Below are 123,961 nucleotides of genomic sequence, written 5' to 3' on the forward strand. Positions count from 1 at the left end.
TTACTTGTGTACATTTGTGCATTAATAGTACAGACAGGGGGAACAAAAATTGCATACATTTAATAATTCATATATAAAGTTAAGAAATTGAAGTGTCATGTGTTAGTGACAGAAGAGGCTAGGTTCTTGCTTATTATACATGTTAAATTACACTGATAAAAGACTCTCAACTTTTACACAACCCGCCCAGTAGCTGTCTGGTTAGCCTCACCCGATAGCTCCCGCCGGACCTGATAGTATGATATGCAGTCATAAGTTATTGATTGTCAAAACTATGATTTTAATGGTTACAAAGAACAGAATCTGGTTCTTAAGAAGCTCAATGAGACTGAAGACACAGGTGAGTTATAGTTTAATTTATTGTTTTACACTAACAGAAAAAAAACTTTACAGCAGCAAAACACATTCATAGATCCACTTTACTAACTTCCAAGTAGGTTGTTGCCAATTTTGTTGTTTTCACTTGCCTGAAAAGATAAAGATAAGCAAAACAGGTTTTTATTTATAATAATACAACACTTGTTTGACCCATATTAGGGTCTTCTTCAAAGAAGATACAAAAGTGCTGCAAAAGTGCTAGAAGTACAGTTTCATGCAAAGACTTGAGTAATTGCACTCAGGGCTCTTATCAGACTTCAGATTACGTATACAAGTGCCACATGCAAACAGCCTGCAGTGTGTATGAGCCCTTACAAATCCATGGCACATAATTAATCCCAATGGAATGACAGTGCTAGGTTTAACATAGGGGGTTTAACTTTTAACCTAGGGAGAGTTTCATCAATTGGTGGTTGGATTTCTTATTTGTATTTATTTATTATCTTTAAATATTGGTCATTTAAAGTCCAATATTTCAAATATGAAAATATGTAAGAACTAGCAACTGTGTTGAATTAACACAAGGGTATGTTCTCCACTTACTTGTGCAAATTTTCTGCTTCTTCAATTGTCTCTGGAAGTGCTCTTCCCTTGGTTTCTGGGAGAAAGTACACCAGGATGCCAGAAACAGTCGCAAGTACAGCTATGCAGACAAAGCAATTAAAAACCCACAAAGAGGCGGTTTTATTGGAAGAAAATATATAACAAATATAGAATATTATATAGACATTGTTAAACCTTTTACCTACAATAAGCATGTATTTTATATTGTTCTATGCACAAGGCAAACCTAATATAATATGCATTTTTAGCACAAAATTATTCCTGATAATAAAGATAATTATTGCCCACATAATTTGCAGACTTTACTACCTACTACTTTACAGTCTCAGTAAGACCAATAACCTTCTGCAGAGACCCGTTTTATAAAAACATATGGGTATATGGAGTAATTTACCCCCTTTTAATACTGAAGAGTTTAATGACCAGGTCTTTGAACTCCAAGGTGACTTCTAATATCCTCATATTTTGCAGCCAAAAATTAAGCACTAAGTACTGATTATAACTGCTAACAGCAATAAGCACCTCTATAAGAATATAATTTACATGGTATGCATGGCTCTTGTGCATTACATAGAGAATAATGTACCCCCAATTGTAAGATATAAGGATATTGGAGGTCGCAGAGGAGTCCCATGACCATAAATTGAAAAAAAGCATGATTATGAAGGCTAAGTAATGATTTCTAATATTCTTATATTGTACAGCAGGGGCTACATTATTTATTATAATACACATTTCATTGAATCACGTGACACAAATGACATCACTAAGCACAGATTAGAACTGGTGATGAGTGAAATGTTTTGGCAGGCATGGATTTGCGATGAATCTCTGTGTTTTGCCATTGGCAGATTTTTTTGCGAAACGGACACAAAAATTTGCTCGTATTTATTGACTTACCAAATACAATAAGTGGTAGTTCTTGCCAAATAGCAGCTAATCGGTAAACAATAAAGGGCGTAATGACACCACCAAGATCACACATTGATGAGCAAACCATTATACCGAGATTCCTGTAGGGGGAAGAAATTAAATATGATGGTATGGAAATAAACTACTGACCATTACCAGGCTAATTTTATAGCATCTAAATGCGTATAAATGCAGACGGGGAATCAGCTGATCAGCTGCCCTTGCTCCCTCCTGTGGCTAAACTGAGAGGCACTGTGTCAGGCTGGGTGCAGAGACGCGGGGCGAATGTCAACTAATTTTGCTACTTGTACAGGTATGGGATCTGTTATCCAGAATGCTCGAGACCTGGGGTCTTCCGGATAAGGGATGTTTCTATAGTTTTGATCTCCATGCTTTACGTTTACTAAGAAAAAATTTAAACATGAAATAAACACAACAGGATTGTTTTGCATCCAATAAGGATTAATTATATCCCAGTTGGGATCAAGTACAAGGTTCTGTTGTATTATTAAAGAGAAAAAGGAAATCATTTCTAGAAATTAGAATCATTTGTTTAAAATGGAGTCTATGGGAGATTACCTTTTCGTAATTTGGAACTTTATGGATAACAGATTTCCAGATAACAGATCCTATACCTGCATATGTATGTATATATGTATATCTTTATTTATAAAGTGCTACTTATGTACGCAGCGCTGTACAGTATAATAGATTAATACAAACGGGGTTATTAAAATAATAATAGATAAATACAAAGTATAAAAATAAATACAAGTTAGAGTAGCAATAAGTTAAGAGTCAAAGAGGATGGAGGTCCCTGCCCCGTAGAGCTTACAATCTAGATAGGAGGGTAACTTACATACACAATTAGGCAAATATAAATGCTGTAGGTTACTGTGGATGACACTGCAATATAAGTGCTGGTTTATGTTGGGCTGGGTTAAGTGATACCGTTATTAAAAACATTTAAATGTTCCCTGGAGTTATTTGTTATGTATTTAGATCACAGATATTACAATAATTTTTCTGAAAAGACTTCACCAAATCAGAGACAGTGGTCCATTTGCTTGTTACTATTATGTTTTGTCCCTTCCCCATCCCCTTTGTGTGCACAGGACCCACTTTTGGATGAGGAGGTGGTAATGCCCATGGCCGTCTCTTCCATACTCTGTCCAGCGGGTTAGAGAGATACAGGTATGGGATCCCTTATCCAGACACCCGTTATTGCAAAGTTCCAAATGATAGGAAGGCCATCTCCCATTTAAGCAAATAATTCTGTTGTACTATCTCTGTAGTAATAAAACAGTACCTTGTACTTTGATGGTAACTAAGTTGCATGAATCCATTGGTGGCAAACAATGCCATTGGGTTTATTTAGGGGCCAATTTACTAAGGTTTTCTGAAAAATATAAAAAAAAAAACTTTTTTTCAAGGTTTACATATGTGTTTATTGCCAGTATATGATGGTTTTGTTTTTTTCTTAAAATATTTGACATAATTCGAAGTATTTTTAGACTGACAAAAAGTACGCCAGGTTTAAGCTGCCAAGAACTATTGAGTCCTATGGAGGCTTAGAATAGTAGAGAAATAGAATAGACAGGGACAGCCTGTCCTTGAAACATTTTAAAGGGGAAGCTAAACACAAAATTGTTTTCTATTTCACAAACTTTCAATGAGAAGTTAATCCCATCATTGTTTTCTATGTCACACAATTTTAAGGGCAAGTTAATCATACATTTTCAAGGGGAAGTAAATCACATGTTTTCAAGGGGAAGTTAATCCCATCATTGTTTTCTTATAACACACACTGTCAAGGGCAGTGATCCCCAACCCGTGGCTCATGCTCACCAACCCCTTGGATGTTGCTCTCAGTGCCCCGAAACCAGGTAGTTATTTTTGAATTCCTGACTTGGGGGCAAGTTTTGGTTGAATAAAAACAAGATTTCCTGCCAAATAAAGCCTCCTGTGAGCTGATAGTGTGCATAGAGGCTGCCTAATAGCCAATCTTAACCCTTATTTGGCTCCTCCATGAACTTTTATGATGCTTGTGTTGCTTTTTTTACATTTGACTGTGGCTCACGAGTAAGAAAGGTTGGGGATCCCTGGTCAAGGGGAAGTTAATCACACACTTTCAAGGGAAAATTAATCCTATCATTGTTGTCTATTTCACACACTTTCAAGGGGAAGTTAATCCCATCGTTGTTTTCTATTTCACACAGTTTAGTAAAACGCAAACACATTATTGTTTTCCAAGAATGAGCGCCAATACCAGAATGGCCACTGGAGCACTTCCTGTTTGTGAAAAATAAAGAGAATTCATGGGAATGAACGACCGTTTAAATCTCATTATTTTTTCTACTATATTTGAAAATATTCTCGAAAATATCGGAAAACTTTCACCAAAGTTCTCAAATTTTTCAAGAAACTTTCATGAGATCAACGTACAAATTATTGGGACTATTAATAAATATGTCACTGATCGAATTTCTTTCATCAAAAACTCTGTTTGTGTAAGTTTCCAAAAACAAAAAAAAATCTAATTTTTAGTAAATCTGCTGCTAATTTTTTTTTTTTTTTTTTTAGCTTAGTTAAGGTATGGAGATTCCAATTACAGAAAGAACCCTAATCCAGAAAACTCCAGGTCCTGAGTATTCCAATTAACATATTCCATATCTGCACTGATATTCATTCTTATAGATTATGTGCCATTTATCATTGTGCAAAACACATAAAAAGTGTTTTTGTAGTACTAAGTACTTACCTTATGAAGGTTGGGTAGAGCTCAGCATTGACCAAACAAACCATTTCATATGAAACAGTGATCCCCATTCTGCTCACACAGGACAATGTAATTATCAACCAGGAATATCCTGGAAAGATATAAACAGGGTCAATAAAATGAAAAATCCCTCTCTTTGTTATTTCTTAAGAAGCCATCCACAACAATAACTGAAATATACAGGGCCAGATCAAACAGGATTCTGATCAGTGCAGTCATGTTTGTAAGTAGTAAAGGAGAACTAAAGCCTAGAAAAGACTTGTCTAGAAAAGCTATATTTTAGACAATGAACTTGCTATACCACTGAACCATGACTTCAAAATGGTCCTCGGCAGGTAACTGACAGCAGCCCACAGTGCGTTGTAAATCATTTGAAAGAAAATTTAATGCTACTGTATGCACAGATCTTCATTGCTGAAACGACAAGGTGGCCTTGGGCTGATACAGAAGCTGAAAACTTAAAGTCTAGGATTAGGGTTGTCACCTTTGCTTCCCCACAGGTCCAATAATGTGTTTTTGACAATTACATTTTTGAGTGGGTGGTGGCATCATAGGGTTGGGCTAAGCAATGGCAGCTGATAGAATGGGTGACAAGTCCTATCCAGATTTTAAATCCGGAATAAAACTGGATAGGGGGCAACTCTACATAGCATTTGTTAAGCTCTAGTTAACCTTTAAGTAAGCTGATAAAATTGAACTAAAATGAACAACGGATTGTTCAGTAACAGATCATTGAGCAGCTAAGGACTACACCCAGGTCTTTTTGCGAGTCCTGGAGTTCCAAGCAGAATCATGGAGGTCACATTTCCCTTCTTCACCTGCACTTACTTTCTATTTTTAACTATTCATTAAAAATGCCAGCACCCGCCCTATGCAGACTTTTCTTATTCTTTCCAATGAGTAGTGAATTTATGTAGCAAAAAGGATCAAACCTTTAGTAGAACTTGAGGATACATCTGTCATAGAAGCTGAAGCTAAAGGTCTGATTATTAATCAGTCCTGATGCCGATTGCACTGGGATTTATGCTCCCATGTAATGTGATTTTAAATTGATTACTAGTCTTGTATCTTGAATTTTATGTTGTATTTATACTATATACTAGGAATATGCTGTAAATCATGTGAATATGCTAGTAAAGTAAAATTCAGATTTTTGCTTTTCATGGCTTGTTGTTCCCCCCTGGTAACCTTTACTTACTAGTTCACCTTACCATGTGGAATAAATGCAGTAATTAGACAAGTAATTCCTGTTATAATGCAGCACACTAGCCACGGGTAACGCCGGCCAACACGATCCACCGTGACAATTATTAATATTGCAGAAGGAAATTCAACAAGGGCAGAGATGAAGAAGTCAAAGTAAATGTTTTCCGCAGTAGATCCCATGTGCATAATTGAACCTTGATAAACTACAGCACATGTGAACCTGTAAAGAAAAACAGTTGCTTGCCACTTATGTACAATGCCACAACTCTCTTACAGGCTGTTATAGAAAATGTATTAGTGATGTGTTGATGTAACAGGCTCATTCATTGGAGCAATTGAATTTATAAACCTACTTTACATTAAAGGAGAAGGAAAGGCTAATAAAGAATTTATCTCCTGCTGCAGGCATACCTTCAGTTCTCTCAATAGTGCCCTTAAGTCTCCCCATATTTCTCCTGTTCAGATGATCAGAAGCATCATAGGAAAAAAAAATGCTGAGCTCCGTAAACAAAATTCCCATAATGCCTCACTCCTGCACCAAGACCAAGACCCCTGTACATGCAGTTTTTAAGATTATGAGGAAGCTTCCTGCTGATTGGCTTAGATCCACATTCCAAAGGGGGGGGGAGTTCTTAGCATTCTTGAGAGCTGCACAGATTCTGGCACAGGAATTAAGGAGACAAAGAGGCAGACAAGAGATCCTGTGTTTCTTTTGATAAAGGACTCAGTGCAGCATTACTGTAAGTGTTATGGCTGTATTTACATAGACCTTTCTGATAAATTTTCCTTAGTTCTTACCTTTCCTTCTCCTTTAACCTATCTAATACACCCCCCTTTGACTTCACCTATCCTTTTAAGGAGCCACTGGCCTGGTGTTTTTCTTACTGAAATAAAAGAGAGGTGTTCCATATACATTGCATGCCCTACAGTAGGCCAAAAATACGTTTAGCTCCATCTGTATGTTTGATGGTTTTGGTTATTGGTGTTAATTTCTTCAATAACACTTATCTTTAAATCAGTTAGACAGCCCCATTTCTAAACAACTGTCTTGATTCCCCCATGAACCCATATCAACAGATCATATATTGTACCTTTAATCTGACTTGTTTATAGCACCTTAGTAGTAGGTAACATAACTACAAAAGTGCCATCCTTTCATGTGTATATATTAGCAATATACTTCAGTAAATCTAGCCTTGGCTCTGTATAAAGACGGTGAGAATAGACTGAAATGAACTGTACTATAAAATATAATTACTGTTACGCAGTACTATGTAGCCTATGACTAAGTGCTCTTGGGTTAATAAAGGTTTTTGTTTTTTTATAAAGGACATGTAAACCCCAAATTTTCCTACCATGTATATAAGTTAGACACATCTGCCCCACCCAAACCACACCATTTGTATTGCATATTTCCCTACGTTCACAAGCACCATCAAATTTTTTTAAAACAAATAGCAACTTTCACCAGGCTACCATTTTTCCTCTTGCACACCTTCAGTGGCATTTCCATCTGCAAACAGCATGCGTGCACTGTAAAGTTCATGCAATGAAGAATGCAGCCTTACACAGGCAAAACTCTGATAACTCTGTAACGGTTAAGATGAGCTCAGGAGATGAGGTTAGGAGAAAAAACATGTTTCTCCAGCAGAGTGCACAGCAGAGTTTCTATGGAGACTAGCAGTGCTGTCTCTTCATTGGCTGCTAGACTGGAAGGTGTGTTTGGTAACCTGAGCCAAAGTCAATTCCTAAGGAAGGGGACCGAGGGGACCGAAAATCTTCATAGTCATTTTTTTGATGACCTATTTAGTGTTTTAAATGCAGGTATTTATACAGAGTCCCACTCCCTTCGCTGAGGGTCTGGGGCTGATGCACCTGGACCTCACTTCACATTTGGTGACTTTTTGCTTTTAACTCTCATTAAACTGTGATATACGTATGATTTATATGGATTTAATAAGGATATTAGCCTGTTTCGAAGAATGATAATAAAGCATGCTAACAGGAAGGTAAATTAAGCAGCACACTAAAGAAAGGTTATACAAACGGAATTGTACCCGCAAAAAATGATACCTTACAATGACCTTTTATTATTATTATTAAGAAGTATTTACCAAATATTATTACTAACAAGTATGTACAGGTATGAAATCTATTATGCAATGCTCAGTACCTGGGGTTTTCTGGATAATGGGTCTTTCTAATATGAATATAAGGTGTTGTCAGGCTTTGGTATTTTTTACCAAGGGAGGTTATAATTCATTTACTGAATTTATTATTGAATTAAATACAAAACATGCTTCTAATACTTCTAATAATTATTAGAATTAATTAGGAAATCATTTATTCCTGTCTAATAACAGTGGGGGATTGTATAAGAATAGGGTGAAGTTTTCAGACTGTTGATCAGAACCCACAAGTCATTGTATCATTGTATAACTGCATGAATTAAATGCCATATCAAAGATTACTGAACTTCAAGACCCAAAACCACTAGTGTCATGAATGCATTGAAGTAGCTTCCCGCAGAACTTCCAGTAACGATGAGATTCGCTTTTATGTGGAATCTAATACTGTTTATCTCTTGGGCTGGTATCTGTATTTTGTCTCTGATTTGCTAAGGCTAAACATGCAGGGTCAATATATTATCCCTTGTATAACTGGTAAATATTTCCCCCATGGTCTCATGTTTATGAAAATTTACTTGACTACACATGGGCATGTCCATGTCCCTTTGTATTCTTTTTGTTGGTTTTATATTAGTATTAGGCAAAAAATGCTTCATTGGTACTTTATATCTAAACGTGAGATCATCTTTCTGTATATTTGTAAAATTGTGCTCTATTTGAATGTGCTTTGTGCATACAGTCTGCCAGCTGCCAATTTACTGACTTTTGTTTCTTGCTGGCCTTGGATCCAGACCAAATACTATATGAAGATACCAGGTATGCACCGGTGCTACAGAGAATTCAACACAGGCCTTTTTGTGTTTTTAATGGTTCTTAGCATGCCCCAACTTGTGCAAATATACTTATCAATATACATGAATAAAATGTATCTTTATTATATGTGTTATGGTACTATTTTGGTAGGGCTTCATGCATCCCTAATTCTTTTCTACTAAAGATGGATGGACTGTTAATTCCCTTTAAAGTATGTGCATAAAATAGGTGAGTTTTAGAACAGATAATTTCTGAATGATTCAAAATAAGTTGTACTAATATAGAGATGCCACTAGATGTCAGAGCAGCAGAAGAAAAAATCTTTTTAATAGCCAAGATCTAGTAACTGCAGTTTTATATGTGTTTATGGTGAAGAACCATAGGATAAGATCATGGTCGGCCTTTGGGAAGTTCAACACCCCCACCTGCCCCATTTTCCCTGTACAGGGTGTGCAGGCCTTAGCAAATCTTCCTCACGCCCCCATCACTCTTAGAAGCACGGATTTTGCATTTTTATCCTATACAAGTCATGGAACTTGTCTTAAGATCCATGTATTTTATTATTTAATGGGGGTCTGTCTCCCATTTGACATTTTCCATGCTGTAAGCAAAACTAAAGAGCGGATATATAAAAACTCACCCACGTTTTTTTCATTCCTATAGAATTTTCAGAAGTGTCATTAATCAAATGGTGAATGCTAACTTTCACCCATTGATACATACGCTTCTAAAAATCCCAGTAAATGGAACGTGGGTGAGTTTTTAATGTATTATGTTCTAAATTTGCATTTTGATAAGTGCCAGCTAAGGCATTCTTGGAAACAGTTTTAAAATTATATTTCTAATAACCTATAATTTGTTCTGATACAGCATGTATTGCCATTGTCGTCAAAAGCCTTTTAGACCATCAGCTACAACGCCATGCAAAGGTATTCAGACCCGTGGTTAGTCCTCTCATTTTACTGAACAAATCTTACACTCAAATTGGGCCCTTTGTGTGATATTTTTATTTGAAAGAGATGAAATACAAAATGTACTTATTTGGTGTGACATGGTTCCTGTTAGAAAAATCTGATCTTAATCCAGTTGAGATGTGATGCCTGCGCATTCTGGTTTTGTGAGGCAAACTCATTTGAAATCAGGTATCTTTTTCTCTTTAGGAATAACTATTATGCAATTTAACATGCCAGTGATATGTCTTACCATATGTACATCAGAATCAAAGTGTGCTTCCTGATCTGAGGGGTCCTGACTAAGTCCAAGAAAGATGGAACTTGCTTTTCACCAGCTTCTTCATCAGCCGTTAGACTCTGTGAATAAATATATTTGTTTGTGGAGATGTTTATATTATCAAAACAATCTCACAGATTTTGATACCCGCCACCATCAGTGCATGGGTTCTGAATATCCACAGATCTGTACAGGCTGATCAGTATGTGGTTGACCAATTCTTATGGTACAAGAATATACACTGCTCACAAAAAATAAAGGGAACACAAAAATAAGACATCCTAGATCTGAATTTAATGAAAAATTTTAATTAAATACTTTGTCCTTTACATAGTTGAATGTGCTGACAACAAAATCACACAACAATTATCAATGGAAATCAAATTTATCAACCCATGGACGTATGGATTTGGAGTCACACTCAAACTTAAAGTGGAAAAAAACACTACAGGCCGAACCAACTTTGATGTAATGTCCTTAAAACAAGTCAAAATGAGGCTCAGTAGTGTGCGTGGCCACATGCCTGTATGACCTCCCTACAAAGCCTGGGATGCTCCCACACAAATGGCTCAGGTAGTGCAGCTAATCCAGGACGGCACATCAATGCGAGCTGTGGCATGAAGGTTTGCTGTGTCTGTCAGCGTAGTGTCCAGAACATGGAGGCGCTACCAGGAGACAGGCCAGTACATCAGGAGACATGGAGGAGGCCGTAAGAGGGCAACAACCCAGCAGCAGGACCGCTACCTCCGCCTTTGTGCAAGAAGGAACAGGAGGAGCACTGCCAGAGCCCTGCAAAATGATCTCCAGCGGCCCACAAATGTGCATGTGTCTGTTCAAACGGTCAGAAACAGACTCCATGAGGGTGGTATGAGGGCCAGATGTCCAAAGGTGGGGGTTGTGCTTACAGCCCAACACTGTGCAGGACATTTGGCATTTTCCAGAGAAGACCAAGATTGGCAAATTCACCACTGGTGCCCTGTGCTCTTCACAGATGAAAGCAGGTTCATACTGAGCACATGTGACAGACGTGACTGAGTCTGGAGACACCGTGGAGAACGTTCTGCTGCCTGTAACATCCTCCAGCACGACCGGTTTGGCAGTGGGTCAGTAATGGTGTGGGGTGGCATTTCTTAGGGGGGCCGCACAGTCCTCCATGTGCTCACCAGAGATAGCCTGACTGCCATTAGGTACCGAGATGAGATCCTCAGACCCTTGTGAGACCATATGCTGGTGCGGTTGGCCCTGGGTTCCTCCTAATGCAAGACAATGCTAGACCTCATGTGGCTGGAGTGTGTCAGCAGTTCCTGCAAGACAAAGGCATTGATGCTATGGACTGGCCCGTCTGTTTCCCAGACCTGAATCCAACTGAGTACATCTGGGACATCATGTCTCGTTCCATCCACCAACGCCACGTTGCACCACAGACTGTCCAGGAGTTAGTGGATGCTTTAGTCCAGGTCTGGGAGGAGATCCCTCAGGAGACCATCCGCCACCTCATCAGGAGCATGCCCAGGCGTTGCAGGGAGGCCATACAGGCACGTGGAGACCACACACACTACTGAGCCTCATTTTAAATTGTTTTCAAAGTTGGATCAGCCTGTAGTGACTATGTAAATTTTCATTCATCCAGGTCATGGTATATCTAGTATAAATAAATCTAAAGCAACTGGACTTGTTAAGTAATCATTGAAGACATTTCACTACTCATCAACTTGAACTGAATTTATTTATACTAGATATCAGCCTGTAGTGTTTTTTCCACTTTAATTTTGAGTGTGAATCTAAATCCAGACCTCCATGGGTTGATAAATTTGATTTCCATTGATAATTTTTGTGTGATTTTGTTGTCAGCACATTCAACTATGTAAAGAACGAAGTATTTAATAAGAATATTTCATTCGTTCAGATCTAGGATGTCTTATTTTTGTGTTCCCTTCCCTTGAGCAGTGTATATATCCACAGCACAAATTTGACTCAATATGGACTACAGTGCAGGTTTTAAGACTATTTGCAATGGTACAGTTGCCTTGAGAGAAACTTCCGCGATTTTGGGGAAATCGCGGCGCCGCCTATGCCATCCCACCGGCAATTTACATTCTCGCTGGTGGGATGGCATTTCGGGAAGATTAGTCGCCTGCGACAAGGGAGATTTGTTGCGGGCGACTAGTCTCCCCGTGTGCCAGAGCCATAGGAGTTCTGTCTATCATCCTGCTGTACATTAGGCTGCCCCTTCATCAGTTGCTTTGCCTCCCCCTCCCCCCAGTCCCCCATGGACATTCACATCACAGTATAGAAACCAGTGCATTAGGGGGTACTATAATAATATACTAGATTCATGTATTTAATGTCCAATCCTGAAAATAATTTGAAGAGTATTTTTTACCTCTAAAAAATCTGGAACCATTTTCCCATTTTTTTTGGCAATTGTGTGGATGATGGCTTTGGCTTCTGCCTTTCGATTCTGTGAGATGAGCCACCGGGGTGATTCTGGCACACACCTGGGAAAGTCAATATTGATCATTAATCCATTGCACAAAGCACATAATCTAATAAACTCTGTGTATCCGCCAACAAATCCAGAGACAGAACTGTTATAGTTATTATTTATTCATGTTATTTATTTGTTTTTATGTTAAAAAAACAGATGTATGTCACTAGTTTTTCTTTTTAGCTGGTTTATATTGTGTAAATGTATATAAAAGCACCACTATATTCTTAGAGCTTACAGGTGAATTGTCTCATTTACATACAAAGGGCGGTGTGCAATTTTCAGACAGAAATTACCATGTTGTTTCCCACAATGCAATCCTTTTTGCGAAGAATTCCAGCATTCATTGCCAGCGTGCGCCAAGTTGCCTCCAACGCTATTCTGTGTGTCACATGTGCACATTTTCAGATGCAACTTGCAGAAAAACATTTTTTAGAGTGTAATTTGCAGGTATTTGCTGCATCAAAAATGGCATTACTGCGTGATTCACTCAGGAAAACTTTGTAGCAGCTATTGACACAACTTGCTGTGAGACCCCTGGAATGGATTCCAAGAATCAGTACGCACTCTTGTGCCCTATTCATCAGAGCAGACTGACTGAGTACGTTGGCATTCAGGGCAACTATATGGAAGTTTAAGGTACATGTTTGATCAAATGTACCTATAATTAATAGTGTAAAAATGCAAACTAATTTGTGTCCATTTTAGTGTGCTGCCCTCGCGCTTACAGTATCTCTCTGTACAAGCTATGAGAGAAACAGCAAAGCCCCATGAAGAGCAAAAGTGCAGGACAACATTCACATAGGGGTGCTGGCTGGGATTTATTTGTAATAAAAGGAGATAAGCACAAAAGAAAAGATAACAGAGGAACGAGAAGAGTCAGATAGGAAAGAGATAATGAGAATACTGGGAGAAAGAGAAAGAGTAGCAAATGAGAAAGAATGGAAGTGTGCAAAAGAGAAAGGAGACCGCAAAAGGTGATGCTGGGCAAAAATTGTACAAAATAAGGGTAAGAATGAAACAGGAAAAGTAGAATAAATAGGAATGAAATAGAAAAAATGGGGGAGACTAAAGGGGAAAGCAAAACAGGAAGGGGAGTGAGAGAAGTGGGAGCAAAGGGAAAGGGAGAGCAAAGGGAACATATAGAAAGAATTTGTGCAGAGCTTTACAAGAAAAAGAGAAAAGTAAAGTAGAATGTGAAGGTGGATGGAAAAGAGAGAGAAAAATGGAATGAGAGAAAAACTGCAAGAGGAGAGAAGGAGGAAGGGAAAAAGAGGGGAAAGTGCTACAAGCAAATATAATGAACGAAAAGGAGAAAGGAAAATAGAGAGAGGAAATGGGGAGAGGCAACTGCAAATATTATTGCAATGCTGGCTTTAATCTGCTGTGTGTGCTGAGAAATGGTAAATATTGGGGTCAATGTCAATGTACCTGTATACTTGACACTGCAAATATTCAGGTCAGTGGCAAGTCTGCTCCTATGTGTATGTGCCTGGAAAGTTAAAATTCATAAGTCTGAATGTCATATATATATATATGTTAATAACAAATTGTGGCCATTGCCTCTTGTAACTTAAAATGTATGTGAGGAAGTATTCCCTGCTTTGTATTACATTACATTCATTACAACTCCATCATGATTGTTCCTTAAGAATCACTGGATTGTTTGGGGTATTTTTTTCATACCAGTAATATGCCAAGAAAAAGAAATATGGTATTGTGACTGTCATCTGCAACCATCTCCAGTGTGGGAGGACATAGGCCACTCCTGAGAGCAGCAGAAGGCCAACAGTAAATGCAGCCTGGTAGACGATTCCAACTGTCCGTCTGTGTTCCAAACCAACAAACTCTGCAACTGAAACAACATAGGTATCACTATCTTTGTGCATTAAGGTAATGTGTATATCCAGCCAGCATAATCATGGCATCACTACAGTATATATGGAATTATGAAGAATGGTTCGGTAACTTTTAACCCTCTTTTTCAACCCCACCTCTGTTGAAAGACATGAGCAGGACACCCCTTACTAGGTCATATTAGATTAAAATAGACTAAGCAACCAGTAGGCATTTTATGGGTTAAGAATCTTTCTGGCATTTGAAGGCAATTAAGACGATGTGAACCACAGAATGTTTATCCTGCAGTAAAACAACCCTAGCACCTCATGCACAATACATATCTATGAAATGTAAACACAGTAAATAACTGAACGACCTTGTGCAGATAAAGGGAATAATAAAGGAACATCTTTGCCGTTCTTTATGTAGAAGAGAAATTTAGGTTGCGCAAGATTAAATGTTTTCTTTCGTGCATATAATTTCTCACAATTCACTCCAGTCTATTGGTGTATGGTACAGATGAAGGTACATGTATCATGAAGGTACATGTATGATGTAAGATTCTCCAAAAAAAAGAAAATGTAATTAAAGACAAAAAATAATTTATTGGGATATAGAAAATGACTTAATGTGTGTTGTGCCTGTTGGGGTTTTGGAGAATCTCACATTATACCTTCATGCAGACCCTTCACTTGAACTTTCTAAATTCTTTCTCTGCCTTTCCCTCTTTTTTGCTTAATAATCAGCCAAATCAAAATAGAATATTCTATTATACCTGTTATCTATTTAGTGGACTTGGTGTACCCATTGTGCTTGTAAACTTAGTGGCATTTTATTGGCTTAAAAAGTGACACCAACCTTTTGTAACAGTGTTGCTCCACTCGAAAACATTAAAACATGTTAGGAGTTTTAGGTTAGCAACGTCAGGGTTGGCTTCTTAAAGCAGCACCGTTCCATAAACATTTTCATCTACTGTCCAGTTATAGTGGTTCAGCTGATGCAAGGGTATCCTCTCTAGCCATCCCCTGCCTCTGGCTGCACCCAGCTACCTATTCAATGTTCCTGCGATCACCACTATTAGCCAGGCCAGAAGGTAATGGTGCTGGAAAAGGCAGCAGAGGCATATGTTAAGTGCCTGGTACCCACCCCACCCAGACACATTGCTCTATTGCCTGCCCCTGGTAAGGCCCAGCACTATATCAGCATGCACACATTGTATTGGAATGTCAACTGTATTAGATAATAACGAGATTTTCACTGATAGGAAAAGTCTTCTTTATTATTTCCCAGTAGTCGTACTTTGATATATAATAACAGTGCAGATCTGAAAGTGTAGATCTGATTATAGTTACAAAGTCTAACAAGTAGTTTGAATTTATACAATTTAGATATGTTCACAAGTTACTTTTTCTGTTTTCTGTTTCTCAAAAAATTCTTACCTAGTATATAGCCTGACAGCCAACACCCTTTGCTGACAAACCCCTGAATAAAACGGAAAGTGACAACTAAGGGGTAGTTGGGAGCAAACGCCATCAAAATTCCAAAAATACCAGTAATTAAGATAGAAGATATCAGAAATGGTTTGCGGCCAAATCTAAAGAGGCAGAAACACAGACAGTTACTCTTTCATATCAACCAACACATACATGACCTGCATAATCTTAACAGTGATCACAAAATGAGTTAAAAACCTGTGATGGCCATGTTTTATAGTTAGTAATGTAAGCCAACATACAACTGTTTCTCTCCCTCAGTTCTGTACGACCCAAAGCAAAGATACTGTCATATCAGTTTATCAATGCACAGGTTTGTACTGCTGGAACTTTCTCTCTGGTACCCTGTCTGCCCAAAAAGATCAAATGTCAAACACCAGCACCCTTACACAGGAAGGCATGCCACCTACAACTGCTGGGAGCTTGTTGAGAGCATGTTGCTCAATTTTTTCTGTTCTTTTTAAATCTGAGAGTTTTTCCATTCACTGCCCCTGGGGTTTCTCTGCAAGCTGAACTAAGGCAATTATTAGTTGCTAATAGCCTGAATGACTAGTAAAGGCTTGAAATTAAAATGTTCAAAGGGGGCTTTTGTTCTACACCTTTCAATTCCCAAATACACTGTCCATCTTTTGCGTTTTTGTTTGGGGTTGGTGCTCCCCACATGCTGTTCCAGGACCTCTGACATGCTCAGATCAGCAACAAAGCTGGTGCTAATGCCCTGAGATGGGGTTTAAATGTTGTGTCTTTTACACATGTTCTTCCAGGAGGAGCACACCTGCAGTTACCTAAGGGCAGATCAATGAACTATAAACCAAACCTATTCTAACCAGTTTATCATATGACCAAAAAAGAATTCTCATTCAGACTATGTCACCTGGTTTCTGTGCTCAGGGCTTTACTTATGGTTAGATAAAATTACTCTGTGGGAGGATCACTGTCAGCTGATCTGAGCATGCTCATGGTCCAGGACTGCAATGCCAAATCTAATTTATTGTGCTGTGTAAAAAAACGGCAACAAAATTTGCCACACATTGCAAGGCTTCACCACGTAAAAAAAAAATGGCATAATTAAATAATAAATAAATAATCCTCTGGAATAAAATAATAGTGTCAAATCTGGCGTTTGGATGGCAAAATTTGCCATTTATTTTACACAGCTTTTTACACTTTTTTTTTGCAAATTTGATTTCAGCCCATACAGACACGCTGGACAAGATGGCGGCGCCGTTCACTGAAACAAGTGTGTAGGTTCTAGTATGTGTATTTCTGTAAATCTTTCATTAGGCAAGCCAGGAATATAGCATTTTTACACAGCTATAGTAGTACTATTGAATAGTGTGCTTAATAGATTTTGACTTTCCTTCTCCTTTAATGTAAATGTGACAGATTGGCTGTGTTTATGAGTGTGAAAGCTGAACAAAACCCTTAAATGAACATGAGTGTCCCTGGAGACCCCCCTCTCAAACCACATATGCTTTCCTTCCCTAATATAGTTAATATCTTCTGCTGTAAGCAATCACAAAAACTTAAACAATGGTCTGGCTTTAACTATACATGCTGTGCAGTCTTGTCAGAGACGATTTAGCAGCACAAGATGGCACCTTTGAACTCCACTGTACAACTCTGCCTTTTCTTAACATGTCAAATGAACATTATTGGGGGGGGCAAGGTAGTGCAGTTTGGGGTGGGTGACTCTCCAGGAACACTAGGGGGCCGATTCATTAAAACACGAGTTTGAATCCCGAATGGGAAAAATTTGGATTGGATACGATAATTTCTGAAAATCGCAAATATCACGAAAATGCTTACGAAGAAATCGTATTAGTCACGATAATATCGTATTGGCGATCCGAAAGTCACTAAATTTTCGTACCAAACGATTGTAAACAGCGGCAGAACCTTCCCGAATTTTTTTCGCTAGCGTACGAAAAAGTTGCGCGGGTGTACGGAAAAGTCGAGCATTCGTGTCTTGATAAATCTCCCCCTAAATGTCATGTAAGGATTTTATGTTTTATGATTCAGCACACAGTATTAATGCTGGGGTGCCCCATTAGTCTAACCATGAGTTACCGGGAAAACACTTCAAGCTAAGTTTAAACATTTCAAAAAACATGTAACCCCCCCAAGATTGGATAAAATTGGTTCACATACCGGTCTGCAATATATCCACTGATCAAGCCGCCAATAAAGAATCCGATGTTGACACATGATTGAAAAAAGTCCAACTTCCAGGAGTCACCACAAACAAGATTAAACTGCAGAGGTGTTGCATAAATGAAGTTTAACACTCAGGGCAGTAGGTTAATGTGTATAATGAAAAGACATACCAAGCAAAGGACCACACATGAGAGCCATGCAGTGACATGAGTTTTAGAAAGAGGCAGGTCCTTTTAACCAAAGTAGTGTAAACACTGGAATTTCAGTTATTCATCTAATCAAATTAATATGGTATGTGAGACCTTAGATGAAACATATCCCATATCCTTTACATGCCCAGATATACCTCTTATGTTGAAGGCCACAAGCAGTTCAGATCAGATGCCAGTGATCCGCTTGCAGAGGCACATTAATAGTGTTTTGGCCAAGGACCAGTTGGCAAATTGCTAAGGAGGATGCCTAGCATAGCTGTGGATGTGAGTCTAAACCCGGATAGCTGATGCCAACTTTTTTTTAATAGGTAGATTGTTTGTAAATTGTGTTTTATTCATACACTGGTTATAATTGATTTAAATTGCAGTAAATTATTGTGCGACAGGGTAACTGCAGTTGACTCCTCAGTATATAAGAAAAATATCAAATATATAGAAAAGTAGACTCCCCCGTAGATCAACTAAGCTCTAGATAAAAGTGCCATGAATCAACACAATTACCTAGGCCCCACTGATCTTTTCTATTACTTGAACCTACAATTTTCTAACCAAAACAAGGCCCCTATAATTTAGTAACTGAAAGGGAGTTTAATAAGTCACATGTTTGGTCATTAGCTAAACGTTTTTCTACGCGAACAAAGTACAGTACAATGAAGCCTGCTAAGACATTTTTACTGAATATCAGAACATTTGTGTTTTTTTCTTGTGCAAAACTGATACACAGGAATGTACACATGGTGAACATACTATATAGTTGATGTGTAAAAGAACATGGCTTTGTTTCTATGTCTATGTAGAAATTCTGCTTCTGAAGGCTGGAATTGTCTCTTCATTGTATGTTCCATTAGCTTGGGTCAAGCAGTGCAAGAAGTGCAAAGCCTTCATAACTGTGACTATATTTCTATATACACCAAAATAACTGTACTTGTGCTGCACTCAAGGGATGTGGTAGTACTGCAAATAAGTAAGAAAATAATTTCATTATAAAAACAACAAGAAAACTGTAAACAAACTAATCACCCTGTTTATGGTAACAGTAAGACGCCTGACACATACAGTAGCTGGAAAGGGCATCCTCTCTTGCTGCCTAGCAATGACCAGTGCTGTGATTTTGCCACTGGCATGGAAGGGGTAAAACAAAAAACATCACTATGAAGAAAGAATAATAAGAAACTAAAATAATTAGGCTAATATGATGTGCTGCTGTTCAAGTATTCCATCTTACCTCTGTTACAAGGGATGATCCGGTGGTGTTATAATCCCATCCATCTTTACAGTTTGTTATTGGCAGCTTGCTGGTGATATTTAATGATGAATTTGTGCAGTTCAGAGATGTGCTATTCCAGTCTACATCATACTGATAACACTGACTCATATATAAAGAATCAGTAGAGCCATTTGGTCCTGTATAGTTAAGTGTCCATTCACACTCGTTGCTTGGTTCCGGAATCCCAGCACTAACACACCTGTAATCAGGTACAAAGCCTAGGAAAACTATGCCCACGTAAATGGGGGAAAACACAACTGATATGAAACACAAAAGTATAAATATCTGCTTTTGAAAGGCATCAAACTCCCCGATGTGTTCCAAAAGTTCATCAAAAGTTGCCATGTTGGTTTAGAGAAAAATAAATCTATTTAGAAATTAAAAAAAACAAAAACCTATTCAAATCCAGAAATATTTTCTAAAGAAAGGGTTTGGAAGTCCTCCCCATTGTATTATATACTGGCAGCTGCTGTGAAGTCCAGAGTAGAGATTAAATGTTTTACCAAGTTAAACATTTCTGTTTGCTCTTACAAATCAGTAACACGAGAGAGTCATAAAATCAAAGCTGTAACTCACTCTAATCATGAAATGACCCTTAATATAATTTATTATTATTAAAATTTGATATAAAATGATCTAAAGCAATCTAAGGCATCAATTGGGCATGGATTACATTGAATTACTTAATTAATTTTTTAAACCCTAATGATAAACATCACCCAAGGGTTCAAGGGCACAGAATGTCATCGTTTTGCATTACTTTGTTTTGGCTTTGTAATTACAGGAGAAGAGGTTGCTGGAATAATAATGGTCTGCTTTTAGTCTGAATAGTATTATTGTCCTTTTATCATTAAAATTCCACGAGTATCAGAACTTTTACAGATGATCAGGAGAGGTATGCATTAGTTATGCGTGGGATATATATAATATGAAAATAATAGCACAATGCAAGACAAATTTGATAGCTGGTCATGTACAGGCCAATAAAGTTCCCTTTGTCAGGACAACATAAAAATGAAAAGGTGGTGCTTAAAGAAATAATGTAGACCCGCCCCTAATTAATTGTACCCTCCTAATTAGGGGTGTGTCTATACTATTGTTTTAAGCACCACCATTTCACTGTTATGTTATCCTGACAAAGCAAGGGAGTGCCCCCCCCCCCCCACCCAGATACGTTGATGTTTGTGGTTTCACTGGCAGAATAAATGGGGTAAGCTCCTCAGCCAAAATGTTCTGTGTGTTTGGTCTCTACTGCTTACATTGCTTCTGACCACTCTATCAGCTCATGTCCAGGGGGTGGTTGGGGAACCTCTTTGATGAGTGCAAGACGGGTGTAAGGAAACCCAAAGCCTGTTGGTGATCAACCAAATTCCTAAGGGGGTTCTGAGAATAAGGTCTAGAAAATTCACCACTTCTTGGTGAAATGTGCCTTTGCCAGTCATAAGATCTTCACCAGTGATGTCCAAACAGTGGCTCAGGGGGCAACATGGTGATCACCAACCCCTTGGATGTTGCTCTCAGTGCCCCCAAACCAGGGAGTTATCTTTGAATTCCTGACTTGGGGGCAAGTTTTGGTTGAATAAAAACAAGATTTACTACCAAATAAAGCCCCCTGTAAGCTGATAGTGTGCATAGAGGCTGCCTAATATCCAATCTTAGCCCTTATTTGGCTCCTCCATGAACTTTTATGGTGCTTGTGTTGCTCTCCAAGTATTTTCACATTGGACTGTGGTTCACGAGTAAAGGCCCCCATACACAGGCCGATAGAAGCTGCCAATATCGGTCCCTTGGACCGACTCGACAGCTTATCTGCCTGTGTAGAGGCAGAAACGAGCGGGCTGGCCGACCGATATCTGGCCTGAAATTGGCCAGATATCGATCGGCCAGGTCAAAAGATTCAGTCAGATTGGGGGCCGCATCGGCTCATTGATGCGGTCCCCGAACCAACTGCCCCATTGCCGCCTACATAATCCGGTCGTTTGGCCCCAGGGCCAAACGATCGGATTATTTTTTTTTTAACTTCAAGCTCCCCGATATCGCCCACCCGAAGGGGACAAGATTTGGTTGAATAAAAACAAGATTTGCTACCAAATAAAGCCCCCTGTAAGCTGATAGTGTGCATAGAGGCTGCCTAATAGCCAATCTTAGCCCTTATTTGGCACCTCCATGAACTTTTATGATGCTTGTGTTGCTCTCCGAGTCTTTTTACATTTGACTGTGGCTCCCGAGTAAGAAAGGTTGGGGATCCCTGCTGTATACAGACAAACATTTCACTAGAGTAGTTGCACAGTTCCATTTGTATATTGTTAGGAGACAGCTCATACAAGCTTCCAGTGGAAGAGGAAGTGAAACATACGGTGAAGGGAACCAGTGTGGTTGTAGAGTTCCTGTTGGTTACAATAGTAATGTTAAGTGCGTAGTGAAAGATGGAAAACCAGAAGTTAGTGTGTGTATGAGCAATGAGTAAGGGGCTTAAGTTGTCAAGTTGCTAAAGGATTAGGTTATAGGCTTGAATGAAAAGGTGGGTTTAAAAAGGATAAATAGTTCACCATAAAAACTTTTAGTATGATGTAGGCAATGATATTCTTAGACAATCTGCAACTGGTTTTCATTTTTTGTGTCTTTTGTTTATTTAGCTTTTTGTTCTGCAGCACTCCAAATTGAAATTTCTATAGCTATCTGGTTGCTAGAGCCTTGTTTACCCTAGCAACCAGCCAGTGGTTTGAATGAGAGACTGGAATATGAATAGGACGAGGCCCAAATAGAAAAATAATAAAAAGTAACAATAATAATAAAATTGTAAGATCACAGGGCAACAGTTTTTAGGTGCCAGGGTCAGTGACCCCCAGGGGAAAGCTAGAAAGAATCAGAAGAGGAAGGCAAATCATTGAAAAAACGTATCCGTTTATCCCACATTCCATATCCACTGTTCTTCTATGCAAATCCCTTTACTGGCTCCCAGTTTCTTATCAAATTAAACTATTAACACCCCATTCAAATCCCATTTAAAAAAACCAACCCTACCTCAACCGTGAGCCTCATATTTTCTTCTTCTCACCTTCCCTTCTCTTTTGGTCTCATCTCATTTCCTACGGCAATATTTCTAACTTTTGTCTTCCTTTGACATTCTTAAGCCAATCCCACACAATTCAGTTTAAATCCATAAAAACAGACTTTATCTATAAGCATTTCTGCTGTGCTCATTGTTATATTGCATATTGCTTACATTTCCATATTTGTCTCCAATGCACAGTGAGGAGTCAAAGATTACAAAGAGTTTAAAGGTGACTTTAGAGATACTTATCTGCTTCTAGATCACTCTACAAGAAGGACACTACCTAGGCTTAAGCTTCTCCCTACAGATACCTGTCATGTAACATTCTGATTAATGTTAAACAGTGTGGGACTGGGACCCCAGGGGCCAGCAGAAAACCTTACACCACAAGCCCACTATACCAACTATTTGTCCTCCTTTCCTCACCCAACCTCTTTATTCTCCTAGTCTCGTTTATTTACATGCTAGCATCTATTCTTCCATCTATTTCTCCTCTTTGTACCCATTCAGAAATAGGGAATAACCATGAAGCAGGCCAAATAGTGAGGAGCAGGGGCCCACTGACACCTGGGCCTACCGGGAGTTTTCCTGGTATCCTGATGGGCCAGTCCCACACTGCTTTGACACTGTCTCTAACATCCTGATAAAGAATATGAGAGTCCTTAATGGTTACAAGGAACCTGGGCAGATTTGTCTCAGTTTTGTTCATATGAATGTAATGCAGATGTTGGAACCTTTGCTATGGAATGCTGCATACCTCCCAACTGTAGTGATTTTAACAGCCTTGAAGTCCCAGATTCTTACTGTAAAGTCCCTCGTTTCCCTTTGATCTCCTGCACTGACTGCTTACAAAGATACAATGTTTCTCAAACTTAATTAGATAAGTAGCTTTAGGCAAAGAGAGCACAGAAAACTTATTAAGCTACACCTGCACTGAGATACAATTGTAGCTAATAAGCTAAACAGGTCTCTTAGGGGAACTGAGACTTGCAGCTTAAAGGGCAATTTCACCTTTTTTGTAGCAAATCTGTAATAACATATAAAACAAGACCCCAAAAACCGACAGAAATGTGTTCAAACTTTAAGTAACCTGCCAAATTTTGTAAAATGGGAGTGGTATTTAGGGGGCATGGTCAATAATGTCACCGCACTATGCACAACATTTCTTTTTATCCCTGTTTACTTTCTTCAAACGTTGGGAGGCGTGAATGCAGATAGGCGCACTTTGCACCCATCATGTAATAAGTGGCATTTGGTTGGGACTCCCCTTGCCAGGTTGACATTCTGTGGCAAAAAATATACCTGCAAGAGCCTCATTCATCAGGAGCATCAAGGTGTTTTGTCTCCCAAACAAATCCCAATCCCTGTGGGCTACAAAATGGGTTCAGATCAGCTGTTGGTAATGAAGTGAATATCTTACTTACATGTAAATACTATTGTGCGAGACCCATGTGAAATAATCCCGGCAGCTGAGTTGTCTTGTCTTCTTTTCTCTTTTGTTTAATGTGCTTTGTATGCTGAATGGATATAAAGGAAAACAGCTATGATTAGTATTCATTGCCCTTGTTCCCAGTGCTGCATTGCTCAATATTGTATTTAAATCCAAAGATTATTGCATGAGGGTGAAAGGACACAAAAAGTTAAAACCTACTTATTAATGGTTCTCTTTTTTACTTACTATACACAAATTATGCCAGAAATAAGGAATGGACTGTTAGTTTAACTACTGTAATGCCAGTGCTGTCTCTTCCTTGCAGGCCAATGGGTTCTGTAGGCTTCTCAAGGGTGTGAAATGTGTTTCTGTTACATAAATGGCACATATGCAGGCACGCAAAGGGGTGGGACCCCCTCCCCAATATCCTGCATTAAATTAAAAGACCCAAAAGAAATGTACTGCTGCCTGCACCTGTAACAGATATGGCACACATTAGTAGCTGCAATAAAACCAGAGAAACCAGTGGCCACAGGCCACTTCCCGAACCATTCATGTGCATTACACACTGCTGTGTAGCCATGGGGGCAGCCATTTAGAAGAAACAACACAGCTTACATAGCAATAACAGATAAACTCTGTGGAATACAAGGGTATTTTATCTGTTATTTGCTATGTAACCTTTTTCCAGCTTGAATGGCTGCCCCAATGGCTACACAGCAGCTTTGTTTATATAAACTATAGAAGTGTTCCTAATGCAAACACATCAGTTTCACTAGTGCAGGGCAACAGTACATTATATTTTAACTTAAACACTTTAAAGGGGAACTTCAGCTTCCAATCCAAAATTTGTTAAAAAGCCCCACACAACACAGAAACCCCTAATATATCCATCACTGTAATCTGTTCCTTCCAAAAGTATGAATAAATACCCCCTTTACAGTATATGCTGAAATCCAGCTGAAAAACAGTTATTTTCTTTCTGCATCATTGGAAATCTTAGCAGGGTGGAGGGAATAAAACATTGATGTTACAAATTGTAACAACTTCTCCACCACTTACAGACAGCATGCAGCAACTACATAACCCACAATGCATTGCACTGTGATGTTACTTTCCTTATTGACATCACAAGTGCAGGGCCCCTGTTCAACACAACAGGGGCCCAGGCTTAGGTAACTGTTCAAACCATATTATTATATTAATGAAAAATATTAAATTCATCCAAAAGATTAAGTTGTGTTTGGGTGGTGTTTCCCTTTAAAAAACCCAGCAGGGCTTGTTAGCCATCAGTGTAGATGTATGGTCTTATTACTCAGTTATATTAAAAAATAATGATGTTTTGCTGCATTTGGAACTTTCTGGTTAACTGGTTTCTGGATTAGAGATCAAATGCCTTTTATTTTTTGTGTGGTTTTTTTTTTTTAGCTCTGTATTTCTGAATGGAGGCCACATATCACAGCCTCAGCAACAGGGGGCAAAAAGTTTTATAATAAAGATAGAGAAAACCAAGTTAATATGTAAGTGGTTGAACTCTTAAGCCTAGTGGAGCAAGTCACCTGCCTGTGTATGATTATTGCAATGTAGTCATTCAGTACAGGATGTTGTAATAATGATCTTTTTCTTATAATACAGTATGTCAGTGACGTTAGTTATCATGGACAAGGCACATTATTTGCTAAAACCGTGCCAATTTGGCTCCGAGTACAGCGTTTTCCCAACTGACCTGCACAGTTTAATAAGGGAAAGTTATATCAAGCGTGCAAATGATTTGGGATTTTAAAGAAAGAAACAACCATCAATATATTCATAGTGGATCAGGGCTTCCAGCATGTCCAAGTCAGGCTTACCTGGCAAAAGCACTGAGTGCTGGAGGGGTGCCACATCCCTGTGCCCTGCTCACATACTGGAACATAAGGAAGGACACTCTGCCTCTCTCTGAACAATAAGGTTTTGCTTGCAGCTCTTAGCTTTTCTATACAGGTGCAGGCACTAGGAATCAAAATGTAGTTACATTGTGGAGACTGTGTGATCTACTGTATATGTGTGATAGCAGGCTAGGAAAGTTCTGCCAGGGTGTATTGCCATAGTATAGATGCAACCCTGAATGTGGGATGCCATTCTTACCAATTCATTAAGCTGAATCTGAATGAGACCTAGGACCAAATCCAGCCTGGTCCATAGCGAATGCAACTACCTACGGTGGGTGGAAAATAGTATTGCCTAATGGTAATCTATGTGTGTCTTCACTTACAATCATTTCAGGCACAAGATCTGCATCTTAGCAGAAACTTATGAGGGATAGCCCAGGTCTGGAATATATACAGTATGTATTTATCTCCCTTGCTTACTCAAGGTGCCACCCAGAGATCAGAGACACCCCACGATTAAAAAGCTATTTATCTTGCTGTGTAACTCTATTTATGCTGTAAAAACAGCATTGTAACATAACTGGTGGATGTATGCAGTAATGTGTCACTGTTGTCTATGCATCATTCTATTTCATTTCACCCATTCTAACCATGGCTGTGCCCTATGTGCCAGGTGGCTGCTATATAAAACTCACCAAGGATTCCTCTCTGGGTTCAGCCTACAGACTAAAGCAGAGGCAATGTATCAAGGTGCCAGCAGGAGATATGAGTGTGGTTGGCACAGAGTGTGAAATAAACAAACAAATGAGTTATAACTTATATTTTTTATTTGTTCAATACTTTTATATTACAAGAGGATCACAAATTAAAAAAAAAAGCTTCTTTTACCAATAAACCAAAAGAATCAGCAAAAATATACAAATCATATGGGAAGTACCTGAGCTGAGGCTCACTCAGCATCACCTTTAAATTAACTTCACAGGGAAAAACATACCACAAATAACCTTTACCAGGCCACCCCTTTAAGAGGCCACATACTAAAAATGCAGAGAGAAGGGATGTTTGGCTACCATGGAACCCTGCAGAATGAATGTTTTGTTTTTTTAATGGGGCCAAGCATTAAAGGGAAGATCTGGTCACTGTACCTCCACATGAACTGTACCAAATGTCTTATAGACAGGGCAATGTATAAAGCAGTGTGAATGCAAAGTAACAAGGGAGATTATGCTAGTGCAAATGTTGCTTACATTTCCCCCCATCTGCACCTGTTTCTGCTCCTTAAAAGGGATTCAAATGGCTAACAGGGATGGCATGAGTACCCTCAGTGTGCTACTCTATTCACTCTGCTCTCAACATTGGCACAGAAGTAAAAAGGAAAACAATTTGGTTCAAAAACGAAGCCTCATTTGGCAGGATTGTCTGTGGCATGTGAATTGGGATTTCCCAAGTAGAGGAGCAAATGTATATTGGGATAGGTCATACAGGAAATGTATTGTGGGTTATACTTCCAAATGTTTGTTATACAAGGTGTACCCCCATCTTGGATCCTGGTGTCTTAGAACAGCACCCAGCACTGTTACTAGCTGTATGGTTCTACCTGTCCCAGGCTCTACTGATTGGCATTGGTGAGACTGTATTATTTGTGGGTTGGGAAGGCAGAAAAAATAATTGAGTGACGCTATGGCTACATCTGAGGACACAAAGGGCTGATATACCCTCTCTATGTACTACACCAAAACTGTAGCCACCACATACTACTGTTCAGTTTTTAGCTGGCCATAGACTGGGCAATCTAAGCGGCTTACCCTGCCTATCCAGACTGGGGTGGCAACCTAAGGACTCCCAAAAGATAGCAATAAATCCATTGGGCAGATTAAAAACTTGACTGGTCGAGGAACAAATTGGTGTGTGGAGGTCATCAACTAGGATCAGACCACACTGGCCCAGCGTGTGGGTGGCTGGACTGGGGAGAGATCCACTCATTTGGAGACCTCACCAAAAGAGTCCACGTCAAAGTGTATGGCCACCTTTTGACTATGGAGATTACCCCCCACTGACAAAAGCAGTATGGAAGCTTCAGTGCATATGCAAACAAATATGCAGTAAAGGATGCCTAGAACAGAGACATTCCCCCCCCCACCGGGGGTTAGTTGGGCATATTGCCTGCATGTTTTCTTTTAAAAAAAGTTAATAAAACTGTAAAAATCACTGTATTTCAGCTGCAGATTTTAAAAATATCAATAGTGGGAGAAGACTTATAATTTGATAGTCCTGTATATACTGCATTAATAACAGAACAGTCAAAGCCACCGCTACTCAGCCGCTGTGAACTACAACAACCATCTAGGTAAGCATAAATGCAAACTGGCTGAGGATGCTGGGAATGCTGCTCGCAACCAAAGATAATATAGGAGTGTTATATCTGGCTGGGGTTCATAAACAAACACATTTTTGTTTTATTGAAATGGGGTAAAATACAAATAGTCCTAGGGTAAAGGGACACTACACACATAAGCGCTGGCTTTTCCCCAATATAACCAACATGTTATATACTGCCCCCTTTTGGCTGGGGAGGCTTTTACTAACAACCTAGCAAGCTACGGAAAACGTCTGTTGCCAAAAGTGCAAAAGAAAATGGATTCCTTCATCTTGTGGAAATGCAATGTAAAGTTTTATACAAAATGCACTCAGTCTTTAAAGGGCAAGTAAACCCCTAAAGGACAGAGATACAGAAGCTATTAAATGTGGCACATCAACCACATTTCCTACACCAATCTGCAAAGCTTACTGTACTTCAGGCTTTACTTGCCCATCACTAGGTAATATCTAAACTTATAAAGGGAATATTTCATGTGCCAATACTGTATTTTGACCACTTCACACCCAGAATACAGTGTCACACGGTGTTAGCTTGGTTACATTACTGTTCAGCAAGAAGGAAATGGAAGCACCCAAATTGGCCTGTGCCAGTTTTGTGGATAGTTGGCACACAATGGCAAGTAATGAACGGAATGATTTCCCGCTGACCTTGCACACTGCCTAGGAATACTGCTGGATGCACACTGTAAGGCCTCTTTATAGGACTTGGATTTAATATTATGGCATTTACCAGAGCTGCACTCAGCAGAGCATAACTGAGATTTAGGATGAAATCACATGAGGACTTCAATCGGTTTCTTTAGATTTAAGCTGGGTTCTGATGTACTAATTAAATGTAGATCAAGTGATCTCTACACCCCAAACACATACAGAGCAATACAAGTTTATGTCGTGCACAGACAGCAGCAGGTACCATACCTATGATATATTACTACAGAAAACATGACATTCATGACAGTCCTTCATATAATGCTCTGGGATTTAAAGAAAAGGAATTAATAAAGGAAGCGAAGAGGCCAGGTTCCTAATAGTTCTGACCAAAGGGGAGTGCGTTTCTCTGCTCCATCAGTATTTCGATTATTATTGTTTTACCCTGCCGGCAGGAAGAACTTGGTGCTGTTTATTCAGCCAACCTGAGATGTAGTTCAAGCGAATAAATAGTGAAGATGCCAGTAGTCTCTTTTCTCTCACCGCTGCCAGAGGATCAAGTCATTGAAGTTTCTTTGAATTTCATTGATTACAAAGTGCAACGTACAAAGCAAGAAGATGATCAGCTCCCATAGATGGCACAGGAATCCCAGGAGGCTACGATTCCAAATGCACTGAACTTCCCCGCAAACCCACTGCGCACTAAATCTGTACATTATCATCACTGTAAACTGCAAAAAGGCCACTTCCCTTCTTCTCTTTCCTTGCACTTTTTATTTTAGTTTGTTTTCCTAAATTTCCCCCCAAGGAGAAAAATGTGAGGGAACAGCGCATTAGGTCAAGTTATTCATATTTGGTTGCAGTAGCTTTGTCTGTCCCAACAATATTTTCTTAGGCACAAAGAGTAAATGGGAGTGAGCGTACACACCGGTGCTACACATTCAGCATGTCTTCATCACTGTCATCATGGAATGAAAGGACATTCAGCTTATCTTCTTTTTTATGGTGACCAGGCTTGGCCTTGCCCTGATTTCCTCGTGCTCCATTCTGTGCTCCCATCAACTTCTCGTCAATGGCAGAACTGTAGCCTCTTTGTGCCTGACTTGCATTCATCTCTTTGTTCCTGGCAGACTGAATTCTGACTTCTGGTATGGTTAAGACTTCATCCTCACTGTCCAGGTCGTCCACAGGAAGTGAGGTGAAGGTCCCGGGCTTTACAGACTTAATGTGACCATTCTCTTGACGTTGTTTTGCATTATTGCCTGTGGACACCTCTTCCATTAGCCATTCAGTCTCATTGTCATCTGCTTCTTCTTCAGTGCTGATCTATATGATTGTAAAAATGGGGAAGGCAGATTTAGAACAATGGTTTTCAAAGTATTCTATCTAACGAAGGTCTCATACAATTAACTTATTTAGATAGTTTACTAGATTTAGTAATGTGGCTGGGCAGGAAACTCAGTTCACTATAGGCGCACAGCATTAAGCTGGCCATACACGTCAGGGCCACACACAGTCAGGGCTGAAACAGCAGATAAGGAGGTAGAAACAATAGGATTTCTACCTCCTTCTGCCGATTCAGCCCTGACGGCAGATTTTGGTCAGGCGCCTTCTATGGCGCCCGATCAAAATTTTCTAACCTGGCCGATCGGCGAGTCATCCGATATCATCAGCTTCCTGCGATATCGGTCGACTCGCCAACATGCAATACACGCACCGAATATCGTACGAAACGAGGTTTCGTACGATAGTATCGGTGCGTGTATGGCCAGCTTTACACAGATCCTTGTGGTATCATTTACAACAGTGTGACTCCTATTGTTCTACTGGGTGTTATTTTGTCATCTGCCACTAGGGGCACTTATTCAGCAATGCTACATTTTAAGCAGAGATGCAAGTAATTCTAAGGGCTCAATCTCACAAACATTTTTTCATGCACTCCCCTGCAGAGGATTCCATCGCAGGGGAGGGCAGGAAGAACATGTTGCACTCCACCTGCACACATGTGTTAGTACAGCCCCGTTAGGAAGAATGGAATGCATTTGTACTTACGCCCCATAATTCCTAATATTGTTATACATTTGAATTCCAGCTATGTGCCAAGATAACATGCAAAAATGCCATCAAGAATTAATTGTTTCTGAACAACAATTTAGAATATCATAAAACACTAAGCTCCTGAGTGGCAAATTGGAAAAAGCTTTGCCACTGACTACACACAGTTCTAGTCCCTACGAGGATTTTCTTTGAGGGCAAAGAGACTGCAGGTTACCAAACAACAACTGAGGAGGCTGAGGGGAACATGGAAACAGTATCAGCTTGAGGTACATGGGGCTCACTAGAGAACCCAACCCTATGGGCCTATCACACAGTTTATGTATAAGCATTTAATTATACTAGGGGCACTGCCTTACTAGACCTTTGCCAGTAACAATACATGGAAAGACATGGTTGGAAGTAAGGAAGCAATGCATTCTGGCCTAATATAGTATTTGTGGTTAGACCATCTAAAATCATAAACATGTTCCATAGTTGCGGTGTCTCTAGCACCACCACATATTATTTCTACAGGTTACTGTTCTCTGACCCATAGAGAGAGATCAGCTGGCTGCTTAATGATTTTTACCTGAAGCAAATGTGAAATTGATTCATATTGAATGAGTTGAGAAACTCTGCTTATTGATCATTTGTATTTGCTTGCCATTTATTTCCTCCTTTGTGCCAAAAATGTAAAGTGAATGCCCATACAAAGTGCTTGACTAAACCAACTTATGTCATTTGTTTTCATGTGCATAGGGTAGAACATGTTGCTTCTGTGGCTATTACCTTGGTATATTTGTAGGACACGGGAGAATTTCTTCTACAGCAATTGGTTATCTTGAACATCACACTTTCTCTGTGGAAAAGGGTAAACAAGCTGAACAAAAAACTTATGTCACACAAACGGGGTTTGGAACTGGCCCTGCTATACAAAAACATCTAGCAAAGCTGGTTTAAAACCTAGTATTGCATTTGTGCATAGACATTAGGGGTCATTCACTTTACCCTGGGGCGCAAGCGATAGAGTTGGTAAATGTCACTAGAGTACGCCTCTTAGTGCTTCATCATCACTTGCGGCCAGGGTAAGCTGTACTCAGCTCCTCATGCCAGATTCCTAATCCGTCGCAAAAAGCAGAGAGCAGCACCAGGAAGTGCATCTGTACCCTGTCCTTATTGCCTGACTTAGGGCAGGAGGTAAAAACAGGGTCCTGCTGCAGGCGGTGCCTACTTCCTCTCCCTAACATCTGAATGACATGCAAGTTAGGGGTTGGGTGGGAGGACATCTACATAAGGTAAAGCAGAACAGAGTGTACAAAAAAAAAAAAAAAAATAATAATAATAATAAATGATCCACTGTAGACGGTTATTTCTAATATTGCATGCTGCATTCCCCCACTGACTCCATTTTAGCAATAAAAATATTTCCCTGGCTAAATCTGCAACTTTAAAACACGTAGTACCTGTAGCTTTGTGTACTTTGCATATACCCTAATGCTAAAGACCACACAGGGCAGAGGAAGCAGTCTATAACACATTGCTCACATAGCAAGAATCCTTTGCCTCTCTTATCTATAGGTGTGACCCCCTGTTCTTCATTCAAGCTTTACCACTATAAATGAGAGCATTTCAGGTTTCTAGTTTCCTGGATAAGATCCCTTTTTGCATAATGCCAACTTACCTTTCTTAGCACTGTGTTAAAAATCAAATACACCTGAAATTAAATGTTCAAGATATTACTGAGCTCGCCTCCTCATCCTGTCGTCCTTCCCTTCTGTTTACTGTCAAACAATCTAATTTATTTTCAAATGTTTCCTGTTAGTCACCAGCGCTATATCAGAAATTGGTTCCTTTTTTGCTATGAACAGGAAGGAAGCTGTTGTTCTTTCCCCACAAAGCAATGCACAATTCTCAGAGCACCTAATTTTATAGCTCTCAAAAATGCTGTATAATTACAATAAACTCTAGCAATTTTAAATCAAGGTGTAACAGAAAAAAACAGAAGAATGTGAACTTTTGTGTGTAGATATTTTACCTTCTTTCTTTCTTGTACAGCAAGAGCACCAGCAGGCATATAACAAGAACAACCAGTAGTATGCTGAGAATGGCACCCACAGCTTGGCTCCGGCCAGACAGGCCCTGGTAGTTCGGCTCACTGCCTGGATTGCCATTAGGCCTGCAATACATGAAATGTTAGACAATTTCTCTTTGGACTCTGTTATTTAGATACTGAGACCTGTCTCTGCTAAAACATACATAGAGACTTCAGTTTTGTCTAATCTGTGACAAATAACTGACTGTAAATAGCTCCGTGTGCATTGCCCTTAGACTCCATTTTAATCGACCTATTCTAATTTTTAAAAGTAAAACTTCTATTTCTCTGTAATAATAAAACAGTAGCTTGTACTTGATCCCAACTAAGATATAATTAATTCTTATTTAAGGCAAAATTATCCAGCTGGGTTTATTTATATGTTTATATCATTTTATTGACTTTAGGTACAGAGATCCAAATTACAGAAAGATCCCTAATCTGGAAAACCCCAGGTCCAGAGCCTTCTGGATAATGGTTCCCATACCTGTATATCAGCATTGCTATGTACCACTGCAGTAAGCAAAACGTATCAGAACTTACACCAAGGGGCAGACGGCGGAAGTATACCAAGTAAACAAGTATTGACAATCGGTCGTTTCGTGGAAGAATTCTGGCCTTCCCTCCCCGACAATCTGACTGCAGTAGAACAAGATGGTGGCTGTAGCATTTTTTGACTTATCTTTGCCACACTGAGAGTCAGAAGTGAACACAGCATCCAAATCATCATCTGAAACACACAGAAAAGTATTGACTTTGGAATCAAAATGGAGCGACTAATTATGTGATTATGTAGTTTAAATACTCCAATTCAGAAAGATCAGGGTTGCTTTCTTGTATATAAGTCAGAAAAAATAAATCTTACCATTAATGTAATACTTGACATTCCTAACAGAACCAACTGGTCTTTTGAAATCCCCATTTAGTTTTATTTGACATACGCTGGCATCTTTACATTCCTGGTAGCGGGAATCTGCTTTTCCAGATAACTGTATCTCATAGACATAGCTGTCCTTGCCATTCGATCGGATGTCACCAGTAGCATTATATGATCTGAATAAAAGGGGGGATATTCAGAACGTTTGCAATGTACACTGATGCTCGACTCTGGTTTGGGCTGTATTTAGTGACTAGAAGCTGCAGCCTATCCAAAAGAATGACACTGGGATAGGGTAAAGCCACAGCGCCACCACTGGGTGTACAGCTGTGCTGCACTTACTTGATTAGCAGGGCCCCACTGCTGTCAGTGAACTGCAGACTTCAGAATAAGGGGATAGGAGCTCGGGTGCCTGCAACGTCTTTCCTCTAACAGCTTTCCATAGTGCTCATTTCTCAATTAAGTGTTAGTCCTGGGAAAGCTGTATGGATTGGGTGGGCTGCAGTGGAAGTTCAAACACCAATCCAATCCCTGTGCAGCTCTATTGGGACTTCAATAACAAATGAGCAATGCCGGAAGCTGTGTAGGGGAAAGAACATGCAGCACCAGAGCTCCATCCCTTCCCAAATCTGCAGATCACTAACAGCAGGGTGGCCCAGATAATCCAAGTGCAGCACTGCAGGGCCCCCTTAACTATATAAGGATCTCTATGAATAAATGCATTCCAGCAGTCAGTTGCCAGTGACAGTATATAATAATGTAAGGCAAAACTGGACTCGCCTTTAAAGGTGTAATGTGCAGCAATGTATTTTTTGTTTTGTACATATATGTTCTTCATTTTGTGGTATCACCCACTGCATTTGCCTGATACCAAGTGATCATACAGATTATATACTGGGCGCTGATAATTACACCAGTTGATGCTTGAAGGATGAACTTTGGCTCAAGGTGTATTTCCACACTGCTAAAATCAAACCTATTTCAGAATGAGATTCCTTTCCATCTGTGTGTTAAGACGTACAAGCAAGGTTTGTAGGTCTCTATCCTATACCCTGTCTGCACCTGAATCACAGGGAAGGGATTGTCTTTTTTTATAAAAATGGTGCGGATTATTTAAGAAATGTATATTAGAAATAGGTGGGGATGGATAATTTTGTCATGACTGCATTGCAGGATTCATTTTTCATAATATTTGCCATTGATGCACAATACAGAATAACACATATCTAGACAATAGCAGCATTGCTGCAACTATCTAACAAGCTCTTCAGGTGCATTCACTAATCCTCAGGCAGTGAGCAAAGTCCACTGTTTTCCCCCAGAATTCATATGTTATTGTGTGCATAATTGGTTGTTAAATTGGACACAATTGTGCTGCTTCTGACTCTTGTGGCTGCATCCAGTGCAACTGCACCACATAGTTTTGCAGCCTGCCTGGGGTCAGTTCCGGTGTTTGCTCGTATCAGTTTTAGTATTCTGTGTGCAAATGGCATCTGCACCCAAGTGTGCTACTATCTACTGATGCTCGGCTTTGAGGGAACCCTGGAACTAGCGCCTTGTAAGAGCCGGAGCTCCAAGGTTCACACAGCACCATGCTTCAATAGATGCAAGAGTGCTCAATTCAGAACAGACTGCAACTAAGCGGAAGTATTTAGTGCACTAAGGACAGATTAGGGCACAAGTACCTTTAATAAAAGTGGTTTTAGTGTGGGGAAAAGAAAATGAACCCTATAGTCTCAAAATGATCAATTAGTTCTGATAAAAGTGGCCCTAGTGTTTATGAACGTGATGGTGACCTTAGACTGTAAGCTCCACTGGGGCAGGGACTGATGTGAGCAATGTATTTTCTCTGTAAAGCGCAACGGTAATGTTAGCCCTGTATAAATGGCATAATAATAGGTAAAGAGAATAAACACAAAGCACACCCGAAAAGAAGAAATGATTAAACAATAAAAGGATTACAAACAACTGGATAGAATGTACTTACTTGAAATAAATATCAGTTAAATTGACATTAACACCATCATCAAGGCTTAATATGCCATTTTTCATTTCCGCAGGTTTTGGAATACTTCCACAAGCCGCTCGAGTGTTCCATATAAAATGATATTCACAGAGTTTTGCATCGTATCTGTAATACATTAGCACAAAGCTTATTATGCCAAGCATATGCACAGGTGGAGCCAGACTTGCCTTAAACCAAACTCTCGCTATTATATCAATGATGCGAATTCCTAGGCTGAAGTATTTCAATAATGGCGTATGTGGAACAGTGGCATAACTATACTCCCCCCATGAAAAAATCTTTGGAGGGGCCCAGTGTGCATATCCACCCCTATCCAGGATGCACAGAAGCTTTTATTTATAGTGGAGGCCTTGACAGAAGGGACGCTTTGTGACCCCCACAAAATCTCCTCTTCCACAGATGACACAGCTCCCGAATCTTCCTGCTCCTCTGGATTTATTGGAATCTGTCTCACAAACATGAGGTGTATAGGATTTTTAATACAGGGAATAATGTATCCCCTATTATAACATTTTTTCTTCCTGTTTGGCTTCTGATCATCTGAACAGGTGAAATAAGAGACTTAAGGGCATTATTGAGAGAACTGAAGGTATGCCTGCAGCTTGAGATTAACTCTTTATTAGCCTTTCCTTCTCCTTTAAGAATAGTAGAAGTCACAGAGGAGTTCCATGACCATAATAAGGTAAAAGGGCAAAGGCCATGTGCTTTTATTCACGTCATGGAACTCCAAGGTGACTAAAATACTCATATTTTACAACAGGGGGTATGTTATTTATAATAATACACATGCTTCAATGAGTCATGTGACAAGTTACATCACTGAGCACCGTTTATAACTGATGACATCACTAGGGTCTGCTTAAGCTGTAATTACTGGATATTCATGGCTCATATGTATTATGCTGTACATAAAAAATATACAAATATATTTATATTATATATTTATATATATATTAAACCATCCATGCTCTTTTTTTTAATGTCTCACTTACCTATTGAGTGTTGGAGTACCAACTGTAGTAAAACATCTCAGCTCTATGGTGGTAGAGAACTTTTTGTTGTTTCCACAGGTATCCCCGTTAGAATACTTCACATAAACAGCATTCTCTAAAGCACACAAGCAAAGTGCAGTTTAGGGTATATCATTTACTTGAATGGAATCATTAATAATGAAATTTGTGTTTGGGGGAGGCTACCAAAAGATAGCTTTCCACAGTAGAGCTCTACATGTATATATGACAGTTTGTCACATTTTTGGAAGGCTAAGCCTCTTTATTATTCTCCATGGATGGATAAAAGCAGCCTAAGAATATAAAAACAGTCATTTTTTATAAACATTTAGCAGCAAAAACGCCTAGGATGTGTTTGATCAATACCTGGATACAGTGCTGCCCCACCTGCATACATACCTTTCACAGTAACAGTCTGTGTATGAACTTGACCCAAGTTCTGAACATTTCCACTGGAGCTTTTAATGCAAACACTAGTGCTGTCTGAGCATCCTGGGGGCCCCTGGTGCACACTCTGGCAAAGGTTTATGTAGTAACTATAAAAAAAAAAGTATAAAAAGCAGATCAGAATTGCTTTCCCCTTACATTACAACCTTAATTAAGCTGGCATGAGCAGCCAAGTGCAGCCATGCAATGGTTACTTACGAGCTGCCTTCATGAACAAAATTCCAGGATCCTGTCATTGAGGAGAGCATTCTAAGGTCATAGGTCTTATGATGATAAACTAATTTGCAATCCAACTTTCTTGGCAGACACACGAGTTTTGTTTTCCATTCAAAGGTAGCAGAACAGCCTCTAGTTTCACTAAATAACACCGGATTCCCTATTCCCGCTTGCTCATCACATTTGAATAAAATGGTGGATTCTCCTTGTGATTTATCTGAAGCAAATGAAAAGGAAACATTAACTTACTTGTAAAGCCTAAAAAGCTAAAAAGATATTCACGTAAAATTGCTCACATCACTCTACATCAGGGATCCCCAACTTTTGTTATTCATAGCTACAGCCTCTATGCACACTATCAGCTTATAGGAGGTTTTATTTGGCAGTAAATCTTGTTTTTATTCAACCAAAACTTGCCCCCAAGTCAGAAATTCATAAACAAGCCATTACACAGCTGCATTATGGCGTTATGGCCATGGTGGAAGATGGTGTTATGTACTAATACATCTAAGTTTTAGCTAGCCAACACCCCTCTTCTTATAAGGGGATTAAAGGAGGACCAGCCAAAATGAGGATAAAAAAAAAGCATGGATGATCAGCCGTGCAATGTGTGTGCACCTGCTGTGGGCCGGGTGCAGCCTTATGGAGCAGATTTTAGTGTCAAAACGTGTGAGTTATTCGGCACTAAAATCTGCTCCGTCTGCCTGCATCCAGGCTGACACAGTGGCTCTGGGTGCAGGCACATGAAAAGTGGAGTGTGAGTCTGGGCCTGCGTTTATACACAGGCTGTAGCCTTAGGGGCACATTTACTAATCCACGAATCCGAATCACGAATGGGAAAAAATCGTATTGGAAACGAAAATTTCGGAAGATCGCAAATATCATGAAAATGCTTACGAAAAAATCGTATTAGTCACGATAATATCGTATTGGCGATCCGAAAATCACGAAATTTTCGTACCGAACCATAGTAAACAGCGGTAAAACCTTTACGAAAAAGTCGTGCGGACGCCCGAAAAAATCGGCAAAAATACACTCAGAGCATTCGCATGAACGCTCGAGCATTCGTGCTTTTGTAAATGTGCCCCTTAGTGTAGACAAATACAAAATAGAAATAATCTTTTAAGTGCAATGTTACATTTACTGACTCACTGGGAGTAATTTGCTTCTACAATGGAAAAAAACATGTTAGAATTTTCATAATGGAAAACTGTTGCCCCAGTTTAATGTGCAATAGAATCTGCCAAATGTTTTCTCTTAAAGTGGTAGTTCACCTTAAAAAACTTTTATTAATATGTAGACAAATGTTATTTGGAACTGCATCTGTTAGGGTTACATTTATCCTAACAACCAGGAGGCAATTTGAAAGAGAGAATACAAAAATAAACAGAAGAGAGTCTGGACAGTAAGACAAGCAATACATGTAACAATAAAACTCTAGCCTCACAGTGCAGAAGTTTTTAGGATGGAGGGTCAGTGACCCGTCAGCCATATAGCATTTTAAATTGCAGCCTGGAAAGGGTTAAAACTTGCAAAATAGCAGTGAAAAAAATGTAGTGCAGCTAATAAAAATCATATCAAGCGCTGTAAGAGAACATGTACCTGGGCATAAATCTCCACCACCATACTGGACTACCAGCGTCTCCTCTTGATGGAGATAATTCATTTTCATTTCCTTGGCACTGCCAAAAGAAACTACACTGCTTCCAGACACAAGGCACACAGCTCCATTGCATTTACCACTTGGTACATTTGCTGCTGCACACACTCCTACATAATAGGTCTTAGGATCAGGGGTCTGTAGAGCAAGCAAAGTTCAACATTAAATGTACTGTATGTATTTCATCAAAGTTGACCATCCATACATTACATAACAGTTGTACCATTTCATAACAATGACAAGCAATATGCACTATACAATTTGGACATACTCATTTCACTGGTTCATTTTGCAGTAAGTATTGTCGCTGGTTTTTCCACCCTGAAATCCAGTTCTGTTATGGGAACATGAGCAAATCAAAGCTGCTGCTATTAAACTAAATAAATATGATTTCTACTGAATATGTAGTTTTTTGTATTACTGAAATCTCTGCAAGATCACAGGACAGTCTGCAGCAAGTTACTACCACATAACGACTGTTAAGCAGTAGACCAGTAGTGACAGAACTCCCCCATCCATATGACTCTTTGAGGATAATTGCATAAGGGGAATTTGATGGACCCTTAAGAACTGTCAGACAAAATGGCCTTCCCCTACCTGCCAACATGCAGCCAATGCAGGTACTGCCACTGACAGGTGGGGATCAGTTGGCAATGTTAGGGCTTTTATTTTAGTAAGGGGACAAATAACATGAGCATTCCTGAAAGAATATATAACATCTTTTTAATATAGGGGTTTTAAACACAATAAAGAATCTGTTTCTCTTGGAATAGCAGGATAAAAAATGGCTACCATAACCACGCATTGTTTTCCAAAACCTTTTACCCTTATTATTCCTGCTACATTAAACTGTAAACCATGGCATATGAACATGTAAAAGGTGAAAGAATACAGTAATGGAATCTAGTCAAAACATATATTCAAAAGTACAAAAGATACATGTTATTTAAGGACAACTGCAATTATATATTAATTGCTACATTGCTATATTTCATGCTTACCTTGAATGAGCCCCTGGAGAGACTAGACAAATTAAATGTATATTGAAGCTGTGTATCAGTCAAGGTGCAATCAGCAATTTCCTCTTCATCTGGACAGACTACTGATGTGCCCCATTCAAATATATATTTGCACTGTGTCACCTCCACCAGCTGTGGTGTTCCCTTTTGAATACAGAAAAGAAAGGTTAAGAGAAAAATAACAAAAACACACTGGCCCAGGGCAGATATGCATAGCAGGTTTGCCACATAAGCTTACAGTACTGCATTTGACTGCTCAACCTGCTGTTCTCTTCCCACCTACAAGTTGACCAACACTGCTCTACAATGACCATAAACGGAAAGGGCTACACATGCACAGTGAATAAGGGCACATATCTCTTAAATGGAAAAGGACAAAAAAAATATGCATTTTTATCATAAAGTCAGAATCCCTACACATTGGATAAAGACTTTTCTTCCCCTTTAATAGAATATTGCTCATTGTCCTCACTTGTTCCCCTTATTGCAGGTGGGGTCATTTTAGGGAACTGGGAAACAGTTTAGGGCAAGAACCCACCGTTGCCACTCCCATGGTAAAGCCCTGCTATCACTGGCGACAAACGGCTCTGAAAACGCTTTCCACCGGCAACAAAAGAAGTCGCCAGTGGAAAGCCCTTCACAGCGCTTCTTCTTCTGAAGTCGTGCGAAGTTGCCTGCAGGAGGAAAATTCAGGTGACTCTGGATTACCGAAGCTATGTGAACGGCTTTCCACCGGCAACTCTTATTGCTGCCAATGGAATACTTTTCCAGAGCGGTTAGTCGCATGCAATAGTAGAGATCTTTCGCGGGTGACTCAATAGCTCCACAGGACATCAGCCTTATAGATTTTGGTGAACATTTATAAGCAGCTGTGAAAGCAATCAGTGTAACAATAAACAACTTTGTAAAGAGTGTGAAATGTCTAGACCTCTCAACAATTTCAATGTAATCCTTTTTGTAAACCTAGCATCCTGGCCAGAGGCCGCATTCATAAAAATAAATATGTGCTGCTAATATGACCAAATTGTAACAAACTAAAAAAAATAAAGAAATTTATTTTCTTTAATAGGGTCGGTAGCCTTAAATCCCTACTTTTTCCAAACCACAGGACTAGGTTAAACTTTAGTAATCGAACATAAATTCTACCTTCTGCATTTTCACATGATTCAAGCATTTTAACATCTGCAATTCCATAATTTACATTTAAAGAAGATTTTTCTTTGACACTTTGTTGCCCTTGCAGGAAGCAATTTTGCATGTGACAAAGCAGGCAATGTGACATCTTCCTTAACTCTCCATATAGACTATTGTTCAGAAAAAAGTGGTAAATACTTGAGTTTCTTAAATACAGCTATGCCTTTGTTCTTGTCTCCCATAGTTTGTTTCTATTTGTATTTGTATTAAAGGAGAAGGAAAGGTAAAACCTAAGTAATCTTTATCAGAAAGGTCTATGTGGTCTGTGTGTGACAGATTTGTTGAGCTTCAAATTATTTTTCTAATGAAAACACTGTATTGTATAATAGCATGAGAGAAGCTGCTCAACTCAATTACCATTTGTCTGACTGCTCCTCACTTATTGGGTGTAGTTAGGCTTTAAACACAGAAACTGAATCACCCCTAAAATTCATACATGTTTCGTCCTCTTTACTTACCAGATCAGTCCCCCTGGCACAATGAAAGATGATAACTGAGGAGTAGTTTTGCTGTTTGTCAGTTGCGCACTGAGTAGGACTCTCCATCATGAGCATAACCTTGTCAATTGCTGGGTTTATCTGGGGAGGACTACGGGCACGCCCAATATCCTATTAGAAATAGAGATAATAGTGTCAGACAGATACACAAACACTAAGAGATTTTCCTGTTATATAACAGACATGCAGTAAGCAGGTGTGGGTTGCCAGAAGCAGAATACTACTGCACATTCCTTGAAATTTCTGCTCCAAATATGATCAGCCTTTCCTTGTCTTTTAATGTTACATTTGGCTGAAATACAACAATCTCTTTCCACTGTAGAACCCTTATACAGCACCATGAATATCACCATACTGGGTACCCAGCCTCATTTCTCTTCCTATATTTGTGGACACAGACAAAACCCTCTGATGTCATTATGCCAGAGCACATATAAAATCATCAGATTGTTACTCACTACTGAAGATGATAAATTATATATATATAGTTTCCTTGAGGTTCTGTGACCTGAATAAACATTGTGCACTCTATATTTTACTAAAGGCAAACACACACAAACTCCCATCTATTCACCTGAGAAACGCAATACTTAAGGAAACGAAACACTTACAAATGGGCTTCCGTGTAAAGGGTCCAGACACACTGCTGCTCCTGGAGGGCACTTTACATCCACCTCTGGGTTTAATGGCTCGCAGATGTTGATGTAAAAATCAACTATGTTACCGGAAGTGGTGCCATCCACCGCTTTATAATTGCCAGTGTTCTTGATCAAAGGAGTCAGATCAATAAGGGATGTGCCATTGTTCACAAAGCATTTTGGCTGGTTTTAAAAGATAAAAATACATTTACATAACAAAACAAAAATACCATAGAAATTTTTCATAGAAAAATACCATAGAAAAATTTTTATGAAAAGGGTTTATTTAGATAAAGCAGGGGTTTTACATATGAGTTTGTTTATACAATATATTTTTAGAGAGACCTACATTGATTGGGGTATCGTTTTCCTTTAAATCCAATTTCAGCTTATGGGACTTTTCACATACATCACCATTTGGGTGCAAACTTCTTTTTGAACGGTGTGCATTATTATTAAAGATACTATCTTCCCCTATCTACTACTATCTTTTTTATGTTATGCACTTCTAGTTGCTAACAGGTACTTTCATTTTTTGTTTGCTTTGTCTAGCTAAGCTTTCTCATCCAAATCACTTCTAATTAACCCTATTACTTTAGTTACACATACTAAGACAATTTTTGAAGATTTTGTATTCTTTCACTTTAGGAGCATATTCAGGAGTGGGGGAAGACTATCACAAGGCTTTTTTTTTTTTTAAGCATTTTACCCACCTTCTCTTCACAGATGACTGGGGTGTGCCAAGCAAAGTCCCATGTGCATGTTGGTCCATCATATGACACTAGAGTCGGATTGCTAGCTGTGTCAGAGCCCATCCCACATACAAAGCTAAAAACACTTCTGTGCTTACGACCGTTTATAGTGCATGGATCACCGTCCTCATAAACAAGACGCACAACCTGATCCATATAAGTGAGCTGAGTCTGTGCCCTGCCAGCACTAAAAATCTTGCCACCTTCTGAGATGCACACCCCTAACAACAACACAAAAAAAACAAGATTTAGCAATGAGAAAATAAAAGGAGGCGTTCTTTTCTTTTTAGTCATTTTACAAGAACAGATGAAGTTAATAAAGCAGAGTTTAGAGTAACAGGACATTAAACCCCTGTGACTAATTGCTATCCTCTTACCCCAAGTCAGCATACTGGCACGTGATTCTTTTGTGAAGAATGGGCTACTTCCATTTGTTCATTTTCAGTAATTATGTTTTTATTTTAAAATAAATATTTTGCATCCTTTTCTGCCTGCCAATTACTCATTGTGGTTTGTCGTTTTCCCAAACTGCTTCCTATAAGGCCTCTGTCACAGACAAATATTTAACTAGTGTGTTTTTTTCTGCAGACAAACTGCAACTGCAGAAATAGGTATTTACCAACAGCTATGAAAAAAATGAATTAAGAAACAGTTACCTATTTTTTTTTTTATTTTTGTCTTTTCCCTCCCCAAGAATCATTTTCCCTTGGGAAACAGTCCTCCATACAATACGCACATGTATTCTCATACATATGGTTATAAAAATCAAGTCACATATTTTTGACTTACCAGATCCTGAAGCACATCCACTCTTTACTTCACTGCAGATATTTAACTTAACTGACCTCCTGCCATCTTCAACACTGTAACCATCAGCCTTGGTTAACAAGGACAAATTAAAAAGGTGACCTGCAGCAAAGAATACAGAGGAACAGAATTAATCAAAGAAAATATGTAATGTAAATTAGCTGGTTTTTCTTTCCTCAGCAAATTTTATTTGTTTTCTATTATTTAAAGTACTACTATTTACTAGTAGAAACTGCCACATACAAGTGTTGCATAATTATTGGTACAAACTAAAGTAAACTTGCTCAGTGAAGGCAAGGGTGCTGCCCAGGGTTAAAAATCCAGCTCTCAATCTCAATGTACACCCCCACCATAGGTGTAAAACATGCAACCAAAAATTCTTATACAAAGACACTGAGAGAGAGCCAAACTTGCAATCAGGTGTGATATATGTCCTGGAACCATTGTCCTTTAATATTTAGTGCAACTTTGAATAGTCCTGCTGAGAACTTGAAGTGACATACTTTAAAAGAGAAAAAATGGTATAACAAATGGGTGCCAGTGCACCCCTTCTTAAAAATGTGTTTTTTCTTGCAGAGTGCTCCACTTCCATCTTCTTTAGTGCTGCCAGGCATACCATACAATGGATAAAGTTGGGCAAATCTACTGTATTATTCAGATTCGTCTGAATCCATGCTCCTGGCTGAACCAAATCCAAATCCTTAAAATTGCGTGACTTTTTGTCACATAACACAGAAGTTGAAAATTTTTCACAGCGCATACAGCACCCTTCCTTATTAGGATTCAGATTCGGTTTGGTATTCAGCCAAATATTTCACAAAGGATTTGAGGTTCAGCCAAATCCCAAAATAGTAGATTCAGTGCATCCCTACAAAGCACTCAGGTCTCAGATGTACAAATATTAGTGGTGTCTTCACTAATGTGGAGGCCTCTATGCTACAGCACATGCTGATGACTTCCTTACCTGTTGCAGGATCTGTAACCATGCAATGGTCTTGCACAGAGATATCAAGGGGGCAGGCTGTGGCAGTCCTCCAAATAAACTGATAATCACAGTCCTGCAAGGCTGAAATAAACTGAGGTCTGCTGTGCTGTGAAGAAAGCAACAAATACATGTTTAAAATCCAGGATACAGGACTATTATGATATTGGTCAAACGTATCTATGGATCCATTGGTTCTGATGGATCTCTAACCGGAAAAGCATGGTTTAATGGCAAATAGTTATAAACCATAAAGATAGTGCTGGAGAATTTGTATAATCCACTTACTATTTACCCAAAAGTTCATATGCTTTTTTTTTTAACAGGTGTCCAAATTAGACAGTAGTATCAGTTTAACAAATGTTAATGTCAGACATAGAATAATACATCTATAGCAACAGATTATAAATCAGTCGTAAGAAAAAAAAGGAACCAAAGGATCAAACTGTCTGTACACGGTCTACTGTCTGCAGTCAATTGCTATAGTTTGGTAAGGAGTTGGAGGATTTTCTGGGGGAAAATTCCAGGCAAGATATGTTTCCATATATAGCCTATTCTGTTTGTTCTATCTGGAGTGAGTTCATATGCTTTTCATCATTTATACAATACAAATGCATGTAGACCCAAGATGTTAACCCCCTTTCTGTTCCACATATTCTGGTAAAACAGAATGGCAGATAACAAATGCTAATGGTGGTTTTTGGCCTTCTTTTTCATATGAAGTAAATTTTTGCTGGAAGATATAGGCTTACAGAAGTTTACGGAGATATTGTTTTTATTATTGTTGTACAGGGGAGATTTTCTAGTCCATTGCAGCACTGATCATTAAAAAGATGGGCGTGCCATCCAAATACTTTTGTCCAACACCTTGAATAAAAAAAAAATCTCCTTCAATCTTTGTTCTGCAATGAACAAAGCATTATATGGGGAATTCTCATCATTATGCTTATTACAAATATGCACTTAGATTTTATTTATCAGATAAGAACACAGGTAGTAATACCACTTACTATTTGGGTTTTATCACACTTGAATCGTATTGTTGTTGTTTTATTCCTAATACCATCTGGGCATGTATCACCATTTTTATACTCAAGGATAGAGATTCCATTTTCCCATCTTGGGCTACTAGCAAGTTGACCAAGATTAATGGCCTTGGTTCCTTCCCTTAAGCAAGCAGCGACACCCTCCTGACAGGAAGCAGGTCCTAAATGTAAAGAATTATTTTGCAGACATGTATAGCAGTTTCGCTAAAGGAACAATAAAATCTTAAATAAAGGTCCCTCCAACATATATTCAGAAAAAAAGAAACATTTCCACAAGAAAGTTTGTATGATATAGATAAACATATAAATTGCTTGGCATAGTTATAAAGCCTTATTATTTACTTACAAGCAACATACTGCCCTATCTGCTGTATTGGACCATTGCAGTTCATTGCATTATCACCCAAATAAGTATAAAAAAAAAAAAGAAAGATTTGTCATAAGACCACAGTTATTTTTTTTTCATTTTTAAAGCCATACACAAAATAAGAAATAACCCCTATTAGAACTACTTCATCCTAAAACTCTTTCAGGAGTTATTCAAAAAGATGAATTAAATTAAAATAAATGGAAAATTGAAAAAGCATGTTGACAAAGGCCTATTTTTGCACAATAAAAAAGTAATTACTACTCCAGTATTTTGTTCCCAGACCTACTTTCTTACCTTTCTCGTGTACTAAAGATTTGCACACATTCAGCTGGTACTTTTGTGTAGTCCCAGGAACAGTGGCCTCCCAGTTTTCACTGTGGAGTGACAGTGGTGACAGATCATAGGAATTTCCATTTGTGTCTCTGAAAACAGAAATAATGTAATGATCAGCTTTTCCATGTGACAGTAACTGGCATTTATATACATTTCTTTTTGCTGGAACACATATAAAATGAACCATTATACTTCCCTTAATATAGAGGATGCAGTTATTTTTAAAAGAGAATGTTACTAATGGCCAGGGTTGGACTGGGGGGGGTCCAGGGCCCACTGGGGCTACCACCCCAGGGCCCCTGACACGCTCCCCTCAACCCAACATCCTTAAGTGAAACGGATCAAGGGAGGACACCGGCGGCCAGGTAACATGCATCAGGTCTGGCCTGCCAGGGCCCACTGGGTGTTTTCCCAGTGTCCCGGCAGCCCAGTCCAACCCTGGGTGGAGACCAATGAGGAATGTGCTCCCTCCCATTATACAGTATAAACTATGAACAGAAACCGGGCACAAATCTCCAGGGACAACGGAGGAAACCGGAGTCGGTATATTTCCTCCTTTCCATACCCAACATTTTTATTTTACCAGTCTCTTTTATTTCCATGCTAGTATCTATCCTTCCATCTATTTCTCCTCTTTGTTCCCATTCAAAAATAGGGAATGACCATGAAGTAGACCAAATAGTCAGGAGCAGGAGGCCCCACCGGGAGTTTTCCTGGTATCCTGGTGGGCCAGTCCGACACTGCTAATGGCTATTCCTGTAATAGCGCTGCAATTATTACAGAATGTGTATTTATTATCTTTTATACACAATCTTGGGCCAAGAGGGTTGACAAAACCATAAGAAGTGCATTTGCCAAAAAAAGCTTCACTCTAGGACACATGTATTCCTAGAAATATGGCACACTATTAAACAGATATGTAAAAGTAATCCTGAGCAGAAAATATATTGTTTTCAGTACTGCATTCATCTTTAGGATTTTCCATGTCCCTGTAAGTTGTCTGCATTTTGGAAATTATTTTTCACAGGAAATAATCAATTAAAATAATACTAGAGAAAACATCTTACTTGTATGAGCAGTCAATAAGTTTGAAAGGTGGGCACGCAAGTGGTGTAGGCCATCGAAACATATATGAGCACTCAGCGGTTTCCCTCAGAAAGTACGGCTGATAATATTAAAGAAGAGACATAAGTTACAAACAGATTCTTTTGACTTTGTTTGAAATCATAGTTTTTTTAAACTGACACCAGCTCACTTTTTAGCATCACTTGCAGGGCCAGTAAGGCAAAGTAAACTCCCTGGGCCTTGTGCATCTTCATAGAACTTAAAGGGCAATTCCATTTTTTTTTTTTGTAATTCTAACATAAAGAACTACATTATGTGTATGTGTTCCCTATTATGCAGATATCTAAAATAAAAATAGTTAATCTGCATAATAAAAACCTACATACTGCAAAAAGGGAGGAGCATACCAACCTGTTGTTCGCTGCGGTCACATACAAAAAGAATGACAGTAGACCGTTCGTATATATTATGACAACGTTCCCCATCTGTGTAGTTTATCATAATCAATCCATTTTCAAAAATGAGCTTTTGGTTGGCCAAACCTTATTTAAAAAGACAAGACAAGATGCTGTCATAATGATACCTGGTAGCAATCAGCTCAGCTGCTGCGCTAAGTACACAGACTATCTATTGTAGAAGTTCTTCCCCTTTGCACTGCACCCATTTATATGGTGGGGCACACAAGACTAGGAGACATGGCTTTCTGAGGTGGACCAGTGTCTTCAAGGGTCACAGATGATCAGTAGTAATAGCAGCTGCATTTTATTTACAAATACAGACCCTTTCAAAAGAGCTTCCAAGCAGCAATTTCACTTATACTGTCACCTAACACATCAATGAAAATCTGTCTATGACCACTTGTTCATGCCTATAATATATATTATATATATTATATATATAGAAGCTCCTACTTAAAGTGCATACATGTGCACCTGTATAAAACGAGTGTTCAGTGTGCACACTTTTATTTAAAATGCAAATTACGTGTTCTTGATATTATTTTAATTTTAAAAATAATACATAGTTTATTTATATTAACAAATGGCTGATGATTCATGGTTATGCTGCGGGTGAGCAAAGAATTGTAAGGAAAAATCATCTCTTTATGAGTCAATGCTTTGTTCTAGCTTCTAGAAAAGAATTGTTTTTCAAAAATCTGACTGAATACTTCTACATGAAATGATTACTAGTGCTCAGCATTAAATTGATGCTTGCATACGATTCATTGGCTAAAGTCTGTTTCGCCTATTAATGCAGCACACAGCAGCGGGCTCCCCTTTATTAGCAGCATGCTCAGGGTGTAAGAGATCCAGAGTTCCATGGCATTAATCAGTACACTTGTGAGATTTATCAGAAGAGGCGGGTGGGCCGCAAGCACTTGGGCACAACTACACAGAACTAAAAGGTGCATGTTTGGGGGCAAGTAACAATGCCTGAAATGCTTGTGCCCAATTTAGTACAAACACACTTGCAGCTGCAACAGTAAATAAGCCATAGTGTGTTGGTAGTCAGTTCTCTTCCAACTACGAATCCCAAAATGGTTGCATTCCGTAGTTAAAAGACCTGCAATCAAGGAGAATCACAGAAGTGTGCAAGGCACTATGGGAATTAGAGTAGTGGCTGGAGTATAGCTATGACAAACACAGCAACAATCCTTGAGCTCATTTTTTATGCATAAGGCTTCCTTGGGTAGAATCCTGCGCATAGTGTTCTGTTCTTCTGGATTTCCTTACTGCACTGGGCTCTGGAACATCACCTCCTAGCTTAATAAAATACATATAGATTCGGAAACACTTGTATTGAAAAGTAAAGATATTATCCTAGTTTTTGTGCCATTACCGCCCACTGGCATCAGTGTATATCCCTGCATTTCAATGCAACCTGTGTTGGCTGTACATGTACTATAAGTTAAGTCTGGTAAAGAAAATGATAAAGCAATAGTACCATATTTCCTACATACCAGCAACCTTGGAAGTTGTGCCCTTAACTTGACATGAAGAAACATTTTGTGCACTGGAACACACAGGTGAAGAGATTTTGTCACAGACCCTGAAGGTGTACACATAGTCATTATCTTTTATTACAGTGTCCTTCTCTCCTAGTGGCTTAAGGTTGTACAGATAACCATACTTCGGATCCCTTACTTGACAGTTGTCGCCTAAAATGATAAATGCATTGTAAGTCATTTAATATGTAATTAATTTAAATAATGAAGACTATCAAGTTTTTTGTATATTCAATGCAATACTCTTTATAAAGGGTAACTAGGATCTGACTAATGGCTCTTTGTATTGTACACAGGGTAACAATGCACTCCATCCCTGCAGAAAAAATATATAGCAGTTTGTATTATATAAAGACTAGGGAAGAACACTATTCATACAGTAATATATATAGCTTTTATTTTTCCCCAATAGCTGCTGCAAAGAATTATTAAATAATGGAAATCTCTTTTTATCAGTCATAGTCAAATACAGTACGGGTATAGAATCTATCATGAACCTGGGCTATTTCAGATAGTTTTCTGTAATTTTGATCTCTATATCAAATAAAAATACTTAAAAAATGTCAACATCGCTACATTGAGCAAAATTTTAGACAACCCCCCCTCTTAGCTTAAAACTCCGCTGGCAAGAGGTATAAAAATAGGAGTGCCCCATCATCGTTTTCCTTCCTCTCCGTTAATCTGGGCAAACATACAGTTGCAGTAAAAATGCACAAAACTCCAGCTCTTCACTTTGGGTTTTTTACTCTGCACAGTAGACATCAGCCACAAGGGAACCCCTGGAGATAGTGGAGTGGAACTCCTACAGTTATTACGCTGGGCCAGTGCAGTTTCCAATGAAGAGGAGCCCCATCATCTAGTTTCAAGTTAGCTTTATAATGAAGAGGGAAGGGGTGCCTAAAATATTTGCACTTAACTTACTGTGTAGTTAGTTTATCTAACAAGCCTAAATATAACCTCTTTGTATAAAAACATGCTATAACTAATTCCTTGGTTAATTTAGAAGACATTTATCATCCTTGGTCTGACAAATTCAGAATCACAAATGAACATTTTCTTCTTACCTTGCGCTCTTACTACAGGACAGGCTTCAGGTGTCCTCCACAAAAATACAAATTCACATCCATCTTGCTGCTGGAACACAGGTGATCCCTGTTTAATAAGATGTGCACAATTCCATTAGTATCTAGGGATGCCAGGCTCACTGGCTTTAACTGCTGTGAACTACAACTCCTAGAACCCTAAGCTTGCCAATGGGCAGCAAACCTGGGGCAACCAAAGGCTAGCATTTCTGTTCTATTCTAGATAATTTACACTATGAAAGGGTCATTATAGTAACCATTCACCGATTAAAAAAACAAGACAAGTCTTGAGGGTTTTTCTTTTTCTTGCTGAGTAAATCATGTCCATATATTATATATATATATATATATATATATATATATATATATATATATATATATATATATATATATATATATATATATATATATATATACACACACATCGGTACACATCTAAGGCAGACGTTCGCAGCAAGACTTAAGCCAAATATGTGTAATAATACAAGGTAATCATACAAGGTGTTTAAGAGAAAAGCAAAATCTGATTAAATACCTTCCTCTCATCCAATATTATGTTAAAGAACCACTGAAGTGGGATCAAGCAGCAAATTGGACTTTTCTGAGCACTTTATTACAAGAAAATCTAAATGCTATAAAGAGGCTATTGGGATACTGAATGCAGAATGAACCCTATAAAGTATGGTGATTGTATTAGAGAAATTATATATTTTTGCCCTCAGATTCCTTATGTCCTGTATTATAAGCATTCTAGCTATTTTGAACATTTCTATTGTGTCAGTTTTTAGATCCATTATTTAATAACTGCAATAAAACCTTACTATATTATGATCACATTGAAAGATGATTCTTGTAGAGAAACGCTCTTTGTCATGGCATATATCACCATGCATGTAGACAACAGTAAGATATCCATCTGCAGAAGCCTGAGGGCTTATCTGGACAAAGCCAAGATTCATATATTTATTGTCAGCTGTGCTCATGCAGGATCCTATTGCACCACCTAGAGAAGGAGACACAGGTAAATTTTAGAGTTAAAAAGAAAATTAAAAATAATTTTAATACAACATCCAAAATAGTTTGAACCATGTCACGTTCAAAACAACCGACATCCCAAATAGAGATTATTTAACAAGTTAATATGATGTACTAGACCCATTTTCCATAATGATAGCTAATATTCACATCTCATCAGCATAAATACTCCCTAAAAACTGACTTAGAACTTAGGATACAGTGTTATCCTGTGGTAAGAAGCCCTATTTTCTTCAGTGTTAAAACAAATATCTTTAGTACTGTTTACAGTCTTGCCTGGATCTTTAATGTTTATTGTCTTACTTTGAGCAGTGCTATATAGAGCACTCACAATCTTTCTTCTTTTTGTGTCCAAATAATGGCTTTTTATTGTTTTTAGCAGCTGGTCAACTCCAGAATGTGGGTTAGACCGAGCGCTGGCACAAAGGTGTTCCTAGCAGCTGGTCAACGTTACAGAATGGGTTATACCGAGTGCTGCCAATTTCTTTCTGTTTCATGTACAAATTGTAACCAAATATTGCTTCTAGCTGCTATTTGACATGGTACGTGAGCTTACATAATTTCATACTAACACTTCATTTCTTGTAAATATTATTTTTAAAGGCAAACTGAGCTCTGCAATCTTCCTCCTTTAGTATGGCTTTTGTATGGCCTTTAGTATGGCTTTTTCTAAGAATAGCCAGGGATGGTGCTATAATGGAAATCCTATTCAAATAATTCTTGCATACTGTGATACTTGTTATATGACTCCATCTGGTGATAGTATCATAATAAACTTGGAAGGTCACATACTGACCCACATCATTGTTTTTGGGTTCAAGCCTCTGCTGCAGTCTTCAGGGCACAACGATATTACAAACATATGAAAATCTGCCAACATTTCAGTTAGACAGCGAAAGACAAAAAGCCATAAAATTCATACTACATTTCCTTCTTCTAGCCAGCCCCACAGTTTGGGAACCTTTGCAGCAGGAACCTACCTGGGCAGCCTTTAATATATGGAAGAGGTTTACAGACATTTAAATAAAAGGTTCTATTGTTTGCTTTGGTTATTGAGTCAACTGCCACCCACGGTTCACCATCTCGGCTCAGGCCACTTAGATCATATTCATTTCCAGTAGCATCTGTAAAACAAAAACATAATTTATATGGGGCTATAATATCTCAACAAGCAACAACTTTACAGATCCACATTCTCGTGTAACTTTATACAAGTCTGAAAAAATGCATAAATATCTATACTTCAGGGGGCGTGGCTTAACCGTCGATGTAGAGAGACGCACCAGCTCAGAGCTCCGAGGCAGCAGATCCGAAACTGACTAACTTACCTTATCAATACACAAAGATTTTGGTTCCCTGGGTAGACGACACCCCAGCCGAACTATACCATGGGTGGCCATAGGAAAACAAGCGAAGCCCCGGCAAGTAAAATGGATAAATTTGTCCGACACCAAAATCAAGATGGCGGCCGTGCTTCCAGGCCTGTTACCCCTCCCGCACCAGCCCCGAGCACAGCACGAGAACCAGACCAAGCACCAGCGGAACCGACTTTACAAGAGGTCCTGCAGGCGATCCGAGATACTAGAACTGCAGTTGAGGTCAAAATAGATACCAGGGTGGAGGAGGTGAAAATAGACCTCGCGCTACTGAGGCAAGATCTGCAAAAAGTGAGAGAACGGACAGCAGAAGCGGAAAGGAGAATCTCAGACATAGAGGACGCGACAAGAGAGATCCCTCAGACAATCGTGGACCTCCAAAACCAGCTTAAGCAATGTAAGGCCAGAGCAGACGACCTGGAAGGCAGGCAAAGACGCAACAACATCCGCGTAGTGGGAATACCAGAGGGCCAAGAAGGCACAAATCCAGAACTCTTCCTCGAAAAGTTGATCAAAGATCACCTCGGTGCGGGACACCTATCACCAATGTTCATTATAGAGCGAGCCCACAGAATCCCGATGCGACAACCCCCACCCGGGGCCCCCCCACGGACCATGATAGCCAAAGTCCTTAACTACAGGGACCGCGACACTATCCTGAGACAAGCACGGATCCGAGGGGACCTGGTGCTGGGGGACGCAAAAATCCTGATATACCCGGACTATACGATGGAAGTACAAAGGCAAAGAGCGAAGTTTGCGGAAGTCAGGAGAAAACTACGAGAAAGAGGAATCTCCTACTCAACGATTTTCCCAGCAAAACTCCGACTCGTTGACGGTAACAGCACCAAGTTCTTCTCAACACCGCAGGAAGCAATGGACTGGCTGGAGAGACACTAATCCTCATAAAAGGCCCAGAGAAACCCCATCACTAGACTATGATGGCAGCACACAATACAAGGCCCAACACTCCATCCCGCCGAACCACATCGCTCCTGCCTACACCGGAACGAAGGGCCCCATCGGGAACCCAAGCTAACAACTAAACAACAGTTATTTTCATATAAGGACTCAGTTAACCTCGGAGCCAACCCGGGCAACGAGAAACACATATACGCAAGTATGGTTAAAGTGATATATTATAAGGTTGAATGTACTGTTTTGGTTGCCGCGTCCAAAGCGGATGCTAAAGTGTTACAGTTAAGGGTAAAGGTTCACCCAAGTTCTCAGGGTGAACAGGGTGGGTTAAGGGTTTTTTCGGGCTATACTAAAATCTCTCCCTCCCCCCCCTCCCATCCCATCCCAAAGGTCATCCCTATTACAGTAAAGAAAGTTGAGATCAAACACACGCACACCAAAAGGTAAAATGACTAGTGTGAATATAATCTCATGGAATATCAGAGGTCTCAATGATAAGGTTAAAAGAGCCCTCCTATTCACAGCACTTAAACGATGGTCCCCAACAGTAGTCTGTCTCCAAGAGACACACTTAACAGGTCAAAAAATACTCTCTCTCAAAAGAGGTTGGGTTGCACAAGCATACCATGCTACCTTCTCCTCGCATGCCAGAGGGGTGTCCCTTCTAATTAAGAAAAACACGCAATTTATACTGCACCAAATTTACAATGATCACTATGGGAGATATATTGTAATGCATTGCACCCTCATGACGTTTGAGTTTATATTAATCACGGTGTACATCCCTCCACCATTCTCACTAGATGTATTAAACCTGATTATGCAGAAAGTAGCCCTGCTACCTCCAGTCCCACAATGCTGGCTGGGAGACTTCAATAATATATGTATACCGGTGCAGGATAAACTGGGCTCCTCAGACAACAAACCCACTAAGCTAAAAATATGGGCGGACTCAGTGGGCCTTCTGGACATATGGAGAATTAGGAACCCCCAGGCTACGACCTACTCATGCCACTCAACAACATATCAATCGTTGTCCCGCATAGATATGGTGTTAACCTCTCCAGACATGGCCCCAAAAATTATTGATATTACTTACGGTACCAGGTCTATATCAGACCACTCTCCGCTAATTATTCAAATACAACCAAACACACAGCTAAGCTCCAAAAGGTGGCGGCTGAGCCCATTGTGGCTAGTACAAGACGAAATTGCAGAAAAGGTACGAGATAATGCTGAACTCTACTGGGAAGAAAACCAGGGCTCCGCCTCACCGGCCATCACGTGGGATGCCTTCAAAGCAGTAGCCAGAGGTACACTTATCCAATCAATCAAATCAGTCAGAATAAGAACTAAGCTAGAGGTAAACCAAGCTATCGAGGAGGCAGAAACTGCAGAGGCCAATCATATAGCAAATCCCTCAATAGCAACTAATGAACAGCTGACACAGGCCCAAATGAAACTAAAATGTAAACTAACTGAAATCACCCAAAAGAAACTACTGTATGCTTCACAACGGGGATTTGAGCAAGGGGAAAAAACTGGGAAATTACTTGCTTACTTATCTAAGATATCCACACCCCAAACAATAATCCACAGGGTGCTATCTGAAAAGGGGGAATCAATCACCGACCCAAAAGAAATGGCTGACAGATTCGGGGAATTTTATGGCAACCTTTACAAAACTAGAGTACGGTACAACTCCAATGTACTCCAGAAATATCTAGACACCATAACTTTCCCGAAATTAAACATGGCAGCAACTAAATATCTAGATAGACCGATAACACCAGGGGAAATCCAAGAGGCCATCTCATCTATGGCGTCCTCTAAAGCCCCCGGGCCTGATGGCCTCCCAGTAGAGTGGTATAGGACACTTGGTGACAAAACCGCAGGCACCCTATGCACTAACCTAACACAAGCCTTCGAACAAAACACCCTACCACCCTCATTTGCAAACGCCCTCATAGTACTAATCCATAAAGAAGGGAAGCCCCCAGACCAATGTGGGTCATACCGCCCCATATCATTAATTAATGTGGACGCCAAAATATTAGCTTAAGTACTCGCTACAAGACTCAAAACAGTCATTACCCAAATCATACATCCAGACCAAACTGGCTTCATGCCTCATCGATCCACAGACGTAAACTTAAGAAGACTATATCACAACTTACAAGTAATGCATGACAACCCAGGTAACAGAATAATAGTATCTCTAGACTCAGAAAAAGCTTTCGACTCGATTGAATGGCCATACTTATGGGGAGTTCTAAAGCACTTCGGCCTAGGGGAAAACTTCATAAAGTGGATCCAACTCCTATATAAAACTCCCACCGCCCAAGTCCAAGTGAATAATTTCATATCACAAACCTTCCCCCTTACCAGAGGTACGAGACAAGGGTGTCCCCTCTCACCATTACTATTCGCCCTTGCCATAGAACCCCTTGCAATACAAATCCGCCACTCTCAGCAATTGACAGGCTTGAAATATGGCCTCATAGAGGAGAGGGTATCATTATATGCGGACGATGTCCTATTATATCTAGCTGATCCAGGACCCTCATTGACAGGAATACTGAGACTGTTTGCCAAATTCTCTATATTCTCCGGACTCAGAATAAACTGGACAAAATCGGTCATCTTCCCCTTAGAACCCACGCTCACGCCACAACAAGCAGCAGATTCCAGGCTACAATGGGTTAACAGTTTTTAATACCTGGGAATAAAAATACACCTAGACCCTGAGCAGTACATACCTATGAACATTACTCCCATTAATCAACAGTTAACAACCTCCCTAACCCACTGGACTACCCTTCCCCTTACCTTATGGGGAAGGATAAATGTAATTAAGATGATATTTCTACCAAAATACTTATACGTCTTCCACAATGCACCAACGATAATCCCCAAGCAGATTTGTGATGCCATCCAGACACAAATACGCCCCTTCCTATGGAACAACAAGCCACCAAGGGTCTCATTTACCACCTTGACGGCCTCATACGATAAAGGGGGCTTGGGGCTCCCGAATCTATATTTTTACTATCTAACAAGTCAACTCACATACATCAACTGGTGGCTCACACAAGAACTAGAGAATCAAAACGTGATACTCCAAGCCAATGTAATAGGATCACTGGAGGCCCTCAAAAACCACCTATATAGGAAACCTAGAGATCATCTACCTCTCCCACCTCATATGAAGGCTCCAGCGGCCGCTTGGTGTACAATACTGAACTTAACAAAAACAAAACATCCGATACTTACCTCAAACCTGCCACTTTGGAAAAATTCCAACTTACCAGAATTCTTACATTCGGAAGCTATATGGTTCTGGGCATCCAAACAAATCAAGTATCTGGGAGACCTAGTCACCAATTCCAAGTTCATAGACATGGTGGAACTCAGAAACAAAATTAACATGCCACACCTACCCATGTATAGATACCTACAGCTGCGACACATGTTTAGAGCACAGTTTGGGGCAACTGAGCTGATGTTAACAGACCATCCCATTCTCACACTACTAAGGAGAGAAGACTCCTCTAAAATGATTTCCAAGCTATACATACAAGTAAATTCCATCACCCCAGCCCCATTTCAGACGGCATATAAAAAATGGCGTGAGGATATCCCCGGGCTAGGGAATGACCAATGGGAAGAAGCGACCGAGAATCTGTATCAGTTTCTGATCTGTTCTAGAGACAGGTTGATACAACATAAATTCATTCTCAGAACGTACTACACCCCGAATAGACTGGTCCGCATGGGTCAAATTACATCCCCCATATGCAAAAGATGCGGAGAGGTAGATGGATCCTATTGGCACATGGTTTGGACCTGCCCCATAATCAGCAGGTACTGGGTAAAAGTTACCAGATATATAACAATGACCCTAGCCCTTCCTCCTCTATGGCAACCCGAAATATGCTTATTAGGGCTCATTGACGAGCTCATACCTACCAATTATGCTAGAATCATGTTACGATCATTGCTGTATTATGCAAAGAAAATGATAATTATGAAATGGATGGCCCCCCTACAGCCAAAAAAAACTGGGTGGATAGATCTGGTAAATAAAACGCTTCCCCTAATTAAACTCACATATGAAGCCAGAGGTCAACCGATCAAGTTTGATAAAGTTTGGGGTGGATGGCTAGAAACACATCTGATAAGATTACCATGATGAAGGTTAAATGATCTGCATGTATGCAAATAAGTGTAAACAGTAAATATGCAATGGAAAACTCAACTGTGACTGTAACCCCCCTTCCCTCCCCTTCCTTCTTTCCTTCTGTATCCCCTCCCTGTTTAATATGCAAAAACAATAAAAAATGTTTCTTTTAAAAAAAAAATATCTATACTTCAGAACCATAAAAAATAAATAATCCATATACAAGTACAAAAGAACAAGTGCATGAAAAATTTAAATCAATATGAAAGGAAAGCACCATCACTCTAACATAGAATAGGTCTGCAGGGGTGTGCATCACCAAATAATAAATAGAAAATAGAAAAAGAAAAAAGTGATCAAGAAATACACCTTTGCCTTTGACAAAGCTTGGGTATACCGAGTGAAACATGCGTCAGGCACACACTTTTTGTTTTGGGCAGGCAGGTGTTTGATGTGCCACTCCATCTACTCTTGAAAGTGATCGCAGACACTGAGCATTATGCAGTTAAAGCTAATCCTGATCAGACTACAAATGTGCACGCACTGTGCCCAGGATCACTTGCGAAAGAAGGTAAAACCCCACTGTTTTCAATTGGAATTAGCGAATTAGCCTCATCACTTCTGTTTGTTTAGTAATCTAGCCAAAAAACCTCAGCATCCCTCACATTGCCAGCTATAGCCAAGCAAACAATACATTTTTAGTACAACACAGTGACTTATAGTGAATGGCACACTTGCTTGCTCCCAAAACACTGACAATTTTTTTTAACACCTTCTGGCATTAACCCACTTAGGCATTATCTGTTAAAGAAAAACTATAAGTCGAAACATTTTGGGTCGCTATAAAACATATTGCATAGAACATACAGTGAGGAACATAAGTATTTGAACACCCTGCGATTTTGCAAGTTCTCCAACTTAGAAATCATGGAGGGGTCTGAAATTCACATTGTAGGTGCATTCCCACTGTGAGAGACAGCATTTAAAAAAAATTCAGGAAATCACATTGTATGATTTTTAAAGAATGTATTTGTATTGCACTGCTGCACATAAGTAATTGAACACTTGGCAATCAGCAAGAATTCTGGCTCTCAAAGACCTGTTACTCTGCCTTTAAAAAGTCCACCTCTACTCCACTCATTAATCTAAATTAGTAGCACCTGTCTGAGCTCTTTAAAGACACCTGTCCACCCTACAGTCAGTCAGACTCCAACTACTACCATGGGCTAAACCAAAGAGCTGTGAAAAGACACCAGAGACAAAACTGTGAACCTCCACAAGGCTGGAAAGGGCTACAGGGGCAATTGCCAAGCAGCTTGGTGAAAATAGATCAACTGTTGGAGCAATTGTTAGAAAATGAAAGAAGAGGCTAAAGACGACTATCAGTCTCCCTAGGACTGGGGCTCCATGCAAGATCTCGCCTCGTGGGGTATCACTGATGATAAGAACGGTGAGGAATTAGCCCAGAACTACAAGGGAGGAGCTGGTCAATGACATGAAGAGAGCTGGGACCACAGTTTCAAAGGTCACTGTCTGTAGAACACTACGCCCTCATGGTTTCAAATCATGCAATGCACAGAAGGTTCCCCTGCTCAAGTCATCAAATGTCCAGGCCCATCTGAAGTTTGCCACTGACTATCTGGATGATCCAGAGAAGGCATGGGAGAAAGTCATGTGGTCAGATGAGACCAAAGTAGAACTTTTTGGTCTAAACTTCACTCGCCGTGTTTGGAGGAAAAATAAGGATGAGTTGCATCCCAAGAACACCATCCCTACTGTGAAGCATGGGGGTGGTAACAGGGGGTGGTAACATCATGCTTTGGGGGTGCTTTTCTGCAAAGGGGACAGGAGGACTGCACTGTATTAAGAAGAGGATGAATGGGGCCATGTATTGTGAGATTTTGAGCAACAAGCTCCTTCCCTCAGTCAGAGCATTGAAGATGGGGCGTGGCTCGGTCTTCCAACATGACAATGACCCGAAGCACACAGCCAGGATAACCAAGGAGTGGCTCCGTAAGAGGCATATCAAGGTTCTGGAGTGGCCTAGCCAGTCTCCAGACCTACATCCAATAGAAAATCTTTGGAGGGAGCTGAAACTCTGTGTTCCTCAGTGACAGTCCCGAAACCTGACAGATCTAGAGGAGATCTGTGTGGAGGAGTGGGACAAAATCCCTGTTGCAGTGTGTGCAAACCTGGTCAAGAACTACAGGAAACGTTTGACCTCTGTAATTGCAAACAAAGGCTTCTGTACCAAATATTAACACTGATTTTCTCAGGTGTTTAAATACTTATGTGCAGCAGTAGTATGTATCATTGAGTAATTATAAATAAAGAACTGCCATTTTAAGTACAGAAACAAACCAAGGGCACAAATACATGGCACACAAGGATACATCAGTCAATGAATGGGCAAAGTTCTGTTTTACTCCCACACCTCTTACTGTTATAGTTAGAGCTGCATTATTTCCTGTCAGGTGGTCTCTGAGGGAGGACACAGGCCATTACAAAATGGTGGCTCAAGGCAAAAGGGCAAAATTCACTGATATATACTCCAGTTTGATAAGATTCTTTAATAGGCCACTTAATATGATATAAAATATCTGCTGTATTAGTATTCATTCTGGGGGTATAATTCTCCTTTAACAAAATATGAGGTCTAACATTCCGGTCATAATAAATAACACGCCAGGGAATACACGACTCAAAGAGGTAATTCACCTTAAAAAACAAGGAAAGTCAAAATCTATTAAGCTAACTATTAAATAGTACTACTATAGCTGTGTAGAAATGCTATATTCCTGGCTTGCCTAATGAAAGATTTACAGAGATACACTTACTAGAACCTACATACTTGTTTCAGTGAACTGCGCCACCATCTTGTCCAGCATGTCTGTATGGGCTAAAAAGCACAAGCCAGCCAGCTCACAACCCCCCCCCCCCAGCTCCAATCACCTCAGTTGCCGGCTGACAACCCCTCCCCCCCCCCCCCCCGCTCCGATTCCTGCATCTGCCGCCTACCGGCTCACACAATCCCCCAGCCCCCTGCTCCGATTCCTGCATCTGCCGCCTACCGGCTCACCTACCGCCTACCTGTGAACCATGTAAAAAGAGTTGGGGAGCAACACAAGCATGAAAAATGTTCCTAGTGTTACAAATAGGGGCTCCGATTGGCTATTTGGCAGCCCCTGTGTGGACTAGCAGCCTACAGGAGGCTCTGTATGGCAGTAAACCTGGTTTTAATGTAGCCAAAGCTTGCCCAAAAGCCAGGAATTCAAAAATAAGCACCTGCTTTGAGGCCACTGGGAGCAACATCCAAGGGGTTTCTGAGCCACTAGTTGGGGATCACTGATGTAGACATTCATTTATTGAGAATTTGTAATTGGTCTATTTTTTTTTTATTTTTTGTGTTTCTTCAGTTATTTAGCTTTTTGTTCAGCAGCTCTCCAGTTTGGTAGTTTAGCAGTAATCTAGTTTATATGCTCTTACTTACCCTAGCAGCCAATCATTGGTCTGAATGAGAGACTGGAATATGAATAGGAGAGGATATAAGTAATAAAAATGAACAATAGCCTCATTCTTTTGGCTGCCTAGGTCAGTGATCCTGTTTGAAAGCTGAAAAGAGGCAGAACAGGAAGGGAAGATATTTAAAAAATGATATAAAATAAGAAAGATCAATTCAAATGTTTTTAGGAACAGGACATTCTAAAGGTTAAAGTAAAGGTGAAGTACCCCTTTAATGTGCATTTGTCCACATACCTGGCCAGCTTACTATATTTTTTATTTAACTTCACAGTCACAAATTTACCTGTAACCTGGCAATCCACTGGTGCGGGTGAACAGACAAGGGCAGTTTTAAATTCAAAATGTATATCGTGCAGTTTTGTCGCTGAGTTTATTTCCTCACGAAGGAATGAAAGTTCACCAGGATAAAAATCATCGTTGCACACAAAATGGATTATAAATGCATCTTGAAGTCCTATAATAAACAAAAACTGGATAATGTATAATTCACTCATGTTGATGAACAAGACATTAAAAGCACAAGCATCTGTATCAAGGTTTCATGTGCAGCACAAAACAAATACAGTGCCATAAAGGTTGCTTCCGTCTGCGTGTAGCTACGCAAAGCAGAGATCGGTGCAAAAACATGAAAGCAGGCATTTTCAGGCCTATCTCTACTCAAACAGTGGCTTCACATTCAATCTACAGTCATTAACAAATGAGACAGGATACATTGCCTCTGGTAATGGAAAAACAAATGGGGCACTTACAAATATTTCTTTAAATTAAAGAAGAAGGAAAAGTAAAAACTAAGTAAGCTTTATCAGAAAGGTCTATGTAAATACAGCCATAAGAACTCACAGAAACACTGCACTGAGTTCTCTGTCAAAAGACACAGGATTTGCGGTCTCTTTGTTCTCCTGTGCCAGAGACACCCAGCTCTCTCATCTCTCCTGCTCCCCCCTCCTTTAAGAATGCTAAGAACTCCCTCCCCCCCTTAGGAATGTGTGATCTGAGCCAATCAGCCAAAGCTTCCTCATAGTCTTACAAACTGAGCATGTACACTGGTCTTGGTGCAGGAGTGAGGCATTATGGGAACTTTCTTTACAGAGCTCAGCTTTTTTTTTCCTATGAGGCTTCTGATCATCTGAATGGGAGAAATATGGGGAGACTTAAGGACACTATTGAGAGAACTGAAGGTATGCCTGCAGCTTAAGATTAACTCTTCATTAGCATTTCCTTCTCATTTAAACTGCAAAGCAATGTTCCCCTTATTCTTGTATAACACACACAACCAATTTAAGGAAAATTTTTAGGGGAACACATAAATATTGAGATGGAGAAAGATGGAATAAAAACATGTCAAGTATATAAAGAAAGGCTGAAAAATAGAGGTGGGCCATGTGTGCAGTTTATTTTGAAAAACTGTGGTTAAGACAGGCAAAGGAATATACAGGCAAGAGAATAACAATGTAGCAGAAGTCAGCTCTCCTCCAGCCACTATAACAATTCTTTTCTGCTACAATGTTTCAGTCAGAATGAGTCAGAACCAGCATTAAGAACAAAAAAAGAACATACCAATAAATACAGATTTCAATACCAAATATTATTTTTGCAAATAATTCTAAAACCAGTGAAACGCTGTAAAACATGTATAGTTTTTTTTAGAATAATACAACAAAATGTTGCGTGGAGTTCCTCCTTAACAAACCCTCGTATCTTTTCAAAGCAAACTGTGAAAAAAGCCATTGAAAGTTGAGTGTTGCTACAGAAGGAATATAAATTATCTTTCCTCTGGGACAGAATGGTACTGTAAGAGCAGATATATGAATGCACATATAAGCCTCACCTGACTCCGGTTTTCCACGGTATGTAAGAGTGATGTAACCTTCAGTCGAGAGCTGCAGAGACTTGTCTACTAGAACTGGACTGTGTGCAGTTCCCCCATCATATTCACACCCTGCAGCCTCTGTATCATCAACAGAACCACAATCTTTCACTGAACCACAAATATTTACCTGTACAATGAAATAAACTGCAATTAGACCAGATCTATCTTTACATATCAGAGGTTCCCATTGTGTGGGGGAATGAAGTGAATGCAAATTTGATCTTTAGGGTAAAAGTACTGTCCTAAATATTCTTAGAACTTTGTCAGGATGACTCGTACACCAATATTTTCATATACCTGGAACCATGGCATAAAGTAAAGGGGGTCCTGACCCAGTGTTGAAGGTAAGCTTGAGCCCAAAATGACAAAACCACTGGCTTCAATTAAACTGTGAGGCTCGCTTGCAAACCTGGTAAGGATCAGTTAGCTACCATATTCTCTTTAAATTGCAGGAACTGCAAGTACACGATCCATCGTAATAATAAAACATTACCTTGTACTTGATCCCAACTAAGATATAATTAATCCTTATTAGCGGCTAAACAACCCTATTGGGCTTATTTAATGTCCAAATTATATTTAGCGGAGATTAGCTATGGAGATCCAAATAACAGAAAGACACTTTATTCTGGATAACAGGTTCCATACCTGTACATGTACATGGTTTAATTTTAATGTTGTCAGTACAAAAGTGGCAACCTAAGAATGTACCAGCTGGCCAGGGTGGAATGGTAAAAATAAGAAATTAATGGGCTTAAGACTGAGCTTTGTAAAACAAACACATTAAAGAATTATATAACCAGATAAGGTAAAATATAAAGACTAGCTGCAAATTGACTACTTATATTTAGGGCTGGAACTAGGGGTAGGCAGAAAAGGCACCTGCCTAGGGCACAATGGGGGAAGGGGTGCCAGACAGGTACCTCTTCTTTCACCTACCACTAGTTCTGGGCCCTTTCAACCCCACTGCAGTAACCCCGCCAGCGGCCCCGGCAACCCCACAGCCCTGTGTGCATGCACTGTGCACTCATTTGCGCATTGGTGCCTAGGGCGCCTGGCAAGCTTGGCCCGGCACTGCCTATATCACACTAAAAGTTAATATTAAGAAGAACAAGTAACTGTACCTTGAATGTTTTTCCATTACCAGAGGCAATGTATCCTGTCTCATTTGTTAATGACTGTAGATTGAATGTGAAGCCACTGTTTGGATCTTTCACAGAGCAAGTCTGTAAGTAAAAGACAATGAGTAAGTAAATTTGCCATGTCCTGCCTGGTTTTAATCAGCTACCATTTAAAAAAAATATCACTGTGGTAATGTAACAGAAATTAAGTAAATACTGCTAAATCATGCAAAAAATCTTCTGACAGCAGCTTATAAACGCTGGTACTGGGGAGGCTAGGCTCAGGGCTAATCTGAATCCCTCATTAGAGACAGGTCCTCTACTGATAACCCTTTAATGTAACATTATTTTTGTCTCAGGATATTCTGGTAATAAAAATTTGTCTAACATTGGCCACACACTATCTTAAAAATGTCCTTTAGGGCAGTGACACATGGCTAGAATGTAAATCGCCAGTGGGATGGCATACATGGCGCCACGATTTGGCGAAGTCACCTTGAGAGGAAACTTCGGGCGACTTCGGCAAATTGCGGTGCCACATATGCCATCCCACTGGCAATTTACATTCTACCTGGTGGTATGGTATTGCGGGGAGATTAGTCGCCTGCAACAATGAAGATTTCTCACGCGGCAACTAATCTCCCTGTGTGTCACTGACCTTAAATGATGCTCTTGCTATCAGTCTGGCACATAAAAGGTTTATTCACCTTTACAGATTTTATTTAATTATCTGAATTGACATGCCACTGCTGTCTATAGTGTACAATTAAAACCACACTTATTGGACCATGCCTGGGAATGCCTTCCCCCAGATATCTGGCAGGTTTGAAGATCATAAAAAAGACCCAAGCAAACCCAGCAGGGCACTTAGCATTCTTAAACATGTAGGAGCTGGCAATGTGATCAATGAAAGAGTAAGTTTCATATTCTAGAGGCAAAATAAACTCCATTTAACATTGACAAAGACCCAGTCTAGCTTGCTATATTATAATGTTCTTCACCAGACAGACTCCTTACTTTTTATGCTACTTAATAAAGCTACACCATTCCAAACATTTTCTCAGGTGCATCCAGTGGCTAACTCACCTCATTTCCTTTTTCTGTGGTAACAGGACAAGCTGCTTCTGTGTCCCACAAAAAGGTTAATATACAATCTTCACTTGAAAGAAACACTGGACTGCTGTACTATAAATATATAATAATAAAATCACTTATTTGTATAATTTTACACACACATATGTAAAAGAGAATATTACATCAGCATGCAAATGGCACTCTATTGGACTTATGCCTTAAGATTTAAAAAAACAGCAAAGAAAGCAATTTGCAAGGGATTGCTTTGGAAGTCCCATGATCTCCCAACAATTGCAGTGTGGGGCAAAAAGTGGTCTTAGTATGGATTCTATGCCTCTTGCACCACAATGAACTATTGCCTTTGCACAGAAGATATAAACAATAAAAACTGTGTGTGGACCGGTGAACGTTTTCTGTCCATTCAGCCCATGGGCCCATCGAACAGTGTACTAGAACGGCCCATGTATTGCTTTGTTGCTCCCCATTAGCGAAAGAAATCTTATCTGGAAACCCCAGGCCCCTCACATTCTGGGTAATAGATCCTACACCTGCAGTACTGAAAATACTAATATACTCACTAAAACACCCTTTTTACATGCTAGATGTATTCTTGTTGTATAGGCAATCTTCGAACCAGAGCTGTTGATACATTCAGAGCCATTTATATATTCAAGTATTAGTTGGCCACTGGCTATTATGACGGGTGGCTCACTTGCAACTCCCAAATTGTTAATGGTTGCAACTTCATAACCCTGTAATAGAAATTGTTTTTTAAAAAAAACACACAATATACAGAATGGCAACACAGATACAAGCCACACATAAAGTGACTAATAAATATATTCAAAATGTTATAAAACTAAAATTGATTTTACATATTTATTTTTAAAAATGTAATGCTGCCAAATGTTCTACGTGATTCTAAGACGCGGACTTTGCATACTGCAACCTAAAATGGTAGGTAAATATCTATGTTAAAAAAAAAAAAAAAAAGAAAATATACTCACAAATTTTGTGTTATACTCAGTTTGGCACACGGAAGCAAAGCGATCACACCCTGGCACAGGGACCAGGGGTCGGCACACATTAATGTAGTATTTTTTACGTGTATCTGTTGCTCTGTCCATTGCATACCAGTTTACTACATGCTCTTCTTCTGGCTTTGTTAATCTGCAGAAGAAAAGAACATGAGAGATTGACATTCTACAGCGGTGATCATTTTGTGTCTAGTGCAATTAGAACAACCATGACTTCCCCCAGGCAAAGGGGTATCCACTCTGAATTCTTTAACTAAAGACACCTAATGCTACCTCAATTCCAGAAAAAAATATCACAACCCCCTCCTTCCTCAACAAGGAATGTACCGGACCACCCAACTACTGCACTACATGCAAGAGGGCAAAATGCTGTGAACAAAACACAATAACCTTTTGCAGCTTTAAGACTATCAGGAATTCTCAGATTGGTATATAAATCAACCCTTCCAAAAAACTACAAAGCTAAACTACCAGTATATGCAAATTGGGAGAGGGATCTTAAAGCAACACTTTTCACTAAATAGTGGCCACTGTGAAGCCTGACAGCTAACAAAGGGAACAAAACTTTTCCAGCTTGCAACCCCTAATGTTTTAGAGGCTGCCCTGAGGATGGATCAAGACTTATTATAGCCAGTATATGGAAGAAACACACTCCCACTATCGGCCTTGAAAGCCAAAATAATGCATATAGCAACCAACACAAAGCTAACCTATATGCTCAAGAACAACATGGAGGCATATGAAAAAATATTGCTCCTGTGGTTGGCACCTTAGAATGACCTCCAACTATCCTCTGCTTTTCAAGCATGACAAGTAGATCAACTGTACCATAACTCCATTTTTTCCCCAAAGTATTCCCTCCACATTCTTACCCATCACTCAATACTCAAAGTGAACAACCCAGCCAACTCCTATTGATTCACGTTTACCATTCTTTCCCCTCCTACATGCTGATTATTCCAGTTTAGTCTATAACTTGATGTTATTATTGAATATTTCCAGTAATACATTTTGGTTTAAAGTTTCCAAAGTAGTGTCATAGGGATAAAAAAAATCTATAGGATATTTCTACTTGGGCTCTGAGAGTTAACAAAGATAAATATTGTTTTCTGAATCTTACCTGGATAAGTCATATTGTTCTGATGTCCTTGTATCCACCACAGCGCATTCCACAGGAGCAGCTGGACAAGCATATTTTGTGTACCACTTAAAATTATATGTGTGCTTATCTTCTTTCTGTGTTTATAAGTCATTTATGTTAGTCCACATGTCTAATTCTACAGACCAAAACAGTCACATCATAAAAGCAAGTATGGGAAGAACATGTTAATAATGCAATTTAGGAGGAAATAACTGCAAGAATCATTCAGCAAAGCATACTTTATTAAGTATTAAGTATTAACCATACTTTAACCATAAGTTATTAAGTATATCAGAGAGCAACCCATAGGTTGTAAAGGATACACAAAAAAGGAACTTGGAGCAATGAGGTGCAATGTGGGTTTTCATCCTATCATTTTTAGACAACAGGCATACTGGGGCACCTGATGAATAAGATTTCCCAGAAGGCTTGTGTCTTTTCAGGGTCTGTATGGAGGCATTAAGTTGATAGACCACCTTGTACTTCATCATAATGTAATTCTTAATTCTTAAGTTCTTAATTTTTTTCTTATTTCATATTAATATTAAAGAGCTGAAAGAAACGACCTGCATTGCGTAGCCCCAATAACATATTCAGGTCATACTGAGTATTGGCTCAGGTTAAGAAAGGCATTAGGTGTACTTTAAACATAATTTTAAACAAAATTAATCTTCTCTTTATCAATTAAGTATCACTTCATAAAATACATTGCATAAAGTACATTTTGTAGTCTTTCAATTTACTTTTGTTGGTAATATGAACCTGCTATAGTACTATGTTATGATAAGTATCTTGCTCCAGCGCTGCTGACAATCATTATACAGAGGGTACAGCTTATACCATTGGACTGTATATGAAATGTGAAACACCGGTGCTACATACTTTGAAGGGCTTTTCCTCACAAGCACAATTTACCTGGATTATTGTTCAGCTGTAACAGGGATAGAATCAGTCATCTTTTTGACTTTCTAACAGCATCTACAATAAGAGTGGCTCAGCAAAGTAATGTGAACGAAACAGTAGGGTTACCAAGCCAATCCCAACAAAGTAAGTGCTTGGGAGATGTAAGCATGAGACATTCTATAGCTGGCACTAAAATGAGACTCATAGGGGCACATTTACTAATCCACGAATCCGAATCACGAATGGGAAAAAATCGGATTGGAAACAAAAATTTCTGAAGATCGCAAATATCACGAAAATGCTTACGAAAAAATCGTATTAGTCACGAAAATATCGTATTGGCGATCCGAAAGTCACAAAATTTTCGTAGCGAACAATTGTAAACAGTGGTAAAACCTTTCCGATTTTTTCGTGCAAACATCCGAAAAAGTCGTGCGGCGTACGAAAAAGTCGTCCGGATGCCCGAAAAAAATCGGCGAAAATAAGCTCGGAGCGTTCGCATGAACGCTCGAGCATTCGTGCCTTTGTAAATGTGCCCCTAAATGTAGTAAAGCCTACCCAAGGGCACATTTAATCACTGGGTGGAAGCTATTAAAAAGCTCTAGAGCCATTATCAATCGCCAATAACCTACTACAAATTATAAATATTTTTTCTTTAACCCTTTTAGTGCCACAGGACGTAGAATCGTTTCCCAGCCCCTAGACAACGAGCACGGGGGGGGGGGGGGGGGGGGGGGGGAACGACACACAAACACACAATCACACACTTATTACACTAATACACACTTATCCTTACACTTAGACACACACACATACATTTTTGGAGGGGGTTGGGGGGTTTCACACATTCACAGCACTTACAGCACTCACACATGCACACAAAACACATTTTACCTAGTGTACACACTTACTTACACACTTATGTAATTTTGTAATTTTTTTTTATTGCGTTTTTATTCTTGCCTAAAAAAAATGTTTTATTGCCATTGCAGTATTCGCTAACCACACTGCGCAATACCTTTTGTGTATTATTTTGGTGTTTCTACTACATTTTCTGTGATTTTGGTGCATTTTTAGGTATTTTATTGCATTTTCAGTTATGCATAGTTGTTGTTCGCTTGACTTTGTCTGTAAAACTTATTTGCCCAAGCCAAAATACTCAAACTGTTATTCTGACCGCAGATATTAGGCAAAAAAAAAAAAATGATTTTAGTGATTTTTTTTTTTTATTTTTATCAATTTTATTGCATTTCACATTGTTCTTTATTACTTGTCTTTGCACATGGACATTTTGTCTGCTGTATTTCAATTTGGCATCCTCTGTACCCCACATAGTTTGGTAAATCTATGCATATTGGGCATCAAACTGTTCAGTAGACCCCTGTTGTTCATACTTAGAGTATTTTATGTTGGTACGTTACTAAATGTGGGGTACATAATGGGGCAACATGCAAGCTTTGTGACGATTTTCAGAAATGTCACAAAAATCGTTCTGTTTAGCATAGCTTTGTAGTTTGGTCAGAATGTGTACTTTCGGAAAATATATGGTTTTCTAGGGTCTCCGTACTGTTAGGGGGTCTAATGGCACATAATACACATACCGGGTGCAAAAACTGCATGAGCCGGAGTGTCTTATGTGAAAATTCAAATGCACCATTTTTACTTGGGTGCCCCTGTACCCCACATAGTTTGGTAAATTTATGCATATAGGGCATCAAACTGTTGAGTAAACCCCTGGCGTTCATTTTAGAATGTTTTATGTTGATACGGTACAAAATGTGGGAGTACATAATGGGGTAAAATGCAAGCTTTGTGACAATTTTCAGAAATGCCATAAAAACCGTTCTGTTTAGCATAGCTTTGTAGTTTGCAGTAGAAAGTTGTATTTACCCATTTTTGTTTTGTCAGAATGTGTACTTTCGGAAAATGTATAGTTTTCTAGGGTCTACGTACTGTATTATATTGCAGCGTATACACTTTCTATGCACTAACTTCCTTTTGGGGTCTCTAAATGCCAGATACACTGGTGATCCTATGCACAATGGGCATCAAACTGTTCAGCGGACCCTTGGCTTTCATATTTAGGATGTATTTTCTTGGTACCTAATATTATGTGGGAGATATGATGCTTGGAAGTGGAAGATTTGAGGCAATTTTTTAGAATTTTCTAAATTTTTTATAGAAAATGCTAAATTCAGTAAAGCATTGCTGTTTGGTACTTAGGAGTTGGAAGACATAGTTACCCATTTCGGATTTGTCAGAATGTGTACTTTTCAAAAATATATGGTTTCCTGGGGTAAACCTAATGTTCCAGGATTTTTGGCTTTGGAATCTAAAGTATGCCGTATTCTGCTGTAATGCTTTGAAAATTTAGTAATTTACTGCTGGGAGTTTTTGATCTATAGAAGTCAGAAATCTCAATAAAACTATACATATCAGGTATTGGCACGTTCGGGAGACATGAGGCTTTCCAAATCAGTTGAATTTTTGTCCACAAAATAAAATATGTTTCTGGTATAAATCCCTATATCATGAAAAATAGCATTTTTTCTTTTGTATTTTAAGCTCTAAATCTTGTTCCAGAAGTGGAAATACACAAAAACTCAGGCAGATTTGGAAAGCTCAGGTTCTCCTGAAAAAAAAACAATATATAGTTTGCCTACCTAAACTTAACTTAACCCTTCCCCCAGTAAAAGCCCCTAAATTCAGAGAGCACAGAATGTTTACAAAACGTCTGGCACTGAGGGGAACCGAAATGTCAAATTCTGCTGGCACTTAAAAGGGTTAAAATAAGCATATACATATATTTATTGGATTTGTTTACCAAAATGTCAGTGCTTTCAGGTTTGGGAGGTAGTACAAACTACAACAACACCAAATCTGGGTGCACAAAGCACCGCAGGTTTTATACCTGGTATTCTGGTTGGCCAATATCTGCTTGCCTGTCACATAAGAATGTTATAAGCGAGGTGCGAGGAGTTTTCCCTTCATCCTGGTATGGTGTCCCATTGGTGTAGTGCAGTTGGATGATTCCGTCATAGTAAGATAGCTTGGAGTTACTGATACCAATATTCCAGTGGTCACTCTTGCTGCAGAAACAGAAGACAACAAACAACATATAATACTATATACTATGTGACACAAGTCCCAAAAGCAGCATGTATGCTGTGTTAACAGAATACTTTAATGGGGACCTAGTATCTCCATAATCATAAAAAAATTAGGAATTTGCCAAGACAACGTCTTTAAAGTGGAGAGATTCTTTGAACTGAGTTAATATCAATATAGGCAAGTAACATTTTTGTGCGACTAAGACAGTACACATACAATCGACCACAGTTTCACAAGTCAGTTGTGTAAAATGCAACACACAAAAACACCTCCTCAAGGCAGACAATAATTCGAGGTCACTCTTGCGTCAACTTCCTTGCACCAAATCTGTAAAATCTAGTGCCGCTATTGTTATGGCAGAAAGTAAAAATCTTGTCTCATGCAGCACTTTGAAAAGTTTACAAAAAGCCATCGCTGCAAAACTCTCCACTATTTAACAGATAGCCCACAACAGAATACTCTTTGCCATCTCCCCTTCTGCATTGGTGTCTGCAGATAAAGTTATCCGGTATTACCCCATATTGTAAAATATAAGGATATTATAAGTCATTGAGGAATGCTTTTATACAGCTCATTAAACTCCGAGGTGACTCCTCATATTTTTCAAAAGGGGTACTTTATTTATTATAATATGCAAGTTTCATTGAGCCATGTGACAGAAAAGACGCCGCTAAGCACTAATTATAACCGATGATATCACTAAGCACTGTTTATAAGGGTATGATTTACAGAATATTAATGCCTCCTGTGCATTATAAACATATTATGATAGTATTAACACAGTATGTTAGAAAAGGGAACTAAGTGGTATCCCTTGTTATCTTTATGGGAAAAAAGCAATTATGATGGGCACCCCTATTTTCTTTGTAAGGCATAACCAAATAATGAAATTTTATTTACCTTTTTGTTACTTGACATGCTCCTGCATTGTCTCCACATTGTGATCCTGTCACATTTCCACATACATTGATCTCAAAATCATAATCATCAGAGGATACATAGTAGCTGTCACTTTTTTTGGTCAGAGGTGAGAGGTCATAGGAATACCCTAAAATCATGTAAATTGGTAATAATACGAGATTAAGTGAAACTCTACATGTACAAATATTTATGCAGTTCTCTTTTATTTTAATCAGATACACTTTAGAAGCTAAGGAATCCAGGAAAGAAGGAAATAATGATACAGTCATCACATAATAATATTTCCACTGAATGCAAATACAGGTAGAAAAGTCTGTTATAGGATCCTGTTGTAAAATGCAAAAAGGGACCAAATAGCAATCTAACAGCAATCTGTTAGCAGATAAAAAAAAAAAAACTCTAAAAAATGTATTCCTTCTTGTAGCTATTCTTTTTCACAATATTTTTTGCCACAACAGGCAACATTAGACTGGGCCTGCAGGGATTTTAGGCACAAGACAAGTTGGACATAAAAACCTTGTACCCCTCAACAGTTAAAGAAACATAAAATGGATGTAGTTTGAAAATAAAACGAGTGCAATTGCTATAACATTAATATTGATAGTATACCTTTAAATGAAAACCAAAGCTTAACTATGGAAGTAGATCAGAAATGTTGTGCATTATGTTTGGTGCTTCTGTACCAGCCCAAGGCAACCATAGCCCTTTAGCAGGGAAGATCAGTGTCTCCAAATGTGCCCAGTAGCCCCTATCTTCTTTTCTGCTGATTCATTGCACATGCTCTGTGCTGATGTCAGCTAACAGTATATAGTGAGTCGGTATAGAGACTGTATATATAGAATATAAAGGTCACAATAATAGTAAATAATTTAGGTTTTTAACATATGGCAGAACCTGATCTTAATAATCTGCAACAACCCCTAAGCTTAGCTTCTTAACAGCTGATCGGAGCACACTGAGGCTGTGAGTTTCTTCTAACAAAATCCAAGATGGCAAGCTCCTGCGACAACTTCCTTGCTGAAGCTTTAGCCTGGTGCAATTAGTATAATTTAGTATATAAAACATGGCATTTCTATCCATATTCATTTTTAGGGTTTAGATCTCCTTTAAGAAGTCCGAAACACATTTAAAGTAATGGTTTGGTTATGCTTCCAGACAAAATCAGTACTGTCAAAGTTTTGCTTATAGCACTTGTTACGCACCTGCCAGAGCATCAAAAACTTTGCAGTTTTCACCTTCAGCTTTGGACAATACACAGGCTCCAGCAGTGTGCCACTCAAACTCATACAAGCAGCCATCTGTATCTGAGCTCTTCAGCACCGGAGGACTTTCCAGATCTCCTACCAACCGAACAGATGCATGATAATGGATTACAAAGATTTATTTATAGCTTAGTTTATAAATGAGCAATGATACGAATCATATAAATGAATCCCATATATTGTGAGATATTAGATGTACATGTCAACGAGAACATGGCAAGGGCCACAAGATAAATTATAACACATATACAAGTTTGTATATATAGCATGCACAATTTTTGATACAATGCTTTTTCCCATTTAGGATCATTAAGGAGAAGAAAAGGGCTGGTGCTGTTATTAGCAGAAAATTGCACCAGCCAGGGTACATGGAGGTGACCAATCCTCTTCCTTCCTTGTTTTGCTGCAATTATTACAGAGAAAAAGTAAATCATTTTTAAAAATCTGATTTATTTAATTAAAATTGAGTCTATTGGATACTATTTTCGTTTGTGGTACAGAATTTTTACATCTATTTATGTAAAAAAAAATCTTCACACTGAAGACCATTTTGGCACTATACAAATTAAGACAATAAATACCTGGCTTGCACACAAATGTGATATTGGTCTGAATGCGTTTGCCACCTTGGCATGGTGATCCTTCAGAATAGCTCAGCTGGATATTGTCACCAACTTGTTTTGGAGGAGACATAAATTTACCAAAATTTTTCTTGGTTTTGCTGGAATCTGGAGGGAAAAATGCAAAAAACTTATTAAATGCAATTTAGCCTGAAATGGAAAGACTCAACACCCCCAAATATTTACATTAGCTCTCTGTCAAACACCTATGTGCAATGGAAAGTCTAATATATAAAACTAGAGGAGCCCCCAAAAAGCACGAAAAAATATGGGGAAAATGGCTAGAAAAATCCACTTAAGAGAGCTATGGCGGTATTTTCTCAAAGCATTTTATGATAGTATGTTTGTAACTGTAATATGTGCCAACATCCGAGGGAAACAGTCAGCAATGACAAGGGAAAGGAAAGTGCATACAAAAGATAAGGTTATAATGTATTTTAAAATGCTGTTGCAACTTTTGTTACTGCAAAACATGTCATATACTAAAACCTTATTACATTGTGTAACTCTGCCTCGTAAATGTGATGTATATATGCTGAAACTGATGTAAAATCTTCTCAATAAACTTGCCTGAATTAAAAAAAAAAAAATGCAATTTAGCCTCTCCTGTTAAGTTACAGCTATACACATACACATTTGTCAAGGATACAGATAGATGAGTTAAGATGAAGATAATACAGAGAAGAAACAACCAAACTTGTAGAATATTTAGTTCTTGCTTAAACCCCCACACCCTGTGCCTCAACCACCCCTCCTTTTAGAATGTACGTTCTTTTGGGCAAGGCCTTCTTTACCTCTTGTATGGGCTACTGATTGTTTTGTCTGCAATCTTGTACGTTCAACGTATACAGCCATTTTTAATATTAAATATATTATATTATTATAATGCTGTGCTTCTTTGATCTCAATGGCACAGCAGTCTCTAAAAATGTGAGTTTGGTTAAATCTTGTAAGTAGACCTTAAACTAGCAACACTGCAAAATGCAGCATCTATCCAAGATTGGTCCTGAGAGGAAAGGCATAGAATATCCATATAAGCCAGTATTTTAACTTTATATGCACAAAGGACCTTTTTCAATGAAACCCCAGTTTCCTTGTGGAACTGAAACGTTGTATTAATATACCAATAAACTAATACACCTCACTTAAAGGAGAAGGAAAAGTTACAATCACTGGGGGGGGGGTGCCAAAATGTGATTATAATCGCTTACTTTATATCCCGGGCTGCTGCTCCTGTTAGGAGAAAACCCACCAGCCCGGGGAAGCCGAAAGAGAGCGATCCCCTTCTTTCTTCACGCTGCTTGCACATGCGCAGTAGAGTGAAAAGCAAACTTCTATTGTGCATGTGTAAGTGTGAAGGAAGAGAAATGCTCATTTGCAGCTAAGTGATTATGCCTAACCATTGGTACCCCTTTTTTTTAACTTTCCTTCTCCTTTAAATAGGTAGAAATCCTGTGAATGCCATCATTCCCTCTACATATATCCATCATTTTTGCATGGATACCTAGGTATTACTTCATGAGGAGCACTACCTAGATATATATATATATATACATTTTTTCCCCACAAGTAGTGACAGTACTCGCAGGAATTTTCACACAAGATAATAAAGTTAAATTGTGAGGTTAAAGGAACAGTAACATCAAAAAATGAAAGAGCTTTAAAGTAATAAAAATATAATGCACTGTTGCCCTGCACTGGTAAAACTGGTGTGTTTGCTACAGTTACACTACTATAATTTATATAATAAGCTGCTGTGTAGCCACGGAGGCAGCCATTCAAGCTGGAAAAAAGGAGAAAAGGCACAGGTTACATAGCAGATAACGGATAATCTGTGTAGAATACAATAGTGTTTTATCTGTTATCTGCTATGTGCCTGTGCCTTTTCTCCTTTGAATGGCTGCCTCCATGGCTACACAGCAGCATATTTATATAAATTATAGTAGACTTTCTGAAGTAAACACACAACTTTTACCAGTGCAGGGCAGCAGCACATTATATTTTAGTTACTTTTATACACTTTCATTTTTTGGTGTATTAAGTCAAACGTTTCAGTTCCTAACTGGAACTTTCATCAGGGCCCAATTAAAGTTCCAGTTAGGAACTGAAACATTTGACTTAATAAACTTCACCTTCACAATTTAGCTTACTAATTGTGTGAAAATTCCTGCGAGTGCTGTCACTCTTGTGAAAATGTCTACTGGATCACTGCACAGGTAGAATCTTGTTCTAAAGGTGTGCTGTTTACTGGCTGTCTATATATGTATACTACACCTGCGATAATGAAAGTTTTTGACATACTACCACATGACATTTACACTAACAAATAGAACATCTCAATTTTAGCTAGAATACAATTATAGAGTGCTTACCAACTGCACATATTGCTGCATCTTCATCACATCCCACTGCCTCTCCCTGCTGCAGAACTTTATGACATACATTGATGAAAAAATGAGACTTGTCTGCAGCTGTGGGATTTGCATCTACAGCTTCCCAGTTCCCAACAATGCCTGTGTTGGATTCTTTAGTTAAAAGACAAAAAGGTAAACAAGATCAAAACTCCCAGGAACTCTCAGCAGGAAGAAGCTTGACAGGGAGGATGCAAGAATTACAAGCTATGAACAAGCAAATAAGGTATAAATAAATGTAAATTATAATAGCAGTAGATCATGTCTGTTTGAAATTGGCACTAAAAGCATCACTTATCAAAGAATCATTAATTAATTCCCCCAGATTCTTCAATAAAAAAAAGAGTTTTATTTTTTTCAGTTTCTCAGTTACACTCAATACCCCTAGAAGCAATTAATCTTTTTACAGATAGACGTATGCCTTTCAGCCAATATACATTATAAAACTATGTGCATATATGCTAAGTGAGTTTATTTACCTGCAATGCGTGTCAGGATGGACAAGTCATATCGTTTTCTATTGTCTGTGACCCGGCAGAGAAGCTCTTCTTTCTCCTTGATGCAGGCATACTTTGTTTCCCAAGTGAAAAAGTACGTACAGTCTGTTTCTGCATTGTACTCTGGTACCCCTTTGCCATTATTCACTTAACAACAAAAAGTTACAGGTAGATTGTAAAAATATAACCTCAGAAATTAAACAAACATAGGAAAAATGAAAACTATTATTTCTTATATTGTATGTGCTGTTTTTAAAGAAAAAATGTATCCCCCTTTTTGACATTAACTTATTCAGTTGGCCTTAAAAGTTCCATGAACATTATCTGAACTGCCAGGAATAAACATTTTTTTCTACACAAACATACTTGGTTCCCCAGATTGACAGAAAATATGATATTTTTATGAGCAATTTCCCATACAAATTAAGAAGAGCTTATTTGGCAAGGTCACCAAATGAGCAAATCTTTCACTAATATGCCCACCTTGAGTTTAATGCAACACCACCCTCACCCTATTCCTTTAAGTGATCAATTCTGGGACTTGAAGTCCTTCTCCTTTGCAGAGAATCTATGCTCCTACCACTATGGAAAGGAGAAGGACTTCAAGTCCCAAAATCCATCACTTCACAATTGGACAAGGTGATTAAGGGATTAGCTTGAGTAAGGGAACTGGTGTCTGTGAACAGAAATAGACTATCACGATTTATAATTAATCTGTGTAATATGGTATTTCTTTGTAAAAAGAAAGACAAGGATAGGTAAAAACTAAGTAAGCTTTATCAGAAAGGTCTTTGTAAATACAGCCATAAGCACTCACAGAGAAGATAGAGTCCTCTATCAAAAGAAACACAGGATTTCTTGTCTCCTTTTTTGTAAACATGTTCTTCGGTATCTGACTTCCTCTCTTAAGGGGCCACACACATGGCGATTTTCGATCTTTCGTGCGACCATCGGTCGCACAAAAGATATTTCAATCCGCCACTAACGTTCAAGACTGAAACGGAAGATAAGGAGGAAGAAACAATAGGATTTCTACCTCCTTCTGCTGATTCAGCCCTGAAGGCAGATTTTGCTCAGACGCCTTCTATGGCGCCCGATCAAAATCTTTTAACCCCCCGATTGGCGAGTCGACCGATATCAGCAGCCTCCTGCGATATCGGTCGACTAGCCAACTTGCCATACACGCACCGAATATCGTACGAAACGAGGTTTCGTACAATATTATCGGTGCGTGTATGGCCAGCTTTAGAAAAATCCTTCATTCCTGGGGCCAGAGTCTATGCAGCTCTCTCCTGCTACCCCCTCCCATAAGAATTTATAAAACTCACCCCCCCTCAGGAATGTGTTATCTGAGCTACCAACAGCTAAAGCAGGAAGTAACAAAGACCAAGCTAAAATGGCAGCTGCAAACTTAAACAAACAGAGGGAGCTTCTAGGGTTCTTTACTCAGGGTGGTAAGGCTGTCTGCAGAATAAATATAGTGTTCTATGTGGCAATCTATTGGCAGTCAAATGCCAAAATTACTTTCCTTCTGCTTTAAGCCCAACTGGATAACTGAATGAGCTAATGTCAAAAAGTGTGCGACAAAGGATCCTGTCTCATCAATTAAAGTCTGTCTGATGGAAACCCCAAGAACACCAAAACCTTATGCACACCACATAAGAACTACAGTTGGTGTTGGAATATTGAAGATACCCTTTGATGTGAGCAATGGAATAGCAGATTGTGTAAATGAACTGGTTCTGCACATGCCTTCCCTCTCCTGCTTCTTTTACATTTGATTGATCAGAATGGCAAAATCTTGCCAACCAATGGAATCAAAGATATGCAAATGAAGCAGGCAAGGAAAGCCATGCCCAGAACCAGTTCAGTGTAAACTTCCTGTTTGGGCAGCCTGTAAACTGGTGTTGGCAATCCCTTGCCAAGAAAGTGCAGAGAGGTTTTTTTTAGCAGCATTGATCCACAGCTTATATGGTCTGTAGTTACAAAAATGTTTATTCTGACAGAGGCTGTTCAAATTTGGACTATTGCCTGAAGGTGAACAAGCCTTTATATTCTTCTTAAAATCTAACGAAGTATATTAAACTTCCCTAATACATGGTTTAATAAGGAGAATGTAGTATTCCAACATGGACAAGATTTTACATGTCTAATTTAAAAACATTATGAATAACAGAGAACAGAAAAATATAAAGCGTCTTTTACCTGCAGTTTCATTGCATTCAAAGTTAATAACAGTCATCCTTTCAAATCCAGAACTGCATTTATCCCCTCCTGGATAAGTCAAAGTAAGATCCCCATCTGAATATCTGCAAAGTTAAGACAAGAACATGGTTGTTAAAACACATTAGATCTTTCCCTTCTCCATCATCTTAATAAATGGATCAATGTTCTTAAATAAGTGTTCCCAGGCCTTTTAACTGTGATCTGCACCACAAACTGGACATACAGTCTCTTTATAGAAAAAATAATTGTAAAAAATGTGCATGAACCATTTAAAAGGTCCTGCATTTTCTTAAAAACTGAAATCTATTTATTTAATGAAATGAATCTATCAATTTATATGGTTAACCAAACGTAAGTTCAAGTGCAGAGCACTTAAATAGATGCAAATAGAGACCTCATAATTACAGGGTCCATAATGCAGTGACGCCGAGGTGACACCATTCAAACAAAAATGAAATGGTGAAAGTAACACTAATTCACTGCTTGCAAGTTGTGATAGACATTATCCTGCAATTATGCTAGAATTCTGGTAAATGGTGCAGTATGGGTAGAAAAAAAAAAACTATTTGTGGCTAGATTTTGCACACAGTTCAAAATCTGCATTTTTTGGCATACTGTACAGTGTGTGGCCCCTTAAATTGAGCACTGCCTGCATTAGGACAGGCAGGCCATAAAAGATTCACAAATTAGGGAGCATGAGGAGGCACATCTCGCATTGGGGCCCTCTTCTTACCTCCACCCTAAAGGCAAGAGGTAAGGACATGGCTGCTTTGCATCATGATGCTGCTCTCTGTGCTGAGAACCAGATTTATGGCCCAGCACTCACTGCAGAGACCAGCATTCCCAGGGGGGTGTAAATGCTCCTTCCACCTTCTCCTTTGCTGTATTCTCTCCACCATCAGCATATGTAGCTTTGTAGCACTAACTCCCCACTCCCCTCCCCTTGGCATTTCACACATCAAATAGAGCAATCATTCTACAACCTGAATTCTTTTTATTATCTTTTCTGTTCTCTTGTCTTCCTCATTTGTTTCACATATTTTCTCCTTATTCCATTTTGCTCTCCTCTTATATATGTGTCTCTTCCATTTCCCCATCCCACATTCTTCTTGCCCTGTTCTCCTCTGTTTCTTTACTGTTATCATTTACTCTTTTTTGTCTCCTTTAGCTACTCCTTTTATTACATTCTTCACACTTTCATCTTATTAACCAGTTTCTATTATTACTTCATCCCCTTCCACCCTTCTGGTTTTCCCTACAACCGTTTCTCTGCTTCTTTAAAGGTGAACTATACCCCCCCCCCCCCCATGCCTCTCTCTTTTTTATGCCTTCCCCTTATCCATTTCCTACAACCCCCCCCTCTGTCGCTCCACTTTGAACTCACTCATTGACTCACTGACTGGTCTGTTTGGTGCCAAACTACATGTTTATCTTTGATAATTTCATAATATTTTGCATAAAGTTGCACTTGTCAGCAATGGATCTATGTGATTAAAAAAAAATTCTCCAAACATACCTGAGGATTTGATTCTGGTATGAACCTGCTCCCTTTATCTGAGCTCCTTGTTTGGACTGGCAGGAAGAGAAATTTCCTGTGCATGGACCTCCTTTGACTGCATCACAAACATTCAGGTAATAAGTGTATCCACCACTTGTATCTACAGCATGATAGGATTGTCCTAAAAGGAAACAAAATAAAGTATAAGGTTTCAATACATTTTGTAAACTACCTCAACTAAGATTTACAATACTTCTCAAGCTTTGCACAGTTTTCAGAAAAAGCAATTAGGTTGATTAAAAGCGAAGCTTCACCACCCAAAATGTGATATCACTGCTGCAGCATTCTAAGCTTCCAATATGATGTCAGTGTCAGCAAGTGGCTAGGACTTACAAAACAGTTTATGGTGCATGGCATAGCAAAAAAATGTATTTTTATTAATCTAGTACATGTACTTACACAGCAATGAAATGTTTACAGAATGTGCGATAATATTCTAAATAACAGAATTTTTTACCTGAACAACTTAAGAGGCCCAGTTCATTTTTGCTTCATATCACAATTGAGTGGCAGGCCAGATCGACCCGAGTGATAGGGTCACGTGGCCCTTAGACCAACTATCAGAACTGTTAAAAAAGGACTGCAGGCATGGCCTAATGTTGTCCTCTAATGACTACTTTTAAGCCATCCCAATTGACAGTCTTCTTGTCCCCAATTAGATATAAGATGAGGAAGTTGTTTTAACCCATACATGGATTAAAGGGGATCTGTCACCCACACATAAAAGCTATATTATGAAAGTTCTTATCAAATTAAACATTAAACCTCAATTCCTTTTTTATTAACATATTCACACCCATTATAATGACATTTAAAAATCCCAGCTGTCAATCATATATTGCCAGCCCTACCTCTATGCTTAGGCATGCCTTAGACATAGAGGCATAGCAGAGAATTACTTTCACTTTCCTTTCAGCACTTCATACATGACACTGCACTCCTAACATTTCCCCTCCTTCCTAACTATCTAATTTTGTATCCTGTGCATGGCATGTTCATCACGTTTCCCATTCTGGCACATAAACAAGATTTTGGCATAATGCAAAGCTTGTCTTAATAACAGTGTCCACAAAATAGCACCTGCCTGCTTGCTTTGATAAAATTGAAATACTTTGTCTAGTGTAAGTTACGCTTGAAAAACACAATAGAAAACAATTTGGAATTATTTCTTAGGGTGACATGTCCCCTTTAATAAGCTGGCTGAGACAGCAGACAAAATAAATTCTTGTATTGCCAGTATTAGTGTGGATATAACTTCAAAACAATGATTATATGACCTTACACAAGGTAATGTTTGACAAAAAAAAAAAAAAAAAAGTAACCAAGCCATTGCAGCATCAGTTTAGACAGGACTGATCATCAATAGGTTAGATCAGCTTTCTGATGTTCCCACACATGAAGTTATAGATTTCCAAAGCAGAAGTAAACCAACTAATTTTGCCAGCCACCTAGCTCACTTTCTTTGGCGATAGCTTTATTTTGATAAGATCAGACACCCAGAGCTCAGTTATTTACCAACCCAAAATACAGATATAATTTAATACCTACCGTCTGACTGCTTAAGAGGAGACAAGTCAACAGAAATATCGTGTTGTTTGCTTGTCAATATACAACTGTTACTTTCCAAATAATCCCTGTGGCAGGCATACTCTGTAACCCATTCTATTTCATATCGACAATTTGTGTTTGCTGTAAGTTTGGGGCTTGATCCCTGAAGATAAAAAATAGAAATACCAACATCAAAGTACAAAAATCAATCAAAAGAAATGCCTGTATATGTTTCAAGCATGTCAAAAACATTGTTTTAGATAGCTAGCATTTCTCTGGTCAACATCAGGGGAGAAACTTCTGATTACATGTAAGTTGAAACAATTGTAAATTAGTGGGACTCTATGATGTCAGAAAGCATTGCATAAATCAGATTAAACATTTGCTAAAGATTTACTCTTTAGCTCAGGCAACATGGTTTGCCTTTGAAGCCATGAAACAGCAACCAGGAAGTCAGCCAAGTTAGTTCTGTCATGCACAAGATCCAATCATAAGGCCTTACTACATTTTCTGAGAAAAAAGAAAAGAAACTAGTGGTTTCAGGGTGGTAATATATTTTACCTATGTGACATGCCTGCCAAAAATTCATTATAGATATATAAAAATTTATGTTAGCCTACCTCAGTCCTAGTTGAAGGACAAATAAATGTTATAGAGACAGCAGGGTTGTGGCCATTGCAAAAGTCTGGTATAACAGCTTTGGTGTCCGTTTCATAACGTATTACAAGCCTGTAAAAAAAAAAAAAAAAAAAATGTTTTTTAGTTCCAGAGTATGAAGTAAACAAGGTAAAGGTTTCAGGTGCTTTATGAATAAATAGAATCAATGTGTTTTTGGCTCTAGTAAATCATGAAAGGTTCTGCTACATAGCTGTGGTACTGAAGGTCTTGAATTAATAGAAACTTCCAGTATTTCTCAAAAAACATAGATGGCATATCAATGAAAGCTGTTCATGTGCATTAGTTTAAACCTCTGTCATGTGTCTCCTTTAACTGTCATTTAGTTATGGGAGTTTATGGGAAACGTAGAGTTTATGACATTTAGTTTTGTAGGAATCGTAGCAATAATGTTCAACATACATCTTGAGGATGGTGTCAACAAAAAAAATGTGTTATAAACATATGTTTTTCTATTTTGCTGGGCAAAAGTTGTGGAAAACGTATCACTTTGATGTGAATTAAAAAAAACTGATTGTATCACATACATTTGAAGAATATATATTACAGTGTATATCATGAAGTTACTGCCAAAATAACATTTTGCCCCCGTGAGCTCTGGGCACATTAGACATGGTACCACTTGGTACTCTACATTTCTGCGGGTTCAGCTGCTCCCACTGTTAAACACACAATACTACAACAAAGTACTAGAAGTATTTATTTGTTAGAATTCTTTGCAATAAAAAGTTACCTTTCATTAGCAGTAGAATTAAGAGCAGCCGCCGGAAGACCAACATTGTAGCCTTTGCCACCTTTAAGCAGGCATGCAGCACTTCCAGAAGGGCAGCCAGTTGTCTCTTTATCAGAAGTGCCTATTTCAGAACAAACATGTCAGAATGTTTTAATGCTCTGTGTACTATAAGGCATATTTGCAATGAGTTCAGTCTTTATAAAAACTTCACACCAAACCCAGTCTGGTAGAGAACAGTTACCAGAATCAATCTGCAATGTCTACCAATTGGGTGAAACAAAAAGATTCTAGTTCAGCAACAGCTTAAATTACACAGCCCTAGGATAACATTATGCTATTGCTCGTTTTCAAAACAAATGACTGGTAGGTAAATTGTCCCCTTAAGTATTTTAGCTGCCACTGGCAAGGTTAGTGTGCCAGGTATGATTTGTAACCAAACAGAAAGATCTGCGTGTGGCCACCCAGACGTGGAACTAAGGATCAATATTATACAAGACTAATTGTGCTAAGTTGCGCGAAAGTGTATGTCTTTGCATTAGTGGCATAAAGCCACATTTGTGTTCTCAATGTTTGCCATTTAGGGGAGAAGAGGGTCATTCAGAACAGCTGAATTTTCTCAGAATTGACTGATACAGAGGGGGAGATGTAAATAATAAAGTGGAGAGATCTGGAGGGGTGATGTAATGCTTCTTTTCTCAGAAGTGACCCATACAGAGCAGAGGTTATGAGAACACTTTTCATTTAAAGTAAGCCATCCAAATTTGGTGACGTACAGTTCTTAACCATGGCATGTGCCCCTTATGTGGCACTTAATAGATATCTCCCTTTACAATCTGCTTTTGGATAAAAAAAAATAAGAAAATACTCTCAACTGTTTTATATGTGCAGTTGAGGTGGAAGGCAAATGACCAAATGTCAGATAAAATTAAGGCTTGCAAACCACTGCAAAAACACCTAAAGTTATAGATACAAAAGATTCCTGGCTGTTTATGTTATGTTTTATATTATTGAGAATATTGTTTTGGTTTTTTTTCTTTTCATTTTTAGACATTTATATATCTTGTTACAGAAACAGAATTACACAAAAATTCTAGCATATTTTGAAAGCTTAAGTTGTCCTGAAAAAAATAAAAATATCGTTTTCCTGGGCCCCTTAAAAGAGCACAAAATGTTTAGTAATAAAAGTTCCAGAAGCGCCAAAACAGCTGGCAGTGAAAGGGAACTCTACTCTAAAATGTTGTGCTTAATGAAAAAAGTAACTCTATGCAATTTTCTAATACAGCTGTATACACATAGCAATTACAAATTATTGATGTTATTTGTTTATGCATTTACAACTGAAAGCAGCATTTGTCCCTGACTACTGAAACAATATAGCAGTAGACAGATCTCCTTTGGCCAAGACCCACAATGCCTTGCATGTATCTTCACAAGTTTGTTCATCAGATGGCTTCAGTTACACTGTTCAAAAGAGTCTAAAGCCCTGCACAGTGGGTAACATTACTCTTAACACAAGGGAGCTTGTCAACCACCAATCTATTTGCAAGGAGGTTTTTCTATTCTCTGCATGTCTGTGTGGGTTTCCTCTAGGTGCACTGTTTTCTTTCACCCTCCACCCCTGATGAATGTGTATATGTGCATGTGGCTGAGAAACCGACAAACTTTAAGTTTCACTCCTGTGGGAACCAATGTAAATGCTGAACCATCTCTGCAAAGCATTACATAATATGTCTGTATGTAGAACAGAAATTAAGTGTAATTTGTACTGTTTCAATTATAAAAACTGATGACTTACCTATATTCCGACAAACATTAATGAACAGGTCTGTATCAGGATCCCAATCATCCACCAGGTACCCGCCGGATATTTTAATTAAGGGGTTTAAATCATGTTTCTTTTGGTCATTATCAAACACGTAACATGGAACCTGGCAGACATAGAAACATGCTACACTTAATTTGACAATATATAAGCAAAAGAATGTTTATTTTTTTTTGTTTGTTTGTTTTGTATAATTTGTCAACTTCTTTGTCTTGTCCGTTTGCTATCATTAAAAAAAGTATCTTTTATAATTTTTTTTATAACTGGGTTTACCTATGAGTGCATTACTTCCCTAATTACATTTACCACAAACAATGGCCAATGGAGTTTACTCAAACAGATTTACCAGATCTTTATTACTAAAACTAATTGCACAATGGACAGATTTCAGATGACGCGCCAGCATTGCCCTCAGCCAAATGGAATGCATCTGAAAGAATCGGCTGTAGCAATTTTCCTTTCTACTAAAGACAGTAAAACTAATCCATGATAATAAGCACACTACCCTAAACTCTGTGATCCATGCAAAAATATTTTTTGTACAATATACTAACGCATAAATGCGTTTAGATAAAATTAGCTGGAACAACCAAATTTACCTCTTTAATGGGTTTAAAAATGTCCTTCTTGCAAGCAGTAAATGTTCTCCACTCAAAATAATGTACACAGTCTGTTGAGGTAACAAATTCAGGAGTACCCTAAAGCGCAAAAAAACATATCAAATTGTTGTTAAAAAAAAAAGTCAACTCTCTAAAAGTAATGAATAAATAAAATAAAGAGTCAAGCTTTTATCGATTGTAAACTACCATATAGATTGTAAGCTCTACGGGGCAGGGACCTCCATCCTCTTGTGTCTTTGACTCTTAACTTATTGCAACTGTATTTATCTTGTATCTATCTGTATTTATTGTTGTACTTTGTATTTATCTATTATTATCTTAATAATCCCGTTTGTATTAATGTATTCTTCTGTACAGCGCTGCGTACATAAGTAGCGCTTTATAAATAAAGATATACATACATACAAGCTCACTGTTTAGGCCACCGATTCTCAACCTGTCGGTCGGGACCCCTTTGGGGGTCGCCTAAGACCATCGGCAAACACATATTTCCGATGCTCTTAGGAATAATTTTATGGTTGGGGGTCACCACAACATGAGGAACAGTATTAAAGGGTTGCGGCATTAGGAAGGTTGAGAACCACTGACTTAGGCTAACGCCACATGGGGCGATTCTCAGCCCCTACATTGGCATCAGCTTGCAACCTTGTGTTTATCCGCAGGCCGAGAATCAGCCTTATGTGGCGTTAGAGCCAAGCACAAAAGTGCAGATAAATTTGGGTAATTTGGCCCAACAATTTTGAGCCAACTTATCTTTGGAATATGTTTGGAAACAAGTAGACTATTTGTACATGCTTTTAAATCTCTTTGCCAATGATCATTGCAAAATAGGATCATTAGACAGAGAAAATTTACACAATCCATGTTCTCCCTATCAACACAGAAGAAAAACCTGCTGAGAATAAGGAAGAATGTCCTCGACAAGATTCTGAGACTGACCAATGTTTTCCCGCAGATTAAGTTGATGCTGCTTTGGACTCTGTGCTCATACTCAGAGCATGGTTGCGTAGTGTTGAACAAAATAAGGTTTTTACTAATCTGCACATATGAATTTCCTGCAAGAAAAAAAAATGCTACTTTAGAAAATACAAAAGGTAGTCATCAATATCTAAAGCTGTCTAAAAACAGCACAATAGAAAATGTAAGCAAAAACATCTTACCAAATTATGCACCAAATATCTACCCCAGAGAGTGCAATGCATAGCACTTCATACATACCCACAGGGGTCCATGGTACATCATCATGTTACAATACAGATATATAAATGGATTATCATTTAGTCTTAATGTAGTATTTTCCAGGATATGTCATTATAATCTTAGAAATGTAGTAAATGGTAACAGTGTATAACAAAAGTAACAGCAACTCACAGTTTTTGTTTATTAACCAGGACACCTGGTTCAATAATTTGCAATAGATAATTGCCAATTGGTCTTCATTTTTTATTATTTGTAGTTTTTTAATTTGTTAAATTTTTGTTCAACAGCTCTCCAGTTTGGAGTTTAAGCAGCTATCTGGTTGCTAGGGTCCAAATTACCTTAGAAACCAGGGAGTTTATTTTAGGAGAGGACCTAAATAGAAAGAATAGTAATAAAAAGTAACAATAACAATAAAATTGTAGCCTCACAGAGCAATAGTTTTTTGGCTGCTGGGGTCACTGACCCCCATTTTGAAGCTAAAGAGAGTTAGAAGAAGGCAAACCATTCAAAAACTATAAAAAATAAATAATGAAGAACAATTGAAAAGTTGCATAGAACTGGCCATTCTACAACATACTAAAAGTTAACGTAAAAGGTGAACCACTCCTTTAACTCTCAACTTACCATCTACTCCCACTCCCAGCACTTATACATTTTGGTGTGCATGGTCTCTCTTCAACTCTCACTCTTCCATCAATCATATCACTCCACACTGTATTTGAAGCACATGTATGCCTACCCCTAGTTCTAGCCCTTCTTAAAGTTACTCATCAGAACAAAAATTGTAATCCAAATGGAACATAATTCTGATCAGGCCAATATGGTTCAGTTGTGACATAAGACAGAATGTATGTTTGGCCCTCAGCTGGTGTGAACACTGTATATGCTCGAAATGTTTAGTGGCTAACACATTTAACCTTACAGCCAAGTAAATGGATACATTTATAATCTGTGCAATCTAGCAATCTGCATGTGGCCAACAGATGAATGCCAAACCTAGCCATGTATAACCAGTTCTAGCCTAATGTCACATGAAGATGTACAGATACAAATAACTTGTCATTTGGTATATAGTCATTGTGGCTATTAATCAGGGACAGGAAAGTCTTGACATAGGGAAGCAGGAACGTCTAGCCATAGGGCAGCAAGCTTCCTATTCAGTAAAATTGGAAATGGATGCTAGCAGGGAAGGGCAAATATTCCAATGCACCATTAACCTAGCTGCTTGAGTTTTAAATTAAAATGTAGTTCTGCATCAGTATGTACACTTGTATTTGCCCCCCGCCCCCTACCTAATGTAATGTGGGGGTAAAAACAAAAATAAAAATTATGGGATTTCCCCATCGGTCAGTCAATTGTTACAAAATGATCACTGAAAATAAATAGCTGTGAACTAGTTTTTTACTGTCTGCTGCTGTGTGTCTGTTATGGGTTATGACTCATGATGCAGCGTGCCTCACGTGGAAAGGCTGATTTATTTGTGTCTTCTGACATATTGCTGTAACTATATAACTAGATTAAAATATGTTTTAAGAAGAATTGTGATAGATTTAAATGTCTTCTCCAGTTATGAAAACGATACGTTTGGAAAAGCTCCGTGCTGGTTAAAGTCTTTAAAGGAGAACTAAACCCTAAAAATGAATATGGCTAGAAATGCTTATTTTATATTATAAAATGACTGCACTGGCTTAAAGTTTCAGCATCTCTATAGTGGTAATGGTATAAGTTGTTACAGTTGTCACAAGAGCTCCCTACAACAATGAATGTGCTAATTTTGGGCACAAGATTTAAAGTAGCACGAGCATGGCATAATACTTTTCTACAGTGTCTGCTATGACATGAAAGTGCTTGTGCAAGTGGTTGTTGTTAGGAAACAAGGATTGCCACACTTCCAGGCAACTATTGCCTGTCAGGGGCTTGCAGTATTTAGACCCACCCAACCAAGTTACCAAATAAGCTACATTTGCAGTAACCATGAGGTATACCAATGTGACTTCCTGCTGCTCGACACCTGACTTGCCCTCTTATTATATTCAGCACATGGCTCTGCAGCAACATTTGGGGACCCAAGGTTAAGAAGCGGGGATGTAGGAAGAGAGAGAGAGGGAAAGAGAAAATGATCAGGAAAACACAGCTACCATATCACTTTGTTGCAGCTGGTTAGGTGCTCCAGAAATGAAACCATTAGATTGCATAGGACTACATTTCTCCAACAGGGTTTTGTGTTGGTGCAGTGTGGGCCCATGGAACTCATAGGTCGGGTGGGTTCAGACAAGCAAACCCATCTTTAGCGGGTCGTGGGCTGAACTCTGCAAATGGCCCACCCTACCCACAACATTAGTGTGCCCCCAATTCCTCTTCAGGCTGCCTGCTTTGAGCTTTTTAATATACTTGCGCAGGTATACACGTAATAAGAGCTTGTCCAGTTGAAAAAGATCGTCAAGATTCAATTTTTACAGCTATCCCTTTACTGCAAGGTTCTGTGGGCCCTTATAATTGCTGGGTTTGAGCAGTGTTCAGTACATTCCCCGCCTCCCACTGCAGTGTCAGAAGGGGCATGTATATAACTGGCCTTCTTGCAGTGTTCATATAGGACACATAAGCAAGAATAAAAGTAGATAGAAATATCACGATACTTTAATATCAGGAATAACACACATTGTACAAAGCAGTATTCTATAAAAAAAAAGTCATCAAATTCAATTCAGAGGGAAAACCTGATCTACTTAATTTTTTAGTTTGAGTTTTTTTTTCCAATAGACTTTAATAGTGTTTTCATGTAATAAACCATGAAATAAGTTTTCTTATTGAATCGCATAATTTGTTCTACAGCTTTTGGGCTTGCAACATATTGTGCTACCCAGTTGCTAGGACTTAAAGAACACAGCACAAGGCCAGAATAGAAAGTTGAAAATAAGAAAGATAAAACCTCATCAATGTGTTTTTGCTTTCCAGGGTCAATGACCCTGACAACCAGAAACCATTTTCATAGATAGAAAAGGGACAGTAAAAATGTAACAATGACCAATTGAAAAGCTGCTTGGAATGAGAGCATTCATAAACATAAAAAAAGAAAAAACAATCCAAATAAAGATAAGCAAAACACCCCAAAAATAAATATATTTAATTAAAAGAACTTCTACAAATACAAAAAGTATAATTATATCCAAGAATAAGTAGCAAATGTTAAGTGGAGGGGATTGCCTGCCTGTAGATCTTACTATCTTATTATCTAGAACAGATTAATTCTAAATGACTGATCCTGAAAGCTACGTTGAAGGGGAAGAACTCACCAGACAAACCAACTGGGCTTAAGGTATTTTTGGTTAAATCCTGTGCACAAATTGCAGCTTCGTGTCCTCCACATTCTGCTGCAGGCATGCTACCACAGACATTAATTCTGTAGAGAACATTCTTATCAGTATCGAGGGCATCCCAAGTGTGCCTGTCAGAACGAAAGAAGAAAAAGCTCAGTACAAATACATTCTGTTTGAGTAACAGAAAAAGCATTCACATACCACTAAAATACTTCACAGTATTAGATATATCAAAGGCAAACAAAGTGTATAATTTGTGCCAAACCACATTCCATTAATGTAAGCAAAAGTATAGACAAACCAACGTTCCAAATGTCAGATACTTTAAAGGAGAAGGAAAGGCTAATAAAGAGTTAATCTCAAGCTGCAGGCATACCTTCAGTTGTCTCAATAGTGCCCTTAAGTCTCTCCATATTTCTCCCATTCAGATGATCAGAAGCCAAACAGGAAGAAAAAACACTGAGCTGTGTAAAGAAAGTTCCCATAATGCCTCACTCCTGCACAGATACCCAGACCAAGTGCAACATGCTCAGTTAGTTAGACTTTGAGTCAGCTTCCTCCTGATTGGCTCAGATCCACATTCCTAAGGGGGGGGAGGGAGTTCTCAGCATACTTGAGGGAGGGGGGAGCAGGAGAGAGGAGACTGCAGAGAGCTGCGTGTCTGTGGCACATGAATTACAGACAAGAAATCTTTCCACAGAGAAGTCAGTGCAGCGTTCCTGTGAGTGCTTATATGGCTGTATTTACATAGACCTTTCTGATAAAGCTTACTTAGTTTTTAGTTACCAAGACATTAAAGTAAACAAATTTTTAACAAAAATTGATTACTTAAAAACAACTGTTTGATTAAACAGCATCTGCATCAGTCGTCCAAATACACAAGTTCATTTAGATAGTCTAATGTAGAATTGTGGTCAATGCTTTGTGTGCATCAAGGGGTGAAATAGTCAGTTCCATCACAGTATATGCAAGCATGTAAGGCACTGCTGGTATTTAATTCAAGGACCTATCAGTCCTTTTAAGGCAGGGGTGTCAAATTCAATCTCATAAGGGGGCAGAAATCTAAAACACAGGCTAAAGGTCCCCATACACTGATTCGGCAGCTAATCGGCCCGTGTATGGGCACTACCGATGGGCCTGCCCGACTGATATCTGGCCTGAAATCGGCCAGCTCAAAAAAATCTAGTCAGACCGGAGACCGCATCAACGAACCGACGCGGACCCCGATCCAACTAGATTTTTTAACCTGCCCTGGACCAACTTTTCCTATGCCCGTATACTCAGGGCCAAACAATCTAATTAGCCTGGATTCTCCCGATATTGCCCACCTTTAGTCGCCGGCCAAATTTTTTATTAAGATACTGTACGGTCAGGCACAGTCACAGTGCAGTCAGGTGATTGGTGCTGCACGGTCAGGCACAGTCACCAGGGGCCACATAAAACAGCCAGAAGGGCTGTATCCAGCCCACAGGCCTTGTGTTTGACACATGTGCTTTAAGGCCTTCCAAAAGCACTGGGCTAGAAAGTAATCAAAAGCTTCATGGTAAATGGCTTACCATAGGGCTGATCAATTCCAGCCACCTCACGCCATAGGTCAGCATGCTTCACAGCAGGACCCTTGCTATATAAATCATTATGGCTGAGATCATAGTACTTGCCCTGACCTGTAAATCCTGTAGGTATCCTGGCCTATTCCTATTGCCTGTCCAGACCTTGGCCTGTTCCTGACTGTTTAAATAGGTCTGTGAATTTGGTTTTCCATGCTTTGTTTTGCCTTTTATTTGACTTGTTTGCCCCCTCCCTGGTACTTTGCTTACTCCATTCTATACTTCATCTGCTCCACTCTGTCCTAATACTTCTCTGGTTTAGTCCTTCAATATGTTTTTTTTAAGTCTCATCCCTGGGCCCTGCTGTTCACTTTCCTTAATGATACCAACTGGTTCTTTAAAATATATGACACATAACAGCAAATGGGGACTCATTAAGCTAAGCACCCCAGAACCACTAGAAAGAATATGCTATATTTATAAAAGGAGGCAAATATATCGTCAAGTCTTAATAATAGGGGTAGGTTCCAGCATTATAGGGAGAAAATCATACATAGGGACCTGGGGTTAGACTGAGGAGAGGTATAAGGAAATCCCTCTATTACAAAACATACATACACATGGGAGCAAAATCAGATTTAAAAGTATGGATGAGTTGTCTTTATGTAGGACCACTATTAAAAAGGGCAGTTTAAGATTTTAAAATTTCCAGTGCAGAAATGAATAGTCTAAAATTATGCTTTATTATTGCAATTAGCATGGGGATGAACAACTAAGCTAGGTGTTACTACACACTGCTACTGACACCCACAGGAAATGAATGTGTTTGACTGTTCTATGCATCTTTGGGTTTTGAAAAATGTGTCAATTCATTAACACCGTATAGTGAAGAATGTGATAAATCTGTGAAACTGTAAACTGTGGGAAATCAGTCATTAGCAATCATTAAGGGGCAGATTTAGCAAAATGTGAGATTAGAGCTTACCACAGAAAAACTCACGCAATATATATTCATTCCTATGGTATTTTTAGAAGTGTGTTTATAAAATGGTGAATTTCAACTTTCACCCATTCATAAATACACTTCTAAAATCCCATAGGACTGAATAGAACGTGGGTGAGTTTTTATGCATTAAGCTCCAAACTCACATTTTGATAAGACTGCCCCTAAGACTCCAGTCTGTCAGTAGTTCAGACTGGCCAGACCTACAGACGCCATCGTCATATGGCACATTCTCAAGCTAAATTTACAATGAACATAAAACCAATGTCAACAAAAAAAAAACAAAACACTGTTAAAGCTTTGGCTTGGAAAGTTCAACAAAGCAGCCAAACAAGTTTATTGTGTGAAGAAATGAAATAGTCACAGGTCACAGCACAGTTTATGTTATTAGGAAGCAGTACTGTATATAGCACAGTAAACTGCCAAATAATAACCAGCACACCAAATAAGTGAACACCATTACTAAGCAAATTAGCTAGAGGACAAAATTTTCTGTTAATTGCTTATGAAAAATGCCCATGGGACAATAAATATGGTACCATTTGCTGGCAAAAGATCACATAGAGTAGGGCCTTTCAGAGATATATATGCAGGTGCACACTGTCACATAGCTGCCACTTTTAGGGCACACAGCGAGATCAGTTGCCTCAGAAAAAGGTGCTCTATCGTCAGCGACTAATTTCCCAAGTCACCTTGCAAGGTTGCACAGCAGATAACAAATATGTTCTCTAGAATACAATGGTGCTTTATAGAGCTTATCTGTTATCTGCTATGTAATGTGCATTTTCACCTTTTTCCTGCTTAAATGGCTGCCTTCATAGCTACACAGCAGCTTATTTATATAAACTATAGTAGTCTTTCTGAAGCAATCACACAGCTTTTACTAATGCAGGGCAACAGTACATAATATTTACTTTACTTTAATAAACTTTTTTGGTGCTAATGTTCCTTAGAGCTTAAAACCATATGTACAAAAAAATTACTGTTATATTTTGTATTGCTTGTTAGGCAATGTTTCCAGAAAGCAACTTTACACATCTACCTTCCATAACAAAACAGAATCTAGAAGTCATGAGCAATAAAGAAAAAACAAACAATGGCCTGGAACCAGATTAACAAGCATTTGCAGGCACTTTAGCCTGATTTAGCAAATGAAAAATATAGCTGCTTACTTCCCTAAGGCAGAAGATAACATGTATGGCCAGCTTTGGAAAGTGTAAAGATCTGCTTGTTTACCGTGGGGATAGTGTTCGTGATGATGTGTTATTTTTGCACCAAACATACCTTTTAAATTAAAACAGTTCAACCTTGGTCTCATTAGACTGTAACACATGTTTCCACATGGTTGTGGGAGACTGGGTATACATTTTAGATGTGAGTAAAAGCTTTCCTCTTGCTACCCTACCCCACTATCCAGATACATGATATCTGAATACAACTGATTGTTGTCACTTGTAGGGAAAAATCAGCACTTGCCAAGAAATCCTGCAGCTCTTTAAATGTTGTTGTAAGCCTTCTGGTGGCATCCCTGGACATTTTTTTTCCTTGTCTTCTTACCATTCTTGGAGGGACATCCTGATCTTGCTAAAGTCACTGTTGAGCCCTATTTTCCCCACTTCTTGATTACTGTCTTTACTGTATTTCATGGAATGTTATATTTGGATACTTTTTTGTACCCCTGTCCTAATTGATACCTTACAATGATGAGATCCCTTTCATGTTTTGAAAGTTCCTTATGGACCATGGATTTTGAGACTATGAGGAATAATCCTACACAAACATCCAAACTGATTTGAGAACAAATAAAGCCACATTAATTGTCAGGTGTATACAAACTACTGTTTGAGATGAGACGCAATGCGATTGGTTGATTCTGAATGCAGGACATCAGTATAGCGTCACAACAGCCCAGCTCACCCTTCTGCAGCAAATGCTGCTCTTTCTCTATACAAGCTGGGTAACAGCTCACAGTGCAGCAGTAATGTAATAATGCCATTACTAACCAATACTTATACTATACCAATTCCGTGGGAAGGGCAACATGAAAAACAAACTACTACAGTGTTATCGCCTAAAATCTACTATATATTTTGGGGTTAATTAGGTGTGCCCAAAATCAAACACAGAGACTCAGGCAGATATTATGCAATTTATATCCAGTATCTAACATGCAATTTGTATAATTTTACCTTAAACTGTAGCAATGCTAGGCCAACTCTCATAGTGTCCAACAGCATCTCAGCAAATATGGCTGATACATATCTTTCCTGCAAGTTCAGGGTTGTCTAACAGGATGCACATGGATCAAATAATAACCTTTATGGGTCCCAGTCAGATAATGGGCTCTATGATATATGTGCATGACATCATCATTTAATTTAATGTGGCCATCATATATATGTATGTTGTATAACTGCCATACCAAATATAAAAAGATGAATGGCACTAACACATACTCCCTGACTTGAGGTTTTGCCAGCAACAAATGAATTATTAAATTGTAACAGTTGGTCTAACAAAATAATTTTCTAGAGTCCCATTTACTTGGGAGTTGGCCAGGAAATATCAAGGAGCAAGGAAGCGTTATGAGTGCTATCTAGCAAGCATGGGCTGGTTAGCACATGGGCTGGTGGCACAGTCTGTAGAGTATAGATTAGCAAAATGATAAAACTATAGTTAACTTACTTAACTTAATTACTTGACAGAAAATACAGCAGAACAGAAAAAACATTTAGTGCTATTGTTGTTTGAGAAGCAAAATTGTATTTATGTACAAAACTTCATATGCTTTTATAAATGTGCCCTGTCCTAACAAATACTAAAGATCAGTGCAAAGCCTGAAAACGAACTAGTGCCAGACAATTTATTTATTTTACATTTTTTTAAACTACAAACTGACAAAAACACCAGCTGTGTTTCAATATTTTCTTTTATCAAACAAAGGTATCACAATATGCTGTTGTAGTTATTTTTCTGTTTTAACTTGATCCTTGTGTTCCAGGTCAGCTGACTCTCTCAACAATATGCAATGGTCTTGTTTGTTGGCTACCTTGCTAGTTCAACTGGCACATTTATAAAACAAGCTGGGCCACATCCTTAGGCAGGGTAGCTCAGTTAGCAAATAAAGATTAAGCATACAGAATGCCAAAGTCTTCTTCCTGACCCTTATTCACAGTGTTTACCTGAGTCCAGTTTAAGACAAAATACAAGCTTTACTAGTTTAAGAAATTACAAGTACGAGTAATTTATGACACTAATATACTGTCACAGTGGTTCCTATACTATAGCAAATGGGAGAAAAAAAACCTTTCTTTTTTTAATTCTAGAATATAATTTCTCACCTAACACTTTATTGGTAAGGGTACAGGTATACTATCTCTTATCGAGAAACCCAATAGCCAGCCAACTGATTTATGGGAAGTTCAATTCCCAGAGAGTCCATTTTAAGAAAATAATTCTAATTTTTTTTTTTTTAATTACTTTCTTTTTAAACAATACTTTGTACTTGACAGTAACTAAAAACATAAATCCATATTGGTGGCAAAACAATCCTATTGGGATTATTATTATTATTTTACATATTATGTATATACATAAATATATGGCACAGTGATCCAAATAAGGGGAAAACCCAGGTCCCAATATTCCAACTAGTACAATCCATACCTGCATATTTTTGCGGTTACATAAAAACAGTCGAACTAACAGTAGCTTCTCCTAAAATTAGCAGACATATCAATCTACAAGTACAAGAAGTAAACCATCTAAAACAAGCCAACAGTCAACTGTTTATGCAATCTGCATTATGCAATATACAAATATACATGCCATCTTACGTATCCTGAGCCCAGGTCAGCATTCAACATTTTAATTGGTTTCTTGTGCAAGCATAATAAAGTTTACAGAAGGAAGTTGTACACTGTCAGGTTTGTCTGTTGTTTTGTTTTTACCAGTGGATTACTTGAAGACCACAAGCAAGGCAAAGTGACCCATATAAGGGACACAGAGGTGACAAGCAGGTAAAAAAAATAATTCTTTGTGCGACATATTAACATGCTAGGTAATGACACGTATTTTAGCAGGGCCAGTAGATACTGATTATTTTTTACACTTGTATGTATGCCACAGCTACCTAGGTAGACTTTAGGTGTAAATAGATGGATATCTAGAATATTCAAAAATAAATGTTATTTAAAGGGAAAAATTCTCCTTTTTTTACATTAACTCATTCCGCTGGGATTATCTGAACTGCCTTTTACATAATTATTCAGATTAAAAGAAAACCATGATAGTCGGCCTGTGACTTGGACCATGGACATTTTTCCAACCGGACCTAAGCTGACAGTCATTCATTCTCTCCCTCATCTTGTTTTATTACATAGTCCCTCTGCTACCCAGCAAATCTCTTCACCAGCCACCATGGAAACACAGAAACTTTCATCTGGAGGGCAGGGTTAACCTGACGAGCCATGGTGGGGTGAATAGGGCGTAGATATGTGTGGACCTCTTTTTTTCCTTCCCATTCTTAGGGTGAAGACACACAGAGCTACTCCTAGCAACTACTAGTCACAGTGTATGGGATCCCCAACCTTTTATACCCGTGAGCCACATTCAAATGGAAAAAGTTTTGGAGAGCAACACAAGCATCATAAAAGTTCCTGGAGGTGCCATTGAGAGCTAAGATTGTCTATTTGATAGCCCTTATGTGGACTGGAAGCCTACAGAAGGCTCTGTTTGGCAATTACACTGGGTTTTTATATAACCAAAACTTGCATCCAAGCCAGAAATTCAAAAATAAGCACCTGCTTTGATGCCACTGAGAGCAACAACCAAGGGCTTGGGGAGCAACATGTTGCTCACGAGCCAGTGGTTGGGGATCATTGGTGTATACCATCCCACCAGCGATTTACATTCTTTCTTGTGGGGTAGCATGTCGGAGAAATTAGTCGCCTGCAATAGTTAAGATTTATAGCGGCAATTAATCTCCCCATGTGCCACTGCCCTTGTTGTTTTCTCATTGTAACAATGAGATCAGCAAGGTGTGTATGATTGTGAAAAGGCAAAGACATTTTGTGACCACCACAATTATATATTTATAAATTGCCATACACTATATATACACATATTTATATCTGATATTTTGTTGATGTCTGCAAATCTCCCATACTTACAAGAACCTACCCTGGCACTTACGTGTAACTACTTAAGGTTTTTTAAAACTGTCCTCTGACCTCACCAGCAAGGAATAATTGCTGGATATCCACATCCACCATGAGTGTATTACATATGAACACAAAAAAATTTCATAATTACCAATACCCTAAAACAGGGGCCCCAACCTTTTTTGCCCATGAGCCACATTCAAATGTAAAAAAATTTGGAGAGCAACACAAACATGTAAAGGTTCCCTGAGGGTGCCAAATATAGGCTGTGATTAGCTATTGGTAGCCCCTACATGGTCTGGTAGCCTACAGGAAGCTCTAGTTTGCCAGCAGGGCTGTGGAGTCGGAGTCGAGGAGTCAGAGGCAATTTTCGGTACCTGGAGTCGGCAAAAAATGAACCGACTCCTACTTAATTTAAATGAGAATAAAAAAAAAAAAAGCAAGTTTAAATGTCCCAATTCACAAACAGTCATAATTAATTACTTCTCTGCTATAAGAATAAAGCCCAATGCACGCAGTGCATAAACGAACACGTTGAGTGACCATGAAGCATGCTTTTCATTGACTGTATGAATGTATAAAATACATTAGCATATTAAAAACAGAGGAGTCAAAGTTGTGGAATTGGAAGTATCAGAAACTGAGGAGTCGGAGTCTGAGAATTTATCTACCAACTCCACAGCCCTGTTTGTCAGTACTAATGGTTTTGATACAACCAAAACTTGCCTTTAAGCAAGAAATTCAAAAGTAACCACCTGCTTTAAGGCCACTGAAAGCAACATCCAATGGGTTGGGGAGCAACATGTTGCTCACAAGCCACTGGTTGGGGATCACTGCCCTAAAATAAAGTTTAGGTTATTTACAATATATGCTGGTTGAGGATTTTGAGACTCCAGTATAAAGCAGGGGTGCAACTTGAGTGTTTGGAGGCCAAACACTCCAATACATTAGTCTGGCCTTTAGCCAGTCCAAAGAATACAAAAACTTTGACAAAATCAGATCATGGACATGCTACTGATCTGCACATTTCTTTCTAAATGTACTGGTCAAGAAGATTCTGAAACTTTTGGCCATTGATAGTTAATTGTGTTTACAAATTTGGTATGGCTCTATTTCAAAAGCATAAATAATTCCCCCTTGCTTGAACTAAACACGACACAGAAGGCCTTTAATCAGTATGTCGTATATTAATTATGTAGACAATAAACTCCTAAAACTTAAACCCGTCAGCATTAAAATCTTTTTGAAATTTAGCCAGTGTGACCACATGCTACACAGATCAACGCAGTGCCAAACAGCCCCAAAAAGTAAGCAAAACCCCAAGAGAAAAGCCAAAATAAACTATCCAATATGCAAAACTACTGTATGCTTCTATTGTTTGTTGTTGCTTTATGAAATGCTTAGCCTCACAGCAGAGCTTCAGTTGCCCTTTAATTAAAGGTGGCGAATGAGTGACTTCCCATAATGACAAAGGCATGAAGGAACACACGAGAGTGTTATCTCTACAGATTAGGTAGGGGTGTGTGTGTGTGTGTGTGTATATATATATATATATATATATATATATAAATTGTATCCGGAAAACCAAAGTACAAGCAGGTTCAGTAAGTTAGTAGCACCACATGTCAAATGACACCACTGCATGAGTTTGCCTTTAAAATGATCAAGCCACAGTGTGTGTTTATCAGTGCGACTGAGTGTATGCGATTAGCTGAAGACGCCCGTGTTCTAAACTGGGCTAAATGACTGTGGGGAACGTTCTAACAGAACAGCTGACAGTATATGTAGCGATTCCTCAGAATGACAACTAAGAAAACTCAGTAGCCGAATAGAATACAGAAGGCGAAGATGCGAGGCAAGAAGATCAGGCAGAGCAGCCAACACATCTAATGGTGCCGCTGTGCCTAGTATTGTGCACAGAGATGACAACGCTCTCAATAGAGGAAGCATTTGGCTAATGAGTGAGACAGGCTAATGACAGGCGCTTACCCGCACAGCTCCACCGGTGCTACATTCCCCTGCTGCCCTGTGCTCTTAGCAATGACTTGCAGCAAGAACGCCACAAGTGCGGCTATTCCCTGCCCGTGGGCTCTCATGCCGGGGCCGAATCAGGAAAAGAACCCCAAATCAGCGACAGTGCCAACCCAACGCACAGTCATGTGACCGTCACATGACAGCTCCGCCTGCCGCTCACCACGTGATTTGCCTCCGCCTACCTATCAGGGCTTCTGAAAATTAAGCTACGTCAGGTATAGAGCAGGATATTGGGTTGGGATTCTTAAAATCAGCAATAATAGTGCTTGCGGAATGTTATAATGTTTGGAGCTGCTGCTTTTACTATAATACGATTTTAATAATAAAAATCGGAACTTTTCCAGATAATTAGTCATAGGTTGTTCGGAACTGTGCTGCGCCACTTCCAACTTCCCTCACTATGGGCATGTTTTTTGTGGGACTATGCTGTGTACCGCGAATGGGAAGGTCGGGTTTGGGGTTAGGGGGTGTGGCTTAGGCACGGGGCGGGGAGTAGCCTTCAATGGTTTAGGAAGGCTGGAAGGGAGCTGAATGATGCAAGGGGGGAGCTGGGAAGGTGCTGGATCATGCAAGGGGGGAGCTGGAGAGGACGCTGGGACGGAGCTGGATGTTGCTAAGGGGGGAGCTGAATGATGCAAGGGGGGAGCTGGGAAGGAGCTGAATGATGCAAGGGGGGAGCTGGGAAGGAGCTGAATGATGCAAGGGGGGAGCTGGGGGAGGATGCTGGGAGGGAGCTGGATGATGCTAAGGGGGGAGCTGGGGGTACTGGGGAGGATGCTGGGAGGGAGCTGGATGATGCTAAGGGGGGAGCTGGATAATGCAAGGGGGGAGCTGGAGAGGACACTGGGAGGGAGCTGGATGATGCAAGGGGGAACCTGGGGGATACTGGGGAGGACACTGCGAGGTAGCTAAAGGGGGGAGCTGGTGGATACTGGGGAGGGCACTGGGAGGGAGCTGGAGGGGGCAAGGGGGGAGCTGGATAATGTAAAGATGGAGCTGGGGGATGCTGGGAGGGAGCTGGATGATGCAAGGGTGGAGCTGAATGATGCTAAGGGGGGAGCTGGAGGATACTGGGGATGACACTTGGAGGGAGCTGGAGGCAGGCAAACGCAGTTCCTGGTCATGTTAGTTACACTAAAAATTGCAAATGTCGTTATAGCAATAATACTAGTACAGGTATTGGACACCTTATCCAGAAACCCGTTATCCACACAGTTCAGAATAACATAAAGGCCATTTCCCATAGATTCCAATTTAATCAAATAAATCATATTTTTAAAAATTGTTTCTTTTTTCTCTAATAATAAAACAGTACATTGTACTTGATCCCAGCTAAGATAGTATTAATCCCTATTGAAGCCAAAACAATCCTTTTATGTTTAACTACTGTTTAAATCATTTTTTTTTAGTAGACTTGTTAGGACATCCAAATTATGGAAAGACCCCTTATCTGGAAAACCCCATGTCCTGCACATTCTGGATAACGGGTTCCATACCTATATATACTTATGCCTGAAAATGATTCACAGGCTTAATTAAAAAGTTATTGCTTAGTAAGTGCTTTATATGTAAAGTCGAAATAACCATTTTATGAAATCTTTTTGATTATATAATAATTTCCATATTTAACTTTAGTAATTTTAGAAAAAAGAACTTTATTGTGAACGGTTTCTGAAAGGCATGGCAGGCTCTCAAGCAGACTCGGAGGCATGGAACAGCTTAACTAAGGAAGAGAGGGTAATAATTTTTAAATTTATTATGGCTCAAGAATTGGACTTTGTATTATTGTAGTACCTTTTAAAAATAATTTCCCTTGATTTTTTTTTTTTAAATTAATTTTTATGTTTGTGAAATATAAACTAAAAGGGTCATGCTTTTTCAAAGCCTACTGAAACAATAAAAGTGATTTTGTCAAAAAGGAGTTTATTTTTTGTTTTCTGACTTTTTATTTCAGATACGTTTCATGGCACTAACTAATTTCAACTTTTGATACATGTTGATAAAGAAAAATTTCTCTAAATAAATCTGTACCTAGCTTTTCAGATTCCAGAAATATAAAAATCAAATTGTCTGAACATAACAAAACTTTTTAAAACGCACTACCAATCCACATACAATTGGATTTAGACCATTTGTTTATCTGTATCAAAGGATTGAATTTTAGTATATTCTGTTACATGGAGACTTGTAAGCCATCACTGATACAAAAGATCCAAACATAATATCAGAACCTCGATTGAACCTTGATTCAACAGGTCTTCCATAAGAGGGAAAAGGTATTCATTTGATGTTTTCTCATAAATTGTATGAACGTCCCACTGTTTTCTGGATCGTGGGAAGACTAGGTTGGTACGCTTTTCACCCACTTCTGCTCCACCTGTGGTTTGGCGTTTTACAACAGCCTTCTGCCTGCTAGTGTTGAAATTATGAGAAAGGACTGCAAGAGAAGTTCTAGCTACCATAGAATCCATTGTAAAATGGATGCGTTTTGTTCTATATTTCAACATCTTGGAATGGTAGCATTCCAACATTCCTGTGTGACAGTTGTTCACCAATCTTTTTAAGTCATCAATAAGTATTGGATTGGTAACAATATACGTTAGTTGAAGATAGGCTGCACTGTCTTTTAGAAGCCACTCTTTGGATTCTGTTTGCTCTTTTGATAATTTGCCATGAAAGCATTTGGAGTATTTCCTACTTCCACTCCATCTGTGCTGGTTGACTGTGTGGTGAAGAACTGAGACCCACATTTTCCTCAGCAGTTCTTCATCTCCCTGACAGTTACAAACACACCAACAGAAGTGTCTAATTATTACCTCAACCCAAAGGCCTAAATCCTTGCATTGCTTATGTTTGCTAGCTGCTAAATTTTTTTTTCTGAGGTTTTAACATAATGCCAAATGTCTAGTTGATGATTTATTGTGTATTTGTCACTTGCTAAGGTTTTTTTTATACTGGGGTGCTTGTCCGTTGCAACTACACACACATCAATACCTTCTTGTATGATTCTGTCAAGGCATCTTTGAAATGCTAAGTTTTCCATGGCATTGGAGGAAGATGTTTCACTGCGCTGCACTATTTCACTAAGTCCACAATTTTATTAGTGGCAAGATCATTGAAGCTATAGGTGCAATATTTTGCAGAGAAACCGGGGCTATCGCACTGGCCGTCACCAGCAAGTGCGATAGGGTGGTTTCCAATGTTCACTCTTATTAGCTTACATTCTTTTTCCCAGAAATGATGAGCACTTTGGAATAAAAATTTTTGTTGATAGCGAAAAAAGGTTCTTTGGGAAATCTGTTGCACCCCTAAAACATCAAATAATTCATGAATCTTGTTAATGTTGCACCCGGTGAATAGAACTGCAGCAGCTAATAATATGTTTCAGGTGCTGTAATTATTTATTTTCGGCTGACTTTCAAACTAATTGAAACAATGGCCAACAGCACAATATCCAGTGACAGATATGATCAGATATGACCCTTCTGTAATTTTTCAAAAGCGGGTCACAAGGCAGTGACATGTTTCAGAAGCCTGACATTGGACTTTATAAAATAAGCTATCCAAGCATGTTTCAAACACAATAAATTTACGGTCTTCAATGGAGGATTTTTCTATATCGGGTACCCTGGATTCTAAAGAATTAATGTCATCTACAGAAATGTGTTCCAGCGTGTCTTTTCCTACAATGAAATCTGAATCGTTCGGGTCATAAAGATTGGAAATGTCACTGACAAATAGATCATCTGTATCCAGATTTTCAGTATTTAGTGAATTGTCATGTTCTAACTGTAAATCTGACACGGGATCTGTGGATTTAATAGGCGTTACAGTGGTTGGTATCGATGCATGCTTGTCTATGTATATGTGACTTTTAATGGGAGTTGACTGGAAAAAAGTATAAGTGTGATCCTTTCCTACAGCTTCCGACTCTGCCTGTGTCCATTGAAATTCAGGGACTTGTGTTGCCTGGTCTGCACAAACATTATCAGTTTGTGTGGATGTCTCAATTAGGATTTTTTTTTACTTATTACTACGTTTACATTTGGAAGGCCAGATACAAGCTGATGAGTTTCAGTTCCAGATGACTCTTCCAATGAACAAGTTGAAGAACTATAACTATGCCTCTGGAATGAGTCATGTCCAAACAATGTTGGAACTGCAGAAGGAAGAAGGACCTTTTTATCACCTTTAATGATATAACTGTCATCTGTAAAGTGTTTAGAACAGATCCTATAGTTATCATTTTTTTTGGTTTGCAGTATTTTCTGGGACAAAACTTCAATGTCCTCAGTTGAATATTGTTGCATTTTCATAAGCCATTCTTTAATCCTAGAAATGTTTTTTGGAAAAACATGAAGAATCACGTTTTCCTTTATTAAGCAGGAAGGCATTATTTTGGCTGAGTCCTGAAAAAAGAGAAGCATTTGTTTTCAGTGAATGCAAATACAATTTTATTTGAAACTGTTACTACATTTAAATCTAATAGTGTCCTCCAATATAGATAGTCTTCCTATTATGAATGTATGCATGTATGTATGTATATCTTAATGTATAAAGTGCATATACGGTCTGCTTTTCTATGCCTACGTTCTTTATGCGGGTTTGCTCTTATGGCAAGGGCATATGGGGCAGATTGTCAGCCAGAGGATAAGAGCAAGACTTGCCATTTTTTTCAGATATTGCCTGCAATGCTTCTGGGTACAACTCACTGTAGGAGCTGCTGCTTATTATTTAACTTGATGAAAATTAAGCCATGTTGATAGAAAAAAAAAACATTTATTATTTGACTCCTACAAAAAAATGAAGACCAATTGCATCATACAAAAAGAGCTTGTTCATCTTTAAATTTAATTTCGGTTAATATATATTTAGTCTGCTATATTTGAGCAGAAGTATAGTATGGCTCTTGTGTTATAGAAGTATTATACTAGTATAGTATGGCTCTAGTGGTATAGTAATATTATACCTGTATAGTGTGGTTCTAGTGGTATAGTAGTATTATACCTGTTTAGTAGTATTATAGTTACATAGTTACATAGGGTTGAAAAAAGACCAGTGTCCATCAAGTTCAACCCATCCAAGTAAACCCAGCACACTTAACCCACACCTACCAATCTATACACTCACATACATACACTATATATACAACCACTAGTACTAACTGTAGATATTAGTATCACAATAGCCTTGGATATTCTGATTGATCAAGAACTCATCCAGGCCCCTCTTAAAGGCATTAACAGAATCTGCCATTACCACATCACTAGGAAGGGCATTCCATAACCTCACTGCCCTCACCGTGAAAAACCACCTACGCTGCTTCAAATGGAAGCTCCTTTCCTCTAATCTAAAGGGGTGACCTCTGGTGCGCTGATTGTTTTTATGGGAAAAAAGAACATCCCCCAACTGCCTATAATCCCCTCTAATGTACTTGTACAGAGTAATCATGTCCCCTCGCAAGCGCCTCTTTTCCAGAGAGAACAACCCCAACCTCGACAGTCTCACCTCATAGTTTAAATCTTCCATCCCCTTAACCAGTTTAGTTGCACGTCTCTGCACTTTCTCCAGCTCATTAATATCCTTCTTAAGGACTGGAGCCCAAAACTGCACTGCATACTCAAGGTGAGGCCTTACCAGGGACCTATAAAGGGGCAAAATTATGTTCTCATCCCTTGAGTCAATGCCCTTTTTTATACAAGACAGCACTTTATTTGCTTTAGTAGCCACAGAATGACACTGCCTGGCATTAGACAACTTGTTATCAACAAAAACCCCTAGATCCTTCTCCATTAAGGAAACCCCCAACACACTCCCATTCAGTAGATAGTTTGCGTTTATATTATTTCTACCAAAGTGCATAACTTTGCACTTATCAACATTGAACCTCATTTTCCAGTTTGCTGCCCAGTTATCTAATTTTGTCAAATCGCTCTGCAAAGCGGCAGCATCCTGCATATCATTATAGTATTGCTTGATTACTATAGCTTCTTGATTACTATGGCTACTATGGAGCTTCAGAGCTGCAATCCAGTTCCTGTACGGCACAGAGAGTGTAGTAGGTACTTTGGGGAAATCATTTACTTGTCGATAGGGAAAGTTACTCATCCCCTCTGTTGAGCCCAAGATTAGAGCCTGAAGTGTCATGTTTGGATAGTAGGGGTCTGGGAGGAAGCACCAGTGCAAATAATATATCTGTGATGCCATATAATACAACTGCAGGTTTGGAAGCGCCAATCCCCCATCTGCATAGGAGGCAGTTAGTTTTTCCCATGAAATACGAGGTTGTTTGTTGCCCCATAGAAAGGGGACCTTTATTGTATTATTAGTAGCTAATATAATATTATTGGTATGTTATATTTTTATATATAGATGTTATTGTGCTGGCAGTATTGTTATAGTAATACTAGCATATTGTTTTAATTTGTTGAATTGTTATTCTTTGTTGTTATTTATTTAATATTTGATTAGATTGGAATATTGTAATATGTGATCTTGTGTATTTGGATGCCACTGATACTTACTTTGCGTTATTCCAGTGTTAAAGTGCGATTTTTCACATATATAAACACACATGTGCAGCAGTAGTCAAGCAGGCTAAAGAATTCCGGTCCCGCCCAGAGTAAAATATAAATGGGAAGCATGCGGTATTCGCCTAGACCCCGATGATTGGGATGAAATCATTGATAACCTATACCAACCCCTAGTGAGTGTTAGAGATAAGCTCATACAATTCAAAATCATTCATCAAACGTACTTTACACCCTATAAATTGCACTCCATTGGAAAACTTGCCTCTCCCACTTGTTTGAGATGTAAGGCCCCCTCCGCTAACATCTTCCACCTGATATGGGAATGCCTTGACACGCAGAAATTCTGGAGACAAATTGTACACTTTATGGCCACAGAATTGTCACTCCCTCAAGTCTATAACCCAACTACATGCCTACTAGGCTTACTTGACTCCCTGGTGCCCAGAACATATACTAGATGCCTCATGAGACTGCTTTTCTTCTATGCCAAAAAGACTATAGCCATGCACTGGATGGGCGCAACCCCACCAACACTTGCCAAGTGGATTGCCCTGATTAACTCACAGCTACAGTTGTACAAACTCACCTACTTGGCCAGAGGCTGCATAAACAAGTTCGAAAGCGTCTGGTCCCCATGGCTCGAATCCTCAGCAATAACCGCGGAATGAAGAATGTGACCGTCCAGCTCCCTTCCCCTCCCCTCTCTCCTATCTCCCTCTAACCTTTCCAGTTAAAAAACAAAATCAATAAAAACACTTTAAAAAAAAAAATCCGGTCCCAGGAATTTGCCAGCAAAATGAAGCAGGAAGCGCTCGCTACAGGTACCCCGGGCTGGTGCTGTTTTCTCCTAACAGGGGCACAAGGTAAACGATTGCGAAACGAAGTCACTTGGGGGTGCCTAACATTTTTGCTCTCCCAAGTGACTTTGCCTTTCCTTCTCCTTTAAATGGAGTCTAATTAAATCACCCCTTGCACAGAAGTCAATCTAATCATTTAAAGGAACGACCCATTACAACTTTGATCAAACCTCCAACTAAAGGTTCTGCAGAGTGCAGGTTATTTACTAGTGCAAGTGTAGTGTGCATAGTTTCATTTTGTCACTTGCTCAGACACAAAACTATAGTACACAGTCATGCTGCAAACCTTTGAATTGGGAATTTTAAATGTGCATAAAAAAATGACACAGTTTGCATTGATCTATTGATAAATGTAATTTGTGTGAAAAAACACAGAGTGTGGAGACCTTGACAGGACTAAGCAAGGGATTTGGGATGTTGACTGTAGAGCCCTGCAGGGGGGTTGGGTTTAGGTTATTATCTACATCTTTTGAGCCTAGAACTTGTAAAGTAATATAAATCACAGGCGCACTCTGCCGCTACAAAACAACTAAAACTTTTATTCAATGTATATCACTTTATATCACAGTGATATATCACTTTTCATGTCACTTAAATCTTATCGGAAGAACCAGGCTGACTTGTTGGCCTTATTCAGCACATATTTCTCAGCTGTAATGAAGGATGCTGAGGTCAGCATGTCCAGTTAAAGGGGATGCCCAAGATGTAACTGAGGAATGGTACAGCCCAGAGACCCCACACACGTCTGCTCACAGGAGGGCACATTGAAAAGTGTCAAAATAATAGAACACCCTACATTAGCAGTGCTTTAACATTTGATCATTGTATTCCTTTATTTATGCTGTTACAGAGCTTCAATGACCCAATCAAAGTACTAACAATACCTGTACCCCCTACTATGAAATATAAGGATGGAAGGAGGCAACTTAAAGAGTTCTGTGAACTGTATGAAATCAGTTCACACTTTTATATGGGACTCCTATATGACTAAATCTAATATTTAATAGCAAGAATATGTAACTTCATATACCCATTTGGTCTTTTTAATCCAGCTTTTCAACCCAAAGATTTAAAGTAGAACCAAACCCATGCTTTAACAATAAGGCACAATCTCCATGCTTTCTCTCCAATCACACCGAGCATGTGCAAGGGACGCAAGGAACAGATTCCAGGCTTTTTGTCTGCTGAGGTCAGTAACCCCCAAAACCAGATTAAATAATTGTTAACATAAAGGTCAACTGCCTCTTTAAAGCTAACGCCATATTGTGTGTTTTGTTTTCTTGCTTCAGATTTCAAAAGATACTTCTTTACTTAGTAAATCTTCTGTCCTCTTGCTGCACTTTACATTTTCGGTCACTTACCTTAGTGGGTAAATCTTCTGTCCTCTTGCCGCAATTTACATTTTTTTCACTTACCTTAGTGGGTAAATCTTCTGTCCTCTTGCTGCACTTTACATTTTCGGTCACTTACCTTAGTGGGTAAATCTTCTGTCCTCTTGCCGCACTTTATATTTTCGGTCACTTACCTTAGTGGTTAAATCTTCTGTCCTCTTGCCGCAATTTACCATTTTTTTCCACTTACCTTAGTGGGTAAATCTCCTGTCCTCTTGCCGCACTTTATAATTTCGGTCACTTACCTTTGTGGGTAAATCTTCTGTCCTCTTGCTGCAATTTACATTTTTTTCACTTACCTTAGTGGGTAAATCTTCTGTCCTCTTGCCGCACTTTATATTTTCGGTCACTTACCTTAGTGGGTAAATCTTCTGTCCTCTTGCTGCACTTTATATTTTCAGTCACTTACCTTAGTGGGTAAATCTTCTGTCCTCTTGCTGCACTTTACATTTTCGGTCACTTACCTTTGTGGGTAAATCTTCTGTCCTCTTGCTGCACTTTACATTTTTGGTCACTTACCTTAGTGGGTAAATCTTCTGTCCTCTTGCTGCACTTTATATTTTCAGTCACTTACTTTAGTGGGTAAATCTTCTGTCCTCTTGCTGCACTTTACATTTTTGGTCACTTACCTTAGTGGGTAAATCTTCTGTCCTCTTGCTGCACTTTACATTTTCGGTCACTTACCTTTGTGGGTAAATCTTCTGTCCTCTTGCTGCAATTTACATTTTTTTCACTTACCTTAGTGGGTAAATCTTCTGTCCTCTTGCTGCAATTTAAATTTTTTTTCACTTACCTTTGTGGGTAAATCTTCTGTCCTCTTGCCGCAATTTACATTTTTTTCACTTACCTTTGTGGATAAATCTTCTGTCCTCTTGCCGCAATTTACATTTTTTTCACTTACCTTAGTGGTAAAATCTTCTGTCCTCTTGCCGGAATTTACATTTTTTTCACTTACCGTATATACTCGAGTATAAGTCGAGTTTTTCAGCCCAAAAAAATGTGCTGAAAAAGTAACCTCGACTTATACTCGAGTATATACGGTTGTCAGCACTGCGCGCACCCCCCCCTCCTGGCCGACCTTCTCTTCGAGCAGACGCGACGCGAATCATTACGGTAGTTAGGAGCAGCGACAGACCGCATATGCTGTGCGCACGTATCATGCGTAGCGTGGGGCGGCTTCATGCTCGTTCCAAGCTGTGCATCTGACCTGTTGGGACGAATCATTACGGCACCATTTGGGTAAGCAGTCTGCATCTCAACTGTCAGCTCTGACCTGTCGGCATCATGCGCGGCGCGAATGAATGTGGCACGTTCCGGTAATTACAAGCAGTGCATTTGACCTGTCAGCTCTGTCTCATGGCTTCTTAGGTATTTTCTATCTCTAATGAAAATCTTTTTTCCAACCTGATAGTGATTCAGCTGTGAGAACCTGCATACATTAATGATGACAAAGAAGCTCCAGAATGAGCCATTTGTTTGTGTTTTTTTTTGCATTGCCTTATGATGAATTTTACACTCAAATGTTCTAGGTTATTTTCATTTTCCTTATCCTTTCCTGTAATAATAAATGTCTTTATTGTTTACCACAATGGGGCACACATTCACTGAAAAAGGCACATCAAAAAGTATAAAAAAGAAAAACTTTTAAGGGCCTTCCCAAACTTGCTTTTGTCTGCTGCTGTAGCATTTTTCTTTCTCTAAAGTTATATATTATTTATTTATCTGTTATTTATTTATCTGTTATTTATTTGATTATTGAAACTTAGCAGTAGCGGCTGCATTTCCCACCCTAGGCTTATACTCGAGTCAATACGTTTTTCCAGTTTTCTTAGGTAAAATTAGGTACCTCGGCTTATATTCGGATCGGCTTATACTCGAGTATATACGGTATATGCGCGAGTATAAGCCGAGGCTTACTTTTTGAGCACATTTTTAGTGCTGAAAAACTCGGCTTATACTCGAGTATATACGGTACCTATTCTAAGCAACTTTTCAGTTGGTCTTCATTATTTATTTGTTATAGCTTTTGAATTATTTGCCTTCTTCTTGCAACTCTTTGCAGTTTTTAAATGGGGGTCACTGACCCCGGCAGCCAAAAAAACTATTGCTCTGTGAGGCTCGAGTTTTATTGTTATTGTTACTTTTTGTACCTTTCTTTTCTATTCAACCCCAATCCTAATAATATACAAGTCTCTCATCCAAACCACTCCCTGGTTGCTAAGGTAACTTGGACCCTAGCAATCAAATAACTTTTAGTATGTGGAGTTTCAGCAGTTAACTCAATAGGTGAACAACCCCTTTAATAGACTTGAATTGAGGTTTATTTACAGAGAGATCTATAGATAAACAGGTATAAACACAGGGACAGGCACTGCTGAATATATTTATCGCCACGTCTTCACGTGTTTGTGACGTCACTCACGGCCATTAGACACTAGGAACTAGCAGCTACCATGGTTTAAATGGAGAGGTTTGAAAAGTTCTCAATACTCGATTGATGGGATTAAAATGCTTTTATCATTCTTATGTATGTTTTATGTCACCCTATGCTTGTGAGCAGGGCCCTCCAATCCTATTTTAAGCATAAATTCTCTTAGATTATTTAAAGAATCCTATTTGTTATAAATTACTGTAAATCTTTGCCTAACTTGCTGAAGCTATAGATATAATTGATAATAATGATGATTATGCTGCACATATTAATGCTTTCTCTGCCATCTCTGGGGGACACAGGAGACAAATGTTTAATGCCCCACCCTCCAGGAGGCAGGACACTTGAGGAAAATGTAGGCCTGCCATGACTGGTACTGATTTATCCCCTTGCACTGGGATCCCCAACCTTTCTTACTCTCGAGCCACAGTTAAATGTAAAAAGACATGGAGAGCAACACAAGCATCATAAAACTTAAGGACTAAGATTGGCTATTAGGCAGTCTCTATGCACACTATCAGCTTACAAGGGGCTTTATTTGGTAGTAAATCTTGTTTTTGTTCAATCAAAACTTGCCACCAATTAAGGAATTCAAAAATAACTACCTGGTTTGGGGGCACTGAGAGCAACATCCAAGGGGTTGTTGAGCAACATGTTGCCCCTGAGCCACTGGTTGAGGTTCCCTAGCACCACCCTTTGCTTTTCAGTTTTTCAAGTGTCCTGCCCCAGGAGGCTGGATCCTATGGTCTCTAGCAGTGATGTGCGGGCCGGCCCGATACCCACGGGACCCGCAGGTCGGCGGATTCAGGTCAACCTCGGCACAACAATGGCAGGGCATGAGTGGGTTCGGCGTACAAGAATCCTAATCCAAAGAGCCCTTTAAACGACATGGTAAGTCAACTCCCTATTTTCCATCTCACAAGCAACTGCTGGCCTTGGTTCATGAATTCACCAGAAAAGAATTTCCAACCAAATCGGAAGTTTTCCAAAGCCTACCCTTTTCCTAAGGAAGTAGTGGACAAGTGGTGCGTACCACCACACTACCTGTCACAGACACGGCAGTCTTCAAAAATCCCACAGACAAACACTTAGAAGGTGGACTGAAGGCAAACTCTTCCAAATGGAAACACTCTGATCTGTCATCCGTGGGATGGAAGAGGAATAGCTTCTGATGTCCCTGGACATCAATGATACATACCTCCATGTCCGAATATGGCCGCCTCACCAGTATCTCAAGTTCGCATTTGCTAATAAACATTTCCAGTTTGTGGCATTTCCCTTCAGCCTTTCCTCAGCCCCTCACATATTCACTTAGCTGATGGCAACCCTAGGGTTAATGGGGGTGTCGGTGACACCCTATCTCGATGACCTACTAATCAAGGCCAGGATGGAGACACAAGCACAGGCGGACCTGGCTCATACTACAGTGATGATTCAAGAGTTTGGATGGACCATCAGTTGGCGCAAATCCATTCTACATCAGCTACAAGATGGTTTTCCTGAGGTTGGAGTTCGACACACACACAGGCTACAACTACAATGTTGGCTTTCCCCAGGCGTCCTGGATGTAGGACAATCTTGGGCAACACTGAACTGGATAGTAATCTCAACAGATGCCAGCCTAGCTGGATAGGGAAGCAACATGGGAAAGCTGGACTGCCAGGGACAGTGGTCCGAGGAGTGGATGTGGTACATCTTGCCCTTAACCACTGGTCACTCCTACTCCAGGATCAGGATGTCCGAGTCCAGTGCGACAATGTCACGGCTGTGGCATACATAAATCACTAGGGCGGGACTTGACGCACAGGCGCTTTGACGGAGGCTCTATTAGCCATACATATTCTAGGGATCTCCAACACACAGACGGACTTTTTAAGTCCCAATCAGCCAGATCTGGGACAGTGGGAACTCAACCAGAAGGTATTCCTTTCCCTAGTTCAGCAGTGAGGCCATCCTCTGATTGACCTCATGGCCTCCAGACGCAGCAGAAAGGTAACACAGTTCTTCTCTCGCAGTCAGGACCATCTGGCAGAGGGAGTCAACTCCATAACTCTCCACTGGCGATTCAACCTAGTGTATGTGTTTCCTCCATTTCCAATACTACCCAGGGTACTCAAAAAAAATCTGGCAACCTTCATGAGATGTTGATCAAACAACCCATTACATTCCCCCGAAGACCAGACCTGCTCAAACAGGGACCAGTCCCTCACCCCAATCCCGGCCTATTTGCTTTGAGGGGATTGCTATTGAAACATCCATCTGGTGACGTCAAGGAATATCAGAGGAGGTGATCACCACCATGTTTCAAGTCAGAAAATCAGTTTCTTCCAAAGCATCACATAGAGTATGGCACATTAATTGGTGTCGTGAGCACAACCGGTTCTTTGAAAAACTACACCTACCACAGGTACTCTCATTCCTGCAGAGGGGAGATGGACATGGGTCTAAACTCGGCTCCATCAAGGTTCAGATCTCAGCTCTCTCTGTTCTGTTTTAATCTTGACTAGCCCTAGAAGCACCAGTATGGACTTTTATCAAGGGGTAAAACACATAAGGCCCCCTTTCATTCACCAGTCCCAGGTTGGGATCTCAATCTAGTACTCAGTGTGCTTTTGGATCCTATTTTCCAGCCCATGGAACGAGTGGACCTCCTGTGGGTAACCTGGAAGGTTGTATTTCTCATAGGAATACACCTGAAGGGTGGCGGAGGTTGGAGCCCTCTCCTGTGCGTCACCCTTTATCACCTTCCATGAGGACAAAGCTGTGTTAAGCACTGTACTGTCTTTCCTCCCAAAAGTGGTTTCCTTCTGCTACTTCAATCAAGACATCATTGTGCCTGTCATTATGCCCAAATCCAAAGAAACAACAAAGAAAAAGACTGCACGGATTGGATGTGGTTCAAGCCTTGCGAACCTATCTTCAACGTTCCAAAGGGATTGGAAAGACAGATTCCTTGTTTGTGATACCTTTAGGTACCCAAGTGGGCAAGGCTGCCTCCAAAACCCTGATCAGGGAGGCCATCTGTAAAGCATACACAGCTAAACCCTCCCCAATTGGGATACAGCTGCACTACATTAGGGCACTGGAGGCTTCCTGAGCCTGCTGTAGTCTGCCAGTCCACATTGGGCTACCAAAAACAAAAAGCACAGTGTCATCCTCTTAGAGCTTGTGTTGCTTCCCAACTTTTCAAATATTTAAATGTTGCCCATGGATAAAAAAGTTTGGGGACCCCTGGTCTAAGAAACGGCCTGGGCACAGTGTTTGGAAGAAGTTGGCAACATGGGAGCTTTTTTTTTCCTATGGAGAACAGTTGTAGCAAAGTGCAAAGCAGGCCTGGGCTGGTAGTAAGATGCTATAGACAGTAACTATTTAGTGGGTTGGTAGGGGCCTGTTTGGGCCCCTCTGCACTTGAAATGCCAGGGCCTATTTTGAATCCCAGTTCAGACCTGGTGGAAAGGAGCTTCTAACAACATATGACAATGTATGTTTTATTGCTGTGTTTATGGCAGCAATGAACTGTTACTTTCATTGCTGAAAATCTGCAGAGAACATGTGTTGCCTTACAGCAAGAAACAATCTTGTTAGTGTTCCTGGCCCTTTAACGCTTGCAACAGGGAATTCTTACTAAATAAGCTTTATTTCTAATGTGTTAATAAAATGAGACACATTTTTAAATGTGTGTACACTTGTAAAACACCTGTTAATTTGTCATTTTAATGGCACAGACTCAAGTAAGACTGTGTTATCACAGTATACTAAATCAATTAGCACCTTTAGTGCTACAGTAAACCTAGGGGCACATTTACAAAAGCACGAACGCTCGAGCGTTCATGTGAACGATCCGAGCGTATTTTTGCCGATTTTTTCGGGCGTCCGCAAGACTTTTTTGTATGGCGCACGACTTTTTTGTACGGCGCACGACTTTTTCGTACGGCGCACGACTTTTTCGGACGTTTGCACGAAAAAAACGGAAAGGTTTTACCGTTGTTTACAATTGTTCGGTACGAAAATTTTCGTGACTTTCGGATCGCCAATACAATATTATCGTGACTAATACGATTTTTTCGTAAGCATTTTCGTGATATTTGCGATCTTCTGAAATTTTCGTTTCCAATACGATTTTTTCCCATTCGTGATTCGGATTCGTGGATTAGTAAATGTGCCCCCTAGTGTGCATTGATTTTTACACAAATGCTCTGCAATGTTTCATAATAATAATTAAAAAATGTTGGAACACCAGTTCACCAGCTGTAGCATTGTTTCTGAACACAGGACTGCAAGGACATAAACAAAAAAAGTTGCCCAGGAAATATTCCTTCTTCTGACTTGGCACTGAAGTTTCCAGGCTAGTTTGATTATGACTTCACAATATGCTCCTTGAAACCACAATAGTTGTATAAACAGTTTGGTTTCAAGTCAGGGCCAGAACTAAGGATTAGGCCACAACAATGGGGGGGAAGGGTGCTTGTCAGTTGACTGGTGATGAGTGAAATTTTTTACCAGGTTCTGACGCAAAAAGATGCCCATAGTACTGAAAAAACAGTATTGAAAAAGTGGGCGCAAAAAAAAGACAATTTTGCAATTTTTTTAGCAACGTGAAATGGGGTTGATTCACTCATCAGTACACATGACCCTTCTGTGTCACTACACGTTACCCTTCGATTCACACATCACTACACGTGGCCCTTCCCTAATTTCCACCCTTCCCTTCTAAAATTTGGGATTCCATTGTCCGAGTGGCAATTTTGCCAAGGAAATGAGTGCAGCGTAGGCAGTACTTGCCTTGGGTGTCATGCTTGGCTACATAGTTAAGTTGGGTTGAAAAAAGACCAAAGTCCATCATGTTCAACCCTTCCAAACGAACCCCAGCACACACACACATAGACCCATACCAGCCTATATATGCACTTATATACATACACTATATACTGTACTGTATATACCAACATCAATATTAGTATCACAATAGCCTTATGCTTGTTCAAGAACTCATCCAAGCCCCTATTAACCCTTTCCCTGCCAACGCCGTACGTTGTTTGGCAGATAAAGATTCTCTCTGCAGAAGCGGCATGCAGGGGGCTGTCATGTCGGCCCTGCGACACGATCATCGCAGGGCCCCCGCCAAGCAGCAGACGCGATCGTATTGCATCTGCTGCTTGCTCCCCGCTTCCTGTTTCCCCCCCAAGAGCCGCCCACTCACCAGGACTGCAACAGGACGGCCAGCCATGCGATCTGAATCTTCTGGACAGGTAAGTGTGTTTTTATTTGTTGTATTTACACACTTACACACATTTATACCTACATACAGCACACAATTTAGCACTTTTTTTTGTTTATTGTTTTTTTTCATTTTGCACACTAATATACACTTATATACACTCATATACCCACTTACATACTGTCACACTACTTTTACATATGTACACACATGTATACACAAATTTTTTTTTGTATTATCTATTTATTCTGACCACTAATTACACTGCCGTGTGACTTATTTTGTTGTTTCGCTGATTTGCACAATTTTTGTGGTTTTATTGCATTTCTATCTCTGTATAACTGTTCCTGATCTGTTTTTAGCATAGCTTTGCCAGGTGTAACTTTGGTGTACAAAAATAACTTTACCTATTTTGAATTCGTCAGAATGTGTACTTTACAAAAATATATGGTTTTCTGGGGGTCTCTGTATAATTAGGGGGGGGGGTTACTGCACATAATACGCTGACAGGGGGCGCTATTTTCATTTTGGGGTCAGTACATACCACAGACTTTGGTATATCTATGCATATTGGGCATCAAACTGTTCAGTAGCCCTTAGGTGTTCCTATTTGGGGTGATTTGCCTTTGTACGTGTAGGGGTTTGCCAAAAATGGGCCCCGTAGGATAGACACCCCTAGTATAGGCCCCAGGGTGGTGCTGGTTAATGGGACACTTGGTATGGTCTGGGATATCGGTAGTTAACAGGGAGTATCCCTGCAGTTCGGGTTACAGCCACAGGGTGGTGTGTAAGGTTATATAAAGGGATGCAGCCATGTGCTGTGGGTCTTAGGCCTGGGACTGCCTCTGAGTAGAGGAGTACTACAGGCTCAGTTATTAGATAGTCAGTTATGGTGATAGGTCACTCCAGGAGTGACATGTAGGCACTTAAGCTAGAATGGGTGGATATTGCCCCTCCAGGAGTGGTAGTGGGGTTAAGACCCCCCAGCTATACATCTGCTGGAGTGCAGGGCATACAGTATCTAGGTAGGTGGATCAAGCCACCGCTAGAAGGGGTCCTACTCTGAGGGTACCTAGGCGTGAGTACTGGGGTGAGTCCTGGAGGTGGGTCAGCCTGGCGAGAGTACCAGGGAGAGCCCTAAGAGAGGGTCTCTTGGCGTGAGTACCGGGGGGAGCACCTAAAAGGGATCATTTGGCGGGAGTACCATAGGTTACCCAACAGGAGGGAGGTACTCTTAAGGTGAAGCTGAGGAGTATATGCCCTGTCGAATGTATGCCACTCCTGGAGAGGTTCTACCCAAATAAATAAAGAACAAAGAACAAATAATAGTGCAATATTGTAATGCAAATCAGGGATCAGGAGGAATAACTACCGAATCCCAAAGAAAGTGTGTGAAAGGCTAATTTGCTTAATGTATCACCACGTGCTGTAATGTTAAATGCTCACCAGATAGCAATATTGAGTAGGCAAATAGAAATTTCTGATTCAACTTGTAGCCGTCTCCTCACATATAGGCACAAAATGGAAGAGAAAGCAGCAAATAGTGCAAATCATTTATTAAAAGTAACAGAATAAAATGGATCTACTTATAAAGTGTAGATAATGTACAGGCTTTCATAAAACTCGACGCGTTTCACGTACTGGCGGTACGCTTTCTCAAGAGTGTTTACAGTGTGGCCTCCTTAGGGCCCTTTTATACAGTACTACAGCATGGGGTGAGTGCCCATCCCCCTCGTAGTAGATGTGGCTGGTAATGATGACATCACCGCTAGTGTGTGACGTAAGTGTAGAGCCCCTGCTGGCCACAGTTGGGAAGTGCAAGGGATCTGTCCCTCCACACATAACTCAGGAAGGGCAGACTAGAAGAGTAGAGCGTTGCCATAGCAATTTCACAATTTTTTTTTTTTTTAAACTTTTTAAAAACTTTTTAAAAAACTTTTTACAAATTATTTCAATAAAATTATTTAAATAACAATTACTTCCATAAAATCAAAATGCAGCCAAATTTAGATCCACATTCCTTCAGGATGCAGTGTATTCAGTTTGAAAATCCAATAGGTTTCACGCTGTCTAAGTCTAGTAAATCTGTTTCCCCCCCTTAATTTTGAAGAGAAAATCCCTTTCGGGTCACTATTATGGAACTGTCTAAAGTGTCTGGATACTCCATGGTTCATCCTCCCTGCTTTAATGTTGCGGATGTGCTCATTAACTCTAACCCCCACCGATCTTATGGTTCGCCCCACATAAAATTTATTACAGGGACAAATGAGTATGTAAACCACATATATAGTGCGACAATTAATGAAGGTCTTTGGGGGTGGAATATCCCTCACAATGTGTTTCCTAGGCATGACATAGGAACAAGATGCGCAGAGTTTCTTACCGCATTTATAAGTGCCCTTAAGGCCAAATGCATTTTGTGTGGTGTGTGGATGATCTCGGCCCCAGACCTTAGAAGGTGCTATTATGTTACTAATGGTTCTGGATTTACGGAAGCATACCTTAGGGGTTTGTTTACATAAACTGCCCAGTAAAGGGTCTGCCGACACAATGTTCCAGTGTCTATGGATAATCCTGCGGATGTGATGTGCAGAGTTGTTAAATTTGGTGTAAAAATTAAAATTAAAGTCCTGGGGAGAGGACACATCCTTATGTTTCTTGACTAACAAGGTCTCTCTATCTTTATTAATAGCTGTTAACTCTGCCTCGTTTAACCAGGAGGGTTTGTATCCCTTTTACAAGAATCCCTCTTTTAGAACACCACATTCCTTAAAGAAATCACCTGGCCTTGAACAATTTCTCTTTGCTCTTAAGTATTGTCCTTTGGGGATATTTTTTATGCATTGTTTGTGATGACTGCTGGTGGCATGGAGTAACCCATTCCGATCTGTGGGTAAGCAGCTACCCCAGGGAGGGGCAAGGTACCGGGAGTTGTGTGGAGTCCCTGGCAAGGCTACAGTGTAATATCAGGTCCCAGGGTGGGAGTTATAGTCACAACATCACCCCTGGGTGGAGGCACGCCATCAGAGTGAAGACTCCCTGTTACCCCCATACTAAGCGGGGGCTCAGGACTCCTGTTAGCGCCAAGAAGTGAGCCTAGAGGGCACCAGTAGCAGCACTGCCAACTAAAGTGGGCTACATACGCAAGAAATTGTGTGAGATAAATGCGCCAAACTTCAACATTTTCAGGAGATTTTCTAAAATGTCATAAAAACCACTAACTTTAGGAAAGCTTTGCAGATTGGTACTTTGGTGTAGAAAGGACTCTTTACCCATGTTGGATTTGTCAGAATGTGTACTTTCCAAAAATATATGGTTTTCTGGATTTTTCTGTATAGTTTGGGGGGTGATACAGCACATAATACGCTGACAGGGGGCTCTGTATGCAAAAGCTGGGTTTGCAGGCGAGAAATCCATATGCGCTTTTCATTTTGGGGTCAGTACATACCACAGACTTTTGTATATCTATGCATATTGGGCATCAAACTGTTCAGTAGACCTTAGGAATTCCTATTTGGGGTGATTTGCCTTTGTATGCAAGAAATTGTGTGAGATAAATGCGGCAAACCTTTGCGGCTTGGTACTTTGGAGTAGCCATTTTAGATTCAGGGGAAAGTGTACTTTCCAAAAATATATGGCTTTCTGGGGTGAGCGTACTTTTTTGTAGCATTATCCCACATAAAGGATGTAAATGTGTTGATTTTTTGAAATGACACATCATATGGGGGTATGTTCACATTGGGGCCCCTACATGCCACATACTTAGGTAAACCTATACATATTGGGCATCAAACTGTTCAGTGGACCCCTGGCGTTCAAATTTAGGGTGTTTTATCTCGGTACCTAATTCTATGTGGGAGATAAGGTGCTGGAAACTGAAAGCTTTGAAGGGATTTTTGGAAATTTCATTAAAATTGCCAGCTTTAGGAAAGCTTTGCAGCTTGGTACTTTGGAGTAGATAGACATGGGTACCCATTTTAGATTCGGGGAATGTGTACTTTCCAAAAATATATGACTTTCTGGGGTGAGTGTACTTTTTACTAGCTTTATCCCACATAAATGATGTAAATGTGTTGATTTTGCTGGAGCTGAAATAACAGAAATGATTGATCATATGGGGGTATGTTCACATTGGGGCCCCTACATGCCACATACTTAGGTAAACAATCTTGGAGAACAATCTTAGAACAATCTTGGAGAAAAAAAATCTTGGGGCCATCCATTCCTTGTGTTACTGACAATCTTGGCAATATTTGTAGTACATTAGTATTGATTCAAAGAAGACTGTACACCACTAAAGTGCGGGCATTCCTGTACTGTAGAACAGTGCTGTCCAACTTCTGTTGAACCTAGAGTGGGAATTTTTCTGGCCTACATGGTGGAGGGCCGATAATGGAAGCCAGTTTTGATCACTCCCCTTTTTAAAACCACACCCACTTGAAACCACACCCATGTTATCACATGCCCATACCCATATTAATGGTGGTAGTACAGCAAAAACCTGACATACTCTGCCTTCCCTACCCTACCTGTGTGTGCCATACTCTGCCTGCCCTATGCTGACTGTGTGTGCTATACTCTTCCTGCCCTACACTGCCTGTGTGTGCCATACTCTGCCACACCGGTGTTATCACATTACCAAACCCATATTAATGGTGGTAGTACAGCAAAAACCTGCCATACTCTGCCTTCCCTACCCTGACTGTGTGTGCCATACTCTGCCTGCCTTATGCTGCCTGTGTGTGCCATACTCTGCCTGCCCTATGCTGCCTGTGTGTATGGCACAAACAGGCAGCATAGGGCAGGCAAAGTATGGCACACACAGGCAGTATATAGGACACAATGCTGGCACAGCTCCTACAGTCTGCACAATAACTATATATTAATTGCAGTATCACCTCAGTATATGTTCTTTTTATAGTGTGCAGGGTTTATTTGTGGGATTCTTCTGCTCCTTGTGTGAACAATGTGGGTGCTTACAGTCTGAGCCTTAGGTGTGAACAATGCAGAGATTAAAAGGTGTCAACAACACAGGGGATTACATGTTTAAACAATACAGGGGAATTACAGCCTGAATCTGAAGTGTGAACCATGCAGAGGGCCAGTTAATCACAGTACTGATACCATTTAAAGCTTACACATAGGTAAGCCATCAAAGCAACCAGACAGGTAGGGGGCCACACAGAGGGGGGGTCGGGCGCCAGTTGGACAGCACTGCTGTAGAACCATCATGATGGCAAAACACACAAATATCAGGTTTAATCAACCGAAGGATCTGAGAACTGCAATCACCATACCTACTCTGTGTTAGAGCTAAACTACACAGGAGCTTTGCAAACACAGCCACTGCCAGCTTTAGGCCACCAGCAGAGGGAAGGGGCTCTTGGGGCAGGCAACCATGCTGTGTCACACATAATGAGGCAACAACTCGCTCATTCTGCACATGCATGTGACATTAGAAAGCAAGTCGCATCCACTGCTCCTACTTCAGGTACATGCATGTAATGGGGGAAACAATGTTGGGGTGATGGCTCATTCAACCCTTTCACTGCCAAGCACGTACCCTGTATCTACCAAGCACAACAGTGTCACCTCTGCAGAGAGTCGGGAACAATGACAGCCCCCCTATCCAAGGGGGCTGTCGTCTCGTTTCTGCAATGTGGTCTTCGCAGGACCGACCTCCAAGCAGCAGACAGTACACATTGCATCTGTAACTTTTTCTGTGTCTTCCTGCACCCCCCTCAGCGCCTCCCACTTAACATTTTTAAGCTATTTTCAGAAATGCTAATGCTAATTTTAGCAAAGCCTTGCCGTTTGAGTACACATTCAGCCATTTTGGATTTGTCTGAATGTGTACTTTCCAAAAATATATGTTTTCAGGGTTACCCCATATAAAATTGCCGTGTGTTTATGAATTAGGTAAAGGAAAGCCTGAAATTAGTGTGCACAAGGTATTTTTTGGGGCCTCTAAGTGCCATGTGCACTACTTTGGAGTAGAAAGACGTGAATTCGGAGAAATGTGTACTTTCTAAAAATATATGGCTTTCTGGGGTGAGCGTACTTTTTTGTAGCGTTATCCC

The 123,961-nt window shown here is 39.4% G+C and overlaps 2 protein-coding genes across 2 annotated transcripts; both read right to left on the reverse strand.

The window, feature by feature from the left end:
• Window positions 1–341: 341 nt before the first annotated feature.
• On the reverse strand, window positions 342–19,940 carry slc22a2 (solute carrier family 22 (organic cation transporter), member 2). The gene is made up of 11 exons (XM_002933862.4): window positions 19,426–19,940; window positions 17,983–18,086; window positions 15,778–15,932; window positions 14,186–14,354; window positions 12,395–12,509; window positions 9,985–10,091; window positions 5,845–6,059; window positions 4,616–4,724; window positions 1,843–1,955; window positions 922–1,021; window positions 342–467 (listed from the first exon to the last, which is right to left on the reverse strand). The coding sequence occupies exons 1-11, from the start codon at window positions 19,810–19,812 to the stop codon at window positions 407–409; spliced, it is 1,635 nt and encodes a 544-aa protein (XP_002933908.1). The 5' UTR covers window positions 19,813–19,940; the 3' UTR covers window positions 342–406.
• Window positions 19,941–26,634: 6,694 nt separating this feature from the next.
• On the reverse strand, window positions 26,635–101,608 carry igf2r (insulin like growth factor 2 receptor). The gene is made up of 47 exons (XM_002933871.5): window positions 101,407–101,608; window positions 91,682–91,833; window positions 88,128–88,243; window positions 87,168–87,266; window positions 86,542–86,674; window positions 84,747–84,867; window positions 83,959–84,067; window positions 83,339–83,501; window positions 81,749–81,911; window positions 80,212–80,315; window positions 77,989–78,153; window positions 77,471–77,623; window positions 75,060–75,206; window positions 74,419–74,556; window positions 73,196–73,343; window positions 72,096–72,273; window positions 68,261–68,376; window positions 67,111–67,273; window positions 66,682–66,855; window positions 66,116–66,214; window positions 65,033–65,134; window positions 63,867–64,035; window positions 62,322–62,492; window positions 53,023–53,166; window positions 51,829–52,010; window positions 50,990–51,077; window positions 49,881–50,078; window positions 48,332–48,462; window positions 47,923–48,020; window positions 46,817–46,944; window positions 46,117–46,313; window positions 45,089–45,215; window positions 44,107–44,226; window positions 43,279–43,538; window positions 42,539–42,748; window positions 41,889–42,038; window positions 40,219–40,380; window positions 39,160–39,355; window positions 37,540–37,774; window positions 37,294–37,430; window positions 36,877–36,991; window positions 35,846–35,989; window positions 33,847–34,034; window positions 33,525–33,711; window positions 32,925–33,065; window positions 31,679–31,748; window positions 26,635–30,178 (listed from the first exon to the last, which is right to left on the reverse strand). The coding sequence occupies exons 1-47, from the start codon at window positions 101,511–101,513 to the stop codon at window positions 29,786–29,788; spliced, it is 7,191 nt and encodes a 2,396-aa protein (XP_002933917.2). The 5' UTR covers window positions 101,514–101,608; the 3' UTR covers window positions 26,635–29,785.
• Between the last annotated feature and the right edge of the window lie 22,353 nt (window positions 101,609–123,961).

This window comes from Xenopus tropicalis, chromosome 5 (assembly GCF_000004195.4).
Source record: "Xenopus tropicalis strain Nigerian chromosome 5, UCB_Xtro_10.0, whole genome shotgun sequence".
Classification (NCBI taxonomy): domain Eukaryota; kingdom Metazoa; phylum Chordata; class Amphibia; order Anura; family Pipidae; genus Xenopus; species Xenopus tropicalis.

Coding starts and splice junctions, on each gene's coding strand:
- slc22a2 (XM_002933862.4), bottom strand. CDS start 19,812: ATGGCAACTTTTGATGAACTTTTGGAACACATCGGGGAGTTTGATGCC. Junction 6,060..9,984: donor TTGATTCTGATGTACATATG/GTAAGACATATC, acceptor TTTTCTTTACAG/GTTCACATGTGCTGTAGTTT. Junction 4,725..5,844: donor TACTGCATTTATTCCACATG/GTAAGGTGAACT, acceptor ATATCTTTCCAG/GATATTCCTGGTTGATAATT.
- igf2r (XM_002933871.5), bottom strand. CDS start 101,513: ATGAGAGCCCACGGGCAGGGAATAGCCGCACTTGTGGCGTTCTTGCTG. Junction 87,267..88,127: donor TAATCTGCGGGAAAACATTG/GTCAGTCTCAGA, acceptor TTTGCGCTTTAG/GGTACTCCTGAATTTGTTAC. Junction 52,011..53,022: donor ATATATTAAAGGCTGCCCAG/GTAGGTTCCTGC, acceptor CTCCTTCTCTAG/GTGGTGCAATAGGATCCTGC.